Source organism: Podarcis filfolensis (genome assembly GCF_964270895.1).
Source record: "Podarcis filfolensis genome assembly, chromosome: 14".
Taxonomy (NCBI): Eukaryota; Metazoa; Chordata; class Lepidosauria; order Squamata; family Lacertidae; genus Podarcis; species Podarcis filfolensis.
The window spans coordinates 22,191,528-22,335,706 of NC_139616.1; the positions used below are offsets into that span (position 1 = coordinate 22,191,528).

At 44.1% G+C, this 144,179-nt stretch overlaps 1 protein-coding gene and 2 long non-coding RNA genes across 18 annotated transcripts in view; 2 read left to right on the forward strand and 1 right to left on the reverse strand.

Moving 5' to 3' along the window:
* The window catches only part of LOC310749810, a 2,147-nt gene extending 332 nt beyond the window's left edge, over positions 1–1,815 (forward strand). The window contains exons 3-4 of the long non-coding RNA XR_014541810.1: positions 657–695; positions 1,643–1,815. This is a non-coding gene — a long non-coding RNA (uncharacterized lncRNA). The remainder of the gene's footprint in view (positions 1–656; positions 696–1,642) is intronic.
* A 33,645-nt stretch (positions 1,816–35,460) lies between these two features.
* Positions 35,461–52,000, reverse strand: NR2F2 (nuclear receptor subfamily 2 group F member 2). 4 transcript variants are annotated; one of them, XM_083586859.1, is made up of 3 exons: positions 51,397–52,000; positions 40,849–41,376; positions 35,461–37,208 (listed from the first exon to the last, which is right to left on the reverse strand). In XM_083586859.1, exons 1-3 carry the CDS (start codon positions 51,437–51,439, stop codon positions 36,934–36,936), a joined length of 846 nt encoding a protein of 281 aa, XP_083442985.1. In that variant the 5' UTR covers positions 51,440–52,000; the 3' UTR covers positions 35,461–36,933. The 4 variants fall into 4 exon arrangements, with proteins under 4 accessions (XP_083442985.1, XP_083442982.1, XP_083442983.1 ...); XM_083586856.1 differs by lacking the exon at positions 51,397–52,000 and adding an exon at positions 43,506–45,532 and having other exon boundaries at positions 40,849–41,397; XM_083586857.1 differs by lacking the exon at positions 51,397–52,000 and adding an exon at positions 43,506–45,527.
* On the forward strand, positions 50,091–113,101 carry LOC310749752. 13 transcript variants are annotated; one of them, XR_014541724.1, is made up of 6 exons: positions 50,091–50,655; positions 68,370–68,530; positions 70,094–70,154; positions 82,598–82,708; positions 89,233–89,467; positions 92,451–95,011. It is a non-coding gene; the product is annotated as an uncharacterized lncRNA (long non-coding RNA). The 13 variants fall into 13 exon arrangements; XR_014541725.1 differs by lacking the exons at positions 82,598–82,708; positions 89,233–89,467 and adding an exon at positions 71,063–71,205 and having other exon boundaries at positions 50,099–50,655; XR_014541726.1 differs by lacking the exon at positions 89,233–89,467 and having other exon boundaries at positions 50,104–50,655.
* The last annotated feature ends 31,078 nt before the right edge of the window (positions 113,102–144,179 follow it).

Sequence of the window (144,179 nt, forward strand, 5' to 3'; positions counted from 1 at the left end):
CTTGGATCATCCTGGGGCTCTTTTTAAATAAGTGGGAAGGGGGATTTCCCTAGATCAGGCAATCCCAAACTTGGCCTTACAGGTGCTTTGGGACTACAACTCCCATCATCCCTAGCTAATAGGAGCAGCGGTCAGGGATGAAGGGAATTGTAGTCAAAAAACAGCTGGAGGGCCGAGTTTTAGGGGTGCCTGCCCTAGATTCTCCTATACAAGGTGGGAACTCACTCCCCTTGAGAAGAGAAGCAGGGTGGAAGGCTCAGGTGAACACTCAGCCCCCAGGCTTCTCATGGGCCTGCTCATCATTTGAAAGTATGTCACAAATTCCCTTAGCCACTTTAACTCCTTAGATTTCATTCTGAGCTGCCTGAATTTGGCTTTGGTAATGACAAGAGTGTTGGTTTGGCTCGCCCATAGTGGAGGGAAACAGAGTCTACCTGTTCATCCAGCAGCTCCTAGCACCCTGGCAGCCTCACTCCAGGCATGTTTACTCGGAAATAAGTCCCACTGCACTGGGCCGGGCTTACTGGTAGTTAACTGTGAGTGTGATTGCAAACCAGATTGTTGAGAAAATGCTTTGTGATGTGCATTGTCTTTGTCCTCACAACAGCCCTGCGAGGACAGTCACAGCCTCTTCCTTTTTTTTCCTTTTTCACAAGGGAAGAACTGAAGCCAAGAAATTAAATGACTTCCCCAAGGCAAGAAAAGGAGTAATACAATCATAGAATTGTAGCGTTGGAAGGGACCCTGAGGATCATCTAGTCCAACCCTCTGCAATGCAAGAATATGCAGCTGTCCCATACAGGGATCAAACCTTGGCATAATGAGCACCGCGCTCTAACCAACTGTCTGCGTCAAAGTTGGAACCTTAACAGACGCAAGGGTCCAACTATACAACAAAATAGCACTGAGAGCATTAGGCTTCTTACAGTAGCAGCAATAGTAGGCTTAGATTATTTTGTAGAATCATAGACTTGCAGAGCTGGAAGGGATTCTGAGGATCATCTAGTCCAACCCCCTGCAAATGCAGGAATATGCAAGTGTGCCATATGGGGATCAAATCTGCAACTTTGGTGTTACCGGCACCATGCTCTAACCAACTGAGCTCTTCAAGTACATGTGCCTGGGTTTATTACATTTATATACAGTGGAACCTCGGGTTACGTACCGTCCTCCTTATGAATGCTTTGGGTAACGAGCTCCGCTAACCCGGAAGTAGATGCCCCTTGTTGCGAACTTTGGCCCAGAATGTGAGTGGAAGTCGCGCGCTGGTGGCGTGGCAGCAGCGGGAGGCCCCATTAGCAAAAGCACGCCTCATGTTAAGAACGGTTTTGGCTTAAGAACTGACCTCCGGAACGAATTAAGTTTGTAATTGGAGGTACCACTGTACCACCTTTTCTCCAAAGGAGCTCCCATGGTTCATCCTTACAACAACCCAATGAGGTGGGCTAGGCTGAAGGATGGTGTCTAGCCCAAGGTCATCAAGTGAGCTTCATTGACTGAGTGGGGATTTGAACCTTAGTCTCCCAGGTCATAGTCCAACACTCTAACCATCACACCACACCGGCTCTCAAAACTGAAATTCAAAGGAGGGGAAGGAAAGATAATTCTTCCTTTTTTCATTTTTTAAAAAACCCCAATATAGGTTAGAGACTGAGGGTGCCAGCTATAAGCCTCCCTGTTCTTCTGAAGATGGTCTACATTCAATTGGCCCACAGAATCATCACCACCATCAGTCTATTTGTATGCCACCTTTCCACAGTGGTGCTCAAAGTGGCTCACAAAGCAGCAAATGAACAATATTAAGAACAACCAGAAATAAGAATGTCAATAAATACAAAAAATAAATCCACACGATAACAATGCAAAGAAGTTAATCTACTAAGAAGTTAACAGGGTGGAAGAAGTAGCAGTCAGTGTAAGATGTGCACACCGGAAACTGCCTTGCCCTGAATCAGATCATGGGTCCATCTAGCTGACACATTTTGAAAGGGAATAAAGACCAGCTAAAAGGTTTGCGTGGAAAGCAGGGGGTAACAGGTGAACGGTGTTTGCACCACCACCAGGTGGCACTTTAATTGTTCTAGGAATAGCTAGGAAATAGGCTTTCTAGCTCAGTGGCAGAACATCGGCCTTGAGTGCAGAAGGGCCCATGTTCAATCCCCAGCATCTCCAAGTCAGGCTGAGAAAGAAGCTGCCAGCCAGTGTAGACCAGGTATAGCTAGGGGGTACTCTCCAGATGTTGTTGGACTCCTCTACCCATCACCCCTGACAAGCTGGCTGGAGGACACCACATCTGGAGGACACAATGCTGGTTACTCCAGATATAGACCAGAGTTCTTGAGTCCTCAGATGTGGCTGAACTATAGTTCTCATCAGTCCCAGGCAGCTTAGGCAATGGTCAGGGACAGGGATGGTGGAAGGTGGAGTTCAACAACATCTGGGGACCAGGTTTTTCTTAACAGAGGGGCATGGGGAGCGAAGTGATGCAATAGAGTACAGTGGTACCTCCAGTTGTGAACAGGATCCATTCCAGAGGTCTGGCTGCATCCCAAGGAATTCGCAACCGGAGGACCGCTTCTGCGCATGTGCACAGTGTGGTTTAGTGCTTCTGCGCATGCACGCGTGGTGAAACCCAGAAAAATACTTCCAGGTTTGCCTTGTTCACATCCCAAAGTTTACATATCCAGAGGGATACGTAAGCGGAGGTACGACTGTAATACTAAACCTGCTGGCCTTATCACCCACCCTCATTAGATGATAACGTGAATTACTTCACAATGCACTAATGTAGGGATGTGTATTGAAACTAGGAGGGCCTATGTTTCTTAGATATAAACCTACTTTATGTTTGTGAGTTCAGCAGAGTAGATCCCTTTGTCAGCAAAAATGAGGAAGCTGTTGATAAGCTAGCTTTAGCCATTGAATTTAAGTAATCCAGGATGCTTTATGGCAGGCTGGATTTCCTGGTATTTCCCCTGTTTTCTCCCCTTCAGACAATAAACAAGCAAAACAGTCTTCTTGTAAGTAAAGATAGATTTACTCACTCAGTTTCATAGTAGCAGTCTTGAGGCAGGCTTAAAATGTAGTTACAGACATATATTACAGTTTAGATTAGAACTGGAGTCTGAGCCGTTACTCTACATATGTCCTATATCCCTAGTTATTGATGAAACATGGAAGAGATGACATCAGATAGAAGCGATCAGCAAGAGAGCAGGCCAGACCTGACCATCTTATATAGGGTTGCGCACCTTTACCTGGCTGGACACAGTGGGAGTGGCTCTCACAAGGAGGATTTCCTGTAGACCCTGTGAGTTCCAACTTCCTCTGTGTGAGTGCCTTTCTAGCAATCAGAAGTAGTTGGTTTTGACTGCCTTATTTTAGATATCCCACAACTAAATCAGTCCGGCTGCCTTTAGAGGTCCTCCTGCTCCTTCTGCTGAACAAGAAGCCCCGGACTTCTGCCCTCGAAGCCCCTCTCTGTCTGCACCACTACAGGGAAGACAAGATTTTTCTTCCCACTTATAACAACCAGGGCCCCAACTGATTGTGTGAATCCAAACGACAGCTTTGTCCTGGCGTCATTGGCAAAAGGAGAGCCGGGATCACTTCTAAGTAACAGCTGACCTCATCGAAACAGATCCTGATCCTGTGGTCCACTGAGAACCAAAGGGGGGAGTGGTCTATATTGTATACCAAGTCTTGGAAGTTCCCAGAACTTAAGTTTGGAGACCATCTGAGTTTGATATCCAGCCAAAGCGAGATGGGTAGGTAGAAACTATAACAGTCTCAGAGTTTGGGATTGGGATAAGAGGACAAATAGATATAGATGCGTATTCTGGGGTGGGGCGTGTTGATTCTTCGCCACCTCCCACCCCATTTTTTGCAGAAAAAATGCAGGGAATAATATCATGTTAAGGAAGGGAAAAAACCTTTCATCCTTCCCACTGTTAACCTCAAGAAAGGGTACCTTTGGGAGAAAAGACGTGTTTCTGCCATCACACGAGAAAGGAACCGGGTGCGCGCGCGCGCATTTATTTCTGGCTGCGGGAGACTGGGCGGTCGAGCGGACTCTCGGCGCTTCCTCCTTTCATCGCGAGATCCGAAGAAATTACCTAGATGAAAGCCGACTCCCCCGCCGCTTTCCGTTCCCACCCTCTCGGAGAATTCCTTGGGAATCAATAAAACAACTTTAATGTTCTTTATAATCTAATTATCTCCTAAAAAGTCTCTGTGGAGGCATCTGCTGCGGAGTTGGAGAAAATCTCTGTGGCTCCAAGCGAGAGAAAAGCTGTAGAGAGGCGAGGGGTGTCTGGCTGGAGGGAAGAGGGGGGCGAAAAATCCTTGCTAAGGGGGGCTTCCCGTGGGATGCCTGTAGAAGCTACTCGACGAGTTGGGCTTGAGCAATAAATTAGCCGGAGAACTAGGAGGGAGGACTCTGCCGCTAGGCCTAGAGTTAGGTGTTCCTTCTTTGCTACTTTGCAAGCTGTGCGGGGCTGGGACCTCTCTGTTTTTGCCTCATTCTATGAAGTGACATCTGAAGCATTACTCCATACATTACTACTACCGTAGTTGTAGTAGTAGTAGCATAATACTTCTGTATGTAGTAGTAGTATCGTAGTAGTAGTAATTCTGTATATAAACCGTCTTGAGATTACTTTTTAACAATCAAGCAGTGTGTATATATTATAAAATAAAGTCTACTTAATTCACTTTTATTGGACTCCTTAACGACAACTAAAAAGTATTTTCCCCTCTAACATTATAAAAATCATGTCACAAAAGGAATGGGGATTGGGAGGGAGAAGGATAAAAGAAACCTCAGGCAATATTATTTAGCTACTACTTATTATCTTATTAGCTATTACCTATTATTATTGTATTGGTTACTACTACATACTTATTATCACCACCACATATCATCTGAAGTGCCCTGTAAACTTACTCTGAAATTCAATGGGGGAAACTACTAATTAACAATGCATCTGCTACCGTGTCCCATGCCAGGCGTCTTCACTCTGAGTGAGTCCTACTGAATCTATCAAGACTTACTTACTCGAGGCTAACTTTGGCTGGGTGAGAGTCCACGTTAAGAACTGAGCATGTTTCTACTTAAAATACTCCTACCCTCGCCAGTAGCAGGGGCAGCGTTTCAAATCCTGTATGCCTGGCTCAGCCAGTTCGTCGAGGGACCTTATTCGTTTATTTGTTGAGAGCCCTGTTCGTGTTTTCGGGCTCCGCAGATGAAGCTTTTCCTAACGCGTCATCATGTCTATGCCCAAACCCCCCCCCCCAAGTTCAACAGACCACACTTCTGCCTTCTGGGCACCATGGCCCGGAAGTTCTATCAAGGGGTGGGTGGGTGGGTGGCATATTGGCAATGCATGCCATCTTTCAGATCTCAAAACTTCAAATATTACCACTCTTGGGGAAGAAAGAAAAGAAAGAACTTACTTTTCAACCAACCACCACAACATCTCTGTCTGTCTCATTTGGAAAGGAGTGAGTGTTCTTCAAGTCACCTCTACAGAGCTAATGGTTGGCGAGTTTGACGACTTCCTTTTCCCAGTGACGTCTGCATAATCAGCAGCTCCAGATGAAGAGAAACGCTTTCCCCACCACCACCCAACATAGAAAAACAGAGTTGTTCATGTACGCAAATGCGCTCTATGGGGTTGGCTAGTCGGTCTTCTTAACAGACCCACTCCAGGTTTCCTCCGAGGACTCAGGGTTTGCCGAGGCCTCTCACGCCAAGGGGTTGGCAGCACCCTGACGCCATGAGGAAAAGTTCACCTGGATGTCATCCCTCCCTCTCTGTTAAAGCTAACACAACATGGTGCAGATATATACATCCAAGTCACGTTACACCCATCCGGTGGGATATTTTGGCAGGTGCTCATCATCATGGTCAGGACCAAGTCAGACTTCAATCCTGTCCTGTGCACACTTTCCTGGGAGTGGGCCCCATTGGTCCAGCGAGGTATACTTATGAGTAAACAGGCACAGCCCTTCAAAGGACTTATGGATTCCAACGAGAAAGATTTCGAATTCAGGAAATCAACAGCCTCTAAGGGTGCTTAATGCTGGCTAATTTGTGATGGTTGTTGTGGTGGTGGTTGCAATGGGATCCGTTGTTTTTGGATCCAGTTAATTCCCTTTAAAGGTCCCAGAGATTTCAGAGAAGCCTTGGGTGGTGCGACTCTGTGTCTACTCAGAAGTAATCCCAATTGAGTTCAGTAGGGTTAGCTCCTAGGGAAGTGGGTACAACACGGCACTTAGCTCTCGCTTGTTGAACCGAAGCTTAAATATGCTTCCTCTTTGTTGTTGCTCACCATCCAACCTAGAGTTAAGCAATTTTTTTTAGCTTCCAATGATTTCAATGCCAGAGTGAACCTCTTTTGAACCAGTGGGACAATAACTTAGCTGGTTGCTTGGGGTAAAGTTGGGAGTGTTTGTTTTGGGGATGATGGTAAATAACTAAATATTTCATTTTACGTTGTGATGCTGCAAGAGGGATCAGCGATCCTTTAAGTGTTTCAGTTCCTTCCTCCGTTTTCTGGAAATATCTAATGGTCAACAATTAATGAGGTTCATTAAGCGAATTTTGATTGCTTACGATACAGTTAGTTCCCTGGTCAATTGTGTTCTCTGTGTGTGTCTCGTAAACCTAAATGTCACTTTACTTGCGAACGTATCTATGCGATGATTTAGTCGTCGTAGACAATAACACATTTTTTTAAAAAAATCAGACTTCCAGGATAGTGGAGTTGCCTCGCTTTGGAGATGAAAACGCGCGGCTTCTTCGGCCCTTCATCCCTGGATCACAGACACAACCTGTTCTAGATTATCCACAGCATCTTTAAAGGGGGAGGATATCACTTTTCGTTTTAAATAGACGAGGCACCCCTCCCCCCCTTCTCTCTCTCCCTAACCCTTTAAGCTTTTCAAAGCATTTGGGGTCTGCCACTCAAAGGACGATGTTCTAATGGGGTTTGACAGCTTTTTTTCAAACAACTCGGCGAATTGGGGGGGGGGGTTGTTGGGGGATGGGAAGGAAAGAAAGTAAGAATAGAAAATCAATCTCCTACTTCTGAAAAGTTTTGCAACCCCTGCGTGTATATTCCCCATATAAATAAGAATTCGGAATAAATCCAACGGCATGCTGGGTGAGGTGGTGCAGACTCCGACTAGATTGCGCCCCTTATAACCTATGAACGGTCATGGGAATACAGGCAGTTGCCTTATACCAATTCTAACCATCAGTCCAACATTGCCAACACTGGTTGGCAGCATCTGTCCACGGTTTCAAAGAGAGGTCTAGCCAGACCCACCTGGAAATACCAGGGATTGAACCTACGGCCTTCTGCACGTGCTCTTCCATCAAGCTTTGGCTTTCCGCATATGGTTTGCAAAATAAGACTCAGCTGTCCATCTAATCCAGGCCTTAGCCGGGACATCAGAAGCAGGGTATCAAAACTGAGGGTTGCTCAGTGTTCCCAACAACAGGTCCTCAGATGTCCGTGGCCCTATCGCCGCTCCAGTCAATAGACGTTGACCTGCCCCCCCATCTTGTGGTCCTCAGTTCTGTAGGTCGAGGGCCTCACTAGGCAGAATGAGGGACTACAAATGAATCGGAGCAGGGGAGGAGCTTGTAAGGCTCTTAATTCCAAACTCCAACATGAACTCCAGACTCTAGCACTGGATGAAGAGCATGTTTCTACTGCCCTGAACCTACTGCCCTTCAGTTCTCACGTTCTGTGCTTCCTTTTGCTTCTACACAAACACACTCACCTTAAATGACATCTCAGCATACCTAAATTCAAGATCCTCCACCCTTGTCGATGATGAACCAGAGTACAGTACAGTGCTCAGGGGTTCCAGCAATAGCTGGGTTTCTCTCCGCCCCGAGCCCTCCCCGCATAAGTCCCATAGCTCTCCATCCAGAGCCAAGTCAAGGCAAAATATTTCTGTTCCGATTCACTCAAAGTCTGGTGGCAAACTAGAGGGGAGATCAGTGGTTAGACTCTTCCCAAGTGGGAAGTGGTAGCGTCGTAAAAGAACCTACAACCTTAAATTTCATGTACTTGTGCAAGCTTGGAACGGCAGATTAATCAACAACTTATTCCCTTGATTAATCCGTCATCTGTAATGCTTGTAATATCCCCAGCCCTTTGATTGTTATGGTCATAAAATATAGAAAATATTCCAGAGGGTCTGGCGGTCTACAAAGAGCCGTAGCTTCCATTGCAAGTTATTTTGGTTCAGCATCTCCCCAAAGGCACCTTCGTTTACTTTCATAACAGGGCAAATGATCTCATGACAACTTAGGTAGCCATCGATTATTCGGTTGAAAGGTAGGCCACTCGCCCATTGAAAAGCCTCTAATCGACTGACAGCCCTGGAAATATTTGTATGATAACTCCTGAAAGGGTAGAAATGGCCTGGGTGGACGCGAGTACAGGAAGCAAATTCTCAGGACCGGGTAGCCAAAACGGGATGAGCAGTTCAGTTTTCTCCTTTGCCCGTTTCTCGGTGCCTCAAGAATATTTTGTTAAGGACACTGGGAACGATCTAGTAGGAAGTCGTCCCTTGTCCCATATGCTGGAAAACTTATAAGAATCCCATAAAGTGCTCAAGGGACTCGTCCGCCTCCCCCTCCCAAAATAATATGTCCCCATTTTTCTCGAGCTTAAAATAACCGGGCAATTGTTTGGAGAAGGCCTAAGTGTTGTCTCGGGGACTTTTAACAGCGTGATGGTTGCTGCTCCCCTTGTCCTAGATACTTTACAGCAAGTAAAACGCGACTCTTCCTAGACCAGCCCCTAGTGACAAACGGGGCAACATATCTACCCTTGTATTCTCAACCCGCTTCCTTCTTTTAAGATTTACGGCTTCCATGCGGAAGAAATCTCGGGGCAAGGGTACCGTTCAAACTACAATCCCCAACCGAGTGAATTGTTGCTTTTTTTTCCAAGAACAGCTAAACGGCTTCCATGACAGCTAAACAGGTTTCAAACCAGGTTATATTTGTCATGTAGATCTGATCTTATCGAGAACGAGGAAAGCACGTTTCTTATAATGCCAAGAGCTTTCGACTTGTTACCGTCACATGATAAGAAAACACCGCTTGATTAACACGCAATCTAGACAAGGAGAGAGAGAGAAAACCAAAGGGGGGGGGGAGAGAATCCTAGATACTATTTTACCTCCTGCGATTTAGGGTGCGGGTATTTTTGGACTAATGTTGAAATCATGCTCCTTTTTGCACAGCCGATTGACAATTTCTCAATAAACATATGTTTCCCTTCACCCAACCCTTTCTATAGATGCAAACGTACTTTGATCTCTCCTATTCGTTTTATTTTAAGCAGAGGAAAAGTTTGAAATATGAACAGCGTTAAGGGGGGAGTGGGCCAGTGTTTACAAACACTTGTGAGCGCGCCTGTATCCTAAAGGTCTTTCCTCTTCGTGTTGTTGTTGTTAATCTTGTACCCAATGCGCTTCCTAACCAGCCTTCTAAATTAGAGAAGGCGTCTATGTATCCTTGGGATGGTAGCTTCAGACCTTAAACCCACAAACTTTCCCGTTTTCCTTCACAATATGATTTCTCCCAAAAATACACTTGCAGCTGACAGTAAACGAGTGTCTGGGAGCGAACAGGAAGAAAGTACTTTGCAAAACGTTTCCCCAGTAAATACGATTGTCTGGTTACATCTGCGGGAAGGAAGGGACTATATAATATGTATATAATATATATAATATTTCGGAGGAGGAGAAGGGGGCTTCTCCATCTCCTGCCCAAAGTAAGACAACAAGCAATTGGCATAATAATAAAATGCACCCAGATTGTTATGATACATTTGGGAGCGATGAGGAAGGAATAATGCTGCTGGTTTCTTTCCAGATCGGGAAATATTTCTCACAGCAATTTGGTGAGAAGGGCGTGGACGTTTTGTTTTTGTTTTTTTTATTAAAGGAGAAATGGGTCGATGGAATTCTCCACGAGGAAAGAAGGGGAAGGGGAAGGGAAAGAATAAAGAAATGCTTTTCTTTCTTTTGTTTAAGCAATTCACACCAACTTCTCTTTTGCGACTTCTTTCCTAGAAATTGTGGAAACTGAAAGAGGCGAGTCTTAATATCTGCGATGGACATTGTCATTACTTAGGGTGGGAGACGCTGAAATGAAATCTACGGATCCTTTCCTGGCGGGACAATGGTATGCAGGGGGGGGGGCAGGCGCGGTCTCTGTATTTTAGCTGCTAGTTAAGCGAGCAGATAATGTTCCCCGCTCGTTTTCACATTTATTTGTACCAACCGTCGGGTTAAAGCCACATCTGACTTCATTACTTTCAGAAGCTGTCTATTTGGCGAGTGTCACTTTTCATCACGCTGGGCAAATAAAATTCTTGGAGAAATGAATGGTGAAGGAAGGCCAGAGAGGAACATCGCGGCTGTTTCCCTTTGGACGCATCGCGTCCTCCAAGGCCTCAGCCGCGCTTTGGAGCATCTTCCTGCTCTCTGATTTCAGATGTATTTAAAACAAAACAAACATCTCCAAACTCAATCTATCGTTTGTGCTCCAAATGCACAAGTTGCGGGGTGGGGTGTCACAACTGAGAAGACCGCAATGAAGGGGGATACAAAACACGGCAAAGATAGCTCTGAACTGCCTTTCAAATCTATTTTAATATCATAGAAACCGATGGCTCCATTAGGCCGCGTCTCACGCCTATCCACAGAGGAGATACAGAACCGGAGGTTAATTAGGAATCATTTTTGTCTTGATTTTTAATAGGAAAAGTCCTTGAAGGAAAGATGGGAGGGATAAAGAGCCCATCTTCTCCACTTCTACTCCCCACCATAAAAAAAATTCTAGGGGGAGAGAGAGAGAGAGAGAGACTAAGGACAAAAGGAAAAAAGTTGTTAAAACTAGTCGGTTTGGGAACAGTTCCTAAACCTCACCGCTTCCTTTCACTCTCTCTGTTTTTAAAAGAAAATCTAAGTCGACGGAGAGCGAAATTAAAGACCTTAGCATAGGAATCTAAGAACTCGATCATATGGGTCTGGAGGAAGTTGCAGGTCCAGATATTGGCTGCTTTGTTTTATTTGAAAGAAAGCAGTAACACGGCCTGATCACACACACACTTTTTTTAAAAAAAGAGCTCGTCTGATCTTCAAATCCCAGACATTTTCGCCTCTGTTTCCAGGAGAAAGAGTGAGTGAAAAATAAATAAATTTAGGAGAGGAAAGGAAGGGAAAGTGGGAGAAGCAGGTGCATGGCAGCGATTGGCATGTTTTCTACAAATCCCCCCTCTGCATCAACACCTCTGTCTTGTAGCACAAAAGCGAAGAGAACTGAATCTCTCTCCGAACCCCGAAAACTTACAAAGAAAGAATCTTGTCTCCTGAGTTAATGCCTTGCTTCTCCAGTCTTTCTCCTTGTACTCGCTCTGGAGGCTGCCTAGGTTAAAATCAGTAAGATAACTTTCGTCGTGTTTTCGAACTCACTTATTTATAATTACGTTTATCTCTTGTAAGCCCTCCCCCCATTTTTTAAAATGCGCCTGGTTTGTGTGTGTGCATCTAAGATGTATCGAGAAAACACATGCTTTGCACTTTTCCTGAATAAGTCTCATTTCTACCTGCCAGTCCCCCACCCCCTTTTTGCCTCTTTCTTACTTAAGAAATCAGACTGTTTGAAGGTTTGTTTGCTCTATCTTGTCTTTTTTGCAGAGCTGCCCAATGGAATTGTAACCCTCTCCTAATCTCCGCGGCAGAAACCATGCTAATAAGGGGCTCTCTCGCCCAAACCTGTCACCTTGGAGCGCCACCTTGCCGCTGAAAGGGAAACTGCAAGTCCAGAAGATCTTGATGCTGGTGCTATTTGCAACTCTCTCTCTCTCTCTCTCTCTCTCTCTCTCTCTCTCTCTCTCTCTCTCTCTCTCTCTCTCTCTCTCTCTCTCTCTCTCTCTCTCTCTCTCTCTCTCTCTCTTCATAATCAAAGAGACCTAATAGAATCGGACACTTGAAAGTGCCCCTTTCGCTCGGAGTTGAAGAGACATTGTATCTTTCCTGGCTATCTCCTGTAGTATCAGAATGTGTGGGTGTATGTGTGAAGAAGCCGAGGTGGGGTGGGGGGGGGAAGAGAAGAAACGCAAAACCAACCTTGGGTGTACGGTTTCTCAAAGACTTACAAGTTGTAACCTAACCGGCAATGTTTGAATTTAAGCTATACAATAACGGATAGATTTTCACACCTCGCCTATAATTTAAAACCCCGGTATTCATTCATTTATTTATTTTTTAAAGTTTGGAGGTAACCCAAACGCACCCTTATGAGTCAATGGAAAGAAAGATATCGAGTAACGCCAAGGGGGAAAAAAATGCTCAGAGGAAAATCAAACCAAGGCAGAGACTCAAACCGCCATTGGCGAGGGGATTATGTTCATATTTTAATTCTTGGCCACAATGGCGGACATTTCAGTTTTTCACACACACAGAGGCAGAAACCAAAACGTTTGCCTAGTCAAATCAAGGACAAGTTCTAAATCAGTGATTATTCTCTATCTGCCTGTCGATCGCAATCTCTCCCTTTTTAAAGAATCAGACATACACTTTAGCAAATAAACTGAGATATTTTTAAATACAATCTGTTTGAGATAAATAACAGTATTTTAAAACAGTGTCTGAGGGCCAGTACAAAACTTGGGAGAAAATATATTTATGATCATCACTTCTGGTTGTGGTTGTTGTTTATTTTTCAAAATAACAAATATAAATATTCATAAAATGGAAACATGCAGGGGGAGATGATGAATAAGGCGATCCTATGAAAGGCGCGAATTATATGTAAGCATCCCAAAGGCGTTCATATGTTAACGCAGACGTTTGCGGGGAAACGTTTTCCTCGAGACACTTTATTTTAGACCTAGGCTGGGTTCAATTTATTATAAGCAAATTCTTAGAGTCCATCTATCTGTTTATATCACACTTATCGAACCGAACGGAAAAGTTACGTCTCTCGGCGCAGAGGCGGCTTCGAACAGAGCATGTTTCTGAGGTTTCTGATTCCAGGCTCACGCCTCGTTTCCACAATCTGTGAAGCAACTCAAAGATGCTGAGCAGAGGAGCAGAAGAAGGTACAAACATTTGTGCATCTGTGATGCGTTTTTAAAAAATATTGTTGTTTCCCTGGCTTCTTGATATTTCCCACCCATCATTAATTCGTGTAGAGTGTTTTCCAGAGTAAAGAAAATAAAAGGGGGAGGCAGGGGAGGGAGTGAGAGTAAAATGAGTCTAAACAGATTCTACCCTGAGAACAATAGATCCAAACAGCTGCGACAGGTGGACCCCCGTGATAAGTGAGGAAGACTTCTGTCTTACAATTTTGAATATTAGAGAGGACATAATACGCGGAGTCCACTTTCCTTAATAACAAAGGATTCAAAAGGCGGGAGGGGGGTGGAATTGAAGAGCCACGCTTTGATCACGTACATATAAAAGGGCTATATAGAGATAGAGAGATAGACAAGAAGACAGACAGTCACGAAATTTGGGGATAGTGTGAAGCTTTGTGTTGTTATCGTTTTAGACAAGCGCACCTCCCAAATCCTTGGGAGAAATGTCTGTGGGTGTTTGACCTTAAAATAAAATTAAAAAAGAAAAAAGAAAGAAAGGAGCGAGTAGGCGAGAGAGGGGAAAGTTGGGGGGCGGGGGAGAACCGAAAAATATATTCCCCCCCCAAAAAAAAAATAATATTATTGCCGTTACGTCTCCTACCACAAAGATGCAAAGTAAGGCTGTGGAATTTGTATTACAACCCGATCATAATGTTTCAGCGGTGGAAAACATGTAGCCAGAGGGTGTTGCTAATGATTCCTGGATTAGAGAGAGAGGCAAAGGAGGGGGGGGGGGAGGAAACTGCTTTCATAAAAAAAAAGCAGTCTGAAATTTAACCATTAATCCCAGGCACCGGAATATATCAAACCATCCCACACACCGCAGAAGGGGGAGGGAGGGGTGGGGAGGGGAAATCTATCATTAGCTTGATGCACACGCCAGGATTTCTATACTTTTCTCCCTTAAGCCTGCTCACGGCCTGTTCCTTGGAGATCTGAGGCTGTGGTGCTCAGGGTCGCTGAGGGTGGAGGTGAGGGCTGTTTAAACTGGGTGGGGGAGAAACACTGCAAACTTTTTTTCCGGGTGGGGGCTATGCAAGGGGAGGGGGAGCTGACCCATTCCCCATGGCAGGTCAACGGGAACTGCAATGAAAGGGGAGGTTTGCATTTATGGGTCAGGGGTGGGTAGGGGGAGAAGGCACCCTCCTTCTCAAGGCCGAGGAGAGGAGAGGTTTCTGATGTGAGGGGGGACTCCGGGTTGCATAGCAGACGCGTGGTTGTGTCGTGCGATTTTTCTCTCTCCCTTTTGCAAGATATATGTCGCTGGAGGGAGCGAGAAGGTTTCCTCCAGGTTTTCGCAGAGGAACACGCGCTCCAGAGTCAGGGCCTTCCTAGTTCACACCACATAGTAGCCTCCCCCCACCCCGGGCAACCCGCGCGGTAAAGGATAAAGTTCTATCCTGGAAACTGGAAAGGAGGAATCTACGAGCAGAGCTGCAGGAGAAGATCGAAGAAAGAGTCTCATGGCAGCCAACGAAGTAGATTGAGAGTCCACGAAAAGCCAAATGGGTTAGGCTTTAGAGAGCTAGGAGGTTCTCTGTTCCTTTTGCTTCTGGAATCTGGAAAAACCGGGGGGATAATCGGTGGGGAAGAGAGGAAATTGATCGACTGACTGACGCCTAGGAGCAAGTCCTGGTGGCAATAAGGCAAGAGCAATAGCCTCGACTCCGGGACTCCCTGAAACGTGTTGAGTTGTTTACAGCAGGGGGGTTGGTGCTTCTTTGAAGCAAAGTGTGTGTGTGATTAACTCCCCCCTCAACTTGCGATGTCCTGCTCTATTTCCCAGATTGTTTGTCTTAAAGACTTTCCCCAACAATCCTCAAAGTAGCCCCAATCTCTTCCTCACTCCTCACACATCACTTCAGGGGTACTTCATCCGTGGTGTATCACTTGAGAATAAAACAGGCGGTTTAAAGGAAGTGCGCACAAGGCCAAGTTCTTGGTCCAAACAGAGTTATTCATTCACCTAGTTGCGAATAACTATAAATGAACCGCAGTGCCTTAAAACGGAGAGCTCGCAGCACTGAGAAATTGGCATCACTCCGATTAGATTTTAGAATATGTAGTTTGGACTGTTTTATAGCTTCTGCGCAGCCTGCCTCTCTCATTCCAGCATCCATAGGTATATGGTTGGGATGCTAGGGATCCTCTCGAGGTAAGTCTATCAAAGAGGAAGAGGACTGAATAGAAGAGGCGTCCACCAGCATCCAAATCATCCTTCTCTTTGGAGTCCCATAAGATAGGAGAGAGAGAGCGCTTCAGCTGAAATTTCAATTGTTATTGTTATTGCTTGGACCTGTCCTTCACTCCGATTAATCCAGTCTCCCCCTGCCTTTCATTATCGTAAGAACAGAATGTCCTGGTTGATAAAACTAGAGCGCTATGAAAGTATTGGCCTTCTGTTGTTCATGGATTCACAGGTATACTGTTCCTGAACATGGAAGATTGCTTTAGCTTTCATAGATAATAAGCATTGAGGTATCCACCATACGCTGTCTTGATTTTCTCCAGCCTTCCCTGACTGTCTGCCCTCCATATGCTTTTAGACTACAACTTCCATCAGCCTCAGCTACCACTAGGGCTGATGGGAGATATAGTTCAAAGCACATAGGGAAGATTGGCTTAATCCGGGGTCAACTCTATCACGGTATAAGGGCCATCAGCACATACCTTATGGTAGCGAGTCATTAAACCGTTTAAATAAAGACGAACTCTTCTGCCCTCAGTCCAATCTGATCCATAACTTAACATCCATTACTGTAAAAGGATGGGATACCTTGGGCCCAGCCGGGTTCAGTCTCTCCGCCAAAAATTCTCTGGGGCAACTGTGGGCAAGGCCAAGAAAAAATGGGCGTGTCCACCCCACAACCCCGCCCCCCATGTACAGGACTCTTTTACCCTACTCGTTTACCTCCCCTCAATAATTTTACAGCGCAAATCGATGCATACTTACTTTCAAATCGGGCCCATTGAGTTCAATGGGATTTGCTCCCAAGCTAAATTCCTAGGACCGCAGCCTTAGCTTAGTTTTCGAAATTGAAACTAGAATAATAATGAATGGATGGATGACAAAGACTATTGGATTCAGTGGCCCTAACTTGATAGTGGTGGTGGTGGCGGAGATTTTGAATACATTTAAATTTTAAATGTAAAGATATATATGCCCGCACCATCCCACAGATAATGGGCGAGTCCTTGCCCCTGGACTCCCGTCCGCCAAATATGACCATCAGCATCTTGTCGCAGGATTATGATAGCTCGCGAATCTTTGCAACTGCCATCCCCCTATAACTAAGGGTTGGCGGGGAGGGGGAGGAATGAAACAGGGGTGGTGTGGGGCTTGTAACCGTGGTTGTGCTGGAGAGTTTCTTTCATCCTGCCTGGGAATGTCTGCTTTGAGTACCATGTGTGCGAAGCACAGTAAGGAGAGGGGAAGCGGGGTGGGGGTGGATATTAGATGTGTGTATGAGAGAGAATGAGAGAGTTCTTGTACAAGATCTCGAGAAAGAAATGTTCCCTTTGTAAATCCCAGGAGTATCAATTGGCTTTGCTTGCTGCAAGATACAGAGCAAAGGAGGCGCCCTGTTGGACATCAATGGGGAAGAAGGGAGGTGGAGGATTCGCCCCCTAGCCTTTGTCGTTCAGCTGTGGCGTTTTGCTGCTGCTGCTGCTGCTGCTGCTGCTTCTGTGGCTAAACTTCAGGCATGTTTAACGGCGTAAAACAACACCAAAAATTGCGCGAGGAAAAATTGCGCGCGGGAGTGTCAGAGCTGGAAAGCGAAGTCTCGTGGGAGGAGAGGGGAAGGGGCGAAATGCGGAGCTCCTCGCCTGACTTCTCCCTTCCTCGTTAGACAGCGCCTGCTCAGAGCCTTGAACGCGCAGAAGAAAGCGCTCGCAGCAGCTGATTCCCCCGCCCACACACACAGCCGGTTCCCCGGCCTAGACCGCTCCGTCTTGACGTCATCAATTTCAGACGCGAAATTGACGAGGTCCGCTCTGGGTTTCTAGGGAAAGAAGAAACAGGTGTTGTCAGCTAAGTGCATCCGGGGGGAAAGGGAGGGTTGCATGTCTTGGGCTGGGCTGGGTGGGTGGGTGGGAGAATCGAGATTAAGGAATAAAGAGTTGGCAGTCTGGTGGCCTTAATCTAGGTTAATTTGGTCCCCACTCCCCCTTTTGCAAGAGCTATAGAGATAGGGAAAGAGAGAAAATGGACCACAAGGGCCCATTCATTCTCTCTCTCACACACACATACTGAACATTTTACTGATCTCCTACAGTAGCGTAAGAATGAGAAATGTTGCATAAAGGCAACGTGTCAGGATTCCACCCCTCGCATCCTACACATCCCGTTCCACTACTTAAGTTTAGTTTCCCTGGACATTCCCACTGTACATGGCAGCAAACTCCATTGAAAACAATGGGATTTACTTCCAAGTAAACATGCACAAAAATTGGAATTGGGGGCGCTTTATTAGAACCCCTCGACTTCTTCCTCACTTTGTCCACCATTCAGATACACCTTTGACACTTTTTGTTTAGGAAGTGGAGCAATGGCAGTATAGTCAATTCTGTCGCCTTCCTTCCCCTATATTAAATATAGTTTCTTAATCCTACCCTTCTTCCTTCCTTCCGAGAGGTATTATTCTTTGCCAATTTTTGCACGCCACTGTATGTGTGATTATATATACACACACACATATATATCCCATATATATATATGACCCGAGACTGTTCTTTTTTTGGCATGATATGCTCTCGCGAGAGAAAGGAAAGCGGTAAGAAAATGCGATGAGTGGGTGGTGGTTGTTTTTTGTTTGCTTTTTTGATCCCTCGTAGGGATTTCCTTTCTTATGTATGATGATAAAGCATAATTCCGTCAAGTAAAGCACTTTGAAACCTCGTGGATTTCAATGAGGGGTTACTTTAGAAACAATAATCAAAACACCTGTTTAACTGTCTATTTGAAAACTATGGGACTTCAAAGTACCTACGTATCCCTGGCCGGCTGGTATGTGTCTAATGTTTTATATCTACAGTTGTGTGTGTGTGTATACACACATGATATTTTTTTTTACTTACTTACTTACTTCTTCAAATCTAGCCCTTCTCTCGCAAGAGTCTGTCATTTCAGAGTTAAAAATAGTCTCAGGTCATAACTGAGAGTAGCATTACGCACACACATATATGTAGATAGATATATACAGTTGGGTGCAAATATTGTCACAGGAGAGTGAATTGTGTTCCTGTGCTACCTCTTGGAAGGAAGGAGTTGAGAAACCATATTTAACAGAGAAGAAAGAAAGAAAGAAAGAAAGAAAGAAAAGAAAGAGTAAAACTATATTTAATAGTGGTTTAAAAAAGGAAGCTAGAGAAGGAAGGAAGGAATTGTAAAATATTTAATAGAGCAGAAGGAAGGAGTTGTAATATATCTACAAAAGATTTAAGAGTGACGCTTGGAGGAAATAAAATACCCCCCCTTTTTTCAGGCATATTATCTTGCGAATATTGATAGAGGCCATGGGAGAGATATTAACAATCGAAGATGGAAGAGGCGGCCCTTCTCATACGTCATGTTCAGTACTAGCAAGTCCTGCTGCTCCACTTAATATAATTAAGATGGGATAACTCAAGTGGCCTTGGAAGGAAACAGATATTAATGGATTGCAAGGGAGAGCATTTGCGGGGAGAGATCCTGATGGAGCGGCGGTGGCGCGCCTTCCCCAAGGCGAGACTGCGCGTGGAGATAGAGACCCAGGCGGAGTCCTTGGGTGCTAGCTGAAATATCAGGCACCCCTCAGCGCGTATATCGGCAGCTCAGATGCGCCTGGGTGCATTAGAGAGATCCACTTGGCCGAGGTGACCCCCAGACGCGGAGAGGCGTGTCTCCGGACATCTATACGCCAAGAAATGGGCACCCTGTTTGATTGAGCTCTTTGAGGGTGTCGCTGTTTGAGCGTCCAGGCAGGGAGGGTCGTGTTTGTGTGGAGAAGGGGGGGCACTCCCTCTGTAATTATCCAAGCTGACACACCCTCACTTTCAGCCAGAATTTGGTTTCCAGGCCCAAAAGCCAGCCGAACCCAACGGCCCTGCGTCTCCAAGCGATTTATACCCACCGGGCGTTCAAGGAGCTTCGATGGGTTTAAAGGCAAATACTTTTTAGGATGTGTTGAGATTGTGAATCGGGGTGGGGAGAGAGAGAGAGAGAAATGAGAAGTAAAATTATGCATGGGGCGGCCTTTTCTCATCTTCCTGCCCTTCCTCAGGCTGGAATCCACAATGGGTTGATTATAAATATTGCATCACAAACCTGGGTAGCCCTTGTTTTCTCCTTGGGTTGTGTCATTCTTGCGTCTTCCTTGGTCAGCTTTCATATCAACAGGCGAACAGAGGTCATTTTAATTTTTGTTCCACACCCCTACCCCAACACAGCACCTGATGTTCTTCCACGTCCATCTGGTTATAGCGTCACTTCCCTCCTCCCACCCCAAATATGCTTCCTCCTCCCTTGCCAATGTAATCCACACTTGCATGTTGGTGGATAGGGACCCCATCGTCCACTGAGGACGATTTCTTCGTAGCGGTCCTGAGTCTGCCGAATTACGTAAGCCCGGCTTCCAAACGACCCCTGCCACTGCTCGTGGAATATTAATCAAATCAATCAAGACTGACAAATGAGAAATATTGGCGAGAAGGTGGCAATTTACAACTTTGTTATTAGTTAAGAATCGCCCGCCTTGTAAGAGTAATTAATAACTCTCTTGGATAGAGACAAGCTGAAGGCAAAAAGAGAAAAGAGAAAAGGGAAAGAGGTAGGGCAGCCTCTTGAAAGAAAAGAGAAGGACAGGAGGAGAAGTGAGTTACATGTCAGCGAAAGAAAGCATAGAAGTACTGGTTGTTTTTTTTATAAGAGAGATTAATGGTCGTGTGAATTAGCATTTCCTGCATGTGCGTTATAGATTTCCTTTTATGTATGCTTGTATATATTTCAGAATTAATAACGCGCGCGCGCACACACACACACACACAAAATGCACATGCAAATATAAATACACGCTAGTTTGTTTAAAACCAAATAGACAGACAGGAAGAAACGCATCTATCCATCCGTCTGTATGTCTATATTGTCTCCTCTCATTTTTACAATCACATTACAAGGGGTATACAATTTCAGGAAAAGGGGCAATCAATTCGCAGAACTGGACCCATTCTTTTCCTAATGCATCTTTCCACCTTTTCTTTTCAAATGTTCTTTTAAAACGACTGGTGCTCCAAACTCAGTTCATAATAAGAAGCTGATTGCTCTCTCCTCAAAGCGAGCACAGTTCGGCTGCAATCCTACGCGCACGTAACTGAGGAGTGAGCCCCATTGAACGCAACGAGTCTTACTTCTGAGTAGGCATGCATAGGATTGCATGGTTAATTCTCCAGACACTCATCTTTCTCATTCCTTTCTTCACACACACACACACACACACACACACACACACACCGGCACCTTCAAGCTCCACCCCTCTAATTCCAGTCCAAAACATGTCTTGTTTTTCTTACGGACACATAAATCACCCCTGATGGTTCAAGACTATATTGAAGTAAATCGGCTTACTGTGAGTAAAGGTCCAAGTCTTCCGGATTCCTTGTGCCACTGGTTGCAACTCCACAAACATCATCCTCACCATCATCAAACAAACAAACAAACAAACAAACTTCCCACTTTTTTAAAAAAACAACAAGTGGGTATATATGGCCGGGTGATATGGGGGGGGCGTAGGAGGGACAGAGGCAAACTTTATCTCTTCTGTTTTTTATAAGCTGCCAGCCTTTGCCTCCGCTAAAGCCCAGGCTTGGCTTTACAAAAGGTAGCCCCCTTAGATTGAGATTTATTGGTTTCCAAATGAAAAGATTCATTTGATATAAGAGGTTAACTCAAAGTTCCTTAAACCGTGACTGGCATCGCCAAAGAGGTTTTTTGCCTACTCAGCACAAAGGCAGTTCAAAGGAGCCTTTAAAACACACACACACACACACACACATCTACATACACACAAACACACTCTCACACTTGAGACTCAACTGCAATTTTCTTTTCACTTTTGTTTCTTTCTGCTATTACAAAGCCCCCCCAGCCTCTTTGTAGGTAGCTGGAGGGGTCTCCCCCCCACAAGCTGAACTTTGCCATTTTGGTGTTGACCAAATCCCCTCCCCCCTCATTTCTGCTTCTGTGTGTGTGTGTGTGTTTTAAACCATCAGTGAATGGAAAGCATGAAAAGATTAATCAATGTTTTTTAAAAAAAGAAGAAGAAGAGAGAGATAGAAATGACTGGAGACAGAAGGAGAGATAACTGGTAGAATTTGAAATGCAGAAAGAGAGAGATTGGGAGGGTTAGAAGGAGGTAAAGAGGAAGAGTTGGAATGAGGCAAAGGTATAAATGGGGATGGAAGAAATGGAGAATGACGAACAAAGGTCCTGTTGGGGGGTTACTAGAGAATCCAGACCTGCGAAAGGAGAAGGTTGTTGGCCGTGTGTGTGTGTGTGTGTGTGTGTGTGTGAGAGAGAGAGAGAGAGAGAGAGAGAGAGGGAATCCTGCGTGTGAAGTCTGCTATGGAAATGCTAATGAGATAAAATTAACCCGGCTGTTTGTTACGTTGGAGAGAGAGAGAGATCACTGCCTGACCCAGAGGCGATGGGGACATCTTACTTCTAGGCAAGATAGGCGAGACAAGTGCTGCAGTGCTGAGAGAGAGAGATGGAAATATGAGGTATTTTAGTGGCTGCTCTGTTTTCTAAAGAAGGCCTGGGGTAAACGAGAGTCTGAGGATTAAAGAGCCCCTGGCTGTCTCCATGTTCTGTGAACGATCCTCTTCCTTCCCCGCGCCACTCCACCCACAATCCCACCCACCCCCTTTTTTCACTGGGGTGGGGGGGTGTTGAAGAGAAAGAAGCAAGCCTTTGAAATGAACAATGTCTACTTTCTTTTCTCTGGGTCCCGAGTCTTCAGACCGGAGTATCTGAAATCTCTTTCTCCTCCTGGTTTCCCCCTCCTTTCTCTGTCAAACACATGCACACATTGTTGCGAACCTTTATCTAAAGAGTATCGCCCTTGTAGTTAGATGAAAACAGCAGGGAGACGTGGACCCTTTTCATAAGAGAGAACTGACGTGGGGAATGTTGGGGTGCGATCTTCATCACCATCATCATCTCGAATATGGATTTTTGGGTAAGGGTGTGTGTCGAATATAGGGACAGAAGGATTGAGCACGGTTTTCACAACGCCTCTGAAACCTCGAAACAAATCATCTCGGTTAGGCAAATCTAAGCAAAGGCCAGGAATTGTGTCTTCACAGTCAACTGAGATGTCTAGGCTATCACTTCCATGGGGCCTGGCGGGTGCTTGTGAATATGGGACTGTTCTTGTTTTTAAATAAGACGTCAGAAAGAGTGCGCGCGCGCGCGTCCGGGCCCTAACCACACGACTAGGAAGAGTGGCAATACCAAATAATAAAATGAATGAGGGTTTAACAAGCGTGGGTGGCGACGTGGGAAATAACAGAAGCGGGTGGAGAAGTGCGTGTATGTATTGAGGGGCGGAAGAGTATTTACCAGTCGCAGATCGTAATGAGAGAAAGAGCAAAAGTAGTAAAAAAAAAGTAATTTCAAGAATCAATAACAGTGTAAGGGCAATGCCCTTCCAGCCTCCTGCTGTGGAGCTTTGCCTCTGATAGCAGTGATGTCCGAGGCGCAGGAGACTGTGGGGAAGAGCTAACCTAGTCAATTTCACGTCGGTTTCGCATCCAACGTTGCCAGTTTCCGAATGGACCGCCTCCCTCACAGGATGGTCTCAAGCTCTTTCGGTTTCTCGCTGGCTTGAAGACAGAGAAGAAGGGAGAGTTTTTCCTCGAAAGTGCGCGCGCGTGTGTGATCTCCTGGCAACCAAAAAGGGGGAAAGGGGGGGGGGGCGGCGGGTGGAATCAGGTTCAGATAAAAATGTGTAGCTTCTGACAGCTGCAATGAATTTGGGAAGAGCTGGTGGGCTCTTAGCTGTTAGTTAAGTGGAATTAATACAATAAAATACAAGGACTCCATTCTTCCGAAAAGTAAACTTCTAAGATCCATTACCTATGGAGGGACACACACGTTCACACGTCTGTGGGGAAAGTCCTGTCCTAACAGGGAACTTACCCACTGAGGGTTTTTAAATTTTATTTAGTAGCAACCATTAGAGAGCCTTTCCAGACTGGTTCTGGAATTTCTCGGAAGGATTCACAGACCAATATGAGGGGCAGTATATGCTACTTGCCCATTATTCGGAAATGTGTAAAATGTCATTAACAGTTCCCCCCTCTGGCCGCACCATTTCTGACGATAAAGAGTAAATTCAATGCTTTCAGCCCTAGAATGAAGGGGCGAGGGTATTAGGTATTAATCAATAGGCCATCAGAAATACAAATTAATTGTTTTATAGCTGAAGAGGGACATTTCCCATCTTCTGTTAGAAATTCAGTCCTAGTTATGGAAAGGTTAAAACTCGCTCTCAACCATGTAGGATTTCGAAAAGTTTTCGCTCTATCAAGCGTCCGGAGGTAGGTAGTGGATGGTCATCTGATATTACTGGGAAAGGATATCGGTAAAGAAAAACGGGGGGGGCAGTGGTGAAAGGGGGCGGGGGGCACAGAGAGAGGCGATTTTATAGAGCCAGTTTGCAGAATCCGAGAAGGTCCACTCAAAGTTCACCAGTAGTTATGGTAAAGGACATCGTATATACAAAGCCAGGATTTTCTGCACACCACAACTAAGACTGCAATCCTAAACTCACTTACCTGAGAGTAAGCCTCATTAAGCTCAACGAGACTAACCTCTGAGAAGTGGTTAGGTTCTCACTCCTTGCTCTCTTTCGGTTGTCGTATAGCGACGAAATTTATGCTAGGATTCCAAGGCCAACATCTTCTGGTCGAGGCTGGAGTTCTCTACAGAACAATATTCGGAAGAATGCGAAACATCCTAGAAAATATTTATCTGTTCCTGATCCCCCCTCCCCCATAAAACACACACACACCGCGATAATAAATGTTAAAAGCCCAATCTGTACCCAAAAGTGTGTGGGGAAAATTATTGCGAAGAAATACCAACTGGTATCTGCTGATCCGTTAAAAGGTTTTTGTTTTTGTTTTTTAAAGAGCATACCCTGTAGACACTTCCTTGTTAAGGTCCAGTACTTGTTTACTCTGTAAAAGTTGAATAAGGGCGGCTTGCTTCTTAAGTAAGAGGACAGCGGACCGGGGTCAAGGGACATTCGATTTATTCCGATCCGGAGAACGTAAGCGCACTGAAATCAATGCGTTTGGATAGTTCCCTTAGTGTTTCTCTCCCCCCCCCGCCCCCAGCAATAAAATAAAATAACATTTATCAAACGTGGAGGTGTTTCGAGGCCTGCGTTACAGTTTATTCACTCCGAGCTTTTACAGATCATTTCCTTCGGAGACTGTATCCCGCAGCACAGCCTTCCTTGAAGTAGATTCCAATTTAATGTGTGTAACGCAGGAGGCCAGCTCCCCATCCGCCTCATGTTGGAAGGGTGAAAGGATGCTCAGGTTTTCACTTTCCACCCAGTCAGGTGAAACAGCAGCAGCAGCAACAACAAAAATCCAAATTTATTTCGGCAAGAGGAAAGGGGTATGTGTGTGGGGTTCGGTTCTCCTTTTGTCCCTGGAGGGAGGGGAACCACCCCACCGATCTAGCAAGCGAACGAAAATGCTATCCTAGTCCGGTTCAGGGGAGACACCTCCCCGCCCCCTTTGGTAAGGAGGTCCCCGGTTTATGGGGACTTGATGGCTATTTCCACAAAACTCCAGCTCCTGAGCCAATGTCCTAGAACGCAACTGTTAGATTGCAAGGCTTGCCGGCTACTTGCATCTTCCTGCACACGATCATTTCGCCAGCTCTATTTCGAAGTTAAATAATTTGTGGAGGGGGGATTGGGGGGAACGGTGTTACTAACAAATATCTATGGAGAATAGGCTACCCTTTCTCTGGGTCCGCAGAAATCTATTTCCATGTGGTTGCAAGCACCAAACGAGGTGTGCAACGGACATAAAAACAGCTGCATGTGTTTCTCGATCTTTCTCCCTACATCCTCCAAGTCCGTCTTAAAAATCCGGCTAAATTGGTTAAAAAGGGCTGGGTTAGATGGGGTAGCCGTGGACACCAACCGTGGCTCGTTCCAGAAACGGAATCAAATGTATTTTCTTCCCTTCTTGACTATATGTCTTTGCACTCCCCGTTTCTGTCTCCCCTACTCCCACGATAAAAAGAAAAGAAATATGTCTTTAAAAGCAGAACAAACTCTGCATCCTGAGCAGCCTTGTATTTTTTTCCATCACTAGGCCCCCTTCTTGGCCCACCCCCTTGACACGGCTGCATTGAGGGTGAGGGTTTGGAGGTCTTTGGAGGTCTCCGAGAGCGACAGTACTTGGATTAGCTGGTAGATGGCACAATTTTCTAACGTTTAGAAAGAGAGGAGACAAAAAAGGGAAAAAAAACCCAACAACAACAACAAAACGGGAGCCAGAAGTCCATTTAAAAGCCCTTTATTTGAAGAGGAACAAAGATCACTTGACAAGCACAGTACAGGAGACATCTCAATGAAATTTCTAGAGGAGAATTAAAAAAAAAACAACTGCAAAGGAGCTTGGTGTGATTTCACAAGGTTTTACTTTTTATAAGAAATTTACAGTGCAAAATGCGTTTACAGCTACCTCTTTTTAAAAATATATATATAAATAAAAAATAAATACCCAGCATTGGAATGAGAGAGTTGTACACTGAAATAGGGCTGGTGGAGAGAAATGAAATATTGGGAAGGGATCGTTCCTGGAGGGAAGCGAGGTTCATAGACTTACAGCGGTTGTGAAGAGCTAGGAATACCTGTCGCTTAAGAAACCCAACAGCACAGATCCTAGAGGGTCCTATGAAATATTCCCCAGAATAAGGGCGGAAAATATAGATAATGCAGTTGAGGGGAGAGATGTGTAGTTAACAGCGTGTTTACACAGAAGCGAGTCACCAAGTGCAATGGGACACATTCCCAAGTAAGAGTGTATAGGATCGCAGCCTAAAGTAACAATGGATCCAGAGACCTGGGTTCTGCTTCATTTTATCCACACTACGGCCATATATATAGGATACCTACACACCGGGCGCAATCCAGCTGAAGGTGGTTTTGACTTGAGGCTGCGAACCTATGCAGACCTCCTTCGGAGTAAGGCCCATTAAACTCAGTGGACCTCACTTCCGAGGAAATATGCATCGATTCCAACTGTGGTGGGGTTTTTTGTGAAGGTGGCCTCCTCAGAAACAAAAGTCATTGAGCTGACAGGTGCTTACTTCTCAGTAAATATGCCTCCAGTCTGGTGGAACAGAGGCACATACAAAGCTGCCTACACTGACTGGCAGCGGCTCTCCAGGGATATAGACAAATGGCTCTCCCAGCCGTACCTGGAGATGCCGGGGATATGAACCTGGGAACTCCTGGGTGCAAGGCAGACGCTCTACCGCTGCGCTATGGCCCTTCCAAAGTCTGGTTCAAGCACGTTTACTCGTGGTTCTCCTCATTATTTCAGAGAGACTTTCTTCCAGGTAAATGTGCATAGTGGATCGCCGGCGCATGGCCTTAGCTCCGTAGACTGCAACGGCCCTTCGTCTCAAATTTGGCTTTCTCTGGGCTGGCTCATCCTCCTTTCCCAGTGATTTGTTTTTCTTTCCCCTATTTCCATCTTTACGAACCCCCCTTTTCCTTAAATGTTTCCAGGAATGGAAGAAGTTAGAAAACGGAAGCGCATCAAGGCGAGGTCACTACAGTCTTGAATGGATTTTATTCGCGGGTTTTTTGGGGGGGAGACAATAAATATATTCTCAAAACACAACATGGAAATTTAAGACTGAGTTCTCCGCAGGTCTGAAACGTGAAGAGGGCTGTTATTTAATCCGCAACCTGGGAAGCAGGGGCAGGGAGGGGGCGGCGGACAACAATAAGGCACCCGGAAGAAAGAGAAAACCATCCAAACCAGGATCGTGTGTCTTAATTTCAGCTCCGAAACAACAGTTCCAAAACGAGAAAGAAAGAAGATTGCATCCAAGGCGCGGTACCAAAACAGAAAGGATTGCCCCCAACCCGATTTTAATTCCGATTAATTAATTCAGATGATATCCTGACACATCTCCGCCGCCACCCTCCAGTACTTTCCCCCATGTAGAAATAATGATATTGGTGTTGGGTGTTTCGTCATACTTATTCGCTGAGCAGGTCTCCCTTACAGCGCTTGGAGGCGAGTCCCTGTTGATAAATCTATCATTAGTACCGTTTGGAAACCGGGAGACAGTAAATTCACCTTAGGTTTGGAGCGCGTTAATAGACATTTATTAAATGCTTCAGAGAGAGAGGGAGAGAGAATAGAGGAGGGAGGGAAGGGGGGCGTCTGATTACAGGCAAAGTGTAAGACACACGTTAACATCAATTTGCTGGAGGAGAAAACGAGCGGGGAAACTAAGACCGAGAATCAGACCTAAAGAGAGGAAAAGTTAGGGTGTAACTTAAATGACTACAGGATATTATTTATACCTTTGCTCATTTCAATTTGGCCTATTTCTCCTTAGTGGAGTGGCCACTGTTTCAATTTCAGATGGAGCATTATTATTATTATTATTATTATTATTATTATTATTGCCACCCACGTGTGATAAGCCCCCCCCCCTTAGATATGATCCACCACAACCTCTGCTTTTTTCTCCCCTCCCTCACTTCGCAAGCTTTTAACTCTAGTATCAGCCTTCTCTAAGTGAAGAATCCCTCAGGGATCTAAGCAAACTTGTGTAAAATAGTTAAACGAAGCGTGTTTCAAAGAGGATTGCAGCAATCGACCCCCCCCCCCTTCTCTCTTTCCCTCTGTACACACAAGCACCCCGCGCGCGCTCACCTTAATAAGGTAAAGGGCTCAGTTCAAAAGACAATATTCAGAAATTTGTAAAGGAAGGATTAAAAAAAAATCGAGATCCAAAGAAAATAAAGAGCCGCAGGGAGGGGGAGGGTAACACGTATTACTGCCTCTGTTCTGTAAACAATTCGATTATATCTCTTGATATAATTTTTATTTCATTTCCGCTTTGCCTCAGGTTAGTTTTTTCTTTTTCTTTTTAATCGCCTTCCAGGTAGGTTAATGGAGTCCCGTGGGCACCTATTTCTCGCAGAGAGATGGGATCAACGTCCCGTCCCCCCCTCCCCTCCAACCAGCCAGCACTCCTCTCATTCTGTCCTCCTGGTTTCTCATCTTCCTATCAGATTCTTTAAACTTGGGGCCGCGTGGCGTCCTTCGGGCTCAGAAACTGCCCAAACTTCCCTGTCCGCTGGGGAAGTTTTCCTTCGCCAGCTACCTTGAAATCGACCTAAGGAATCCTAGTGAAACCCAACAACAGGGCGCAAAAAGAGAGATGTTCTGACCTTTGCCATTCCTTCGGGACACTTGTTCTCGGTGGCTTTTAAGACCATCCAGACAAAGAAAGGCAGAGAGATTTCAAGGGACGTTAAGGACGAGCCGGACAACAAAGCTATGTGTAATATACCAAACCCAGTGTATATAGGATCGCTGCCACCCTAAGGTAAGAATCACGGTCAACTCCAGGAGCCTTACCCCTGTGTCAACATGCTTGGAAGCGCTGCATAAGCCAAATCAATGGGACTTTCCGAGTGCTGAACTTTCGATGGATCTTGCCCGCTGTCTAGTAATGCTACTTACTACTAATAATGCCACCCCATGATGTTGGTGTGTGTGCGCATCAGTAGCTATCTCCAGCTCCCACACCTTTAAAAACGTCTATTCCCTCGGTCTCCAAGTTTTCTTCGGAAGAGGGGTGGAGAAAATAAAATAAATAGGAGTGACAATCTTCTGAGGGAAAGCTCATTAGTTCGTTGTCCAAGCCTAATAAAGGAACAGAAGTGCATATTATGGGAGTTCAGCCTCCACACACGCTCTGTCAACCAAAATCAACCCTCTGTAAGTTTGATCCAAATTGGGGCTAACTTGGACCGCGATTGTTGTCCGGGCTCCAGGCTTTCTCAGAGACGAATCTCCCAAACACCATCACGTTTTAGAAGGAGGTGGGGGAAGAGAGAAAAGCCAGGGATTTAAAAAGCTGTGTGTTTTTACACATTCGAAAAAGTCACCAGGCCTTATGATTCACCCTTTCATTTCTCTTGCCGCTGCCACACTATATTAATGGGGGTTCAGAAAGTGGGGGGAGACAATGGATTTGGGGGATGAGAACTGCCTCCAACCAAGAAGATCCATTGAAACCCAAGCGCCTTCTTCCACAACTCTACTTTCCAAGCAAACGCAAAAGAATTTTCCGAATAAAATACTATCCCTCCTCTCCCGGCGTTTGCTCAATTAATCACAAGGCACCTTTGCAATAAATGTGATTCCCCCTCCTCAGAGAAACCCGGGCTGACAAGAGTCCCTTTCCTTGGCCAAACATATATGTCCTCTTCCCGCATTCTAAAAGCGCTTATTCCGAAGTAAATCTCACGAAGTTCAAAGCCGTGGAAGACACTCCCAAGCATATGTGCCGAAGACCGAAGCATTAGTGGGAGGGCTTATCCCTCATGGATGGTAATAGTAATAGTAATAGTAATAGTAATAGTAATAATAGTAACAGTAACAGTAATAGTAATATAGTAATATAGAGATGTCTTAGCAAAGCCCTGCATCTCCAACCCAAGACATTATTTCAAATAATAGTAATAATAATAATAATAATAATAATAATAATAATAATAATAGCAACTGCAACAACAACAACACTGTTGACATTTCACTCCTAGGGAAGAGATGGGCAAGGGAGATGGAAGGGGAGGGAATGCACATATGTATATAAATATATAAAGTTTTAATGGCACATCTGACATATTAAATTAGGCAGTTTTACAATTGGGCCCGGCTGCGATGCTAACTGATTACAACTGCGTTATCAAAAGGGCAATACGATTTATAACTTGTCGGGCACGAGCCCGGATGATAAACAATAGCGGAGATCTGGTTTGTATTAGGGAAGAGCGGAAGATCTAAGGGCTAAGCGATGGGCTTGCGCCGCGTTTCATGGGCTGTATAACCGTTCCGTGCAAAAGGAACCGACTTCTCCGTTTTCTTTCTTTCTCCCCACCCCCCCTCGCTCCCAATCCCCTTCCAAGAGACTCACGCAGGGGTCTCCCTCTCTCTCTCCCGAGCCTGTCACCTTCTTAAGCAGAGAGTTATTTACACTCTTGATGCGGGGCTGTTTATTCAAGAGGCCTCGCTTCGCCCCATCCCAACATTCGAGTTAAAGGGCCCCTTCCCCCAGGATGAGGTTTCACACACTCCGTTGGGGAAGGATGGGGGCAAAGTGGGTGGGGGTGTGTGAGAGAAATATCCCCCATTTGCTTCCTTTGGTGTGCAAAAAAACCAAAGGAAAACAAAACAAAACAAAAACCTACCCTGAAAAAACAAACAACCCAGATAATTTCTGCAGCCTTTTCTAAATCCACACCTTTTATTAAATACCAGGCTCGTATTTTCTCAGTCTGTTAAATTTTTTAAAAATATAAAACACAACACTCTTAACGCATGTTTACGCAAATTCAGCAACTGTTCTCTTTCGTGGTGTTTACTCTAAGGGACAAGCAGGAAGGATCGCAACCTTTTCCCCAAATAAATACCAAAACATTCATTCCTAAACTGGGGCGACGGGGTGGGGGTGGGAGGGGGCACCTAGAAGTTCCTGTGACAAACAAACAACTAGGACTAAGCGTTTTTTAAAATGACCGCAACGAGGTAAAAATTTGCCATTAAGTAGACAGCCGCGCTGCGGGAAGCTTAACAGATAGAGGAGAAAATGCGGACGGAGGGAGGGGATGATCAGAAGCACTTTTCCCCTCTTGTAAACTCCTAGCCTCCCTTTTCAATAGACTCTAAGAAGGCCTCCATCTTCGTCAAGAACCGTCTCTCTTCTATGTAGACAAGACACGCTCTCTCCCCCTTTCCCCTAAAATATTAATAATAATTCATTGATTTTTGGGTTTCTCGCTGCAGATCAAGCTCCCAACGCCATTCCTTTAAAGAGCACCTTTTGTTATGAGATTGACAACACACACAAGCACAAAAACGCTTCATCACTTCTTTAAAAAAAATTAAATAACGCTCTGCAGAGGGATTCTCCCCCCCCCCTTTCTCCAATGGTCGTAGAGCTTAAGAAAGGGATGCTTTTAAAACAAGCTGAGTTCCCAGGTAATTTAGATTCGGACGTGTACCCTAAGCTGAAAGAGAGCCCCTCTCCGCCCACCCCTTCGCCTTTGCAATACGGATGTCTTCAGTCACGTCTGTCCGCCCCTCTGCGGATACCTAACGCCAGACCACCTCAGCAAATCTCTTTTAAGTCCCTTCCCCAAACGGAAGACGATAGGAAAATAAACCTTATCCTAGAAACCAACCCCCAACCCCTATGCTAGGTTGAAGAGAGGCGAGAAGGCGGGCATTTTCCTCCAAATATCTCCTAGATACCCGCTCAAGCCCTGTCCACAGACTTCCCCACCTAAGTGTATAAATGTACTAAGCAAAGTAATTCCACATTTGAAGTGAGTGATCCTGTGACCAAGAATGGATTTCAAGAGGTTGTGGACGGCTTCTATTCACACTGAATTCCTCTACCCACGGATTAGGAGCATGACATCAAGGGATAGATGCACGTGTGAGCCACCCTATCTGAAAAGCACCTTGAAGCCCAATCTATCTATTTCGAGATCTGCTAGAGCGAGAGCGAGAGAGAGAGACAGACAGAGAGAGAGAGCGAGCATCACAAGTTTAGGCATTCGGAATCCTGTGATGGAGAACTGGACAGTGTAGCTGTGGAGGGTTTGTAATATCTCCCCCCTTCAACGCACACATCCTTGCTTCTTTAAATCCACAGCTAACCACTGGACTTGCCTTGACTCGATTGCTGGCTTGGGAGTTTTTGCAGAGAGGTGCCCCGCTGCCTGCAGCCTTGTGTATGCGTTTAAATACCAGCCTCCTCCTGACTTATTACGAGGATGAAGGGAAAGATCTCTCTCCTCATCACAACGCGATTCCTTTTGCTTAGCAGGACACACTCTCTCTCTCTGCAGTACACTTCTGGGAGACGCCATGTTGGCTGAGTTAATAGGACAACCCAGCTTCAAGGCAATAGTTTCACACGCTTTATCTACTCCCCCTCCCCAAACACACACCGCAAACATATTTCCTCCCCTCCCCGCAAAAAAACGCCACCGAGGAGGACGAATCCACTCTTTAAGAGGAACGATGTGCTGTCTCTCCAGTAATTGCTACGGGGTTGGGGGTGGGGAACCGAGAAAGAGCGTGAGATCTAGCGTCAGACAAGCGGAGTGAATGCAATCCGCAGCGAGTAACCTTTTAAACCGGCCTGCGCGCGAGTTGCGTGTATGCTACCGCTCGCTGGCGTGCGTTTCAAAGCCTCCATTATTCTCCGCGCGATCCTCGCCCTGTCATGTCCTAAGGCAAGCTCGATCCCCCAAACCCTTATGCTTTAACTTTCGGAATAAGATTCTCCCTTTCCCTTCACCCGGTCCAGTATAGTGAAGTTAATTGCTAGAGGGCAGGACGAAGGAGAGAGAAAATTAGAAAGGGTGTGTGTGTGTGTGTGTGTGTGTGTGTGTGAGAGAGAGAGAGAGAGAGAGAGAGAGAGAGAGAGAGAGAGAAGTGGGCGGAAAGAGAGCTTCTCCCATATGTGCTTTTAATAACATTATTAATAACAATCGTATTTCAAAGGCTCTTTCCCCTGCTGTTCTTTAAGTGGAGAGTCACTTTAATAATTTTACTTATAATTCCAACACTGGTGCTGGGAAGGGGAAGAACTCAGATTTATTTTTATTTTTAAAAGAAATCCAACCACCCTAGAGAGGGAGGCTTGAGGGAAATCTCCCGACACTTCAAGAGAAAGAGTTGCTCGTATTTAGCAGCTTTTTATAAGAGCTAGTCAATTTCACATAGGACTCCTTCTGAGTCCGGGCCCACTTCCTTTGTCCGGCTCAATTGCTCGGGGGGAGCTCCTTTGTTCTAAGTCAGCAGGCAAAGAAAAACTTTCCTTAAATGCCATAAACTCACACCTATCTGAAAGCCTTTAAACAACTCCACCTCGGAGCCTTTCCAAATATATGGATGCATATAATGGAGACAGAGAGGGAGGGAAGGGGAATGGAATGGAAAATTTACCGAGGGAGAAGAAGGAAAGTGAAATGGCGGGGTGGTGGTGTGGTGGCTGGAACTGGGTTTTTGTTGAACCCCTTTTACATTCAGCTCTTTTCTGCCGCCATCTCTCCAGTCCAAGCTCGATTAGGAAATTAACGTGGGGAAGCGAGGGAGCGGAGGGAAAGCAACGCCAAGAGAGACAGGTATATAGAGGAAGAACAACTGAGCAACAGCCCAGATGTCTGAAGGTTGGGGGGGGGGGGAGAGAGAGAGAGAAGAAGAAGAAAAATCAAGGAATGGCTTTTCTGAGGAGCTGAACATCATTAAGCTGCAATATGCCAGGAAACACATTTGCAATAAACGATTGTTTAAGAACAAACACCACCACACACGGAAAGCAAGCAGGCCAAAGCGGGGGGGGGGGGGGAGAGATCCTTCGAGGTGAAGTTAGAGAAGGGTTAAGTTCCCCTGTTAAGTTCATTCACAGACACAGACATCCTTTAGAGTAGGAAACAGTAACCAGCACGAAAAGCACCACTAAAACCGGAGGATCACTCTGCTCTCTAAACCAGCAAGCATATTTATCTATGCATCTCAAAAGTGCCTTGGGTTCATAGGAAAAAGAATCATTTGCAGCCATTCGCAAAGAGTACACCCATTCCTCGAAAATAAATAAAGACAGACAATGTCTGGTCCATATGCCTGGAACTGAAGCAAGCCATAGATGGAGTGTAGTTCACAAACTGGTGGGCTCTTTCCGTATGTATGTATGTATGTATGTATGTATAGGTCAGAATGTGTGGCTGGGGGTGGGGGCAGAAAGCCTTAGAAGAGGGGACAAGAGGCTGTTTTGAGTACACCCTCTATACTGCCCTCCTCCCACTCAAATTCACAAGACATCAGAGTTTTTATCAACCTGCTTTGGAGAGCTGAAGCGCAGGGAGAGCAAGAAAAGTTGACTGTAGGAGGGGACGGAGGAAGCGTTTTTGAGTAATTTGAGGGCAACAGATACTGGAGCCAATCATTTCAGTGGGAATCTGGCCTTTTACTCAATATGTTGGGTTGAAACAAATACACTACTATTTACAGCACAATCTCCTGCGTGCTTCCTTCGGGATAAATCCCATTGTATTCAGTTGGGCTTGCTCCTAACATAGGACTGCAGCTTTAAGTGCAGCGTCTTTTGGAATCAATCATACTTATTCCTAATCATAGTTAGACTCAGAATGCATTATTATAAGTCCTTCTTTTATAACGCTAGGTGCCTACACACACACGCGTGCGCGCGCACACACACACACACCTTGTACATTCTGTCTTATGGTCTGAGAATCTTTGGCTCTCTAAAAGAAAAGAAATGGGGAGGAAACTATGCAAATCCACTTCTGAGTTGAAAAGATCTCTCAGTGACAACCAGCACACAACAATTCCAGAGTTCTTCTCTATGTCACAGACATTGGGATTCAGAGCAAACAACTGACCTACATTTTCAATAATGCCACTTGGCTTGAACCAGATTATATACTCACAATACATACATACATACATGTGTGTGTTTCTGTGTACATGTGTGTATATCAGTTCCTATGTAGGCACTTAAGTGTGACAGAATTAACAGGTCATTGCTCTTTTAACCATCTCCTCTGCAGTTATTATTACCAGTATTATTTTTTGTAATTATCAAGAGGATAAGAGGAAAGGAAATGTTGCCATCTTAGGTTGCAATCCTATGTACTCTACGTACAGGTTGTGAAAATTATTTTGGGGCAATCATATTGAGGATTAGGTTGGCGACCTCATGAAGCCACAATTAAACCAGGAGCTGAAGCTGGAACATCTCACCATCACCACCAAACCACCACCATCTATTTTACAGGAAACACACACAAACAACACCTATTGTGTTGCAGGCCGATTCTGAAGCAGAGTCTATCTATCTATCCAAGGACCAAAACCTCTTCAACAGAAGAATAAATAGGAATATTTTACCCCAAGACATTTAGGAGAGCCATACAAGGTGTCAGATATCAAATAATATTTTAATTTCTGAATACTTTCAATTTTTCCTTGGAATATAACACACAAAGACTGGACCAAACAGTTTTCAGTTATTATAACTTTTACAGTATACAGAAATGTTGCACTTAAAAAAAAAAACCCTTCAGCTTTTTTTTTCTTTAAAACACAAAAACTGTAAACTCTAAGATACTGAATCAACCACATTATCTATAAGTGCCAACAGTAGTGTTATTTTTTTTTGTCATGCTGAATTCAATGGTTTTTTTCTTTTTTCTTTAAAAAAAGGGAAAATATCAACAAGTATTATAATACAAAGAGCTTGCAAATATACAAACAGATAGAGGAACTTGGTAACAATTTAGGACAACTAGGCGGAACCCAATTTTCATTCAAATTACAAAAAAGTTCACTTTGTGATGAAACCCTATGTGTGGTTTTGTGTGCGTGTGTGTATGTGTGTTTTCATCAAAACTGTGTTGTGTCTTAGACACAATTCCTTCTCCCTCCAAGAAATACGCATTCCCTTCCAAAATTCATGTTTTGTCTTTAAAATAGATATATATATATAAAAACCTAGTCAAGGGAAGGTGGGCTTGCGGGTGGGGGAATAGTTGTGGTTCTCTTTTATTCGATCTCAATAATTATAGCTGTCGTAGCTTGGAGCTAAATTTTGGCTGACTAGTTGTAAGTGCGCTTCCATCTTTCCTACTATTGTGGGGATTTTTTTTTCCTTCTCTTTATGTTCTTCTCATAAACCTTTCTGAGACAGTTTTAATTCTTTCAGAACTTTTTTTAAAAAGGATACACAGTTGTAGTTGTTTTTTTTTTTTTAAATGAAGGCAAGATTATATCAAAATTATTATAGAACCACAGAATAAACTGGTTTGGAACCAGAAAAAATACAAAAAAAAAACCCAAACAAAACCCTATAGGTACACAGACAACATAGGACAAATTAATAATTTGGAAAAGAGAGATAGATAGAGAGATAGAGAGAGAGAGAGACTTGTTTCCATTCCATTAATTTTCTCCAGATTCTTTTAAATGCACTTTTAGCAAGAGATTGTGTTTCAAGTTAAACACCCCAGAGAAAAGAAAAAAAGAAAAAAAATTCCTTTCCCCTTTTCTTTTAAAAAACAACGAGAGAGAGAGAGAGAGAGAGAGAGAGAGAGAGAGAGAGAGAGAGAGAGAGATGTAGCAACTTCTGGACAACAGGGGAATTCTTAATTCAGTCTGTAAAAAGTTCATATCACAAGTCTTTTTTTTTTTAATTAGTATTCAGTCCATTCCAATTATTCTCTCTTCATTTTTAGCCAAGATGCAACATCCTTGCTTAGCTGAAGGACGTTTAAAACAACCGCCAGACCCCAAAGTCACTCGCAAAAATCCTCCGTTCCAAAATTTCCAATTTTATTTTTTTTCAAATTCTCTCATCTGTGGGTTTGTTTTTTCCTCTCTCCAACATTTTTTCCCCTTATTGAATGGCCATATAAGGCCAGTTAAAACTGCTTCCAGACAGTAACATATCCCTGATAAGGGTTTCTATGGGGGTTTTACCTACCAAACGGACGAAAAACAATTGCTCTATGACTGAGGAAGAGACGGTGCGGAGAGATGGGAGGCGTAACAACAGTTTTCCAAATCGCGTAGGCTGGTTCGGATATTGACTCCTTACATACTCTTCCAACGCACACTGGGACTTCTCTTGTAAACTTTCAACGTGGGCTACGTCGGAGAGACCACACGCATCTGGAAGAAAGTTGGTTTCAAAGAGAGAGGGGAAAGGAGGGGGAAAGTGTCGTCAGTATCAAACAAGTTATAGTTCCCCCTTGGAATGGTTTAAAAACCAATCCCTCCCCCCCCCCGCAATCAAAAGAATAGTAATAATGTAAATAAAATCACAGCTAAGAACTGTAAGAATGAAGTCGTGAGCATTGCAAGATAGACGCTGCTCTTGAAATCTTTTGAGACTTGCTTCCTAGCGATTTAAGTCCTGCGGAACTTGGGGGGTCAACGTGCTTTGGGTCGATCTGCTTGTGCGCGCCCAAATCTGCGGATCTCTCCCTCCAACCCTACAGTCATTTATTTTCCCTTTTGAAAGTCAGGCTCGCTGAGTTCAAGTCTTGGACTTCCGAATAAGCCGCGAGGACATGATTCAGTCCAAGTTAAGCCCTGCTCAAGCTACAATCCCAAGCACAGAGGAGAGTCATGTTGCAGTCCTGTCTCCACGCTTCCTAGGGAGCCAGTCCAGCAAGATTTTTCCTCTGAGTAAACACGCGTTTGGATCTTCCTGTTCTTTCTTTCGGTTTCAACAGGAGCACGTGCTCTTTTTTTTTTTTTTTTAATAATATTCCAAAAGTCTCCCCTCCCGGCCAGGATTTTGGCCTGAGGTCTTGATTTTAAAATTAACCCCAAACCTTTCAGTGATCTCACCAGATTTTCACTGCATTGGGATGAGGGAGGGGGGAGAGTCTTTTGGCGGCGGGGGTGTATGGAGAAGGAGAAAGATAAGACATGGTCTTTCCTCACAACACACATGCTCGCATTGGGGAAATAACTGTGCTGAGTCTAATCTCAAAGGCCAGAAAAGAGAGTTTCATAAAAAAAGAAGAAGGCAGCAGAAACCCACACACGTTAAGAAACTGGCTCAACTCAGGATAATGGAGCCCCGCACCCAAAAAGCGATTCCCCCCTAAAGGAGACACCGCCGTTTCCCTCAGTCTTTGAAAGTGATTTAAGTGGTCCTTTAAAACTGATCTTGTCAGTTTAGCCTATTCAAAGGCAACCAAGCAAACTCTGATCGCTCTCTTCATTAGAGCTGTTTCTCTCTCTCCCCTTCTCATTCTCTGTCTCTCCCACTCCCCTTTCTTTCCTCGCCTTTCTTTCCAATCATACGAATATATACTTTTTATTTTTTTAAAAATGCATCTGTAAGATACGATTTTTTAAAAAGAAAAAAAACTGTTTAAAAATAATTTAGAATTCTTGCCACGCTTTGCACTAATATATAGATATATATATTGCCCCACTTTTGACAGGCTAAAATACAATGAGGTCCCTTTTAATCAGAAGCTGCCTTTGCTCAGGTTGTGACCTTAGCTGGCTGGGCAAAGCACTAACACATGCATATTTTTCAAAGCCATTAGAATCTAGATATAGATTCTATAGAAAGCACCAGTAAATATTATATGAAAATTCTCTACATCTAAATAACACATCAGCCCCAGTGCTATTGGGGCGTCTTAGCTGACAAATCCCTGCATCCGTTCCCCCCATGTTTTATAACCCCACAAAATCAGATAACAGAAGCTTTATCTAAGCTGGGAAGGCAATTTACATACAGATCCACATTTTGCAAACAGTCATAAATTTCGCACTTTAGACAACAGCTGAGAGGTTTCCCCCACAAAGGTAACAATATTAATCACACTACTGCAACCCACTACAACACCAGATTTGAAATCAAATGTTTGGGGTTCATATGTAGGCCTTAAGAGGCTCAGAGAAGATCCTCAAGAAGGAAATAATGTGTCCTTTTAATAGAGGACACACACACACACACACACACACACACACACACACAAGCACACTGTTCCTTTCTAGTGCTGCCTCTGATAATTGATCACCTCTGAGTCCGACTAATTTAGGTGGGCAACAAATATTTTTGGCCAGGGGGTGGGGGCAGGCAGAGGTGTAACTGTGGAAAGCAATAATATATAAAAGGAAGTTCAGGTCACGACCTAAATTTTGGACAATGTCCAGAAAGGCACTCGGTTTCCTCAGACCTCCCTTAACATAACAAGGACTGGATTGTAAATCCTAATTTTCCCACATAAACTACTGATGCCTCGGCCTATTTCCTCATATCAAAGGTATTTTTAAAATGAAAGACAATATTTTAAAATATATCTATCTATCTATCTATATACCAATGAGTGATTACTTTACAGATCCTGCCTCCATTCATATGGTCATCACATGACCACTACCCAAAGCTGCACCATTACTTACAAGATAAACACACACACATCACTATTTATATTCTGAGAATCTAGCATACTGTTAGAGGCCTGATCCGATGAATTATAATTTTTTAAAAAGAAAGTATGTCTTGAAATTATGTTGCCTCCAGAGTTAATATCAGATATATTACTCACCCAGGTTGAACCACAGCTAATTAGATTTCATCATGCATTCCATTATTGTTTTATAACTGTAGCGCTATTTATATGCAGCAGAAAGTTGGCACTGAAATCTCTCTCTCTCTCTCCAGTCCCCCCCCTTCTTTTTTGGCACTTTTGATTGTTTAACAGTGCAACTCTACACATCTACTCAGGAGTAAGCTCCACAGAGTTTCATGGGGATTGCTTCCAGCCAACTCTGATAAAGGACTGCAGCCTAAGTGACACTTTTTCAACATGCATTTCTTTTTTGTCTTTATTTAAAGAGGAGTTAAAACAGAAACCCATAATGTTGCAATTCAGGGACTACAGTTGCAACACTTCTTCACATTCCTTATCCCCGCTGCTGTTATGCATGAGTATTGCCACTACCGCTAGGTTTTTGTATAGGGGGCAGCAACTTGAATTCCAAACACACATTCTTGCTTCAACTTATTATTATTATCATTATTATTTAAAATACACCTAGCCCCTCTGACCATGGTTTAGACCCACTTTCTCCCCCTTGGCAATCTGCTCCAAGGCCGCCAGGTTCATGAGAGTTTATTCACCCTCAGTCCTTTCCAGAATGTGATTGATTTGTTTATTGGATACTCTAGTTAGAGCTCCAGCACATATCCCCCTCCAATATCCCTTTAATTTTAGGATTCTTCTATCTCCTTCGAAGTAGGCTTTCTGCTTGGTTAAGAATTCCACTGGTTATTATATATATCTAAAAAGATCCAGCATACTCTGGTTATTTATCAACTTGCTATGCTTTAACTATATCAACCCAGAGGTTATTTTATTCGAACATTTAGCGAAAGTCTTTATTCCCCCTTCGCCAACAGTGACTGCACATGGCTCAATAAAAAAGTTATTCTGTCCATATTACATTAAAATTGAAGGCAGAATATTTGGAGGGTTTTCCTCCTCGAAATAAATCGTCTCTCTCTCTCTCTCTCTCTCTGCTTCAATGCTAGGCACCCTTGAACTAACACTGGACGCAGCGAGCCTTACTTCAGAGTAAACATGCAATAAATAGGATGAGAGATGTAATCTGCTCATTGCTTCTCCCTCCCCCCCCCAAAAAAAACCCCAGTTGCGGTGTTACAAGTTCAATTCCGAATTTTCTCACGGAAAAGCCAAGGAAGCTGGGTTGGAGCAGGGGAGACTTTCAGATTTCCTCGCTCCCTCCCTCTCCTCAGAGCCCCCACCCTGTGGCTTACCTGAGGTGAAAAGGACGATGGCCTTCAAGCAGCTGTATTCCGCCGAATCCACGTGTAAGGCCTTAAGTTTCTCGACCTGTTCTTGGAAGATTCGTATGTGGTCCATAAAGGCTACAACTCGGTCGGCGGACATGGGCGAGGCGTGCAGGCCGGCGGCAGCCAGGAGCGGGGCGACGTGGAGGGGCATGGAGCACTGGGCCGCGTTGAGGACAAACAACTCACTCCAGGTTAACCTCAGCAAGGCCACCTGGTCGGTGATCTGGAGGTCGGGGAAAAAGGGGATATTCCGGGCCCACTCGACGGCGCTGAAAAGCATCCGAGCCGCCAGCTCGCAAATGTTCTCGATGCCCATAATGTTGTTGGGTTGCATGCACTGGCTGCCGAAGCGCGAGGTCGGGTAAGGCTCTGCCCTCAGCAACAGGGAGATATATCCGGAGAGGTACGAGTGGCAGTTCAGGGGGTCTCCGTTGGTTAAGGCGAACTGGCCGTGGGTCGGCTGAGTAGGTGGCATTCTGCCCCTCTGGACGGCTGCAGTAAATAAGGAAGAAACTACAGCAATTAATATCTGAATTGCTAAGGAAGCCCCTTCTGGAGCTAGCACATCTAAAGCTACTTTATTTTTATTTATTTTTTTATTGGGGGGGGGGAGTTTGCTCAGATTCAAGGGTGAATTAAAGAAACTCAGGAGGGTCAAGGAGGTGTAGAGAAGCTGGGTCTCTCGCTCCCCAAATTGCTGAGAAGACAGCAACCAGCACTTTGGCAAATATGTCAGCGGGTGTCAATCCAAATGCACTTTTTTGTGGGTCGGGGAGAAAAGATGGGTGAGGGATCAAAAGCTTGGGGGGGGGGACTGCAGAAGGCAAAAAGTAATGCCCCTTCCTTGGCCAAACGAACAGCCAGCGGGCAAAACACAATCACAAGCGGCTCTTCCGCCCCCTCCATTCAATCGCCAGACGTATCAAAACACAATTAAAATAAAATACTCGAATTATCTTCTCTCCACATCGCTATTTATTTTTTTTTGAAGGGAGAAACTGGCAGGCAAGGGCCCCCTCCCCATATTTTCCAAACGCCGCTTTCCCCGAAGAAGGAGAGTTGCTGCTGCTTCCTTTTTAAAACTACAACACAATCTATATCAAAGGAGGAGAGAGATCAGATTAGAACTGCAGCCACACACGTCCATAAAATAAAATAATATCAAACAGCACGGCCTATTGTTACATTTCCTCGCCATTCATTCAGAGGTGGGGGTGGGAGCGAAGCTTTGGAAAACCCCGGGATCGGCTGTTTTTATGGAAAGTGGGCCTCTCATTTGGTTCATAAATTTACATGGTGACAAGAAGAGAGAAAATGAAAGACAGAAAGACCCACAAAAGCGCCGAGGGAGGGGGGTGGAGAAGGAAGACGAGAATGTGGACGAGAGAATGTTTTTTATTTTATTTTGCAGGGGCTGGATCTGGCTCCAACGTGGCCCAAGGTGGAGATTGAGCGTTTCAGAGAGCGAAGGAGGGCAGCCTTTAACCCCCAAACATAAGCCAGACACCGGAGGTTGGGAGGAGGGGAGAGGAGGAGGAGGAGGCGAGCGCAACGCCATTAAGGAAGCTACAGGCTCGCCTTTCCTTGCCCTCTCGGAATCTTCCACCACCGAGCTCCATCTTGCTCACAGAAACCTCCCTGGTTTAAACTCTGTATTTATTTGTGTGTTTCCTTCCGGTGCTTAAGATCCCCGATCGCTCTCTCCCACTCCCCCGCCCCCCGACCCGCAACCCGGCTTGCTCTCCTCCACCCTCCCAACCCCCGGGAAAAAAGAACTGGAATAATACATAAATGAAATCTTGATTATTATCAGGGGCATAGGCCAAACAGGACCCCGCGCGCGCGTGTTTTGAGAGCGCGAGGTTGAGCTTTCTCGCCCGGACTGGGGAGGAGAGAAAGCCCCGGGAATTCTTGGAAGAAGCCTCGCGGAATTTCTAACCGAAGGGAACCTCTCTGGCAATTGACTGACTGATTGATTGATTATTGGGATTAGCAACGCGAGGAAGGGAGAGAAGTTACAGAGCTACGTCTGAGGTTATCTTGCACGTTGTTTGGGGAGTGGTGGTGCCTACGGATCGCTGCGGGCGGTGGAAGGGTGGCCAGGAGCAGAAAGATCCCAGCCAGCCTCTGACCCCCGCCGTTGGACAGAACCCACCCCCCTGGAGCCCATCGAATCCATTCTAAGGTATAACGCACAGCATTTTCGTGGGGTAGCCATTGTGTTTGGGGCTGGTGGGTTGAGAGGAAAAATAAAATAAAAATGGAATCTAGCTTTTCTTGGAATCAACAAGCGGGCCAATGTTTGTCAGGGAAATGCATTCCACCCACCCCCAGCCTCTCACACTCCACACCACGTTTCCTTGTCCTGTTAAACTCACCTAACCCTGCTTTCCCAAGGACAGCACCACACGCCCCATTCCAGGCCATGGCAAAAGAAGAGGAAATGTACACAAGCTATGCAATCCCAGAAAGCAACCCATCTCTAAAATCCACGGTCCTAGTCCTCCTCATCCCACGCTGGTCTCTGTTTACATGCGCACGCAAATCCAGAGACCTCCCGCCCTCTTTCCCCTCCCCACCGGGGTGGGTTGAGAAGTGGAAAACAAATGAAATTCCAATACCTTCCCGTCTCATTCCAACCTTGAGGCATTTTTTGAGGCGACAATATTGGCACTGGTTGCGGTGATGTTGGTCAATGGGACAGTTCCGGTTGGCGCGGCACGTGTAGCTGAGGTTCCTGCGGACGCTGCGCTTGAAGAAACTCTTGCAGCCTTCACACGTGAATTGCCCGTAGTGCTTGCCGCTGGACTTGTCCCCGCACACCACGCACTCGATGTGCTGCTGCTGCTGCTGCTTCTCGCCCTGGCTCTGCTGGCTGCCTTGGTTGGTCTGCGCGGGCGTGCTGGGAGGGCCCCCTTGGCCCGGCGTCTGCGGGGTGTGCGGGGCGCCCGTCGGGGGTCCCGGCACAGGGGGCGCTTGCGAAGGCTGCGTTCCTTGCGGGCCGGCCACATCGTCCTGCGGGTCTCGCCACGTGCCAACTACCATTGCCATATCTATGGGACACCTTGGCCAAATTGCTCGCCCCCCGTAGCTTTCGGTTGCCAGCGGATCCGCTTCTTCCGAGGGCTGAGCCCGCAGCTCTTCAGCTAGGAAGCGTCCTTGCGAGAGAGACCTATTTATCTCTCTGTCTAGATATAGATAGATATAAATATATAATTTAGTCCACCTTTGTTTTTATTTGTTTTCTCTTTCTTTTGCTGTCCTCCCCAGTTCGCGTTGGCGAGTTTTTGTTCCCCCCTTCTTTTTTTCCCTTTTTTGTGGAAGTTGTTCGGCTTGTGTGCGGTTTCCCTTCTTTTTCTTCTTCTCTTCTACCCTCCTCTGGTCCTTTCTTTTTAAATTAATTTAATGTCCTTTTTTTTTTCTTTGCTTGCTTGCGCCCCACTTTTTCCTTGCTGGGCAGTCCCCCAAAATAAAGTCAGCAATGCGGGTCACCAAAGTGGGGTGGGGAGGGGAAGAAAAGTAGAGCAAGAACGAGGAAAGAGAGAGAGAGAGGAAGAAAGAAGAAAGGGGACGAGGAAGGGGGAAACAGAGCAAAGAGGTTGGAGGCGATTGTCTGGTAGCAAATGAATAAAGGAGAAAAGTACAACAAAAATACAAAAGAGGAAGAGAGGAGGGAGAGAGAGAGAGAGAGAGAGAGAGAGAGAGAGAGAGAGAGAGAGGCGATTCTCTTCAGAGGTGCCCCCCTCCCTCTCTCTCGGGGAGCCGAGCAGAGTTGCAGGAGGAGAGGCTGGTGTCTGGGGGCCAGATCCAGAGAAGCCCGCAGTCAGCCATTCAGGAAAGCCATCGAAAGCCAGAGAGGGGGGAAAGCTAGCAGCGGCGGCGGCGGCGGCAGCAGCAGCAGCAGCAACTCCGGCGCGCGGCCGCTGGAGGAGAAGAGGGAAAGGCGCCGCGGCAGAAGATCCCACGCTCGGCGCGGCGCTCCGGAGCCCCGTCCTTGCTGCGCCGCCGCCTCCTCCCGCTGCTGCCGCCGGTGGGAGTGCTGGGATCGGATGCCCCGCTCGGAGTTTGGCGAAGCTGTAGAAACATCAACCAGGGAGGCAGGGAGGGAGAAGAGAGGAGGAGGACGGGAGGGAGGGAAGGAGGGAGGGGGGGAGGGAAAAGAAAAAGAAAAGAAAAAGCCCTGGCCAAAGAAAACAAACAAAAAAAGCACACACGGGACGCGCGCGCACACACGAGACACGCACACACGCGAAATAGGCTAAGGGAGCCTTTTGGGGGGTTCGGGTTCCCCCCTGGTTCCTCGGTGGTGCGTCCCTCTCTCTCTCGGCGTGCCTCGCTCTTCTTCTTTCGCCCAGCTCTTTCTTTCTTTCCTTCCTCGCTTCTTTCTTCCCCCGTTTCTTTCTTTCTTTCTTTCGTTCGTTCGTTCGTTCGTTCGTTCTTTTTTTTTTTTTTCCTCCCCTCCTCCTTTGCTGCCGAGGCTACTCCGGCTTGCTCGCTCGCTCGCTCGCAGCCGCCGCCTCCTGCTCCTGCTGCTGCTGCCGCCGCCGCTTGCCGCTGCCTTATGCTGCTCCCGTTTCTTTCGCAAGTGGGTCTCTTTAGCAAAGCTGCTTCCTCGCACAACACATGGGGCGATAAGGGGAGGAGGAGGAGGCGAGGGAAGGGAGAGAGAGAGGGAGGGAGGGAGGGAGGGGGTTAGGGAGGGAGGCGGCGGCACTGGAGGAGGTGGGTGGGTGGGTAGAGAGGGCTGGGGGGAGGGAGCGAGCGAGGAAGAGAGCGAGAGCGCGGTGGGGGGAGACGAGAGAAGAGTGAACTCTCCCCAAGCTCAGGAGCCCCCCGACCCACCCGCCCCCCTCAGCCAGGGAGAAGGATAAAAGGAGTGCAGGAGGGGGGGAGGAGGAGGCGGGGGCCCGAGTGGGTGTCGTTGGGTGGGTGGGGGAAAGCAAGGGGTGGAAATTAATAAGAATTAATAATAAATATCAGAAGCAAAGAGAGAGAGAGAGAGAGGAAGGAAAATGCACCAGATTCCACCCCCCCTTTCTTTTTGCACGCATGCAAAAGTGGAGATTTTGGAGCGGTCCTTTGGCGCTGGGGGTTGGAGGGGGGGAGAGAGGAAGAGAGCTCTCCTTGCAAGCAGAAGAGATGGGGGCAAGCGAGAGAGGGTTTTGCACGCGCACAAAAAGGTAAAGGGGGAGGGGGCAGCGAAAGGAAGAAAGAGAGAAGGCGAGAAGAGAGAGAGAAACGGGGGTAAGAAAAAGAAAGGGGAGGGGAGGGAGAAAAGAGAGAGAGAGAGGCAAGGGGAAAAAAAGAGAGAGACCGAGAATCCCAGTGATCAAATATGCTAAGGAGGGTGGGTGGGTAGGTGGAGTGGGGGGGGGGGTTAAAGGAGTGAATGCGATTTATAGGAGCGGGGCTGGGGAGAGTGGCGAACGCTTTCTCCGCGATCAGCTCACCCAGCTCTCTATATAGTGAACTTTGACACGACGGCTGCAACTTAGCACACGTTGCCATGGCGACCGCTCGCCTTATAAGGCAAGAGGCTGCCTTTGACTGGTCAAAAGCTCCCGGACCTCCCCTCGCCCCTCATTGGGCAGTTCAGCCTTGTGCACGGCTGGGATGGCTGGAGCCCCGGGAAGTCCGCCAGGTCCTAAAGGGAGCTCGGTTCTTTGCTTCTTCTTCTTCTGCTGCTGCTCCTTTCTATCTCGTCAACACCCCCCCGCGCGCCCTTTCCCTTTCCCCCCTTCTTCTCTCTTTCTCTCACTCCGTAACCCCCCCCCCCAATTTCTTTCACCCAGCTTTGAAACTCAGAGCAACAAAAGTAAGATTTGAAGGGGGAATTTTTCTTTTAAAAAGAAGAAGCATTATACATATTTTATTTATTATGGGAATGAGGGATCTAGCAATGATTTTTTTAAAAAAAGTCTTGATTTTGCGCGCACACACAGACACACACACACATATGCGAGAGGGTGGGTGGAGGTCGGGACACCGCTCCTTTTTAAAGGATGCTAGACAGGTCTTTGTGAGACGACGGACTTTCTGAACTCTTTTGCTGGGAGATCAACAGTACGGTCCATCCCCCTGTGAAAGGCTGAGGCTTGAGGAAGAGAGACAGCTCTATCCTCTTCCTGCCACTGTTGCTGAGCTTAGGTGGGGAAAAACAATTTCGTTCTTATAGGGAAGGGTCATTTCAGCTGAGCAGTGGCGTTAGGGGAGCTGTATGTGCCTGGGTTAAAGAAATTAGACAAATACAGCACTGTAGACAGCTTGGGTCGCAGCGGTGCTGACACAGATTGACACAAACGCTGCCCATTTCGGATTAAAGTTCTACAGGTAGGTGGGTTGAACTTTTAATTGCTTGATGACACGCAAGTCAGAGAATTGTTTGTTTGTTTTTCTTAAAAAGAAACACCCCTTCTTTTAGAAAAAGAAAAAGGAAGGAAAGAGAATACACTCTAACCTTGGCACGATGGTCTTGTAGAGAGATCTATGGACACAAACGCTAACTTGCTCTCACTTTCTGACATGGATGTGCAGCGAGGGAGGCCGTTAAAACTGGATTTCGAGCATGCAGATAATTCCCATTTTTAGCTTAGGAAGTCTCAGCCTTCCTAACACTCTAGAGGAGGCTGGCCCGTTGGGGGAAAAGATGCAGATAAACTGATTTGCTGGCACTGCGTAGGAATCTTTTGAAAGCTGCTTGCTCGACACATACATTAGATAGACATCTATCAATGTATAGGGGCGCACACATCAGAGGCTAGGGTAACAGACCTCAGAATACTTAACCACACACTTCATTGTTCCCTGAAGCCTCTAGCATTCCAAGAACCCATTCCCTTTGCTCCAAAATCCAAACAGAAATGGGGAAAAATTAGCATACAAATACACACATGCATACATACGCGCAGAACGCCTGGCCGCCTGTACATACTCCCAAATGGGGAGACGTCTAACCCAGATGCCTTCTCAGGAGGAAGGCGATGATAGCGAGAAAGGGGAAAAAATCAGAGAGGAAAAGGGAGGAAAAGGATGGAGTTAATCAAACCCAGAAAACACATTTACAGCCTTTTCGCATTGGATTGGAAAGACCCAAAGTCCCCCCCCCTCTCACCACCCCTTAAGAAAGCATATTTCCTCTTTTATGTTAACAGGAAGGAAAGGGGGAGAATTTCAGAACAAAACAAAACACCCAAGCATGGCGAAGTACATTTGAACCTCTGCAACTTGATTTAATTTTATAGCCTTAGACGAGGTTACATATTTAAGTCATCGCCTAGCTGTGGGATCTCTCGCGCTGCAATCTAGAGGCAAACTGACCTCCAGGCAGAGAAGTAAGTGTTCCAGCGAAATACATTTGCTGAGAAGGACAAGAGAAAAATGATAAATGGCAGGCTAGAAACAGACTCAAAACTGAGAGTATATATATTTATATAACTCATATATACCCCCACACGCACTTGCACACACAGACTTCTTGGAGAGTGTGTGTGTGTGTGTGTGTGTGTGTGTGTATATATATATATATATATATATATATATATATATATATATATATATATAATACACAAATACACACGAGGTATGTCCAAGACACATATTAAATGAGACAATGGGGATCCCAGATACAAATATCTGGATCTGGAGCTGTAACCCTTTCCATCAGCTCAACGCTATCACGTTGCCACGTTCGTACCACCCACCCCTTTCTGTTGAAGAAATAAATGTCTGTTGCTAAGCTTGCAGGTGCTACGGACGAAGGCAGGAAAGTTGTAACATGAACTCTGCTTGTTACTGGCCCTGGCAATATTGTCCGTTTCATACGGTCAGTTTCAAAGCGAGCGGTGGAATGTTCTATTGATTAGAAGGACTTGGCCGCCTGTAAACAGTGGAAGATGCCCTCTATGATCCAGAAGAGATGGAAATAATCGGCCTCTAGGATTGCAGAGAACTAGCGCCTTCATACACCCCCCTCCATATCTCTCTCTCTCTCGTGTGTGTGTGTGTGTTTCAGAGTATGGAAATATATATCCTGGATATATCCTGGATATATAGGTGATCACAGCCTATGTAAGGAAAATTCTCCCCATATATCACCACCATATCTTATTTTATCAGAAGAAATCTTATGATTCTGCTGAATGCAAAGACTACCAAAATAAAAATTAAAAAATCCGAAAGGGGAAATAACGACCCTTCTGTATTAATCGTTTTCCTGCAGGATCGCAAAAAGAGAAAGCAACTAATCACCGAGAACTAAAATAGACGGAGCTCACTCAAGCCCTAACATCAAATGCTTTGATAGTGTACGTCTGTTCATCCAAAGGATGGAACTATTAAAAATAGCAGAGGTGGGGAGTTGGCAAGTTCATGGCTGACTGGCTGTTCATTCTCTCTTTCTCTCTCTCCCCCTCCCCACATTACACAGCAACATAGGATCGCTTAAAGAGAACGATTCTCAATTCATCATCCATAACTGTCAATTTACAGAGCTCAGTTATAATCCCAGACCTTATTTATTGCCTTGCAAGTAAGGATCCATTTTGCAACTTCTGGGGAGAAGCAATAGTGGTATTAATAATACCTATCCACGTTCCCATTTTTTAAAACAGGTGTACATTCATCAGGAGATCCGGGATGTTAAATAGAAAAAAGTGTGGAATGTTTTATGGGAAACGTTAGGTTACGCGAGGTGGGGAAGCAGGAACCTCCCCTCTTTATTTTTTCCTGGCGAAAGGTGCGGGGATGGGGAGAGTTTGGTAAAACAACAACAACGACAACAAGAAACCCTCCCTTCAGTTCTTCCTGGCTTCTTTGCAACGAAGTTTGGACCCTCTGAAGTGAAATCAGTGGGGGGAAACCGCTGGGTTACGTGGGGGGAAGACTCAATGAATGCTCACTGTGTTGTTTGCCTCCCCCCCCCGCGTCCCCTCCCAGCTCCATCCGAAGAGCTATGAATGGGGGAAAGTGGCCCTCCATTGTGCGACACTGAACTTTCAAGTCAATGTAATTTTTAACCACTGGCTTGTGGTACTTTGAAAATCACCAGGGGCTGTCAGAGTCGGGCCCTCTGAAAAATTTACAGTGCTAAATTAGAACATATGCTAGGAGAGCGAGAGATGGAGAGAGAAAGAGAGGACAGAAGTGTGTGTATTGGTGTGTGTGAGGCGGGGGGGGGGGGGGGAGGAGGAAGAGGACCGGCTGGAAGACTCCAGAAGTACAGTATGCGTCTGCCCCCTAGCGTAAGTCTTTCATCGGCCTGAAAAAAATCCAACTTTCAAAGAAACGCTGCTCTTAAAGGGAAAGGGACGTGGGGGGAGGACGTAGGCAAAGCGAGACGGGGGGGGGGGGAGGCAAGCAACTCCTAAACTTCTGTACGTTTATAATATGATTAATTCCTCCGGATTGCCAGTTAAGGAGTTATGTCATTTTAAAAATAAAATAAAATAACATCTTTTTGTGCTCCGGACTTGCAAACTTCCGAAAAAATTGTGATTTTTTTTTTTTAAGGGAGGAGGCGACATAGGATGGATAAGGAATCCCCCGGCCGGTCTAATAGGGAGAAGCGAGTGTGAGCGAGTGCATGTGCGTGCGTGCGTATTTCTCGCGCTAGGGAAAGTCTAGAGCTCTTCCACGCGGCTTTTTTTTTTTAAGTGACATCAGCCTGAAGATTATTAATCCCCCCCACTCCCCAACTTCCAACAATTAAAAGGAACAAACAAAACTTTGCGCCTGGAAACCTGGATTTGGCAACAGATATCCCCTCTGGCAGTGGTGAGTACCTCTACTTTATCATCCATCAGAGATTTTAAGGGGGTAAGGATAAAGCGGAGCTGCGGAACGGGGACTGCAAAGAAGGCTAGTCGTGAAACTCAATTTTGCTCCTGGAAGAAGTGGGGGGGGGGAGAGAAACCCAAGCAAAAACGCACGTGGCTACAAATTCTTGCAGTTTCATTTCCTATTCCTTGCCTTAGAGAGGTCCCTTTTCCTCCCCCCTTTTCAATCACTGCTTATACCCACAGCAATACGACCTTGAGATTTTAGACTGGTTCTGACTCAGAGAGGCATCATCATCATCGAATCCGAACCGGATTTGGAAGGGGGGGTACCCTTTGGATAGCTGGAAAAGGGGCTTTATAGAGAAGCATATTTTTCACGACATACACCCACACACACATAGGGACCTTTCTCTCAATTAGTAGTTGATGTAAAGTCCACACACAGACATCGTTCCCCCCCCCCCACGCTCCCGGCACAAATCCCGCCCTCCCCACGTAACCTTTGAAAGCAGAGTTTTCGTCCCCGACCCTCAAACCATTGACTTCGGGGGTGCGGGGGAAGTTCTCTGAATTTCAACGCAGGGCATTACTTTTGCGCTTCGGATTTCAGCCTTTAAAATGAAATAAGTAAGGAATGAGAGAGGGGGAGAGAGACCCGCACGGCCACAAACCAGGTCGCAAGGAGAAGGGGAAAGAGAGAGAGAGAGAGAAATTTAAAAAAGAGAATGAAACATACCCAAAACATATTTGCCTTGTTCAAGATCCCAGATCGCTTGCATCTTCTTCCTGTTGTTTGGCAGCTGATGGCTTTTAAATTATTATTTTTTTAGGAAAAAAATTGGGCAGGAGAAAACCCCCCCTTAGGCAATGAAAACGTATCGCCCTGGTATTTATCTTAGCGATTGTACAAACTGATTTTGGAAAGGAGAGCGAGGGGTGGTTACTATTGGGGGTGGGGGTGGGGGAGAACCTGAAGGGATCAGCGAACGAAAAAGAAAAAAAGAAAAAGAGCGACGAAAGGATAAGATCTTTCTCAATCTATAAAGGAATGTGTTTTGCCCCCCTGTGTATTTTGAGCGTGGAGCCTTGGAACAGGCGGCAGGGAGGAGAAATGACAATAATAATAATATCCTATATATGCACACTCTTAAGTTTAAACAGAGCGGGTCCGAGGGGGAGTTTGCTTCACAGCGGTTGAAGAATGCGCGCCTCGCCTTTAAGAAAAAAAAGGGGGGGAGGAAAGAGCCCCCACCCAAACGTTAAGGTAGCAGATATCTATCTTCTCATTCCTTAGAAGGAAGAACGCCTCGTTGCACCTTGTTTGGGGCTGGAAAGACGACACTTTGGAACACACACAGACACACACACACCCCTCCCCCGATTGGAAAAGAGGAGAGAGAGAGAGAGAGAGAGAGAGAGAGAGAGGAATGCGCTTTCCAAATTAATGCACGTATTGGTAGAGATGGACTTCCAAAGCGGAAAGTCATCAGAAATCGGGGTTAGTAGGACTTCAGAGAGCATTAGCTTTTCAGGCAATGAAGGAAAAGAGAGGTATATTAAAAAAAACCCACACCAAATGGATTGGGGGTGGGGTCTTGGGCGAAACAGAATGAGCTGGGGCAAAAAGTTCGAAGAGTTATAAATCCGGAACTTCCTCCCCCCTCCCTCGCCACTTTTCTCCTTCACTCTCTATCATGGGACCCCCTCGATCTGGAGCGTTTAAAGAGACCACAGATATCTGAGGTCCTTTATGTGCTTGTCAGACTTGGTGCTAATTTAAATAAAACAAAAATACCAACAAAGATAACCTCCCCTTGTGTTAATACAGACACCCCCACCACCACAATGGGAAGGAAAAGCACCTTTTGAAGTCTCCCCCGAAAACTGCTTCTGGGGTTGCCCATAGAATTGTTCTTAATTTTGCACAAAGTGTGGGTGGGAGGGATTCAGTCTGTACAGATTGTTGTTGTTTAAAAATTACAAGCGGCCACAAATTTCGTTTACTTATCTGAGCTTTTACAAAAAGAAGAAGAAGAAAAATATATGGGGGATGCACTTAATTTAATAATGAGAGGGGAATGTGCGTGTGTGCGTGGAATATCACCGAAGGTACCTGGGAAAAAACCGTACTGTGAATAAATGTCACAGGTGACAAAAGGATCATACCTTTCCTTTCCTTCTGCTAATTTCTTAGATTCCCCACTCCCGGCCTTTAAAAGATGCTTCTGCAATTAACTCCACCACCTCCTCCAGCGTTAATTGCATGTTTACAGGGCTAATGAAATTTACAAATGGGTTTGGCCCACCTCAAACAATGATGAAAAACTAGAGAAGCAAGTTTAATTACGTCCACCGAGGAGGTTTGCTTGGCGAGGGTGGGGGGAGAGGAAAGACAGGGTATTGATCAGAGGGGGGGCGGGGGGAAGGTGACTCATTTTCTACAGGTCATTAATGACCTTAGATTATAGGCCTGTAAAAAAAAATCCCCTTTCCTGGGAATGCCTTCGAATGATTGAGACTCATCCCAGTCGGATGGATTTTGATGATGGTTCTGGTGGGGGCACCTTCTATCAAAACGCACCCCTAAATCCTTCGACCAAGGCCAGTCTTCCCAAAAGAGGAACCCCCAAAACTATATTTAATTCTTCTTAGAGTCTCTCTTTGCTTGTATGTAATAGAATTACAGTTCCTCTTGTTTTCGCTGCTGATATAATTATCAATACCTTTCAAAGGATGTCCCTTTCAGAAATCCTTCAGACACACGTCTCCCCTTCTGTGTTGTGAGAAGAAGGGAAAGCGGAGAGGAAAGATTTGGGGCGGGTGGGGTGGGGGCGTTTAAAGAAGAGAATTCCACCAGCTACAAATGGATTCAGTCTCCAGCCTCAGCATTATCCACCCCCCTCCTGCCTCCTTGCAGATCAGCCTTTCCAAAGTTTGACTGAAGTTATGAGGATATCTGAGGCTTTGCTATGGAGAGGTCAGAGGTGAAGACTATTTTAACCCTAAAAAAGCATGCCGGTCTCCCTACACCGAGAGTGAATGCTCCTGCCCCCCCTTACCCCAAAAGAAGAACAAAGCATGACTCGGATTTCACACACACACACACACACACACACACACACACACACAATCTTTAAAATCCGAGTCACATAAGAGTAATACGATGGAAGCTCCAAAGTATTGCATTTAAGATCCTTCCTTCCTCTCTGTCCTTCTCTCTCTCTCTCTCTCTCTCTCTCTCTCTCTCTCTCTCTCTCCCACCCCACACTCCAGTTTTTCCAAGGAACTGGCTGAGGTTTTTTTTTTTTTTTTTTTTTGTCTTAGGGGGAATAGTGGGAGGGGGTGTTTGAATGGTATGAAAGGGACGAAGAAGGTCCCGGGCAATCGATTTTTCTTGTCCTCTCTGTCTTTTCGGATCAGTGCCTTTCAATGGGCATGGAGGTGCTCTTTCAGACACAAACTTGTGCTACATTTTCTGCCTGTATTCCTGCTAAATACAATAAAATGCTGGACAGATTCCACACTCGCACTCACACAAATGCACAAACACACGCACATACACCTCTTCCACACCCTCTTTTCTTCTTCCTTTGGGTAGAAAGCCCTCTAATTAAATTGTTTGATATGCCCAGTCAAGACAGGGCAATTTAATATGCATTAGTATAAAGATATATTCTGCGAGGAAGCGTTTTTCTACTTTTCCTTATTAGCAAAAGGGTTTTTTGGGGGGGAGAGAGGGAGGAAAGGGCTCCTTTTAAACATCCAGACATTGACAGAAGAGGGTGCCTTAGTTCTCTTCACTCCCCCCCCCCCAATTCCTATTTTACCTGGATGGAGCAGGATATTTATTTATTTTTAAAAAGGGAACTCGCAGAATCTCGGCACGTACTCAAGTTCTTAAGAAACATGCCCTTTGTATTTCTAGCCTATTTGAACACCCTGGGGGCTTACTTCAGAGTTACCGCGCATAGGATCGGGCTGCAGGTCTCTCGGTGAGAAAGGAAGGTGTCGGTTTCGCAACCCAAAAAGGCCTTCCGAAGGAGAAATTTGAGGATGAGTGTTTGCTTGTTCATTTTTTTTTTCTTGGGGAATAATTGGGTTCCCTATCCCCTCCTACCCCTAAAAGCACTGGAAGTTACGCATTCTCACGACCATGTTCTGGGGTGGCGGTGGAAGAAAACCTAACTGCGTGGAAAGTATCGTCTCTATAATTATACGATGGCTCTAAGAACTGCAGGCACCTATACGTTTATTTATGTTTGTTTTAGACGCTCACGTCCTTATGTTATTCCAGACAAACATCTGTCAGCTGGGAGACTCCGTGCCTATCCTTACCGGAGAGAGACACAGATGACTATGATATATATTATCAACCCAACAACACAGAAATACTACGCTCCCCCTCCCCCGTAGTGAAAGATACACCGAGTGGGCATGATCCAAACAAATTTAACAGCATGTTCATGTTGCAGTCCCATGCACACTTCTTATGTGGGAATGAACCCCATTCAAGGAAATGCGCTGCAGGCGCCTCAATAGAAATCGTGAGAGCAATCTTATACTTGCCTAGTCAAGCTCGCTGAATTAAATGGGATTTACTCCCAGGTAATCGGGTAAAGGACTGCAGCTTTAAGATGCCTTTCTTTCATTGTGCTTTTCTCTAACAGGACGTGAAAGTGTCTTAGCGTTGACTAAATCGCCTGTCTGTTTTTAGAGATACACGCTAGATTAATTTTGCCGCGTTCACACGAACCCTTTGGGTCCCCATTCCCAGCAACATCAAAGCTATGGGTCTCCCAGGTGTTTCCCTATGCTTGGAAGCGCAGGGAAAGGCCTGTTCAGATACAGAACGAGCCTTTTACCCTAAGATCCTCCCTGGCCACAACATGTGCCTGTCCTGTCGTGTGAACAAGCTGGCCTAACAATTTTCCTGCTTTATTGGCGCGTCTTATTCATTCTTATCCTAAACAGGCGGCGGCGGGGCAACCGTTTTAAGGCGATTTCTTCTTCCTTCTTGGGAAGGCAATAGTTGAATCGGTCTCCCTAGATGAGGTCAAAGAAAAGGTGGGCACATTTATCGGTGCGTGAAAGAGAGAGGGAGCATGACTGATGGACGGATGTGGGGAACGAGCGACAGATGCGACTAAAGAGATGGATCCATACTGCACGCATCTGAAGGACACGTGTAAATACTGCATGGACACGGATCCATACTGCACGCATCTGAAGGACACGTGTACATTTATTGCACATCTGCATTTCAGGGGTAAACGCTTTAGAGCTCTGTGGAGCCAGGGGTCATATTTTACCTCGAGGAAGTGCTTCCTCGGCCCGCACCTGGATCACAACGGGAAGCCATTTATGCGGAAAAACCGCGGTGCGGACCCCACTCGCACTCCAGTGCTGAGCCCACCCCCCAGCCCGTCCATTATTTAATTCACTGGGCATGAAAGTCACTGTGAGGCTGCAGATCCAGGAAGGTGATCTGGGGGGGATTATTCCCAAGGAATCCAGCGGGAATGAGGGGGTGACTTCGACTGAAACACGCCCAGGTTCCAGACTCCTATAAGGGGAATAGGCAGTATCTATCTATCTATCTATCTATCTATCTATCTATCTATCTATCTATCCATCCATCCCAGCATGAATGGTATTTTTGATACCCGCGATTCCTTGCCCATTGTAGGTGGACTCCTACCAGAGAACTTAAATGGAAGTTTCGAAAACGCCTCCTATAAATTTAACTTGGCGTGCTCAGAATTATATGTAAAATATCCCTCTCTGTGTGTGAGAGAGAAATTGTTCAGATAGAATCCCCCCCCCTCTCGGCCGCTGCGCCTTCAATTTGGCAAGCGCGGCGATTTCAGAGAGTTTTGTTCCCACTGCGGGAGCGTAACTTGCGCGCTCTTTTGCCGAAAGTTTAGGTTTGTTTTGTTTTGTTTTTTTAAAAAAGGAGGCCGGAGGGGGAGAATCGACGGAGAGAGAGGAGAACAATTTTCGTGTCGAGAGCAGGAAATGGAGTGGAAGAAAGAGAGAGGCGGAAAGTATCAGGGTCCGAGCCCCTCGCCGCGCTCTTTTCCCGATTGCGCTGCTGCGCCGCGCGCATTTCAGGTGCAATAAAGCCAGCAGACTTATTTCCAAGAAGCCGCACGTAGGATCGGTGGGGGGCAATCTCTCCCTCTCCCTCCCTCCCTGCTGTCCCTGCGCTATAAGAGAAGGAGACGTCTGTCTGAGGCAGACCTCACCTCTTGGACAGCCCCCCTCCCTTTGAGACTGGGCTAGCTCTATTGATCCAGAGGAGACGCTAGAGGTATCACCAGGCTAAATATTTGCCGATCACACACAAACAGTCAGGTTACCCGAACGATTTTTCCCTCCCTCCCCTCCTTCTCTTTCTTCCTCCCCCCCCTTTTTTTTACTGCGCGGAGAGCGTAGTGGAAAGGGAGAGAGGGGGGCAAATCATTTTATTAGTGTGTATAAAGCAAAGAACACATTCTAAGCAGGAGTGTTTTAAGATGTGTCTTCAGCGGGATGAAAAGAGTTAGCGAAATCGATACGGAGTGATTAGGAGCTCCCGGAGTGTCGCGGGTGTGGGGGGAGCGAGAGACCGCAAGCGAGCTGTGAATTTCTTATATTTGCTAATCCCAGGTTAAGGGGAAAGAAGGAGAGCGCAACTCAAAGAAAGAGGAGTCTGGACTCGAAAGCCGAAGATTTTCAGGCACGGTGGGGCGGGGTGGGATGGATAGAAGAATGAAATCGAACCAGGACTGTAAAATGCTGGCACACATTTCCTTACCCGGATTCCCCCAACGCCTCCCCCATCTCCACCCGCGAAAGAGTCCCTCTTAGTTAGAGGAAGGCGAAAGAAAACCTGGAGGATTTCTCAATTAACCCTCTACGAAGCAAGCAATTGCATGTGTTTAATTCCCCCCTCTCCCCAGTTTTTATAACCGTGTTTATGGCACCTTACGATGGTACTTGGAGGGTATCTACGCGTGGATGAAATATAAGGGGTTTGCGGTTGTGAGAGAGACCGTCACCCAAAGATGTCAGAGAAGCCCAGGGGCTGGGATTGTCAGCTCCTGGGGGCCCATTTGATGTCCGACTATTCCGCTGGTGAGGGTGGGGAGGCGGGCGCAGTAAATGGAGCGATTCAGATCGATTTGGAGAAGAGCGGCGTTTAAAGCTTGCTCCTTGGTTGAACTTTTCTCATTTTGCCCCAGCACATTTGCACTCCCCCTTCCACGAGAAGGGCTGAGTCCCGGAGACAGAAGGTTGTGGAACTGATAAGATGGCTGGGATGTGGGATGGGAGTTGGTGCGTGTGTGCTCCTTTCAAAAGAAGGATCTTAATAAACGCACACCTCGACAACTTGAAGAGAGAGAGATGTTTGCTTCTCTTTCCTCTCCTGGGGTGTCTTCATTTCAGCTCACGGAAAGGTAGCAGGAGCTGAAATGTACAGCGGGAGAACAGGCGGAGATCTTGCAAAAAAAACCCCCAACCTCAACCCCTAAGCACAAACACACGTTTTCCGAAGGGATAGAAATGTTGAACCGAGTCTTCACATTGCAGTTCTTCCAGAAAGTCAACTTGTTTCCAAGGAAAGTTCTCTCAAAGTGGGGCAGTTTGGCTAAGGAGGCATTTGTAAGAGAGAGACCCCCCCCGCACTTCCCTTCGGGTAGACATTAGAGTTAAGAAGCTGGAGGGGGGCGGGTCAACTAACTGGCTACATAAATCGAAAGGGGGGGGGGAGAAGCCTTTCCGTAGAACTGCACGACCTTGAGCTAAACTCCCCCCCCCATACAAATGATCTCCATCACCGCATCAGGGGGTGGGGTGGGGAGTCAAATTTACCTCGATATTTTTAATGGCTACTTTTTCAGAGTCTACAATGCTGGCTGGTTTAAATTCTACCAAACCCCGGATTAAAGTTACAGTTCTTAACAGTCCAACATTAATTTTTGTGTGTGTTAAAAAACCCACAAGAAAAAAAGAAAAAAGGGGGTGCGCACCGTCCATTCCCCTCTTTGACTAATTCGTTAGATTAGAGATAGGAAAAGTTTGACCTCAAAGGTCGGGAGCAGCTGGGTTTCATTAACTCTTGCGGCCCCAGCACAGAACCGAGGTTGAAGACCCAAATTTAAAGCGGGGTGGAGGACGAGGTAGGCGTAATGTTTGAAATAAAATAGAAAGGGGGAAAGCTATGGTAGATAGTGGGTCTAATATCTGCAGGGTTTTATTTGGGTGTGTGTCTGTGTGTTCCCCACCTGATTCTTGGAGTCTAGTTTAAATGTCTGGAAAAAGAAAACAACTTTTATTATTAAGTTAAAGCAGAATTTAAAACAGGGCAGCCCAATCCTATGCACGTTTCCTCGAAAGTAAGTCCCACTAGGCTCCAAAGGACTCCTCTCACCCCCAGAATGTGCACAGGGTCGTAGCTTCCCCATCAATTAACTGCTGCCAGTTATAGATGCATTCCCTAATCACAAATTTCAAAATGTGGATTTTAATTGGAGCTGTAAAAAGAAGAGAGAGAGAGAGAGAGAGAGATGTTCTGTGAAGCGATCTAAGCACATCTCTTGTTTCCTGAAATTCCTTTTAAGAGGTGATGATGGTGGAATTGGGCCCCACAATATGAACTCTCTGCATCCTATAGCTGAGAAAGAAAGGAGAAAATACATCTTAATTCACAGGCCACCTTCATGTTACCCATCTGGAGTGATTCACATTTATTGCAGCACATTGGTATGTATTGCAATCAGTTAATTTGTTGATGAATCATGTAAAATCAGAAGCAGCCCTTTTATGAGTTGGTAGCCAAATATGGCAAGTACTTTTACAAGAGGACAGTCATAAGCAGCCTTTCACACACAGGAAGTCTGCACGGATATAACTAGCATGCAGTAGAAATGTATGTGTACATGCATGGTAAACATGCATATGTATGAAATACGTATAAATATACATGTATGTGTTTGCAGGTGCACTGTGCACTCATATAATATCTAAATGTGCAGATAGATACTTCCACTACAAGATGTTCATAAGAACACACTACATCTCACAATCCTGTTTGTAAGATTGCTTATTTTGCACGGTGAGCCTCTTTATCAGACAAAAATGTGAATTTTAAAGGAAGCAGGAAAGTTGACCTCTACAGTTAACATAGCTGCAGCAATGGATGCATTCCCCCCCCCTCCCCGGAAGCCCTGGTCCAAAAAATGATTTAGCCTTAGGAGGAAGGGAAAATGTATCTTTATGTAACTGCTGGAATATTTTTTTGGTTTGAACCTTTTAAGCTCACTGCCTCCTCTACATTGAAGGTGTGTGTGTGTGTGTGTGAGAGAGAGAGAGAGAGAGAGAGAGAAACTGTAAACATCTATCTGTTCTGAGCCATAATTTTAGAATATTTTAACTGTTCTTATATTCTGAATTGATTCCTTGATTCCCATTTCATTAAAAAAACAAGTTGCATGTTTCAAGCCAGCAGGTTCTATAATGCACACACACACAAATCATTGTACAGGAGCCATCATATTCCTATTTTAATGGTTTTCTCTCCCATCTGAAAAAGAGACCAACTATAAAGAAATGAATGCATGTTCAAATAAATAAATATGTTGAAAAGTGAGATCCATATATACTAAAGGCATAGTCAAATTATTTTGATAGCTTCCTGTTATTTTTGACACAGGCATTCCAAGGACTGGTAACAATGAAACAGTTTCCAAATGTTTTCATTCAACTGAAAATGCCAGTTTGGGGGGAAAAATTAAAATAACCCAGATTACAGAAACCTCTCCTTTCCTTTCCTTTCCTTTCCTTTCCTTTCCTTTCCTTTCCTTTCCTTTCCTTTCCTTTCCTTTCTCATAACAAATATTTTCAATAACCTGACAACAAGGAAATCTTGTGGAGTCATTTCTGGTGGTTTTTTTTTTTTTTGAAGCATATCCCCAAACTAAGGAACAAAATTGCCCCCAAACATGGAAATCAAGGGCTTTAAAAAAATCACATCCCTTAAAAAACAACAAAGCAGAATCACTTTAGACTTCTCTGCATGTATCTATATTGCAAGCCAATGTTAAACAAATGGGAGCTCAAATTAATTCAATGTGACATTTTATTAGTTTCCAGGCTCTATGTTAAGGTTTATCTAAACAAAGAACTGGCATTTGGATCACACTATAAACCTGAACTGATCTATGGGCTGAAGCATAAAGGAGAAGCTCTCAGTCGAGAACCCATATGACTTTAGCAGATAGAAAAAACAGCAACCCACAAAACCCACCACATATTAACGAGCCTTGTAATTATTAGCGCACCCTTGATCCTCTTGCCTGCAAGAGCCTAGGATTTCCTTGCAAAGATTTTAAGTGCCTCTTTAAGATGGTGTCTCCTAAAATGAGTTAAGACGAACTGCTCTCAAACAACAGTTGAATACTTGTCTAAAAGGGGATGTTTAAACTCTACTTGTTTGCCCATCTGCCCCCCGCCCTCAAATTGACTTTTTCTTGTCTCATTCCTCTTCCCAAGGATGACACTAAGTTTAGTATCAAATATTATTTTCTGTGTTGCTGTTCTAAAAATAAAGTAAGCAAACATTTATTTTCATAATCTGGCAGTTTAAGAGGGGTAAATGGAATGAAGACCACATCACATTTAAGAGTTAAATCGCAACTAGAAAAAGCAGTTATGAAGTACCAGAAACAATGGAAATGGTATCTGTGGTTGTCAGATAAGCTTGTTGTGAAAGTTGCAAAATACATTTTTGTGAAAAATGAAGTTTTAAACACCTCTCATAGGCATCTTTCCTTATGATCACCCCCCCACCTAATAATACTACCACAATCAACTTCCTCTATGCCTTAGGATCAATGTAGCTGTATGTATGTACTGTGTTATATACAGGCTGTCAACCAATTAAAAAATCGAGTCAATTAATAAGTTGCCTTTTCACCAGTTAATTGATTGATCAATGAAGTACATTGGCATGTTACCAAAAAAACTCAAGGGGTCCCATTTTGACTTACTGAAAGAAGTGTGAAGAAATTTTCAGTGTTATAATCATTTCCTTCCACCCCCCCTTCCCTGTTATGGGGACAGAATAGAATCAAAATAGGCTAAAATAAATACTGAACTTTAACCTGTGTCCTTAATGATCAAAACTGGCCTCTACTTTAGTTAATTAATCTACCAATTAAACCAATATTCCAGTTAAAGCACATACACACCTGGTTAAAATAATCTCATCGATAACACCTCTCTATCCCACTCTTTCACCGTTTCATTCATTGCTTTAGATTCTGTATTCTAAGGTGTATTTCCAGAGATCTATTTATTTAGCAGAACCCAACATTCTTTTGCGCCTCTACTGCACTTGTATGGGTGCCTGATGCCCAGCACTGAGTCTCCCTGAGACTTAAGAAGGAGAACTCACAATAACATTTGTACATTTGGTAATTAAACACCTGCATCTTGCATTCTGAAAGTTGATCTTGCAAAGTTTGCCATTTTTCATCCACTGCAACTATTTTTGTTTAAAGGTTACATTTAAATATATCCACCTTGTTCTGGCAACCACATTTCAAGCTATTTTACAACCATGTTTGTGTTTAGTACAGTTCTGTGATTTTAAAGTCTCTCTCTCTCTCTCTCTCTCTCTCTCTCTCTCTCTCTCTCTCTCTCTCTCTCTCTCTCCCCCCCCTCTCCCTCTCCCTCTCCCTCTCCCTCTCTCTCTTATGAAGCTTGTCCAATTTTAAAGGACATCATAATTTTTGGGGCCGGGGAGGGATTTTTTTTACATTACTTGAAAGCCACATGCTTCTGTCATGGTGTACATTGTAGATGATCAGGGTATGGTTTTGCCATAATGTAGTGTTTACACCCCCCCAGCTCCTGTAATTTATCACTTTAAAAAAATCGTCCTAATTTTGGCCCACTTCAAGCATCTGTATTTTCATCTTTTTGGGTTTTCATATAGAAGAGGAAATTGACAAGCTCACAGCCACAGAATCTTAGAGCACGTCTGTTTTTGAAATAGAGGCTAGGGGTCAAAGGGCAGGGAGTTTTACTTTTATTATTATAATACTTTTAATAGTTTTAAGTTTCAGGGCAACAATGCAGTCATTTTGATAAGGGAGCTCATGTGTTTCTGTGACACATAACCCCCCCTCTAAATAACAAAAAGAAGAAACTATACCCCTGCTAAATTAAAAAACAGGGCATATGTTAAGTATGGTTCATATTATGGACTTCAAAATTCTTTGCCATTGCAGGGAAAGTCTCAAACATTTCCTGAACTCTGTATACAGCCTCAAAATAGAGGGTTTTGTTTTCAAAGTTGTTGACAAGCACCCTTTGGCATACTTAAAATGGAGACCATTTAAGTTCTAATCAGAGTAGATCCATTGAAGTTAATGAACCTAAGTTAGATTTGTCCATCAATTTCAGTGGTCTACTCTAAGCAGAACATATATTGGCTATCACTTGATGTTTTCAGCAACATACATTTTACTGACTGGTTAACTGAGGTTTCCTAAGCCATATGGGAGAGAACTTTTCCCTCATAAGCTGAAACACTATTTCATGTCTATGACATTTCATGGCTACCTGGTCTAGTACGTCTTCATCCATTCTCTGCTGGGTCTACCAAATTTGAATCAGCAAAACTTGTCTTCTTATAATTTCATTCATAAGGAAAATTCTATGATGCCAACAATGACGGTTTGTAAGTTGCAAGAAAGGAGAGATCTTTCAACTTTAATGCTATGGTCCTTGCGTTGTGTTTTCAGATCCTATTAATTTAATTTAAACCAGTAACATTCCATTGGTAAACCACAGGGCTTCATGAGCCAGCAAACAAGCATATATATCACAACGGAACCTAAACACACCCAAAACTAAAAGAAGCATCAAAACATGCCAAAAGCAGCAGAGAAGAAGGAGTGCTGTTTTCAGATTCTTTGTAAAAGTCATGGTGCCATAGGAAACTGCTTTATTCGGAGTCATCCTATTGGTCCATCTAGCTTAGTAGTGTCAACACTGACTGGCAGTGGTTCTCCATGGTTTCAAACTGAGAGTATTCACAGCCCTACCTGACAATGCTGGGCTTGGAAACTGGGACATTCTGGGGGCAAGGACAATGCTTTATCATTGAACTATGGCCCTTACCCTGATGGCAAGTCAAGGGAAGGGTGTTCCAGAGCTTAGGCACCACAACCAAAAACTCCATTCTCTCTGCTGATATCCATCTTGCTCCATTCTTTCTGAATAACCTCTTAATGATCTGGAAAACTCACATGGGTGTGTACAATACTCTCTGGGTACCTTCATTCAAAGCCTTTTAGGGCTTGTGCATATGCAGGTCATATGTTAGTATGTGTTTGTAGTGTTTTTTCAGAGGGTTGTACTAGCTAGATGAACCTTGGGGTATCTTACAACTCTGCAAGTCTTTGATTCTATGTACCTGATATTTCACCCAAGTTCATGGACTTCTTAACTGGAAGAGTCCCTCAAATGGAAGAGGATGCCTTCACCCTGGTATGCCCCCCCCCTTTATCACATACACAGCTCACCAAGACAACGACAAGAATCCACCAAAAGCATACAGATCAATATGGCTAACCTGATTAAAAAACACCCATCCCACTCACACATGAAAACAAAGTTCACCACAGCCAATCACAAACAAACAACCACACCCTAGACCAACCCCAATCTCTCTCACCACCAAAGGAACACAAGCGAATAGTAAAGAGAACCCGCACAAGCGACACTGACACAAAACTCCACACATTAAGTAAAATAGAAACATTGCCACCCGACTCCACCCCCACTCACCATGGCCCCCTCCACCTCTTTCCCCCCTTTCTTCCTAATGTAACACTAATGTCTCAACAAATAAAACTGATCTGTAGAAAATGTAACTTGCAAAAAGAGTCATTGCACATACTTTTGTGAACCAAGAAATCTTTAATAAAAATACATTTTAAAAAACACACTGGGAAAGTCCCTTGCTACCAGAGTCTGTGGGGGTCCATGCATATAGAAAAGTAACCTATAGACTAGAATGGAGTGTCTCCAGAGAATATAGGAGGCCCTTCCTGTTCTAGGGTGCAGCCCAGGAGTTTGGGACCTCCTTATCAACCCAAGTGACCAGAGTGGTGATGCAAACAGAACAGTCTCCTCCTGCATCTTTAGTAGGAGCAAATAAGCTTTGTCTTTGTTAATCTTTGCTTCCTGAGCTGCTTATTGTAGGGTCCCTTAATAAGATTCAGAGCAACCTCTGGATTCCCCAAACGGCTGTCTGAAAACTTCTGGCTAAGCCAGGTGACCACTTTGACAACATCTAGGTCTCTCCCAGCCATTTTCAGAAAGAGGATCACATTCTGCCCCCCTTCTCATATTTTGTTGAAGATGTAGTGTTTGTTTGTTTGTTATGCTCCTACACATCAAATTAGAAAAAGCACAAAGATTTCTGTGATCTGCAATTGAAGGCAACTCAAGAGAGAAAAATAAAAATTTCAGAAGCAAGGATGGGCGATTATAGAGAATTTATTGAGTGGTGTATTATCGTGGGATTAATTTTTTGGGGTGGGTGGGAGGCAAAGCTGTGACTGGAGGGCAGGAGAAACACTGGCTGTCCTCCCCCCCTCTCAAGGCATTGCTAACTTTTATGATATTTCTCCCTGCGCGCGCTCTCTCTCTCTCTCTCTCTCTCTCCTTTCTACTATCTGCCTTTGTGCCTTCAGGGGCAGTGAAAGAAGACTGCCGATTCTAGATTGCTTTCAGAGTTTGCTTTGCTGATGATGGATTACCATGTCAATTTAAACAGCATAGGATTAATTTGTTTCAATGATTTCTCTTTAGGCTGAATGCCAGCCTTTTTCCCCTTCTTGTTGTTGCTTTCTATCTCTCCCTTTGCTCTTCAGAATAAGAATAAGAAAAAAAAAAATGCTGTCCAGCACCAAATCCCTTTCAATGCCCCCCCTTTCTAAAAAAAAAAGGACAATAATAGAAATGGACAAGTTAGGTGTAGAGTTGCAATACAGTCGCAGGTTTGAGTGTGTGTTTTTATCTCATTTGCAAAGGCTGAAGCCTCCTGTCAGTCACATTAAAATGAAATTGGATCTAACATTTATTCAATAAATACTTCTCTTGTAGGTAATCCAGAGCAGAGTGCTTTTGACACACAAGGACTTAATTTATCTCAGATAAGAAGTTATTAATATCGTACATTTAAACTTGCCACCTACAGTAAGGTCATTCAGATCTTTAATGTGATTCAGAAAAACGAGTTTGAGGGGAAGAAGGGGACCAAGTTTGAGATGGCATTCTATGTGTCAGCAGTGGGAGGGAAACACAATAGTTAGTGTCAAGGAAATAAGGTTCTATAGTGGAAACATTGACCATCATTTCCGCTCAGCCTGAGTTCGTTGGAGAGTTCATTGCTTTTGAACCTGACTTTTCCATCTGCAAAGCAGGAATGATAGGAACATAAGGAGGCTGCCTTACACCCAGTCAGATCATTGGCCCACCTAGTTCAGTTCTGTCCACACTGACTGCCAGCATCTCTCCAGGGTTTCAGGCAGGGAACATTGCCTGGTCTTCCTGGAGATCCTTGGGGTTCTATCTGGGACCTTATGCATGTAAAGCACATGCTCTACCACTGAGCTATAGCCCTTCCTCAAGAAGTGAGGAGGCTGTATTATTTGCTGGTCAAACAGTTTGTCCAACTAGCTTGGTATTGTATATTCCAGGTGTGAGGAACCTCTGATCCTCCCGATGTTGCTGAACCACAATTCCCATCAACATAGGCAACGGCCAGGGTTGATGAGAGTTGTAGTTCAGCTACATCTTGGTAGGCTAATCTTCCCACACACCAGAATCAGCTCTCCTTGAATCCCAAAATGAATCTTTTCCAGTCCTACCTGGAGATTTTGGACATCAGACCTGGGACCTTTTGGATGCAAAGCTCCTGTTCTGTCACCGAGCCACAGGCCTTCTCTGAATGTTGTTTCCACCCTACTCTATATAAATGCCTGATCTGTATAAAATGTAGTGGGCGAATCTTCCCGCCTGCCAAGACATATATTGTATGTACCAGAAGGTTCTTATGGCAACCAGACAAACTGCTTCAAAATCAACCCAATAGGTGCAACGTGGGCTTTTACACTTTTGTGTAACAATGCATTTATGTATAAAAATTTTCAGGCACCTCCATAGGTGTGATGAGGTGGTTAAAAGATCAGAAGCAGGAAAGCTAGCTTAAGTGATCTTAGACATGCATTGGAGGAGAGAAGCGTATCATTTGGAAGGGTGGCAGTCAACTTCCCCCAACCTGGTGGCCTCCAGATGTTTGGACTACAACTCCCACCAGCCCCAGAGCTGTTTTTGTTGGGGCAGAGGAAAGCAGTATTCTAAAACATCTGGAAGGCACCAGGTTGGGGAAGAGTGGCTGAACTAAAGCCCATTCTGCTTATTTATTTGATCAATTAACAACGTCTCACATCGTATGATGTAGCCACCTTTATTAATTATTTAATTAAGTGTATTTATATCCCCCTTTCTCCCAAGTTGGTCTTCAAGGCAGCTTACATTTTTTTTTATAAAAAACCCCCATTATAAAATACAAAGTTAGAAAAACAAACTAGTTAAAAGCAATAGTTAAAATACAGTACGCTAAAACACATTTAAAACAAGCATCAAAGTACAGTTTGCCCTTACAGAAGGCAAATGGTCAGCTTTGTATTATGATCATTCTAACTTGCTGAAGCTAAGGTTTGCCTGGGTCATATCGGTACTTAGATATGTGATTACCTAGGGACTCCCTCGTGTGGCACCTTGGGTTCTTTTGAAGAAATGTGGGATAGGAACACAGGATCATGGGAAACGGCTTTATGCCAAATCAGACAATTGGTCAAACTAGCTCAGTGTTGTCAACATTGACTGGTAAAGGGTCTTCAGGGTTTCAGGCAAGGTTCTCTCCCAGACCTATCTGGAGATGCAGGGGATTGAACCTGGGACCTTCTGCCTGCAAAGCAGATGCTCTACCACTGAGCCATCTACTATCTTCTCTGTAGATTGAGAAGATGACTGGAGGGCAGGCTGGTTTCATGCAAGAAGTCTTGGTCCCAAGTTGTTGAGGCCATTGTATGCTAACAACAAAACATATGAAGCAATATACCATATTGGACCATTGGTCCATCTAGCTTGGTATTGCCCACACTGGGTTGCAGCAGCTCTCCAGGGTTCCAAGCCCTTTCTGGAGATGCTGGGGACTGAACCCATGACCTTCTACACGGTGTACATCTAGTTCCCAGAAGGTCACCCATCCAGGTTCTGACCAGATCCAGGCCTCTTGTAAGGTGACAACCTCCTGTGCCTTCAGACCATACTCTGGGACGTACCATTATTTCTGGGATTTATCATAAAATCTGCTTGTGATATCCTAGTAAGTTGATGTCACAGACAACAAATGGAGGAGGAACTTTCTGGTTCACCTCTCATCACCATGCAGTACAATCTCATGCATAATTACTTTTGGAAATAGATCTAGCAGTTTCCTGGGGGGTTTACTTCTGAGTAAGTGTGTTCAGGATTGTGGTCTTTTCTACTTCATGATGTGACTTCTTCTTATTGATGAAGATAATCTACTTATATAAAACAAATAAGGATGCCAATTAAAGTTACTTTTTCCATTTATCCTAGGAATTCCTGAGGATGGTTCTAATGGAAAGTGCCACGTGACAGTGCCACATATTTTCTAGAAAAAAGGAAGAAAGCAAGCACAGAGAACTGTTGACAGACTTGCCCAGGGGAGCATTTTCTCCACATGGTATAGAAATCTGCCCCACCTTTATGTGCAGAAGGTAACGTTTGCATAGGTTACACATCTTTGTGTATGTAGAGGAGAAAGATAAAATGAATCAAATTTGTGGACCATATAGGCATATGCAAAGAACACATGAGGCCCATGCAGATGTTCAGAATCCATGGTAATGAAGGCATGGGGAGAAGGGATTGTGCCTTTTGCACAAGTTCCTGGTGAGCACGTATTTGTCCGAAAGCCTGACTGCTGCACTAAATGCACACAAGCTCTCTCTGAGCAACCAAGAACCTTGCAGAAGGCAGTGCCCTCAGTTGCACATATAGTAGGACATTATGTGGATGCAGGAGGTGTGATCCCATCTACCTCACATGCATAAGAACATAAGAAGAGTCTGCTGGACTAGTCTAGTCCAGCCAATGACTAGTCTCGTCCAGCATCCTGTTCTCACAGTGGCCTGTGGGAAATCAGCAAGCGGGACCTCATTAGGTGACCTTGGGTTGGTCCCTACCTCTCTGCTTAACCTACCTCATAGGGTTGTTGTAGAGATGAAAAATAAATGGGAGGGAAGAACCATGTACACTGCTTTGAGCTCATTAAAGGAAATGTGGCATATAGCTGTGATTCACAAATAAAAGGAAAAGAGCCTTCAACAATGAGACCACACACTGCTCATTGGTGTGATGGGTGTTAACGCAAGTGTCCCTAGTTTCTTAAGTAAAATCCCCATTGAGCATAGAGGGATTTATTTCAATGTAAACATGCAGTGCATCAGGCTACCTAAGACCAGAAGAAGAGTTCTGCTGGATCAGGCCAAAGCCCATTTAGTCCAACACCCTGTTCTCAAAGTGGCCAGTCAGAAGCCACAATGGGAAAGTCCACAAGCAGGACTGAGGGCAGCCCTCCCATGGTTCCCAACAACTGGTTTTCAGAGGCATACTGCCTCCAACACAGTAGGTAGAACATAGCCCAGAGGCTAGTAACCATTGATATCAAAAGACAGATCAAGGGAAGGAAGAAAAGGAAAGAAGAGAAGAAAAGAAAAGAAAAAGGAAGTCATGGTGTATGTAGGGGGTGTCTTCTTCCAAAGTACTTGACCCACCCAGACAATTTTCCATGTCTAGTTTCCTCTGCTAACAAACTAACAAACTCCAAATGACCCCATTTAAATTCTGAGGGGTCTTTGGCAAAACACACACAGCCATTTTGCGCCCATCTTGTTTGCCCACCACGAGGATCCCAGAGCATAATCCATCTTTAAATATTATGGGTCTAATTTGACTGAGCAATATTTGTTCGCGCGTTGGCAGCTAATGTAAGGAAAACAAAAAAGGGGGAATCCCGGGAGTTGTACAGTTGGGATCTGCGTGGCCGCATTAACCTCGAGTCGCTTCCTGTAGTGGAGTCAGAGCTTAGGACTCAAGTGGCGCTTGACAGATGTGTGTTAAAAATGGATAAACTAGGAAGGGAAGGTTTTGAATTCTCGACACTCATCTTAACCTTACGCTACTAGTAAATCACAGTGTTCCAGAGGCCTCGTTTCAGATATCGCCTTACAATATATTTTGCATCTTTCTCCTCCCGCCCTCCACCCACTAAAATGGAGCATCATGATGAATGGACACAGCAGGGTTTGGTGCGCTGTCTCAGTGATCGCAACTGTACAGGTTAGTGGCTGAATTCCACAATTTAATTTCTCCCAGGTTTTCATTTTAGTCCTGTTTGAAACCAGAAAGAAAAGCCACCCCCACAAAAACAGCATTTTTCTCCCAGCACAGTGTATGAAGGGTGCAATTTCACATTTTAGGAGTTCTTATCAAATTTAAAAGGTACTTTGGATGTAGTCAAAATTAAATGCCCTCAAAGCAGTATATTTTAATTCCCCTGCTTCATATTTCATCATAAGCATTCACTCCTTCTTGGTTGCAGTCCCTCACCTGAAGTGCTGGCCTACCTTACAGTGTTGCTGTTCATAAGAAAAACAAGAATAATCATGTAGAGCAGAATCTTGTGCATTTTTTACTTACATGCAAGTCTCATTGTTTCCAGTTGGGCTTACTCCCATATAGCTGTGCAGGTAACCCTAAGACTAGTGTTGCAAATTGCAGGGTGATGGCAATTTAAAACACTGCAGTTGTTTCAAAACTGCAGTTGAAAACTGCAAGTGATGCGTTCAGCGGTAAATTCACCCTTTTGCAGCAACCCAGTATCTGATGGCTTCATACTACTACATATTACAGAGGAGAAGTTGAGAATGAGACAGAAAGGTTTGCTACTTAAGGCTTCGCAAATTAGAAAATGCCTGTGTGACACTCAATAATAAGGACTTCTTGACTTACAGCTCTCATTTGAACCTGGCCACTTCACTCTATGCCTAACCCTCTGCCCATTAGGTCACATTGTTTCAGTTTTAGAAACTTAATGTTTCCCAAGTCTTGTTCAAGTTAGGGAAAAGCGTCGTCACACTTGAGTGGGGAAAAGGCTGGCAGGAGTTGCTAATTAAATGGACAGAGAGAATTAATTATTTCTTTTTTTTTTTAAAGAGTACAATCTAGTCTCCCATTTTCACTTCTAGTGGAACCTTCAGTGAAGGCGTCTCCAAGTCTCCGGTGATGCCCAAGAGTGTTTAGATGGAGGGTCTAGATGGAGACACCTATTGAAATGTGTCTGAAGAAGATTAATAGGACTTGTCAGTGTTGGGAAAAGCGCTGCTTTGCGGTAAATTTCTACCAGGAGAAGATGAATTACCGATGAATGCCGAGTTATCAACCCCATCACTATCATTCGACACTAAATCAAATTGAGCGGTTATCTGCAATCAGAATCCCCCCCCTCTACACACACACACACACACACACACACACACAGGCAATGCACACCTTTCGACTTAAGCCCTTTAAATATAGAAACACATGGGAAAGAACAATTCTTTCTCTGCTTCGTGCGTGAAGTAAAGGGGAGCTTTTTTAAAATACAGAAGGGGTCCTTTCAGAGATGGATACCCCAGGAAAGGGAAGAGAGAGAGAGAGAGAGAGAGAGAGAGAGAGAGAGAGAGGGGACCCCACTCTCTCCTGAAATGTATGTGTGTGTGTTTTGCAGATGCATTCTGCATTGTGTAACTGGTCACATCTGCAGCATACCTTTAAAGCACATAACTTTCCCTTAAAGATGCCTGGGAACTGTAGTTTGTTAAGGATGCTGGGTACTGTATCTCTGTGAGGGGTCAACTGCCATCTCCAGGATTCCCCTCACAGAGATACAGTACCCAGCATCCTTAACAAACTACAGTTCCCAGGCATCTTTGAGGGAAAAGTGTGTGTGTATATATAATATATATCTATATTGCAGGGACACGGGTGATGCTGTGGGTTAAACCACAAAACCTAGAACTTGCTGATCAGAAGGTTGGCGGTTTGAATCCCCGTGACACGGTGAGCTCCCGTTGTTCGGTCCCTGCTCCTGCCAACCTAGCAGTTCGAAAGCATGTCAAAGTGCAAGTAGATAAATAGGTACTGCTCTGGTGGGAAGGTAAACGGCGTTTCCATGTGCTGCTCTGGTTCGCCAGAAGCGGCTTAGTCATGCTGGCCACAGGACCTGGAAGCTGTACGCCGGCTCCCTTGACCAATAAAGCGAGATGAGCGCCGCAACCCCAGAGTCGGTCACGACTCGACCTAATGGTCAGGGGTCCCTTTACCTTTACCTATATATATTGCAGATATATGTGACCATTGGTACAACAATGGATCAGTAGCAGCAAATTCATACTGGTCTGTGCACACAGCATTCTGTTTTATTAGTTGTTAGTTGCCATTTGGAGGGGCACTATTGTGCTATAGCACAACCACTGTGGAATCCCCCACAAAAACCACATTTGTTGTATAAGTTCCTCCTTGGATGTCGTTTTCATGGTGAATTCATGTTGAGTTTTATTTTATTTATCAAAATATGTATATGCTGGTATTCATAAAAAGTATACAAAAATTATACTTAAAAAACATACAGTAAAAACTATATAAACAATTAAAAAACATAAATCAGTTAATTATCATGGAAAGATGTATTCTCAATAGCCCTCATAACCCTGACAGAATACAAAAGTTTTTAAGCAGGCATTTAAAAGTTGAAACAGAAGGCTCCTGCTGAATCCCTTTTGGAAGAGTATTCCGCAATACTGAGTTGATGACACTAAAAGCTTAGTTTCTTCTTGTTGTCAGATGAGCCTTGCCAGCTTGGGGAATGACCAATGATGCTCCTGTAGAGAATCTTAGTGACTCAGTGACAGGGCTCTGGTGGTCCCTGAGGTACCCTGGACCTAGGTTGTTCAGGGCTTTATAAATCAATACAAGTACCTGGAATCTGGCTCAGCAGAAGAGAGGCAGTCAGTGCAGATGCTTTAACAATGGTGTGATATGTTGTTGACTAAATGTACCCATCAGCAATTTCGCGGCCACATTCTGACCCAGCATGAGCTTCCAAACCAGACCCAAGTGCAGTCTCACATAGAGGGCATCACACTAATCCAACATTGAGGTTACCAGCATATGAACTACAGTGGTTAGGCTCTCCCCGAGTCAAGCATTTCAACCTCTCCCTGTAGCTTGTACAGTGGTACCTCAGGTTACAAATGCTTCAGGTTACATACGCTTCAGGTTACATACTCCGCTAACCCAGAAATAGTGCTTCAGGTTGAGAACAGAAATTGTGCTCCGGCGGCGTGGCAGCAGCAGGAGGCCCCATTTGCTAAAGTGGTGCTTCAGGTTAAGAACAGTTTCAGGTTACCTCCAGAATGAATTAAGTACTTAACCTGAGGTACCACTGTACCTGCAATTTTGGGGAGGATGGACATTCTGCTTTGTTTCCAATTGGTTCATGTCCCATAGCTCCCTGCCGAAATCCTGCAACTTTCCCTACCGCAAACATCCTTTCTCTGTTATTGTTGTTGCCCTGCTGTTGTTGTGCTACATAGCACAAGAGGGACCTTCCAGATGGCAATAATGTGGTAACACTGGGAGCACTGCAGAACAAGTAAGAAAGTGGTACGATACCTGGATGGTCTGGTATAAATCCACTATGAATGCACTGATTTATCTACCGTTCACTATTGTATCAAGAACATGTTGCAGAACACAGCTGCAAAAAGACTGAAGGGGTCATCTGCCATGACATCTCATTCCAAAAGTAACTGTCTTTGCAAATTCTCCATCAACATCCACACGCCGTTTCTGCCCATTTCAGAGAATAATATGTATTAAAGAGAGCCCTGTTGTATCAGAAGGGCGATCCATTTGGTTCAATATTGTTGAGGCTTTGTGAACACTGTATCCAGAAAACACATTCAAAGCACATTCTTTCCCTCAAAGAATTCTGGGCCCTGCACTTTACCCCTCGCAGAGTTACAATGCCCACCAACCCTTAACAAAATACAGTGCCCAGAATTCTCTGAGGGAAACAATGTGTTTCAAAAGTGCCTTAAAGTTATAGTGTGTACGCAAGCTTGAGCATGGAAGCATAAATGGCCAATAGGCATTGACAGACCTCTCCAGTGTCATGAATTTATGTCGGCTCCTTCTTAAAGTTACCTAAGCCAGTAGTAGCCACGATCAAATCCCACAAGCTAATTGCATGTCGTGTGAAAAAGTACCTTCTTATTCTCTGCCCTGAATCTACTGCCAGTTAATTTTGTCAGATGACCGCAAATTCTAGGGTAATGAGAGAGGGCAAATGAATTAATCTCTCTCTACAAATCCACAGTTGGTTTAAACTGCTGACAGTATAATACAGCATGATGGCTAAGATTTCATGGCCTCCCTTCTGATAATGCAGCACAGCTGGGCTAGGTAAACAAGTTTGAAAAGGCGCTACAGACATAACTAGGCACTGAAGAGGGTGTGCTCATATACCAGCCTATTAAGTAATTTAGGCTGCAATTCTGTACTCAGTTGCCTGGGAGCAAACCCCATTGAACAAAGTGGGACTTACTTGTGATGAAACATGTGGAAGATTGCACTGCACATCCAGTTAGACAGGTCCTTGTCTCGAGGAGCTTACAATCTATAAAGCTTAACAATAATGGAGGGGAGGGAAAGGTAACACGAGCTCAGAAAGACCTCTGTCTCGAAGTCTAGAAAACTGCTGACAGTCAGTTTAGGACATTGGCAGCCAATGTGGTTGTTGGACTCTAACTCCCATCAGCCCAGACACTGTGGCTTGTGGTCAGGAATAATGAAAACTGGAGACCCGTCAAATCTGAAGGGCACCAGCAGCCCACTGGCTACTCATGGTGTACAAAATGCCAAGCTAGATGGATCAGTCGTTTGAATTGGTATGTCAGTTTCGTACATTTGTGGACTGGATTTATCTAAGCCTCTTTTAAAGCTATCCTAGCTAGTGCATGGGTTCATATTTACTGAGAAAGATGGGATGCAAATGCTTTCAATAAACAAGCAAACAAATGAATAATGATTGCCGGGGGGGGGGGGGGAGGGGAGGATGAGAAGCAACCGGTACCTTTCTGAGTTGGCTGTCCCTGGCCTAGATATCTGGCCTAGACATTAGGTGTTGAGATGGGTGAGCCTGTCAATTTCTGTTTATCTCAGTTTCTCCTTTTCCCTATTTGCAATTCTTTTAGGAAAAGTCCTAATGAAAATCAGCCAGCATTTTAGTGTGAATTTTTCCTAATATTCAGAGACTTGTATGCAATTCCCTCTAATATATACATCTTTCAATGTGCTTTTCTGTGTTTTAATGCATGGTGTGTGCTACTTCCAGTAATATATACATTTTAATGCACTCTTTCCCATAGTATATGCATATTTGCCCCTGTTATTTGGATAGCGAACTGCATCACATCATTTGAAGAGGTGTGAATTTAAAAGGAGCGCTGTGTTTTGGTTTGCATATTGTTTTGGGACATGCAGCTTAGGTATATTTACTTTTATTTGCAAACTGAACCACATTTCTCCTCTCCCCTAGTTAGGTGCATCAAGCAGGTTAACATTTGACCCTAGATTTTACTGGCTTAAATATATTCAGCTGTTCCCTTGTCTGCTACTCTCAATTTCTGAATAGCCCAACCAAACTATGATGCACATCTGCCAGGTTCTACAGCTAGATCATCACTGATTTTTTATTTTTTTGGTAAGGGATTCAATTCTTAGAAAGGACAGTATGTTCCCTCAAAAGGGAAAAGTGATTTATTTCAAAAGCCAGGTTCTTTCAATAGGCCTTTGACAGTTAGGACCGAGAAGTGTACCCAAAAAGTGGAATAATGCACCATTCAGAATTTTAATAGCCTTCAAGAAGCTAGTTCAGGGACAGCACCAGAGAATTACGAAGCATGGGACATGATCCATAAAGTCCATTTGGCGAGCATGATGTGCCAATCTGTATTTATGACAACCACCCTCTGATGCATCTACAACACAAATGGCCAGATTTATATGCTCTAATGGTCCCACAATAAGAAAAACATGTGGTCTTTATCTCCCCTTTCTGCCCAAAAGAATCCCTCCACCTACTTTCTGGGCATTGCCTTGTCTGGGTTTAATCACAGGGGAGCAAAAACGAGCATTATTAAAAAATAAACATATTTTCAGAAGCAATCAAAGGGTTGGAAGATTGATTCAGCATGGAGACAGGACATAATGGGAAGCAGGTTCCCTCTAATGAGGACTACTGGGATGCAAAGGCAGGCAGGCAGAGCCACCCATTTAAAGCGTTAGGGCAATTCTGCTCAGCAGTAGGTTGTTTGCTTGCTATCAGTTTCTCTGTTTAGCGGGGGGTGGGGAACCTGGGTGGAATCTACACACATATAAAAATGCTGTGAAAATGCTTTTTTAAAAAAAGTTTTGAAAAAATATATTGAATTTGCCATAGCTCACCATCACCATCTAGTGTCACATTTGTGTATAGCACTTTAGGTAAAGGTAAAGGGACCCCTGATCATTAGGTCCAGTCGTGACCGACTTTGGGGTTGCGGCGCTCATCTCGCTTTATCGGCCGAGGGAGCCGGCGTGCAGCTTCCGGGTCATGTGGCCAGCATGACTAAGTTGCTTCTGGCGAAGCAGAGCAGCGCACGGAAACACCGTTTACCTTCCTGCCTTATCTACTTGCAGTTTGACGTGCTTTCGAACTGCTAGGTTGGCAGGAGCAGGGACCGAGCAACTGGAGCTCATCCAGGGGACTCAAACTGCTGACCTTCTGATCGGCAAGTCCTAGGCTCTGTGGTTTAACCCACAGCGCCACCCGCATCCCTTTTGTATCGCACTTTACAACACCCTTAAAACATTTTTTTTGCAGTTGTGTAGCTGAGTCCTGGGTGTGGAGAACCTTAGGCTCTGGGGCAAAATTTGGTCCTCAAGACTTCTCCATCTGGTCCTTAGGGCTTTTCATAGACCACATCCTCTCCCTAATCACACACACCATTGCCAACCGCACTTCTGCCTTGCATCCTCCTTGGGTGTTTTTGCTTGGCTGTGTTCTTAGACTCTGATGATGCCTCTTACTTGTCTGAATGGAAAATAGAATGTGTGTAGAAACCAGCCTATTTTTTCATGTCACAAAATGTATATATTCCGATTGATTGTATCAAAACCTCAGTTTTTTAAAAAAAGAATAAAACAATAAAATTATCAGTAAAGAACAGTTAAGCACAACTATTTAAAACATTCAAAAATGATTAAAATCACCAGTAAGCTGAAAATCAGGTTTAAAAGATAAGTCAACATTCTACATGTCTGAATAGAGAAGGTGCCTTGCCTGATGTGAATAGGCAGGGAGTCCAAAATATGGGTGATGTTACATTAAGATATCAGTTTCTTATAAGTACAGAATGTGTATTATGTTGCACTTATAAACAGTGCTAGTGTCACAGAATAAAGCAATTGTGGGGGCATATATGTGGGGTTTTTTTGAATTAATTTTTATTAAGTTTTCAATTTTTCCAATATTAAAGCATAACAAATAACATAATTCACAGTTCCGAAATTCCCCCATTTTCCCCATACTTCCCTCAACCTCCCTCTCTTATTTATACCCCACCTATCTGACTGGGTTTCCCCAGACACTCTGGGCGGCTTCCAACAGATTATTAAAAATACGATAAAACATCAAATATTAAAAACTTCCGTAAACAGGGCTGCCTTCAGATGTCTTCTAAAAGTCAGATAGTTGTTTATTTCCTTGACATTTGATGGGAGGGCATTCCACAGGGTGGGCGCCACTACTGAGAAGGCCCTCTGCCTAGTTACCTGTAACCTCACTTCTTGCAGTTAGGGAACCGCCAGAAGGCCCTTGGAGCCGGACCTCAGTGTCTGGGCTGAACGATGGGAGAAAGCTGCATGACATCAAGCAAGACCATTGATTCATCTCACAGTATCATCTGCACTAACGGGCAGCAGTTGTCCAGGATTTCAAACAGGGGACATTCCCAGTCCTACTTGGAGTTGCTAGGGATTGAACTCGGGACCTTCTGCATGAATCTATCACCAAGCTATGACCCTTCCCCAAAAATCAGGATGCCGTTTTTCCTCTTTTTTTATTTGAAAAAAAATATTATTTCTTATACAGGTATTTCCAAAAATGTGTAGATGTCCAGCATGGTCTGCTAAGAAGTATGCACACCCTTCATTTATACCCAGGATGGAGATACATCTTCTAAAATGATGCCTGATGCTAAAAAACACAAGGCAGAGGTCATATGAAAACAAACCAAGTGAGCGTTGTGCTTCCAAACAGCCCTTTTGACTCAGGCCCATATTAGTTGAATTAGCTGACCAATGAATTGATTCATTGACTAAATTTTGCATGATCCATTGATTAAGATTGTTCAACCAGGGGACTGTCTTACAGACTTTCTACCACGACACAGAACACAGGTGGGGGAACCTGTGGCTCAGGAGCTACAAATGGTCCTGAGCTCATTTTATGTTGCCCCTAAATGCCTTCTGCAACTGGGGCCAGGATAGTTGGTTAATTCAGTTTGTACCTCAGTTTGGAGCTTGTGTCTCTAAGCACAGTTTCACGTGTGAGCCTTGAACTGACTTGTACGTATGCCGACTGGTTTGTCACACAGATGCAAGGCCCACATTGTCTGCATTTAGGGATAGGGGAGAGGTTGGATTTAGTTCTCATTTAAAGGCAAACTTATCTCATTTTTCCTTTCCAAAACATTAAGCACAAGCTGAAACAGAGCTAGCCTTCAGAAATCGCAAATCTATGGCTGTTGCAATTGACTTTTCCAGCAAGGCAACATGTACAAAAATGCACACACTTGGTTAATGTATGCATGAAAATGCTTATATTATTAAAAATAACATATAAAAATTATATTAGGGAAAATGGCATACAAAAATGTGTGTATTAGGGGAAATCCACACTAAAATGCTGATGAATTTTCATGGGGACTTAAAATTATTTTTTGCATACTGATGTAGAAATGTGGAGAAGTGAAATTGAGACATAAAAGAATGAGAAACTGAGAGAAACTGAAATTGACAGATTTGACGGTTGCTTCCTAGAATGCAACTTCAGTTTCGTTTGCATCTTCTGTCCTCCTGCAAAACAAACACACCCCACAAGTGCTGTAAGAAAAGTTGTGAGACACATTAGTATCTCACATGAAAAGGTTCTACAGTCCTCCCTTGTGCTTGAAGAATGCACCTCTTTGTCAGGCAGAAACTGGGCACATGTTATTATTGTATTAAGCCAGCCCGATAAAAGCTATCATATAATCTACACCACCCACCTAGCAGGAAAACATGGAAAAATGCAGCAACATTTTAAAGAAACGATTATAATCATGCACACACTGTTGATAAGAAAGGAGACAAAGTTTGAATTTGGGAAGCAGAAACCTCCCCAAAACAAAGTATATCACAGGTACAGCTCACCTGGGAAAGATCACAGTGCCCAGAGGTTTTAACTGGAGTCATAAATTGCCTTAACAAACATACATCATTAGTCATTTCTGATGGGATACTGAAACAGGAGATATATTTATAGGCTGCAATCCTATATTCACTTACTTGGGAGTAGGAATGTCAGAGAATTCTGACAACAAACAGAAATGGCTGATGTTTGCTTATTTGTCCCATATCCAGAATGGAAATAAATCCAGTGAATATTATATTGTCGTTGCTTTCCGTCCACAAATGATACATGACATTCACATTGCATTTCCATTGCATTGAAATAATGGGGGTGGAATCACATAATGCAAGGGTACCAGATTTGTTTCAATGAATCCAGGGACACTTTTCAACTTCAGTAGGAATGATAGGATTTTGTCAGGCGACTGATTTGTAAATCCAGGGACTGTCCCTGGAAAACGGGGACGTCTGGTAACCTTATTAATGACAATATGATTTGCACAATTTACATGAATTACATCATTTTGCCACAGCTGACAGCAATAATGTAGTTTTGGGTGGAAGATGAACTGCAGTGGATCAGAAACAGTGCTGCATATGAGAGATAACAGTGCCTCTTTACATCCCTACCTGGCCCACTGAAGTCATTGAGACTTTCTTCTGAACAGACATGTATAGGATTTTGCTGTAAGGCAGTGATAGCCACCAACCTAGATGACTTTAAAAGAGGATTAGACAAATTTATGGAAGAGGTTATCAATGGCTGCTAGCTGAGATGGTTATGCTCTGCCTCCATGGACAGAGGCAGTAATGCTTCTGAATACCAGTTGCTGGAAATCACAGGAGGGGAGAGGGTTATTGTGCTTGGGTCTGGCATGCCAGTTGTGTACAGGCATTTGGTTGGCTCTTTGAGAGCAGGATGCTGGACTAGATAGGTCATCGGCCTAATCCAGCAGCCTTTCCTTGCATTCTTACTTGCAACTCTAAAATTGACTCTGACCAGTTGACTGAAGATTTGAAAGTTGAAGCACTAGTATAAATCTTCCACCTAGTTTTAACTTAGGTCCATATATTGCAGGCATCTTTTCCTCCTTGGGGAACACCAGGTTGAGTGGGCGACATTCTGAATGTTGAAAAATACTCAGAAAGGTTGAAGAAGTCTCTTTCTCCCTACACAGACGTCTCCACCAGATTGCAACCTATTTATTTAGCTGCTTTAGGTTAAAAAAAGGCATACACACACACACACACACACACACACACACACACACACGTATGTATGTATGTATGTATATGTATATATGCCTTTTTTAACCCAAAGCAGCTTGACTGAGTGTCATAAGTTTCACAAATAGATTGGTTCTAAGGACTGTTTAGCAAATTAAGGGGAGCAAACTTGCATTTGCTATTGAGGGGTAAACTAGATTCAGGCTTTGGAGATTTGGGATCAGGTTTCATATCTCTAAACTGGATTGGGATCACCATGCTGCAGGAAGGGTTAAACCGTCTCCCTTCCATTTTCTCCAGTGTATTCTATTACTTGACTCACCTGACTCAGGCTGTATTGAGTCTTACTGGGGAGAAACATATGGGTTTATAGATGTGTTCCCTAACAGGGCAAAGTAGCAGGTTTGTGGGGTGTGCTAGCAAAGGGTGATTTGCACTGAGTTAACCCTTGCATTGGGTTAACCATTGCTTTGCAATTCAGTCCCAATCTAATTTGCTCTTTGCTCAACTGCTTCTAAAGGGAATTTAAAGAGATGGGATATATAATAATGGTTCTCCATGATCATCTCGATTGGCACTGTACCAGTGAAGCCTGGGTTTCTGTCAAGCATATCTATATGGAACGGGTGTTTGTCACATCTGAATGCCACATTTTAAGGAACCGCATTTAAAATAATCTTAAGTGTACACCTTAAATGTGCAATAAGTGAAGAAGCCCTAAATTAAGCGTGAACAATGTCAGATATACATACTGGATATCAAACACCAGTGAGTTTTACACACACACACACACACACACACACACACACACACACACACACACATATACAAGCCCATGTTGCAATTTTCTGATCTGTTCCACCCATCCACAGCCAGGCCCCCCAAGCGAATAAAAGATTTCTTCAAAATCAACACTACATGGGAGCCACAAGAACAAGTTTTCCTTTGTTGTGAATGCTATAGCATTATTTGCTGTAGGTTTTTTTTTTAAAAAAATATACATTCTAAATTAGGTCTGTGAAGGCATGCTTCATCTTTAATTCATCACTCTCAGCTGAAAGAGATTAGCAATGTCTAGCACGCACCCCCTAGTTTGGTGCTGACCTCATCAAGTATGGCCTGAAATTAATTAGCCTCATTCATTCCAAATGGGGAGAAAAAGGATAATGGAGCAGTATTTTTAAAGATGACCACCACAAATTGCACAGAGTGTGTTTAAAAGTATAACACCCCCTTCTCAAACACATACATTGTTTCAAAACCATCTAAGCTGACAAACTTACTAGCTCTTGCAATGTTATGCTAAAATTAGCAAGAGATCAAGATAGAAGGGCCCGGTTATATTTAGGAAGTTCGTTTACTTGTAACAAATAAGCTGAGAATCAGAGTACCTGGAATAAATGGACCGAGATGCGGTTCTGTTTTGGCTGAACTAAGCACATTAGTGTATGTGCTGTTGGCAGATGAATGTGTATAGAGCTATGTGATGCATCCCTCAGATGTAGTTGGGCTACAACTCTCATAATCCCCGAGTCAGACAATTGGTCCATCTATCTCCAGTACTGTCTACACGGACTGGCAGGGGCTCTCCAGGGTTTCAGGCAAGGGACACTCCCTGCCCTACTGGGGGATGCCAGGGGTTGAACCTTGGACCTTCTGCACGCAAAGCAGATATTCTGCCAGTGAAATAGGGTCCGTTGTTCACCTATTACATCTTTGGAAATTTCTCTACATTCTCACAGGAAATGGTTTTCATGACATGAAACAGCAATTCTAACTTGCAAAGGGCGAAGGGACTGTGTAGGAATTAGCCAGGAATATTGAACAATTGCAAGCATTATCATATGAAGGTGTTATTGAATACTCCTGGGTCTCCCCCCCCCCCATTTTGGTAAAAGGATGTAGAAAGTCCTCATATTTCTCTCTCTCTCTCTCTCTCTGCTGTAGCAAAGCCGTAGAAAATTATCAGCAAGAAATGAAAGCTGTCTCTTCCATCTTTGGTTTAATTAACACAGGTATTCCAATTGAACTCCATTTATCAAGCGATCATGGATTAAACAGTAACTCAGGGCTGACAATGAAAATGTTACCAGGAGGGCGGTGAAGAATAGATTGAAGAAAACCAAGTGAGTGACTTTGCCATTGTGGGCAAGAACGAGCTTGTGTAAATATTAGCTAGGAAACATGGTTCTTTTATTCAGATGGAGGGATTGTTTTGTTTTGCAGCCCGGGATGAATCTATTCATTAACACTATGAATTGTGACTGGTTTTGTTTTTTTAAACCCACCAATCTTTTTAATATACCAGTTTCTCAGCTAAAACCCATAGACTTTTTAGTGGAGTTCCTGAATAGGAAGAGGCAGCAATGCTTTGGAGGCATAGAGGGGAGAAGATTGCTCTTGTGCTCAGCTCCTGGCTTGTGAGTTTCCTACAGGCTTCTGGTTGGCTACTATGACAACAGGTTGTTGAGCTGGGCTCAAAGTCTAGTAGAATGGCCTGAATTTACTGCTATGTGACTGAATTCCACCCAAATATATTGGCAGCCTGGAAGCATCCTTCATCCTTTTGGGTTCTTCCCCCTCCCTGAAGGCATTTTGCACACCCACACATTTTGAGGTGTGGTGTAGTGGTTAAGAGTGGTAGACTCATAATCTGGGGAACCGGGTTTGCGTCTCCGCTCCTCCACATGCAGCTGCTGGGTGACCTTGGGCTAGTCACACTTCTCTGAAGTCTCTTAGCCCCAATCATCTCACAGAGTGTTTCTTGTGGGGGAGGAAGGGAAAGGAGAATGTTAGCCGCTTTGAGACTCCTTTGGGTAGTGATAAAGCGGGATATCAAATCCAAACTCTTCTTCTTCTCTTCTCCTCAGCCTGTTGTTACCTCCCTCTTACAACAGGGATATTATAAGGCATCATTTTCCTTCCACCTGGTATATGTCACATGTAGCAGTGTTTCTATTCTGCTGCATTTCGTCTTCCACTAAAAACAATGCTATTTTTCTTGTTGGCAAAATCCAGCCATAGGAACTAGTGAGATGAATAGCATACGTTTCAGCATAAGCTGAACTGTAGCAGAATAGAAAAGGCTCTGGTCGTGACAAACACAGGATGGGACAGAAATCATTGCCTCCTTACATCCCTTCTGGGCTTTAGGGAAGGCCTTAGCAGGCCACGTGTGGCCTGCAGACTGCTCACCTGTGAGCTAGGCAAAGGAGCCCCCTAATAATGAGTAAAGGCATTTCAACAACAACAACGTCATAATTACTAGAATGAATAAGACGAAAGAGTGTGTTGATGTTGATTGTTCCTCAGTTTACTGGGGTATCCCCTAAGCACACATTGCAGTAAAATAAACACCTGCCAGCCATATAGAGAAGCAAACCAAGCCTTTCCCTTTCTTCCTTCCAGTTGTCTTTTTTTAAAAAACATATAAAGGAAACGGAATCTATAATTGTAGATGCTTATCTGCAACAGCTGTCTCTGAAGGAAAACACTAGAAAAATGGCTGCTGGGATGATGTCGCCGGTGCAGTAGGACACTTAAGGGCCAAAAATGTGTTCCTGATAATTAAAAAAGAAAAGAAAAAGTAGTGACATAACATAATCCCCCCTCTGCCCAAATGCATTCTCTGCTCTGAATTACCTGAGCTCACGCATATCTCCTTCAGGAGGCATATCTGCTGAGCACAACAGCCTTAGGAGGGCACCTAGCCATGGAGTTATAATTAGTGAGGCTTGTTCATAATGGCTTCAGAGGGTAGGGGAGCAGTGGTACAGACCAGGCCTGGGGGTTCTTTCTTTCTTTCTTTCTTTCTTTCTTTCTTTCTTTCTTTCTTTCTTTCTTTCTTTCTTTCTTTCTTTCTTTTTCATTCATTGCCTTGCTGGGAGAGGGGGAGACATTGTGTATAGGAGCTTTGTGACATGTGATGCTACTACCTCTCACACCAGTCAAATTGGAGTGGGAGGGTTTGAAAGGAACATAAGAGAGAGAGAGAGAGAGAGAGAGAGAGAGAGAGAGAGGGAAGAATACCTTGGATCACTGACCATTTACCAAATGATAGGGATGGGGAACAGAAACGCAGATTCATACATGATGAAGGCCAGAGCTGGGGAAGCTTTTCAGTCTGAGGCCCACACTGCTTTCTGAGCAACCTTCCAGGGGGCACACATGCCAGTGGTTGGCGGGACTAGAGGCAAAGGGGGGCAGAGCAATTAATGCAAAATTTGCACAGTAGGTTAGTTTTGTCACTCCCTTCTGTATCCTCCATCCAGGAAGCACAAGGCATTTACTCCAATTCAAGGACACATTCCAGAAGCAGGGCCAGTAGGAGGTATGGTCTAGGAGAGTGCTGAGGGCCCAGTAGAGAGGCTTGTTGAAGATGCTGCACCAGAGCATTGTGGGAAATTTAAACTGGTGACTTGCCTTTGCCAACTGTGGCTCGGTCACACGTGACCTGTTGGTATTGGAAGGAGTCAACTAGAGGGCATGTTGTTTAGGGCCCTCTCAAGCCTTGAAGGGTTGGGTTCAGGATGGCCCTGTCTCCTACTTTACAGAGGACAGACCTCTGTTTGAAGGAGTCCTCTATTTAAAGGGCTGTCTGGTCTAAAACTAGCTTAAAGCATACCCTCCAACATTTCTCCAATGAAAATAGGGATGTCCCATTCCATAATGATAATTTTACTATTTATACCCCACACATCTCATCTTATACCCCACACATTTACTATTATACCCCACACATCTCATTGGGTTGCCCCAGCTTCCAACATATATAAAAACATAATAAAACGTTAAACATTAAAAAAACCCTTCCCTGTACAGGATTGCCTTCAGACAGTTCAGGGTTTGGATAACTCCATACCCTCCAACATTTCTCCAATGAAAATAGGGACATCCTAAGGAAAAGCGGGACATTCTAGGATCCAGTCAGAAACTGGGACAGCTTCTCTAAATCAGGGACATCCCTGGAAAACAGGGACACTTGGAGGGTTTGGCTTAAAGGCAAAGAGCTATAAGCAGGGAGGGCAGATATCGCTCCCCGTCAACAGAAAGCTTCAGGCCCTCAAACTGAACAAGTGCACCAATCATGTTGCTGCAGTATTCCCCACTAGGGTGAGATACGTTGCAGCTTTCAGCAGATAGCAATTATTTCTATTTTTGCATCTATTACTATACATATGTAAATTGTATGCAAATATGTGTGCTTTATTCAGTCCTCTCTTTTTTTGGCGGAGGGGCATTGCATTCCTCTTCTTATGGCAACCCTTAGCAGTCCCTCTAGTTGCCCTACAAGGCTTGAGTGGAGTGTGGAAGAGGAGAGAGGGAAGGAGAATCTAGGGGACTTCCAGGAGAATAGTGGTGAGGACAACTTGGTCTCTGTGAGACCATGCCCATAACTTGGAGCCAGTGTGGTGTAGTGGTTAAGAGTGGTGGACTCGTAATCTGGGGAACCGGGTTTGCGTCTCCGCTCCTCCACATGCAGCTGCTGGGTGACCTTGGGCCAGTCACACTTCTCTGAAGTCTCTCAGCCCCAATCATCTCACAGAGTGTTTCTTGTGGGGGAGGAAGGGAAAGGAGAATGTTAGCCGCTTTGAGACTCCTTCAGGTAGTGATAAAGCGGGATATCAAATCCAAACTCTTCTTCTTCTTCTTCTAATTAAAAAAATAATTATGTTGATGCATGTGTTTTAATCGATGCTGTGAGCTGCCTTGGGACCTGCCCTTGTGAGAAAGGTGGGATCTAAAATAAGTATATAATATTCTGCATGCAAAGCACCTGCTCTTCCACTGAGATACAGCCTTTGATTCATGGAGGAGAGGCTACAAAATAAGCTACTGAGAGGCTACCTTCAGGTTCAGAGGCCTCTGAATGCCATTTGCTAGGGAGCAACAATAGGAGGTGATTCAGTGATAGAGCTCCTGATTTGGCCCCACGTTCAACCTCCTGCACGTCCCAGGTAAGCCTGGGAAAGGTGCTCTGCCTGAATGCATCCCTGGAGAGCTCTTGCTAGTCAGTGTGGACAATACTGAACTAGATGGATCAATGGTCTGATTCAGTATAAAGCAGCTTCCTATGTTCCAATGATTCGAAGCAGTATATGGCTGGCCACAGTGGAAAAGAAGATACAGTGGTACCTCAGGTTAAGTACTTAATTCGTTCCAGAGGTCCGTTCTTAACCTGAAACTGTTCTTAACCTGAAGCACCATTTTAGCTAATGGGGCCTCCTGCTGCTGCCGCGCCACCAGTGCACGATTTCTGTTCTCATCCTGAAGCAAAGTTCTTAACTTTAGGTACTATTTCTGGGTTAGCGGAGTCTATAACCTGAAGCGTCTGTAACCTGAAGGGTATGTAACCCGAGGTACCACTGTACTGGATTAGATTGACTTCACAAAGTTCAAGAGGGAAAACACAAGGGTCAAACTATTTGAGTGAATCTTCAGAATTTTTCTTTTTTTGGGTGGAGAGTGGACAGGGAGTGGCAGGAATGAGAGAACATTCCCATAAACATTGTTTTCCTTGGAAACCGTGCAGTTTGATATGAAATCCAAACCTGATAAAATCCCAGTCAATATTAGCAATGCTAATGACATGTCCCCTCATTCCTATTTTCAAATGTTGGATTTCATCTATACATAGTTAAAAGCTAGTAGCCAAACAAAGAAAAAGTGGGGGGTGGGGTGGGTGGGTAAGCACTGGGGAATCGAAGCCCATTTGAAAGAGAGACAGACAGACATACAGACACAGAGAGAGAGAGAGGAGAGAGAGAGAAGGGTGGGGGGAAAATCTACATTTTAATGAAAATATTTTCAAGCCATTTCAAATAAGAGTCCAAGAGAAATAATTACAAAAGTTTGGAAAGAAAGAGCATTAGCTTTGATAGCTTTCTCCTCTGTGAAGCAATTAAAACGAGCCATTTTTCAAATACTAAGCAGAAAATTACTAATGGACGGACTCAGAAAAGCTTTCATTTCAATCTCATGTCCTTTATTCTTCTAAAAAAAGAAAGAGGGGGGAATAAGGTGGTTTTCAGATAGATTACTACATAAAGGAGTCACTCGCTCGATGTCATAAAAACTATGGCAGCGTAGAATGACGGAGATTAACATCCAGATTTAAATCACGCAACAGTCCAGTTAATAGCGACATCTAATTAAAGAATGCATTATAAGTCTGTAATGTTGATTTGATGGAGAAAACCTCAACTTTGGAGTTTTCCATCGTAATGTACTGTTCATATAGCAGCAGATGTCCAAGGAAGACGATTCAGTTCCTCATTCCTACCACAATTATCAGTTTCTTGGGCTACCTTTAGTAAAAAAGTCAGACCCAGGGACAATCCAGGCAAAGCCTTGGTTCTAAAACCAGTGTCTTGGATCTCTTTGGTCACAATGGCTGCTGTGCTATTTGGCTAATTCTGCCTAAGGCCTTGAGAAGCAAAGAATGGTTATTTAGTCTTTGCTCCCTGAGACCTTGGAGACATCCAAAATACAGCCTGATAATCTCCTGGATCAGTTTGGATGGATAGATAACAAGCGTAGCATACCCCTCAACTGTCCTGCTTTGAATGGGACATCCCAGAATTACAGGAGACATTCCAGCTTCTGACTGGATCCTGGGATGTCCTGTTTTGACTCCTGTGAGAGTTCAGCCTTGAAAGATGCACATTTTGTGGTGTTGTGCTCTTGCACAAGTCATGTGACGCGCATGGGAGCACGACCACAAAGGATAAGCACCCCAATTTTCCTCTGCTGCAAGTTGGAGAATATGGTGTGGTGATAGCTTACAACTGTTGGGGTTTGGTTTGCTCCAGGGGTTCATAGCAGCTCTTGAATCTGTTGGGAAAGTGCTGATCTGGGTCTTGGGTCAGGCTGAATGCTTAAAAAGGCTGGCTGAACTAAGGTCTGTTTTATTTATTTATTTTGTCAGTAATGATGACATCACAGAACGCTGCATCCATCATATTGGCTTCACTATGCTGAAGCTAAGGTTACTTTGGGTCTCAAGTCTCCATGGATGGGAGACTACCTATGGACCTCTCCCATGTATACCACTTTGAGGTCATAGGATCATAGAACTGTAGAGGTCTGATGAACAAAAATGGGATAGGAACATAGGATCACACAAAATTGCTTTATAGTAAGTTAGAACATTGTTCCATCAACAATACCGACTGATAGCAGCTCTCCAGGGTTTCAGGAACAGGGACTCTCCCAGCTCTACCTGGGGATGCTGGGGATTAAACCTGGGACCTTCTGTATGCTATGGTCCTTGTTGCAGTAGAAAGCAGCCTTCTACTGTGTGAGACCATTGGCTGATCTAGAATAGTATAGAGGAAAGGCCACCTATGATGTTCAGTGCACTGAATCAAAGCATGCCACTTCGCATACTACTGAATACTGGGGATTGGAGAAAGGCAAAGAGGGATGTCATTGGACCACAACTCCAGTCAGACACAGCCAGCCTGGCCAGTGGTCAAGGAGGGTGGGTGCTTTCTTTCAGCATCATATGGAGGGTAGCCCCCTTGGTCACCCTTGTACTAAGTAATATCTGACTGGTCATTGTGAGAATCAGAAGGCTGTTCTGGATTGACTTTGCAGCAATAATGTTTTGTGTTCTTCTTGAAACAGAGCTTCTTCTCTTCTCATTAAGAACTATTTGGTCAGCTATTTAAACTGCTCAGAATCGGAGTCTTCCTGTTCCTGGGCTGGTTTCCATACTCCTCTGTGTGCCACCTGACTGAAAAGCATATGGAATAAGGCATGATAACTCAGTTCTATTCCTGACCCAGTGGCACCTCCTCAAATACAGTGACTGCTTGCAGATTCAATCCACGTCTTTTCTCCATGAGGACTAGATCATTGTCTTTGCTTTTGAAGGAAAGCAGGTAGTTCTACACCTTTACACCTTTGTGTGTGTGTAGAAAGGTAGCATGCACAACAGCAAACAGGGATTTGTAATTCCATTATTGATCTACCAAATCCCAGGGACTGTGCTGCCAAAATCTAGAAGTCTGAAACCTCCAAATAACACCAATGACCTTAGGAGGAACATGCCAGGAAGGCATTTTAGCATTGGCTAGAAGAGCATATTAAAATACAAGGCATTCGCTGTAGTAAAAACAGGGTACCTCATTCCAGCTGTCTATATATATTCCTTTCCAGCACTAAATCTGTCCAGGGACCTTTCAGAAATACTGCATTAAGCCTCATGCCTTCGCTTAGTGAATAGAAATGTGAAAAGGATGGAGATAAAAATCAGAGGGACACACAATAGCGAATGTTCTATGATTTAATCACCATTACAGCTTAAAACAGCACAGTCGACATTCACCCTTGGTAAGTCAGGGATAAATCTCTGTCTATGGCTGCCTGGAAGAGTGACGGCATGGTAACACCAGGTCCGTTGACAAAGCAGACCCCCAGAGGCGGTGCAAGGAAAGAGTTGAAGGGCACTGGAAGCTGCCTGTTTCAAGAACTGCTGTTTACTAGCAGAGAGCCCAGTCATTGCAGTGGCTGCTGTACTGGCCTGGTGTATCTGCCCAGAATCTTTGGCCAATTGCATCAGAATATCTTGGCTCCGTCGCCCACATGCAGTTGCCACAGGTGCACACACACACAGAGGCACCAATCTTCCTGTTGAGCAGAGGGTGTACAATACACATCTCCATCATAGTGCTGGGCCAGACAGAGAGGTTTCTCTGGCCAGTGCAGCCTGTGCAACAGGCATCAAAAGTGCTTTGTCCCAGCTTGACTATGTATGCTAGTTGTTGAATGTTTGCTCTATCCCATTGACTGTCCTGCCCCTGGATCATCAAGTCAAAGGCTGGAAGGGCACAGAGGAAGACTTGGTGGGCTCCTTAGGCCTGTAGTCTGGAAGTTCCCTGGCCCTGGTCTACCCTGATGGGTAGATGCTCCTCAGTGTTTTAGACAGGGGTCTTCCCATCCCTACATGGAGATGTCAGGTGTTGAACCTGGAAATTTCTGTATACAAAGCACACACTTTATAGACTGTTGGTTCATAGTTCACAATTGCTAATTGTTCATATAGCTCTATCAGTACGTAATGATTTAGATAGCGACATAGGTAAAAGTAAAGGGACCCCTGACCATTAGGTCCAGTCGTGACCGACTCTGGGGTTGCAGGGCTCATCTCGCTTTATTGGCTGAGGGAGCCGGCGTTTGTCTGCAGACAGCTTCCGGGTCACGTGGCCAGCATGACTAAGCCACTTCTGGCGAACCAGAGCAGCGCACGGAAACGCCATTTACCTTCCCACCAGAGTGGTACCTATTTATCTACCTGCACTTTGACATGCTTTTGAACTGCTAGGTTGGCAGGAGCAGGGACCGAGCAACGGGAGCTCACCCTGTCGGGGGGATTCGAACCACGACCTTCTGATCAGCAAGCCCTAGGCTCTGTGGTTTAACCCACAGCACCACCCGCGTCCCATATATATAGCGACCTAAGCAACAAGAAAAAGGCTTAAATTTTGGCAGTTGCAAGGGGAAGAGGAAAGAAGGAAGGGGAAAAAAGGGAGAGGCTTTAAAAGAGGATTAGACAAATTCATGGAGAATAAGGCTTTCCATGGATATTAGGCACAATGGCTATGCTCTACCTCCATTGATGAAGGCAGTATGCCTCTGTACACCAGTTTCTGCAAATTGCAGGAGGGGAGAATCCTGTTGCTCTCAGGTCCTGCTTCTGGTCTTTCAGTATGCACTTGCTTCGCCCTTGTGAGAACAGGATGTTGGATTAAATGGGCCTTCAGTCTGATCTGGCAGCAAAGTTCTTCTTATGTACTGCAACTGGGGATGGAGTATGCATTTAAAGCTGAATGCACACAATTCACACGTATGAACTGAAACACAGCTATCTTTTGAAATCTGCACAGCTCTGAATTTTGCAATGCAGTTCTCCTGCCAAGTCATGGGCACAATAATGCATATACAGCGGTACCTTGGTACCCGAACAGCTTGGCTCCCGAACAAAACACTGCAAACCTGGAAGTAAGTGTTCTGGTTTGCGAACGTTTTTCGGAAGCTGGATGTCTGACACGGCTTCCCCTTGAGTGCAGGAAGCTCCTGCAGCCAATCGGAAGCTGTGCCTTGGTTTTCGAATGGTTTTGGGAGTCAAATGGACTCTCGGAATGGATTAAGTTCAAGAACCAAGGTATCACCGTAATAAGATAAGGAGTGCCTATATTAGTGAAAATAACATATAAAAATGCATTCTGTTGGGGGAAACAAAAAGTATTAGGAAAAGCATGTTCCATAAAAATGGGTCCATTAGGCAAAATGTCATATGAAAAAATGTATAGTGAGAAAAATTCACATTAAAATGCTCGTGAATTTTCATAATTTTTTAAAAAATTGCTAACTAATGTGGAGAACTGAACTAAAGACCAGAAAAATGAGAATCTGAGAGGAACAAAGAGAAGCAGATTTGCCCACCCTCAAGTAAAACCCCCATGGGGAGGCAGATTCAAGGGATAGGAAACTGCCTTATGTTGAATCAGTCCATCAGTCCACCTCCCTTTGAATACCAGATTCTGGGGATCAACATTAGGAAGTGGGCTGTTGTGCTCGTTCCTTCCCTGTTGGTTTCCCAGAGACATCTGATTGGCCACTGTGGGGAACAGGAAGCTGTACTAGATGGGCCTTTGGCCTGATACAACAGGCAATGTGCAAGCTCATGTATTAAGGTAACATTGAGTTGGAGCTTTGCAAAAGACCTGCATATATCTGAAACAAAACTGAGGAAGGGGAGAGGGGAAATTTTAACATGCTCAGGAAGACCGGTTTGGTTTTTAGAAAGTTGCCCCATGCATTTGGGGCTTGTTTCTCTCTTTAAAGGGCACAATTCTTTTGCAGCTTCTTCGACAGAGAACAGATCAACATTCTCCACTGAGGTTCTGGCAAGGACAATGATGTTAGTTCACCGAAACAGCAGAAGCAGTGGCAAAAGTCTTCTTGAACTGTATCCCTTTGGACTGCAAGTGGAGCGGGAGTCTGATTTTTGAATGGCCCCTTGCACTTAAATTCCACCCTCCCAAGCGATAACTTGCACGTCCCATTATGACTTCTGAAGCCACTTCTCAGAGGAGGAAAACCAAAACAAATCACTGCTTTTCTGCATCCCCAGACCTGGAAATTTTGTCTGGCGAGATGGATAGAAAAACAAATTTCAAAAACCCCAGCCTTAAGAAAGTTCAGTGGCTACGGACTTCAGACGTGCATGTTGAGGAACATCAGAGGCACAATTCATACCTTGGAGCACTTTTCCATTATCAAATGGGATTCCCACTCCAGCAACTTGAAAACACACACATCTCCTTGGAGAATTTCCTCAAAGATACGGTGCGCATGGCCTGAAGAGCTCGTATTTCTAATCCTCTTCAGAATGGTTTTATTTTTTAGGGGGGAGGGGTGGTGGAAATGAAAAACAGCAGCTCATACTAGAAAGGAGATGGAGAGGAAGGCAAAGAATCCTTGGCTGGAGAGCTGAGAAAGTGTGGCAGAAGTCAAACAATCTTGTATGAGATGAAAGCGGTTACAGACAGCAGAAATGGTGTTTCCTCCGGGGGGAAGCGACACTGCAAATTCGTTGTTCAAAGTTCTCATGTTTCATCCTAACAAATTCCATTACATTGGGAAGATTAGAAAAAAAAATTGCATTCTGTTTCCTTGGGCTGTGAAAATGTAAGCAAAATAAATTCAATGAGGAAGGGGGGAAGGAAGAGGGGGGGAAAGAGATGTGATATTTTCCTTCTCAGTATTAGTAGGACCCCAATATTTGCACCTAGTGCAGCAAAGAAATGGGGGACGTGGGATTGCATAAGGAAGCCAGGAATGTTTTGAAGTCCGTGTTCTCTGTAGACCACATTTTACATGAACAAGAATGAAATGGAGAGACATGGGCAGGATTATGAGCTACTGTTGAAAGATTATTATTCTGAACAATTGGTCTTATTTTTGGAAAGGTTTTCGGGCAAAAAGGAAAAGGGGAAAAAAGGAAAAAAACAAAACCCAAAGGCATGTGTTAATGCTGCTGGGTGGCTGAATTCTGAGTATTTTGGCACTAGTCACATTTTTAGGGAACATTTCAAGAATGCACAGCTCTTTTTCGTAATGATTTTTTGGGGCATCGTTTGCAACACACACACACACACACACACACACACACCACCCCACATTCATCTGTATTCCCTACATTTGTTTTTGCCCCCAAATGACTTCATTTGCCACACTGCTAAGTTCCATTGGCTTTGTGGCACAGTAACGTTCTCTTTACCCTGTGTTCCCTGATTGGTTGGAATCACTTATATGACTACTCCAAGAAGGTGAAAGATGCAGCAATGAGAGGGGAAATAGCCACAGAACAACAGCCAGGGGAAATGGCCACAACAAAGAGGATAAAAAAATGTGGCTTCTTTTTTTGGGGGAAAGGCATCATAGTACGTCTGCAAAATAATTGTATAGAATACAAAATCATTGTGTAGAAACCATAGAATATTCAGCACACTTTTAGTACTACAAACACACAACATGCTTGGCAATTAACTGATCGGATAACAAAATCCATCACGCAAGTGATTGTGTGGATATTCACTGGCAGTTCAATTGGAGCTGGAAAGCACTTAGAGTGGGCATTGCGGTGGTACTGAGAGGTCAGAAAGAGATGGAATCAAGTGGTGTTCACTGAAGGATGGCCAGTGAGGAATCTGATCTGTTGGCTCTAGACAAGGGGAGGGTCCAAACATCAGTGGCAAATCATGCAGACAGTCCCAAGACTAGATCTCTGGCTTCTCCCACTTTTAAAGAGTCTCAAGTGGTAGAGTTGAGGAAGACCTCTCTCTGCTTGATATCCTGGAGAGCTGCAGCTGCTCAACAAAATACTGGCCTAGATGGACCAGGACAGTTCCATGAAAGGGACTTCTGGCATCCCTGATTTCAGTCATACATTAGTTGGAAAGCACTTTCTTTAAAATGTTCATATAGCCAAGAAGATGCAAGAGTGCCCAGTTTTAGACTTCTGTCCCAGATCCTTGAATCCAACACACAATGACTATAGCGGCAATAACTCCCCCCCTGACTCAGCTGTCCGCAGCACACTCAGCATCGTAATCATGCAAATTAAATACAAATTTTAAAAATTGCCCCCATTAAAATGATCTATTAATGTTGTAAGGCTCCAGCACTTATGGAGAACGGTTCTAATTGCCTGATCTTGCCATTGGCACATCTTAAAAGACCTGGCAGATCTTGAAGATATTTACACCTCTGGGATTAATTTCATTGTAAGGAATTAACTTTTGGCAAAGCTTGGTTGCTGCCACTAGGAGGGGGGGGAAAGGTTGCTAACATCTGCTTTTTAAAACTGTTATATTGCTGGAGAAAATGAAAAGCATTGTGCAAATTGCCCAAATAAGAAAGTAAGAATGTGCCACTTCCTTCACACATGTATCGCTTTTAAAAATATAGTTGAATTGCAACCAAAAAAACTAGCTGGTTAGACCAAATCAGTATGTAAAATTCAGCCTCACCTCCTCTCTCACTGCAGCTGATCTGCAAACATGTCAATGGCTTCTGTGACATCACAGCTTTTCAGCCAATCAGTGTGAAAGAACTAAATCCAGAGTCATAGCTTGGCATGCGCCCTTTGTTTAAGCACTGGGACCACTAACTTTCTATAAATTATTTCTGCAAAACTGCAACCAACAGAGAAGTGGCCATAGCTCAATGGTAGCACACATGCTTTTCACCCCAAATACCCCAGGTTAAGTCTCCAGATGGCACAGGTAACATTCCCTGGAGAGGTGCTGCAAGTCAGCGAAGACAATGTTGAGCTGGCATAACATCGAGCTGCTACAGTGTAGTGACTAAGAAGCTGGGTTATGAAAGATGAAGACCCTGATTCAAGTCTTGCCTCTGCCACAAACCCTCTCAGAAGCTCCTCTCTCCTGGTCTCTGACACCGCCCCCCACCATTTGTAATGTGTGCTGGAGGGAGATAATGCAGACTTTACATGCGACAGTGGTGGGGAGCCTGTGGGCCTCCAGAGATTGAGTGGACTCCAACTCTCATCAGTCTAACCCAATTATGCACCTGCAGGCTGGCTGGTTCCTTATCACTGTCTGAAGAGGCAAGGATTACAAGAAGACCATGCATAGGAAGTGCTTTGAACCCTTGGAAGTGCTGCACCGATGCTAAATCTTACTGTTATCAAGCTCGATCAAGCATCCAAAACCTTTCCCAGCCTGGGGGCCATTTTCACTTCTAGGCAAACTTTTTTTTTTTAACCGGGGGGTGGGGCCAGAAACAAATGTGAGGGGAATAACAGGTGTTACTGGTATATCTGTTCAGCAAGTTAATTTCTACACACACAGTCACACACTGCCCTCCGTCCAGGCAAGCAAGAGGCATGATTAGACTTCAGTGGCACATTCCAGCCAAGCCAAAAATGCTCAAGAAGAGTGTTGCGGTGGAAAGGGGTGTGGCCTGGGGAGATTCTTGGGGGCCAGGGAAGAGAGGTCTGGAGGGCCACATTCAGTCTCTAGTCATGAGGTTCCCTGTCCTTGAGGCAGATGGAACAATGGGCAGATATAGTATGTCTGCTTCCTAAGATCACATATCCTACAAAAAGGCCTCATTTATTTATTTAGCTCGGACCAGCAAGAAAACTGCATTGCAAAGCCTGCTGCCCTGCTGCCCTCCTCCAGCACCTGACTTGCCTGTCCTGATTTGCAGCATAGCTTGCTGCTCCTAGCGTGATTTCCTCCCCCTTCCTGCCCCCTGAGCAGAAACTGGAGCAAAGTTTAGCAGAAATGCATGTCATTGAATGGAGCTGAAAAGAAGGAAGAGGCAAGTGATAAGATCAGAGCCTGCAGCGCCTTGTTTATGAGAACATCCTCTGTGTAATATATGTCTGGACTAGGTGAAAGGATGGTGTCACCCCCAACATATTTTAAATGCTGCGACTGTCAGGCAAAAAGACAATGATGTACAAGTTTATACAAAACACGCACACACAAAAATATGGCACGCAGCAAGGAGAGTTTTCACAAGTGAGGCTCCTGCTTCTGTGGAGTTTGCAGTGCAGAACTTAAAAACGAAGATGGCATTGGTTAAAATGTTTATTTGTGTTACAAATAGCCAGTCTCTTTGCTTTTCCTTCTGTGTGAAACAACACTTCGAGACTGGTGAAAAGGTGACTTCATATGTGAAAACACCTTTATAGGGTCAGAACCTCACCATACTTTTAAAACACTATTATACCACCTGAACAACCATGGAGAATCCTGTGACCTGTAGTTTGTTAAGAGTTGTTTAGAGATGCCTATTCCCCTCACAGAACTACAATTCTCTGAGTTCACAGGGGAGAAGGGTTGATTTTTAACCCACTCTGAAAACTGTAACTTTGTGTGGGGAATAAGGGTCTCCTAACAACCTATAACAACCCTTAACAAACAGTTGCCATGTGCATTTTAATTTGCTGTCCTTGTCTGCTCAGTGCAGACAATGGAAGATTCTCCTCCACATCTCACCACTCTTCAGACCTCCCTAGCAAGGTTGGTGCCAGCAACCAGCATCCTCTGGTAATTTCCAGGTCCCAGCAGTCAGGCCCCTGACAAGGCTTTTCTTGCCTTTTCCTCAATTGCCCCACCCACTGACCAGGAAGATGTGGCCAGATTTAGCCACCCTTATAATTTCCTGAACCTATGTGCCTATTGCTGGCCACTCAGAACTGCTTCGAGCCAGGTAAGCCAAACTAGACCCACTTACAACCTCAGCTGAGTTTCCGGAAACCACAGGAGGGATGGAGGCTGTGCTCTCATGCTCAGTTCCTGCTTGTGGATTTCCTAAAGACATCTGGTTGGCCACTGTGAGAACAGGATGTTGGACTGGATGAGCTACTAGCCTGATCCAGCAGACTCTTTTGACATTGTTATGATGGGTGCTGCCAGATGATGGATTGTCCAGGGCCTCTGAAATCTGGAACCCTTTCCGCCCCTCTAGGGTTTTCTCTGGGAGGCCCATCTCTTGTGGGAAGAACTGCCAGGTTAGCTAATGCAAACTCCTTTGAAGGATGTGCTTTCAACTTCCAGGTCTCCCTTCAACCCTTTCCTCCAAAAATAAAAGAACAGGATTCCTGGAGCAGAGCATAGGGTCTCTGAGTGGAAACCTACACCCTCACTGGCTTAATTTAAAGACCCACAGCAAGGCTCCCTGCCTCTTTCAGGAAGATCTTTGCTTTACTCTTAGGAAAGTCACCACACAAAGCAGCCCATTACTTATGCATTCTCTCTCCCTGTCCCCCCCCATCGCCTTGTTCCCCATACACAAGAAGGTGAAAATAATAGAATAAACATCATATACTTCATTATGATATCGGTTTACACTTCTAGCGTGCACAGAAAGAGGCCATTTCATCAAGCTAATTGCCTGAAAGTAAAAGAGAGGGAACTTTGGCTATTAGTCTATTATGGGGCTTTTTTCTTAATCACAAATAGGGGGCTGTGGATCCCCAGGGAGGATGTGTATTTCTAATTTACAATTGAACCACAGATCCAAGCAATCAATCTTGGGCAGCACTTTTACAGTATAATTGCTGCAACATCACAAATAAGAGAGAGTCAACGCCGAGTTTCAGCTTAGAGGTAGAGGATATTTACTAGGCATTGGTTTAGGATGGGGAGGGGGGGAACAGAGAGTCACACACACACACACAGACTCCACAGCCATGAATATGCAATGAGGGCTCATTAGTGCCCTTGTGTTGCCATGACGAATGGCATTATCCCCAGACCAGTGCGGCCTAAACATGAATTTTATAACGACCCATTTATCATGACTTGTCATGGGCTTCTTTACTGTATCTTCCAGTAGCTTCTGTACCTTTCTTCACGTTGACATCAGAATTCTCCCTCCGCTCTTGTACCGTTGACTTGATTATGGGCTTCTAGTTCTCTTTAAACAGTGAATGCTTATATAAAAATACATGCAAGGTCAGCAAGATGCTTCCGCAATGGTAGAACTCATGGAATAGGTGGTCTCTGGGTCAGGAAGAAAGGTGTGCTTGTCCGGAGTTGTGGCAGGGTGGGTCAAAGATCCATTACTATTTCTGCAGCAGGGTCCTTGTCTCAAGCATGCAAGAGCTGCCCAATCATCATGAAAGGAGAGGGCTTTAGCGACTGAGAATAAGTCTTCTCACCCTTTGTGCTGATTGGAGCCAATCAGAGTGAAAGGAGGTGAGTCAGCCACTGAGGACTGGTATGAGAATGATAGAACACTGAGGGAAGAGCACTAGAATCCAGCAGTGAAGTTGGATGGTGGGAAATTCAGGCCTGACAAAAAGGACTTCTTGATATAGTGCATAGTGAAATTATGGCATTTGCCATCAAAGCCCTGACAGTGCTGGCCAGTGGTTAGGATTGCAGCCTAATAGGATCTATGGCGAGTAGTAATAATTTATGAAATGGCAGCATTAAGATGGCAGTCCTACCACTTTTCTCCAGGGTTGCTCCATTGGCAACTCCAAAGTGTTGATCAGATGAAAGAAAACTGAACACATAACTAAGAAGAAGAGAGAGGAAGTAAACAAGAAACTGTCCACGGGACATTCCAACTTCAGGCTTGGAAGCAAATGGAAGAGGTTTAGAGCAAACAATTTGCTATAGAATGTTATGTAAGATTTTAGATTCCTGGGACAGTAAGATAAAGAAAGAATTTAGTCTCGATATCCTTCTGGTAAAACTTGCCAGTTAGCTATGCACAGCTTGATATGCTAGTGTTCTCTCTTTCCTCACCCCCTAAAAAAGGTTGCAATCTCCCCTTGCATATTTTGTTTTCCCCTTTTCCTTAACAAACAGGATGGAGCAGGCAAACTATATCCCTGTTTGCTCCACACTGGGTCCTTGCAAGCTGCTCTTTAAAAAAAATAAATTCAAATGATTTCAGCTGTCCAATTTGAGAGAAGTTAACACTTTGCTAATTACAACCCGACTTAAAATAAGCAAGGCAAGCCCTCTTTGCCTTCTCTGCCACCGCTGTCTTTACTGACATCTTCAGTCATTAATGAGTTAATAAGAATCTCGGCCTCATCTGCGGAAAGATAAGGCTAGAAAGAAAGAAGAGCATTGTACACATAATGACAGGTTCCCTGTTGCCTCCTAAGATGCCATGGGTCAGCCATGTTAAGAATGTGTGTGTCCAATCATCTGCTGATGTTTATCAGAGGGGCCTGGAGCGCAACCTGACACAGGGCAGTTGGGGAGTTACAATGAATAAAGAATGGCTCCCCTGGCTTGTTGGCGGCTGTGTGAGAGCGCGAGGGGAGGGCGAGGAGGGGTGAGCTATATATACTAAAACACGATGACATGAGCAATCAGTAAAGCAATTACAAGACAAGTTATTGGATGAAGATGGCGCAAGGCTTCTGGGGCACTTTGAACGTGGGATCTGGGGCGGTCCAGCTCGCCACAAGAGGAGGGCTTAACTCTTCAAGCACCTGGATGAATGTCTAACCCTACAGGTCACAGTGGCAGCAAGGGGAAATGATGGGCATGGCATTGCCCGGAAGTGTTGGGCGTTGATGTAGCACTGTGTAACTTGTGGTTTCCAAGTCTGAATATAGTGCAACTCTTCGGGATTAGGAACCAGGGCAGGCTCAAGGTTGCTGTGTTAATTCACAGAGCCCTGAACAACTTGGGACCAAATTAGCTTAAGGACCACCTGATTCTTTATGCTCCACCTCAATTGCTGAGACTCTTTGAAGGGGCACTTTGGGCGGTCCCCCATGTCCCTGAGGGTTAGTTGACCTTTACCAAGAGCTGATCCTTTAGTGTGCCTTTGGAACTCCTTGTCAATAGAAAGCTAGCAGGAGTCATCCCTGCTTTCTTTAAAAATCTGTATTTTTTCAGACTGGCCTTTGACCCGTGATCTTTTCTTTACCAACCAGTTTTTCTTCTTTTCTTTACCAACCAGTTCTTACTGATATTATTGCAGTTTTGTGGATTTTTTTTATACACTGCCTTCTTGTATTTCCTATGAAAATGCAATTGATAAATATTTGAACAAATAAAATAAACCTAGTAATGTAGGAAGTTGCCTTCTACCAAGTCAAGACTATTGCTTCATTTAGCTCAGTATTGGCTACGCAGACATATGTCCATATCATGAGACTTGGTTTGTAGATTCTGAAATATTGTTTCCTGTGTTCTATCATTGCACGGAGATTGATGCTGCAGAATTTAGTGCCGCCCTCTCTCCTGGTCAATTTTATAGCCCTTATGGCTGTACACAGAGATTTGTAATAAGGTGTGGCCATCATGCACGCACTGTTGGCAAACGCTCTTGGGGAGACGGCGACCCCCCCAGAAATTACCAGGCTATAAGGTAAATCTATGATCTCACTCTCTGCCAAGGAGAACCTAAGGGGATTTTGTTTCTGACACCCCTGTCAATTGAAAATGAACAAAACCAATGCATGTTGACTCATGACTTTGTGTGTCATGTTACTTCCTGCTGCACATGTTCTTCAGACTTATAGAGGTTACTGGTTTAAGGGAGTCATTGTTCAGTTAGGGCTGTGTTAGTTGTATAAACCAGAGTTGGTAAACCTCAGCCCCAGGGGGTCAAATATGGCCCTCCAGGTCTCTCTGTTTCTCTCTTGGGGTCCTTCCCAGACATATCCTGGTTCTACCTGGATGAAGGTGGGAGTATGTATGTGTATCCTACTATACAAAGCTAAGAGTCACAATTGCCACTTTTCCTCTGCCCCACCAACTTTTGCCTTTTATTCTGCACACCACTGGCATGTGGCTCCTGAAAGACTGTCAGCAAGGCAATGCGGCCCCCAAGCTGAAAAATGTTCCTCACCTTTGATATAAATAAAAGTAAAACAACTAAAACTAGTAATAATATCAGTGTGGCCAAGGTCTGAATAATTAAAGAACCCGGGATGGGAGGTGGGATGGGGGGAGGCCCTCAGTAGGAATTTTAAATAAAGGCTGTTTGCTTTAGAGCTAAGAGACTTCTTCAAAGGCTTTCTCCCCACACCCATAGATTTTAAAAAATCGTCTGAGCATTTAAAAGTGTATTTCTCTTGCATATTCCTAACACATGCTTTCCTTAAACATAAATCCTGCACCGACCTAGGATTGTTCATTAAATAACAAGCAGGGTTGTGGGTTGTTGCTTTTTTTAAAAAAAAATCCAACAGTTTAAGAACTCCTTCTTCTTTAATTTGAAAATTAACTTGTTGCCTAAAGGTAACACTTCTCCGTTGACAAAATAATGGTAAGAGATTGACCTTTTCATGAATGGATTACAGGCAAGAAATAATATACTTTGTCACAGAGCATTAACTGTGCCTGTTGAAAAGGTAAAGACTGTGTACAGAGCTTATGATGTCAGTGGCTCCCTTAAAAATATTAATTATGTCAGTTAAAACACTTGAAGTCGTTGAGTCGGTGTCACATCCTGATGACTGGCATCTCTTAAATTCTCCTGCTTACAGCTCCATCTCAAAGAAAACAAAAGTAGTCATTGGGGGCGGGGGAGGGAGGAAGAGAATCCCCCTTTCTGTTCCTGAACCCAAGAGCCTGCTGGAATATGGACAGCAAATGTGGAATTCTTCTAAGGAGGCGGGGGAGAGAATTTAGTCCTGATTCGTGATGGGTATCATGTTACCTTCAGCTGCACATGTTCTTAAGACTTATGGATGTTATTGGTTGAAGTGGGGGGTTATTTTCTGTACCGTGTTAGATCTACACATTGCTTATTTGAATGCAGAATCTGGGCCCCTTTGGACCGCATCTGATTTTTTTTTGTTTGTGCATGTAACAGGCTATGCTTTATTTATTTATTCTGATTTAGAAAGATTTATAAACTCCCTAATCAAACAGCTCTCTAAGCTGTGTACACAATGAAACTGCAGATAAGACACAGCTAAAAGCCACAAAACTATTAAAAAAACAAATATAAGTAAGACAATTATAATTAAAGCACAGATAAAATCAGTAAAACTTTTAGAACCAAGATAGGTAACTGAATTATATGTTCTGGGTTGGCTTGCATCTAAAACCACTTAGTGAGGCTGCCTGCTTAATGTCAAAGGACTCTGAAAGACCTCCTGCCCCGTGTAGATCTCATTTATTTATTTAATACCCGGCTCTTGCTCCACAAAGAGCCCAGGGCAGCAAACAGAAACACAAGTTAAAAACAACAAAAAAGCAAAAACATTCTAAAACATTTAAAACATTCAAAAAACTATTGCAATTAAAAGCATCTAAAAGCAGTTTCTGTTAAACCCCCCCCACATTATTCCATGCAGTGGTCACGGGGCTGGCCAGAACAGTCACCAAGTGCAAGCGTGAACAGGAATGTTTTCAAATTCCTCCTGAAAGTTAATGATGATGGAGACAGGCACACCTTGCTGGGGAGGGCATTCCACAACTGGGGAAACCAGGGAAGAACACTGGGATCAGTTGGATTTGGCACTGCACCCTGCATAGGGTGATAACTGGAAAAAGTCATTTTCTAGTATTGACACTATATAGGGCATATATAAAATGGGACTAAGAAGGATATTGTATTAGATACCTGGGGGCCAGCTTGTTGTGGGTGGAAGTGTCTGAAACTGACCCCTGAAGAAGCAGCACCTGGCCTCATCCTGGGACACTGCCTTCCTTCCCAGACTGAGAGCATATGCAGAGGAGAACAGTAGAATAGATGTACCTGGTCTACCCCTAGCAAAAGCTCTCTCTTTCTCTGCCTTAGGCATAAAGTCAGGCAACAGATATGGATGCAGGAAAAGCAAAGCAGCTAAAAGCAACATTGGGAAAAGGCAGTACCACTCCCACCTTGTGGATCAAGACCCTCCTGGCAGTAGAGGATGACCCATTATAGCAAATGGGGCACTGCCCACTAACCTAAGCTTGTTCTCAGCCCTGCCCCCACCTGCCTGCCTTCCTAATTACAATCAGGACAGAGGATGTCCTGACAGGTTCCTCCTCTGTCTTAGTATTGTCTCTTGTAGAACTCAACCGGCAGGAGGATGGGGACAAAACTAGAATTAGTTGGCTCTGCCTGTCATCAGCTCTGGCTCCACCTACTTTTGGCTCCCTGCCTCCCACTCCAACAGTCTCCATGGACACCTGTTGCCCTGGGTCTATGGTGGCTATCTTCTGGGAGACTCTCTCTCTCCTCATGAAAATGAAAATTTGTCAGCATTTTAGAGAGAATTTTTCCTAACCTTCAGATTTTGTATGCACTTTTGACTTACAGACACATTTCTGCAAGCAATACCCCCCCCATTTATGCACATGGTTGGAGATCTGCCTCGCAAAATTCAGTGAACTTTGAATAGTGCAGGATATTGTTTCGGTATTGCATTTTGTTTCAATGCATTTGGTAGTTTCTCCTTTTAATGCAAACTGAATTGATTTTCTCCCCCATCTCTACTGAGGAGTGTGGCCTGTGGAAAGGAGCTGTAGGGAGTTCCCATGGTCAGATATAAAGGCTTGCAGGGACCCCATTTGGCCTCAGAGCCTGAGGGTCCCCTTCTCTGATATAAAGTAACTTTGAGGCTCCACCCTCAAAGGAACAGGCAAATACGGAGCCTAGGCACTCATGGTGAGTTAATTCAGCAACACCAAGACCTGCATTAAACAATGTTTGGAAGATGAAGAGTTTAAAAGACCCTGAGAAATAAACAAAACAACAGGTATTCAACCTGGTACTGAAAAGACCACAAAGTGGGTGCCAGGTGAGCTTATCTGGGGAGAATATTTCACAGCCAGGGAGCCAACACTGAAAGGGCTTTCTCCAATAGTTACCCCTCACACTTTGCTTGCTAGGTGCACCCAAGAAGGGCCTTGGAGGATGATCTCTAGTCCAGGTAAGTACACATAGGAAGAGACAATCCTCAATTTAGAGCAATGGAATTGTAAAGTTGGAAGAGACACCAAGGTCATCTAGTCAAACATCTTGCAATGCAGGAACCACAGCTAAAGAATCCCTGACAGATGGCCATTAAACCTCTGTTTAAAAACCTCCAATGAAGGAGTGCCTGTCACCTTCCAAGGTAGTCTATTCCACTGTTGAACAGCTCTTGCCACCAAAAAGTTCTTCCTAATGTTTACTCAGAGTCTCCTTCTTATCATTGGTTCAGGCCTGGGGAAACCCAGACAGATGGGCGGGTATAAACTAATAATAATAATAATAATAATCCTATCCTCTTGAGTAACAGGAAAGCAGCCCTTGTGACAGCCCTTCAGATATAAGAAGATGCCTATTGTATCACCTCTAGGTCTTCTCTAGGTCAAAGATACCCAATTCCCTCAACCATTCCTCATAAGGCTTTTTTTCCAGACCCTTGTCCATCTTGGTTGCCCTCCTCTGCACACGTTCCAGCTTGTCAATCACCACCACCACTACCTTTCTTAAACTGTGGTGCCCAGAACTGGACACAGTGCTCCAGGTGGGGAATCTCACTTTGAACTGAGTTGGAAGATGGGCTAGAAGGGATGACCCTTCCTTGCAGAAAATTTAGGAAGATAGGAAGCTTTTTATGGGGACACTCCCAGCTCTACCTGAGTTGCGAGGACCTTCATGCCCAGCAGATGCTCTGCCACTGAACTATGGCCCTTCCACATAGCTCTCAAGTGCTGTCTCCATGATATGCAATAAATGTGTAAATGCCCAACATTCCTTCCTCTGTAGAAGTTCAGAAAAGTTCTACGCAGTGACTAAACCACACGGGTTTGGGGTTTATTATGCAGATGGATTCTGCACTCTTCTGTTTTTCACCCCCTCCCTTTTATCCACTTTTTGTGGATAAAATGTTTTGAATTAGAATAGCTTACTCAAGGTCACTGAAGGCATATGGTCCTGCTCAAAACTTTAAACAAAACATTAGTTTTTACAACCCTTTGTAATTTGGTATTGTATACAACACGGTCATCGACGGGCTCACTGTAATCTTTTTCAGTGGGTGACAGAAATATGAGAGGCAAATTTATAAGCCATTTAGTGAAGCATTTAATCAATTTCATGCATAGGAAATAACTCCAATTGCTTTGCTTTATCAATCTTCCTTTTATTCCCCCACCCCGCCATCCTGCAGAAATGCTGTTGTCGTGCTTTCCAGATATACAGAAAAGCTGGAACAATTGAGGACGGATGCAGACTCTTGCAGCGCATCAGGAAACTTCTGAGGACCAACTTAGTTTGCCATTCATTGCCAGCTTCAAGAATCCCATGTTTTTGGAAACTGTGAACAAGTTTCCAGGGAGGGTGCAGGGAGGGAGAATTTTGAACATTTGCAGAGAGCAGCGCAGCGCCATAGTTATTTATCAAACCCTCCTAGCCTAGAATGACCTCCTGACATTGCACAGATGAGCAATTCCTGAAGTACCCACAATGGCTCAAACATATATAGGTGATCTAGGTAGCTCTGCCAGGGTGCCAAAATTAGGAAGGGGCCATATCGCAAAGGCAGAACATATGTTTGGATGCAGAAAGTCTCCACTCCAGGCTCCATGATCCTGACTTAAATCATGGGCAAGGGAGGGGGGAGTTTCTATTGAGAGCTGCATTCCCTCAGAGCTAATCTATTGATAAGAGTAGGAAGCAAAAAATGGAGCCAGAGCTAAACATACAATTTTTCTTTTCTCTTTTTGCTAACCTAGTCTCCCTCCACCCACCCTCTCCCCAGCACTCTTTCTCCTCTCTCTTTCCCACCCAGGGAAGGGACAAATTTCTCTTGCTGGAGGCCTCAACTGATTGCTTGCAGAGGCCTTATTTATTTGTTATTTACACCATGTGCAACAATGGCTCTTATTCTTTAAACCACAGAGCCTATGGCTTGCCAATCGGAAGGTCGGCACTTCGAATCCCCATGATGGGGTGAGCTCCCATTGCTCGGTCCCTGCTCCTGCCAACCTAGCAGTTCGAAAGCACGTCAAAGTGCAAGTAGATAAATAGGTACCGCTCTGGCGGGAAGGTAAACAGTGTTTCCGTGCGCTGCTCTGGTTCGCCAGAAGCGGCTTAGACATGCTGGCCACATGACACGGAAGCTGTCTGTGGACAAACGCTAGCTCCCTTAGCCTATAGAGCAAGATGAGCGTGCAACCCCAGAGTCGTCTGCGACTGGACTTAACGGTCAGGGGTACCTTTACCTTTTACCACGTGGCTCCAGAGATCTGGGCTCCCATAATAATAGAATGTTTGACAAATGCAAAGAGCCACATGCTGACCACTGGATGTTTGTGCCTAATGTGCTCCTTGGTAGTATAGGCTCATGTAGGTTCAGTTTAGTGAAGAGCCATTGGGAGAGCTTATCCTTTCTGAATTTGGTTAGTCCTTTTAAAAAGCCTGCTCAGGATTGTGATCACTTCATTATTATGCATGGATCCTGGTCACAGTGACCCTTATTTCTCTGTCTCTGCCCCTTTACATGCCACCCACCCCGCACCCACCAGCTAATGGCTTGGAGCAGAGTTGGAGAAACGTGAAAAGCATGTGGCAAGTCATACTAGATGAGCCTTCTCCACCCTAGTGCCCTCTAGATGCCTTGGACTACAACTCCCATCACTCTGGTTGGCACTGATGGGATCAAAAACTTATGGAAGACACCAGGTTGGTGAAGGCTGAGCTAGATGATCTGGAGGGGGAAAGGATAGAGAAACTAGATTTGTAGTTGCTCATTTTGACACATTTATAGTACACTCCTCCCATGCATGTTTACTCAGGATTGTTGGTTTAGTAGGGCTTACTCACATTAAGTGTGCTTAGGACTGTAGCATTAGAATGCAATTCTGTGCATGTTTACTCAGAAGTAAACCTGTCTGTGTTCAGCTGGGCTTACTCCAAGGATTGTAACTTTACTGTCAAGTCTACTCCAGCCTAGCAATAAAACCATCTCTCTCTCTCTCTCTGTTTTCAAAACATAGTATTTTATGGAAGTAATTTATATATGAAAAAGAAGGAGGCGATTCTCAATATTATCTTTATCTTCTAGACATAAAGTCACAAACAACTCCAGTAATCAAAATTTACTACAACTGTAATAGGTTTTGGCACCATTTATGTATTGCAAGAAATGTTAACACAATGTTGACTTCCTGAGCTGGGGCTGGAAAGTTTCTTTTCTTTTCTTCTTTTTTAAAGCCCAATTTCATTATAAAACATATAGTGTATTCGTGGCTTTTATGATGTCGGAGAGATTAATTCTCATAAATAAGATTGCTTGTACCTTCTTCTAATCAAAAAGCCGACACTATCTGTGATGGTGCGCAAGCGAAATAAGAAGAAAAGTATTTCAGTATGTAATATGTGTGGCATCAGGGCCAATGGGCAATGAGGGCATAAATACAGTAGGACAGCTGTGCTTGATTTCTATCTGTCACTGCATAATAATAATAATAATAATAATAATAATAATAATAATATTTATTATTTATATCCCGCCCATCTGGCTGGGTTTCCCCAGCCACTCTGGGCGGCTCCCAACAGAATATTAAAAAACGTAAAACATCAAACATTAAAAACTTCCCTAAACAGGGCTGCCTTCAGATGTCTTCTAAAAGTCAGATTGTTGTTTATTTCCTTGACATCTGATGGGAGGGCGTTCCACAGGGTGAGTGCCACTACCAAGAAGGCCCTCTGCCTGCTTCCCTGTAACCTCACTTCTTTCAGGGAGGGAACTGCCAGAAGACCCTCAGAGCTGGACCTCAGTGTCCAGGCTGAAAGATGGGGGTGGAGACGCCATTAAGGGCTTTAAAGGTCAGCACCCACACTTTGAATTGTGCTCGGAAATGTACTGGGAGTCAATGTAGGTCTTGTAGGACCAGTGTTATGTGGTCTCGGTGGCCACTCGGCGACCACCAGTCTAGCTGCTGCATTGTGCATAAAGAGATGGGCAGGCTATTAATACAAATGGAGATACTTCATAACTTTTTCACTTTCTGGAAGGTTGCTGAGCCTTTCTGTCATTTAAATTAACTGGTGCAGCCACGTTTAAATTTGTAGTGATAGCACTCCTCAAGGAAGTTTCAAGTCCTCATGATGGAACAGAGGTTTTTGGAGGTGGGGAGGGGATGTTGTAGCATTGTGCCCTAGAAGACAAAAACCATCGAATTAAATAAGGCCCTGACATTATTACAGCGTTCTTTATTTCAAAATATTTTGTATTTTTTTCTAGATTGGGTCAAGGTGCAAACGATCAGTACATCATACATGGGAATATTGGTACAGAGGAAACTGGGTGGGTATGGGAGATGCAAGGCAGCCTGTGGATTTGATAACCTCTCCTGCTAAAAACTGATCAATGGAATAATGGAGCAAGGCAGAGTTTACTGGCTGTCGGTGCATTGATGCTGGCTACATACAAGAACTCTAGTTTTACTGGTTAGATTAGTAAATTACAGGCCGCTGAACAATCCATCCCCTAGGGGAAGGCCCTAATGGAACCTGGATTAGCCAATCAGAAGCTTTCCTCAGAAGGTCCATTCTGCACATGCATCTCCCTGATTGGTCCCTCTATCCTGCCTCCTCCCATCACCAATTCCTTCCTTTGGAATAGTCATGTTGCCTTGCCCTCAGAAAGCAATTCTGTAAACATGGATTATGCGATATAAAGACCAGCTTTCCTCCACTACAATTATGTCCCTGGCTAATGGTAGTGTCTGGCCAGCTCGCTTCCTTGGCCATTTAAAGGGACACTCACCCTGCTTTCCAAGTCAGCATCTATCAAAGAGACACATTGATTTCCTTTCTAGGGGGAAGCACATATTTCTTCCCTCTTCCTAAGTAGATAAATCTGACAGCTTTTAATCAAATGTAGTTGTTCACAAGTAGAGAAATGTTTCCACCAGCGCAGAGCAAAACATTAAAAACACAACACAACAAAAAAATAATCTGGTGGCGGCTTTGTTCTAGGCACCCTCCTCTTCCACGACACACACCTGTGCTCTGAAAACCTAAGTGTATGCACGAGCCGTTAACATTTCAGAATGCCCCGAGGGCAGGTTTAACTTTACTACCCTCCCAACATAATACCTTCCTTGTAGTGGTAACCATGAATACTGCTATAGTTAAAGGTCTGCTAGTGGTTCCACCATAAACTCTCCTGTTTTCCAGGTTTTTACAACTCCGCCGTAAAAAAAACTCTCTCCAAGTTGCAGCTCAGCAAGGAAGACGGGATTCAGATGGGGGTGGGGGAGGCAGGTGAGATACACACGGACCCATCTAGCTTGTAAAATTAGCTTTTCTTGTTTATAGATGTGCTTTCCTTCAGCTCGTGGGATTGATGCTGTGTATGCGTATGTGTAGAAGAAAAGCAGTCAAGCCAGCCACCCCCATCAAAACACAATCAAATTTCATCCAATCTAAAAAGGGTCAAAACATTCCCACTTTCTTTTCTGGTTTAAGCTTGAGTATTAAAAGGCTAATCATTTTTTTTAAAATCATTTTTTATTAAAATTTTCTATTACACATTTTCCACATTTATACATTAGCCAATTAAACAATACATCGAACGTCAACTTCCCTTCCCACTGCTCCCTTGGTTCCTTTTAATATTCCACTGCATATTCTGATTACTCCTTATATAAAAGTCCAGCTAATCTGGTTGGCTGGGAATGTGTCCTAACAGGGCTGGGCCTATCATTAGGCAGAGTGAAGCAATTGCCTCGGGTGGCAATGTTCACTACACCTGATCCTCCTGAGCCTCCTAGGAAACACTTTCTGTTGGAGAGCAAACCTATGTGCACCACAAGTCTGTTATATACTCACTAAACTTCCCCGCTGCACTCAGCTACACTTAGGTAAGATTCAGCTGCCAGTCCAGTCAGCTTCTTCATCTGAAATTAGGAGGTCACCATCTTGTCCTTTGCCTCAGGAGCTCCTTGCTTTAAAAGATGCTTGGGCTTAAGGTTGGGTGAAGATGTCAATTTTAGTTTCTGTCATAGCACTGGATCAGACTGCAATTAAAAGCGCATCTGACTGAGTCCACATTCTGGGAACTGTAGTTTGCTAAGGGTGCTGAAAGTTGTTAGGTGACCCCTAGTCCTCTTACAGAGCAACAGTGCTCAGAGTGGCTTAACAATCAATCCATAATTAAAGGGAACTATTGGAATTGGGGCTCTGTGAGGGGAATAGGGATTGCCTAACAACTCCTAGCACCTTTAACAGACCATGGTTCCCAGGATTCTCTGGGGCAAGCCTTTGCTGTTTAAAGTGGTGCCATAGTGCTTTAAATGTATGGTGTGAATGTGTCTTCAGCTTCTCATTTTTTTCAGTCTTAAGTTCATTTCTCCACACTTGCACATCACTTTATGATTTTTTAAAAAATTTAAATTGGTATAAGTTTCTCATAAGGTATACATATTTTCATGCAAAGTTTCATAATACATACATTTTTGCACAGCAATTTTGACTTAATATGTTTCATTTTTGCAGGCCATTTTCACTAATATATGCATTTTACGCACACTTTTCTCTAGATGGATTTTTGTGCACATAACATGGCTAGAGAACTGCATTGCACAATCTAGAAGACTGCATTTCGGAGGATAACTGTTTTTCAGTTTGTGTATTGTTTCGGGAAAATATGAATTTTCACCTTTAAATGTAAATGGAATCCAATTATTCCCCGCATCCCTGTCCAGCCACCATAGCATTGCTAGAGTGTGTTACTTCTGTGGATCTTCAACCCACAATCATCTCCATGTCTCAAAAGAGCAGAAAAGCTGCATTACTGATTTGAAAAGTAAATTTCAAGGTTTCTTTTCTATGTGGTTCCAATGGGGGGGGGGTGTTATCCATCCATCCCCCTTTTAGTTGATTGTTAGACACCTTGAATTATTTGCATGATAATGCCCCACTATAAATGGATTATATTGTAACCTATTGAGCTTTGTTGGTTTAATGCTGACAATGGCATGATTCGGAAGTAAGATAGCAAATGGACTCTTTAGAGAAATTTCTTTTGATAAGCATGAGGCAAAGAAGTTGGGTGGACAGGGAAGATAGAAGAGGCGTTGAATGAGAAGAGTGGCGGTGAAAGGAGAGAAGGCTGTACATGAAGCAGAGAGTGTTCTGCTAGGGGGGGAAAAAAACAAATCCAAATTTTGCATACCTTTCCAGTTGTGATGGATTTGGATACAGGAAATTAATGAATCACTGAAGTATATTTCAACAGGATTATGTACCTTTCCAGGGAGCAGATTGGCCCTTTACCAGCTATAGTAGCTAGCAAAGAAACAAAATAGCTGGGCCATCACTGCCGACAGGCCCTGTGCCCCATAACAACATCCAAAGGCCCTGATCCACTAGGTGCTGGGGTGGATTGTACCCTGTACCTTGCAGAGTCAGGCTCAGGTTGCCAATGGGCCCAGCACCGGTGGCAGCAACAAGCAGCTGTAGCTCGCCCCGCCCTCCCCATTGCCACCTCACCGCTGCACTTATTTGACCTGTGGGTTCTGGATCACAGGCTCTGCTAGTCAAAACGGGAGCCTCAGCAATCACCCTCTCCCACCAGAAACAAACCAGGACTGCTCCAACAAAATGCACATAGCAAAAAGGAGCACTAGGCCCTGGTGGGCTGCCCCCTTACCTGCTTGTGATTGGCCAAGTGGATAGCCAGCCAATCAGGATTTCCCCCCTTCACTTCTCACTTCCCTCTGTGGCCCGCTAGACTCTTGCTGTGAACCCTCATTAATGCATTTTCCTCCTGTGGCCCCCTTAGAATGTCCTGGGGGCCCCCCATTTGGGGAGCACTATTAGGGAAACTGTAGGGTTGCCCTCTAAACCTCAACCAACCCCAATCTTCTTCCCTTCTTATTTACAACCAGCCCAGAGTGTGATGCTAAGTGTCTATTTTCTCTTCCCCCTTAGTCTCAATGTTGTCTTCCTTGTAGAACTCAGCAGGAAGAAGAATGGGGACAAAGATAGTCTCAGTTGGCTCTGCCTGTCATTGGCCTTGGCACCACCTTGGGCTTCCTGTCTTCCACCTTACCAGTCCCAATGGACACCAGGCACAGCTGCCTTCCAGCCCAACACTGGCCCATTAAGACCTCCAACTGATCCAACCAGGCAGCCCTTTCGTGATGTCTTATTTAAGTTCCTATTGCTAACGGTCCACATTTTATTTTCTCTTTGACTCTTTCTTCCTCTTGATGAATTGAGAAATATTGTCTTCAAAAGCACTTTGATCAATGTTTTCTAAAAATAAAGCGAGGAAGTTTCTCTTGGAAAAAAAGAGTTGACAGAGGCCTTTGAAATTGTGGAGTGGAACTAAACTATTAGCCAACCTACTGTGCGCCATCACGAGAAAGCCTGATCCCATTTAAGCCCCACTATGCATTGCCAGAACACTTTAAAGAGAACACGGAACTCGGTGTTTTCTTAAGTCTATGAAGCACAACAACACTAAAAAAGTATATATTTTAAAAAATTGGCTTCTGCACATTATTCACCAAATAAAGAACGTTGACAACAACACAGACTGAAATCTCTTCTCTGTGTGTATGTTTGTTTCTTGCTTCATTGAAGTCAATGGGATTGCACGGATGTCAAAAGAATTTTGCTCTTTGAACGTTTCAGTGCTGTGCTGAAAAGCTTAACTGATACTTTGTTTCACGGAGGCATTTAGTCTAGTTTAGACCCAGGGTTGTTGGTCCCCCACCCATTGCTTTTCTCCAACCACAACTAAGAGAAGGAAGAAAATCCATTAAAATGAAAGCTGGTCACTAGTTAATTTAGAGTTGAATTCACACATATGCGTTTGATATTTGATGACTGTTAGCTCAAGGGGCAACGCCATCCTTAGACACCCATAAAATCATGAACTGGTGGGTTTGGAGGAACTTTTTTGGGAAAAAACAGTAATATTTTTATCATCATCACCCTCCATTTACACACGTGTGAATGCAGTATCACATTATCACAGATCTGATGAAAAATATGAAGGGGTTTTATAATGTCCCACAATTTGCACATTCAGCTGACAATCCTCATGAATAAAGTTGTCAAGTGTAAAGAAGTCAAAGGCTGTGGATTTGTGTGGGAGACAAATTTATAGGGACTTATTTGTGGACTCCCCCACCCATCCAACGTGGGGCCCTAATCTGACCAGGGACAATCTGAAACAACACATCCCAGATGAATCAGGGCCCTTGCATAGTCTTTAATTGGGGTGACTGAGAGGGCAAGTGATGATGCACGCAGGTAGTCTGAGCTTTGTCTTCTCCTCCCCCATTCTCCTCACTGCTCAACCACCCCCTTTTTAAGAGTCCCAGATCCCAGCTTGACCAGAATCTAGCCAATTCAGTTTGGGATTTGGGATTTGGCCATAGCTGCTGCACAGACCTAGCTCTTAGCACTATGGCAACAGAAGTCATTGCATAGCTTATCAATATTACCGGTCATTTACAAGACGAATTGAGGAAAGCTACGTTGAGCAGACCACAACAGTGAGCTGAAAAGTTGACACTCATAAAAATGTAAGAATAGCCCTGCTTGATCAGGTCAAAATCTGATGTAGTTCTGCATTTTGTTTGCATGGTGGCCAACCACATGCCTCAATGGGAAGCCCATCATCTGGTATTCATTTTTTTTATAAGATATTTATTAAGATTTTACAAAAAGCAAAATTTAACAAGATAAGAAAAAAAAGACAAAAAAGAAACAATACAAAAAATACAAAAAACATAGAAAAAAAGAAAATACAAAATACAAAATAGAAATAAATAGAAAAAGTTAAAAAACAAATCCATTTTTTCCATATCTTTAGACTCATTTACTTGTTTCCTTGACCTCCTCACACCTCCCTTTTTTGTATTCCCGTTCACATAGTCAGTTCAGCAAATCCTTACCCTCTTTCATTTATCTTAACTCTATATCTTAACATATTGTAACTGTATATTTTCATCCATTATCAGTCCATTTTTACATATTCTTATTAACCTTGTTGCTAATGCCACTTAATTTCAATCCAACATCATTTTAACATTCATTAATTTTACAATACTTCTGCAGATAGTCTTTAAATTTCTTCCAATCTTCTTCCACCGACTCTTCTCCCTGGTCTCAGATTCTGCCAGTCATTTCCACCAGTTCCATATAGTCCATCACCTTCATCTGCCACTCTTCCATCATCTGGTATTCAGAGGCAAGCCACCGCTGCCAGTGAAATAGAACTTAGCCATTATGGCTAGTAGCTTTATCTTCCATGGATTTGTTGAATCCTCCTTTAAAGCCACCCAAATTGGTGGCCATCAAAGTCTGCCGAATGCCAGTAATCTCAGACAAATCTTGTATAAATAGAACAATGAGTCCACATCTGCTCATGTCTATTTACTTGGCAGTCATCACATATGGACCTTGTCTTGGTTTTCACAACATTTTGAAGATCATTTGTGAAAGGTTGTTGCCAAAGTAATCCAAAGTTCTGGCTTTCAGTTCACATCTATACAGTTCAGAAAGGCAGGCAGCAATTGGCTACTGGGCAAAGCGCCTGGGTCTACCTTGCAGGAGATGACAGGGGGAGGAAGCATGGACCCAGAAGAGGTTGGACATCTGCTGGTTTCTCTGGTACTTTATATCAGGGATGGGGAACCTTTCCCAGCCTAAGGACCACATTCCTTCATTGTTAACCTTCTGGGGGCCATAAACCAGTGGTAGGCAAGGCCAGAGACAAAAGGTGGATTGGAACAGAGGCAAAAGTGGGTGGAGCAATGGTTCTGACTTTTATCTTTGTATAATAGGCAATATTCAAGTTAAAAGAACCCACAGGTTTATATCCATCCTTCCTCCAGGCAAGCAATAGTTCAAACATACATTCCAACCAGAGAAAAGCCTTTGATGAGGGCATGGACGTTCAGGGCTTGGGGGAGAAGGGAGGGCCAGTTAAAGAAGTTGTGAGGGCTGCATTTGGCTTATGGAGCTGAGTTTCCCAACCATGCTGCCCATGGAGCTAGCTGATGATGGAGACCTCTGCATGATCTTGGTCTTGGCTCTGAGGAGCAACAGTGGCTAGCAATTTGGGGTCACATAGGGGTCAAAGACCCATAACTATTTCTGAAGCAGGGTTGCTGTCTCCAGAGGCCCATTGCCACCCAATTAGCATTAAAACAGAGTTTTTTAGTCACTGTATGATGCAAAGCTAAGTGTTTAGTAAAACTGAAAACACAAGGTGTTTCAGTTTCAAGAGAATGGTGTGCAAGTTCTGTTAAGTACAGTGGAACTTCATGGAAAACACAGATTAAGTCATTCTGAAACATGGTATCAGAGCACTTGGAATCATTTGCCCATGTACATACACAGAGAAGAGTAGATCTAGCTGAAAGGTAACATACGGAGATCTGCATTGATTGTTGTAATACGTTCCTAATTACAGTGGTACCTCGGGTTACAAACACCTTGGGTTACAAACACTTTGGGTTACAGACTCCGCTAACCTGGAAGTAGTATCTCCGGTTAAGAACTTTACCTCAGGATGAGAACAGAAATTGCGCGCTGGTGGCGTGGTGGCAGTGAGAGGCCCCATTAGTTAAAGTGGTACCTCAGGTTAAGAACGGTTAAGAACGGACCTCTGGAACAAATTAAGTTCGTAACCAGAGGTACCACTGTATTATTATTATTATTAAAATATAAGATTATTGTATAATCTTAGAAGGGGCATGACTATCACGGGGACTGTCATAAAGGGATCCTGCCACTGCACTTCTGGTGGGCAGGGTGGAGCAGGATGAGGGTCTCACAAATGTTTACACCCTCCTTGTCATCTCCATCTCACAGAGAACCACAAAGGCCACAACATAAGATACATTGTATGTATGAATCAAAGTGAACACATTACAATTGGCGGTTCACACCTTTTGTGACTTTTATTACCTTCTATCCACTCCGCATCATCATATATGTAATCGACCATTCCCAATGTGATAGTTCAGAAGAACTTTTGTTCACTATGTGGTCATTTGGTGAAAAGGCCTCTAAATGGGAAAAAATCAATAACGCTGATGATGTATTGTGCAAATGCATTTCTGTTGATGCGGCAAACAGATATGATGATGAAAGATCAATTTTTGTGGTGAGGTTCTTGCCTCTCAACTGATAGCAAAACATTTTTCATACATTTATGCTATTGACATTTGGTAAGATGCAGTGATGCTGGCTGGTGTCAGCTCTCTCTCTCTCTCTCTCTCTCTCTCTCTCTCTCTCTCTCTCTCTCGTCAGACACTTCTGGGCACTGTTTCACAGTGATGTGCAATGATTCGTCAAAAAACTGTGACCAATCCCAACCAACTTTAATTTATGAATGAAGCCTGAAAAGTCTAAGAAAGTATCAAATATAGAAAGAGCTTGAACAAAAACCATTGGCATAGAAATGCATCCAAGAAAGGTAATGTGAGAAGACAGTACTGCTGCAATACTCCAAGTAATCTGGAAAGTGTTAAGACTTTGGGCAAGCAGAAACTGTATTAAATAAGAGTAGAATTTACAGAGGGTGATGCATTAGATAGACAATGAATTATGATCCTTGAAGATAACCTATTGAGACAGCAACTTTATTGTTGGCAGAGAACATAGGGTTCTACTTGGAAGTAGGGTGATCAGATCAATGTTAGGGCTGGCCCTACCATTAGTCAGAATGAGGCAGCTGCCACAAATTGTAGGTATTGAGTATGGTTATGCTATCCACAAGCTTGTATATTGTGTATCCAACTAAGATTGAATGTAACAGTTCATGCAGCAGATGTTACAGAACTTCTTTTCTCTCTCCTTCCCCCAATTTTCCTCATATCAGCTCTAAGTTTCCCCCCATGCCTTTGAAGCAGATAAGGGGGTGGTGTTGGGAGAATACAGAGGAAGAAGAAGGAGGGGAAGTTATCCTGCATAAGCAGACATCCTGCATTCACATGGACATTTTTGCCCCCAACTTGACTCAATGATGCCAACTTGAGTTGAATCAAGTATGGTCTGGTGGACAAAGCATCCATCTTGGAGCAGGAAGACAAGCTTTCAAACCCCTGCTCAGCCTCTGAAGCTCACTAGGTGATGTTGGGTCAATCACCCCTTTTCATTCTACCTCATAGTGCTATTTATAAGGATGAAATGACATAACCAGCTTCAAGCATACTGTATATACAGTAAATAACCATACAAGTCCTGGTGTCCTGCTAAGACCCTTTTATCCAATGTAAGCTTCCACTTCTTCTATGATAGACATCCAACTGTGGTTCTCCAGACACCTCTCTCCAACCCATGGGACTCCCCCCATGTCATGCACACTCTCCAGTCATCCCACCTACTGGGCCTGCTTTGAGTGCTTTTGGTTTGCTGGAATGAGGACTTGGACTCAGATCATGCTTGTTGCAAGCTTGGATGGGGGAGTCTATTGTTTTGCAAGTTTTGAAAGTTCCTCTCCCAAGACACCCATTGCTTTTATTTACTGTCTAGAAACTCAGGCTGGACTGAAGGAATGCCTGTGCCTCCTCGTTCCTCTCCATTTTAAGTAACCTAATGAGTGATGGCTAAACACTTGATCAGGAAGCAGAGAGAGAGGGGAGTGAACTCTGTCAGTATCTCGCCAGCGCCCAACTTTGATGTCTCTCTACTCCTATCTGTTGTCTGTGGAAAGGTTTTCCACAGGCCACCAAGTCTTCAACTTTCACCGAGATAAATAACACTCTCCTAGAAGGTGTTCTGCTCTCCTCTCTCTCACACACACCGCCAGAACTGAGTGCTTCCGGAGTGGCCATTCATTACCTTCCCAATGACCTGTAATTTATCCCAAATGGAGTAGGTGTATTCAAACAGAAAGATAACCATTGATGATAAAAGAGAGAGAGGGGGTGGGGGGAAGAGAGAGAGATAACACTTCTCCGTAACAGATGCTTCTTTTTACGATGGAAATGGGGAGAGCTGCAAGCTGCAGGTGCAGGAGTGACATTACGTCTGCAGAGAATCATTACAGCCTCCTTAGAGATCTAGGTTTACTCTGTGTTTAATCAGCCACAGTCAGAAGAAATGGCTTCATTTCAGCTTGATGGGAGCCAGATTACAAAAAAGGAAGATGGATAGCCAATAAGGACCATCCCTATAAGCATATTGTCTTAATTTGAGGGAACAAGCTGGCATCCTGCACCGAGCAAAAAGTAAAGAGCAATATGGCAAGTATCACATGCCACTTGTTTTGAAGCTCTTCTGCCTCCCATAATGAGAAGCGGTTGTTTGTACTTCTTCTTTTTAACTAACAACCTTTTCATTATAAAGCAAACACAACACACCGGATTGCTGACTGCCACCTCAGTGGCTCTGGAGATGCCACCACTTTATGTTCCAGAAGGCAGACAGCTATTGAAACATCTTTACCCGCTTTCAGAATAATTCCCTAGCCTTCTCTTTCTTTCTCTTTAAAAATAATATTTGAGTTGACTATTGATCACAAAGGTTCTGGGAATGTAATATGAACATATACGTTCTAAAAGGGTCACAGTGGAGCCATCTATCATGACCTCCCATGACAGCTGCGTTTTGCTGCTCCAGCAAAACTGCCAGACAATTTGGGGAGGTTTTCTTAAGAATTGTAAATGGGATTTTTGAAAGGAGGTGGGTTTTGGTCTTGCATGAAATAGTGCTATCTTCTGTGTCCCGGCTTAGTCGCTTTGAAGCAAGAGAACCAGTCCATTCACTATGTTACAGGATTGCCTGTGAAAATGTTTTTTCCAGATTTTGCTTGTGAACCGTGAATGCATGGTGATCCACCAGAACTTGATAAATCCCTTGCTGTTTTTCTGAGATTGCACAAATTGAGGAAGTTGGTCACTGGGCCACATGTGGCTTGGTGGATTAGATGTTGTGCAGTCCTCTTCTTGAGAGGAATATTTGAAACTGTACATGAGGCAAAATGGAAAGACCAGTTCGATGATCAATATTTGACCTACCATGTTAATAGTAGAATTACACAGGGTGGGGCAACTGTGGCCCTCCAGATGTTGCTGGACTTCAGCCCTAACTAGCATGTTCTGTGGTCAGGAATTACGGGAGCTGGAGTTCACCTGGGTCTCCAACCCTGGTTCTCCAACCCTGCAATACATATATATTGAAATTTTATCAATATATTCAAGTGATTCAAGCCAACAATACTTCATAATAATACTATATATATCCCCCAAAACATTAGATGGCCTGATCATGGATGTTTTGTGTCATGTCTGGTTTTGGTGCATGGATTTTATTTGTATGCTGTGATGAAGGTTACTGGCAGGGGTAGAGAACTTCAGGCATGCACACCAAAGGCCTATCTTGCCCTCAGGACTCTCCCCAAACCACACCCCTCCCCACCCCTACTCCCCACCCTCGCCAAGTGCCTGGCAAGAGTGCGTCTTTGAATCATGATTATGCTTCTTGCTTATCTAGCTGGTGAATGGACAGCTGGGGGTGTAGAAATATCTGACCTTTGAGTTGTTGGGATATGGCCTACTTTGCAAAAGAAAGAGGTACGCTCATTGCTCTTCCTCACTTTTGACTCTGGCTGCACCCACCCATTTGCCCACGAGAAAATGGGGACCTCAGGCTGAAAACAGCTCCCCACCCTTGGTCAATGGGATTCTGCTCCCATGCTAACATCATAATGCTGATAGATTGAGGACAGACGAAGGAAAGGACTTCTTCATGCAGCACATAGTTAAACTGTGGAACTCACTCCCCTAGAGGCAGTGACGGCCACCACCTTGGATGGCTTTGAAAGAGGAGTAGACAAATTCATGGAGGATAAGGCTATCCAATCCATGGCTACTAGTCATGATGGCTATGTTCTACCTTGACTGTCAAAGGCAGTATGCTTCTGAATGCTAGTTGCTGGGAATTGCAGGTAGAGAGGTAGCTGTTGTGCTCAGATTCAGTTTACTGGATTCCTATGGGCATCTGGTTGGGCACTGTGAGAACAAGATGCAGGACTGGGTGGGCCTTTGGTCTGACCCAGCAGCATTAATCTTATGTTCTTATGATGTCTTCAGTAATCTTACAGGTTTATGGAAGAAGCAACAGACTTATATTGGGTCAAATTATAACGTAGAGAGACTGGAAGACTTCCAGTCTCCCTCTTTCTCTTCCCCACCTCTTCCCCAGGTCTCTGTCTCCACTCTCCCCATCCTCTCTCATCTCCACACTTCATCCTGATGTTGTTATTTAACACAGTGGGGAAAATGTCTGTTCCGAAGAGGGAGGGGGGCAACCACCCACAACCATGTCACAAGCTTCCATTACATCACAGAGAATGAGGTAATTCAACACAGGTTCTCATGCACCTTGGAAAAAGTAATGAAAAGGTGTGTTTCCCTCTCCTTTCCTGCTCCCCTTCAGACAGGTGTGTGACTGATAAAACTTAGGGTATCAGATGCCAGAGCTGAATTGTTTGTTGTGGGTATACAAGTAGCACAAGGGAGACGAACACCTGCAAACCGGATCCTTTGTACACGATGGTGGCCGACTCTAGTTATACAATTACACTCTTTCCCAAGCAGTCTGCAAAAGGCGATGAATGCATAGGGAAAAAAGTCTCCAGCTTCTCATGGAGATACGTGGCAAAATTCTCCAAATTCGGGCTTCAGTGCAGTTGATTGCCCAACGACCCTTACAAGTTAATGAACCTGTAATACATCTTCAAATATAGTACTTTTATAATTTGTGGCAGCTTATGTGGGGCTTGAGGTGAGGTAAGGATTCATTTGGGAGGACTCCAAATGACTTTGTTTAGCAGCCCCTCTTCATAAATTTATAAGGGAACTGCTTTGGCCAGAGGCTGGTGTGGGGAGGACTGAAATGAAACCATCTTTGGGTGTCTGTAACTGAGTCTGTAACTGTCATTAGTTTTCCAGGTACTGATGAGACTTACACCACATTTACACCATACATTTAAAGTAATATGATGCCACCTTCATGGCTTCCTCCAAAGAATTCTAGGAACTGTAGTCTGTTAAGGGTATTGGGAGTTGTTAGGAGACCCCACTATTCCCCTCACAGAGCTCTCTTGGAAGAGGGATTGATAGTGAAGCCATTCTTATTTATTAATATTATTTAGAATATGTATAAACCACATGATCAGGAAATACTCCTGATGGTTTACAAATAAAATAGAAGAAGACCACAGCTAAAATCCACTGTCTAGTTAAAAACAATGGGAGGCATTCAACATCAAACTAGTGCCAAAAGTCCTTGTGAAAATTCATCACCATTGAGTGTGAATTTCTCTTAATATTTTTGCATGTGATTTTGTGTAATTTGCATATTTTTGCAACACAATTTCCTTCAATATAGTGCATGCCTATATGTTATTTTCACTAATATATTCATTTCTAAGCACAACTTACACCAGTATCTGCTTTTTTTGACCACATTACCTGGGTGGAGAACTGCATTGCAAAATTCAGAGAAGGATGAATTTTCACAGAAGGATTCCAATTTGCACACACTTTTGGAAAGTACCGATCAGCTAAATTCACCTTTAAATGAGAACTGAATTTAGTTTCTTCGCCATCCCTATGCGTGAACTATCGATCACGCAACGTTTTCCATTTTCAAACCTCTGAGCTCCACTTGACAAATTTGGGAGTAGCACAGTGATGCGGATGCAGCTCCGGAACAGTACCAGAAGCCTGACACCACGCCTGTTTCTATACATAAGTTTCCTACATGCCAGTAAGATGCATTAATCGGGTTTGGGCCAGCTGCACATTGTCTGTTCTACTGGCATACACACACAAAGTAGGGTCAATTAAACATCTTACTTTTCCTGCTGGTCAAATATTTTACAACCTGTATTTACATCTGGAAAATGGCCACGGTTCCCTTGTCTTTGATAGATCAGCAGCTGCTGTGGATACCTGGGAGGAAAATAAACATCAAAGGTATGTTTCTGCACTGAGAAATTCCAGACTATCCAGGTGACAGCGTGTGTTTGGCTGGAACCCTGCTCTGTGGAGTGGTTAGTGCAACAGCTGATCTGGCCCTGAACAAGTTCCTTGTATCTTAGCAATTGGTCGGGCATTATTGCCTGCCATATAATGCTTAAAATGAATTTTAATTTGTTGATAGCATTTACCAAAGAGGTTAATATTCCTAATAAATACCCCCTTAGAAATAATCTCATGCACGTCTTTTTGACAGAAGGGTCAGGGCAGCTAATGACAGTAACGACTACAAAACGTAATCCAGTCAATTACTTTAATTAAATTTCAAACTATGTAATGTCTTCCCATTTATATAGTAAACTAATAGGAGAAAAGGCCGTCCTTTCTCGTCAGCCCCCATTTAAGTGCGCAAAAATGTGGCCTTGCGGTCCATCTCAACGCATCGCTCTTGCAGCCTCTCTTGGAACATTAAAGATAATTACGGGTTTTTAACAAATACAGCTTATTCATCTGCAAGAAAAGGTTGAGTTTTCCTCCCTCTCCCCTTCTGAATGTTCTTTTATAGAAGAAGAGCTCCCCCCCATCTGCAACACACACCCCTTTGCAGATCATAATCTGGTATTTACAGACTAGCTAACATTTGATAGTACCAGCATTCCAGAGTAAATGGGGGGGACATGTCTCCATTACAACGAATCCTTTTTTAATTATATTGCTTGAAACAGGAGCAAAAGTGGGCTAGGAAGGAACAGCTGTCTGGAAGTTGTACTACTACATTTGGGGGGGGAATAACAAGAAGATTCAGGACAGACAAAAGAAAGCACTTCTTCACACAGCGCAGACTTAAACTATGGAACTGGTTCCCATGAGAAGTCAGGAGGAGAATGGTCCCTAGTCACAATGTCTGTGTTGTACCTCCACAGTCAGAGGCAGTATACCTCTAAATGCCAGTTACAGTGGTACCTCGGGTTACATACGCTTCAGGTTACACACTCTGCTAACCCAGAAATGGTGCTTCAGGTTAAGAACTTTGCTTCAGGATGAGAACAGAAATCATGCTCCGGCGGTGCAGCAGCAGCAGGAGGCCCCATTAGCTAAAGTGGTGCTTCAGGTTAAGAACAGTTTCAGGTTAAGAACGGACCTCTGGAACGAATTAAGTACTTAACCTGAGGTACCAACTGTACTGAAAATCACAAGTGGGGAGAGTGCTATTGAGCTTGGGTTCTGCGCTGGGGCTTTCCAAGGACATCTGATTGGACACCGTAAGGAAAGCATGCTAGACTAGATAGACCATTGGCCTGATCCAGTAGACTTTTATGTTTAGACAGGCAGAATTATAGAATTGTAAGGAACCCTGAGGATCATCAAGTCCAACCCCTTGCAATGCAGGAACACGCAGTTGTCCCATACGGGGACTGAACCTGCAACCTTGGTGTTACTGGCACCATGCTCCAACCAACTGAGCTATCCAGGCAGAATGAAGGATGCTTTGACCGTGGATCAGATCTACAAGTAATGCAATTGATGATAGTTCATTACATTTGGACAGGGCTGAAATAAAGAACATGGATGGGGCTGAAACACCATGTTATGCATTTGGGAGGGTAGTCTGCATCCTTTCTAATTCTTAGGATCCTGTATCTGTAGGGGTAGAATGCATGAGAGCAAGCTTGCCAAACTAGTTCCTTCATTAAGGAACTTTGACTGACTAGTTAAGCACCAGGATTAGCATAAACAAAGAAGCTGCTCTGTGCCATAGAACAAATGGGTGAGCCTTCTTCCACCGCCACCTCACCTAGTGCTAGGTAGGAGTGGTATGTGTGAGCTGAGCTAGAAGTTGTCTGGAAGCTGGATATACAGAGACATGCTTGCTCTGTGCTGGATCCAAGGCTGTGACTAATGGAGAAGCAAGATCTCTGGGGGTGTTAATGCTGTGAGCCCCTCTATCCTATGATCAAGTGGTATGTATGTGTATACGAAACCTTATATTCCAAAGACACTACGGTCTCCACTAACTTTCATTCCAAGAAAACCGAACTGTGAGCAAGGGCTAGAACCCCTGGAAAACCCCACCACTCAAAGATTGGGGTGGTATGTAACAATATTTTCACCCCCCCAAAAAAAATATTCAGAATTATGGTTGGGCATGCAACCACAAAAGGCCACAGCTTTTGACTTAGCTCCTGCAAAGCAGCAATGTAAAAAAAGAAACAAATGCAGGGACCATTTATTGAGGCCCCCCCCCAAGGTCACATGAGTTCTTCCAGTCCCTCACATGCTGAAGGATAACTTCTGTATTGGGGAAGCATTTCTATCCATGTAGGCCCTGAGGGGTGGGGAGCTCTTTCCATCCAAGGGCTGCATTCCCCTCTGGGCAACCTTCCATGGTTCACATTCCAGCTGCAGGTGGGACCAGAGATATATGTGTGTGGAGCAAAAAAAGTCCATGTGACATTTGTACCATAAAATAATTTCAAAACATACACATCTGTCTCTGTCCCCTATCCAGGCAAGCAAGTGGTATTCTCAGAGTTCAAGGACACATTGTAGGACAGGTAAAAAAAATTTGGTGGTGGTGGGTCCTCAATCTCAACCCCTGAAGAAGGGGAATCTGGCCCCAGGGTCATCACACAAAAGTCACAAGAGGCCACCCCAGCAGAAATAATGTGCAGAGCAACAGATTCCTATGGGGGATCCCCATACTGTTATGCCTCCCCACCTAGTACCTGTTCTGGGTGGGGAAAGATGTTCCAACAGGACCCTGAGAGAGCAACCTTCTCTTTCTGACAGTTTAGCCATTATCCTTCTCCTAGGAGCCTGTTTGGTGTCATCTACAGACGCGGATGGTGCTGTGGGTTAAACCACAGTGCCTAGGACTTGCCGATCAGAAGGTCGGCAGTTCGAATCCCCATGACAGGGTGAGCTCCCGTTGCTCGGTCCCTGCTCCTGCCAACCTAGCAGTTTGAAAGCATGCCAAAGTGCAAGTAGATAAATAGGTACCGCTCTGGTGGGAAGGTAAACAGCGTTTCCGTGCGCTGCTCTGGGTCGCCAGAAGCAGCTTAGTCATGCTGGCCACATGACCCGGAAGCTGTACGCTGGCTCCCTCAGCCAATAAAGCGAGATGAGCGCCGCAACCCCAGAGTCAGCCACGACTGGACTTAATGGTCAGGGGTCCCTTTACCTTTACCTTTAGGGTACACCCTTAGTTTGTCCAAGGCTGTTGCAGGGCCTAGTCACAGTCTCAGCCAGTCCCCATGTGAATTTAATATGGCCCAGGAGCTTCTGCAACACACAAGGGGCTCAGGAGCACAGCCACTTATGTGCAGAAAAGCTTCCCTCAAGACAGAAAGTTTGAAAAACACTTCATTAGGGATGAAGTGCATTCCGTAGGCTCTTTTAAAAAACAACAAAAAACTTTTCTCTCCTGTCTTGAACTCTCTGTAGTTTTGATGAATACTTGGGCACCATGATGGTATCTCCAGCGTGTTTCCATGTTCTTTGACAACCCCATAAATTTTGTGGGGAAGGTGAAGTCCGAGGGTGCAATTAACTCCAAAAGTGGTACAAAGCAATCGCTTGGTGATACTGGCCTACAGTGCTTAGCACTTAACTCTGAGATGCCGATAAGCCCTATCAAACGAGGGTTGTGTTTAATGTTCGCTCCTGCTTACGTACCAGACATACAACCGAGCGGTCACTGTGTTAACACTCCCCAATATCTATTACAATTAGTTTTTGATTAAGAGGCCTCGCCTGCCTTTTGAAGACTTTTTATGTTGTGTCAACCAGCTAGTGATGGAGTGAGCCATGCAGACACCTCCCAGTAACAAAGCATCTTGTAAAAGGTTTCAAGTGAACTATTTTATCATCCTAATGGAAACCAGATGACTCCGACTCCCTCTTTAATTTCAACTATTTACTGAAGAGCCTTGTTTTTGAATTACTTAAAGATTTATTCAAGAACACTATCCTTGTGCATTAAGGATCCCATAATAGCAGACCTATTTGAGAAGCAGGGAGGGGAAGGAGAGGGGGGAAAAGCTTTTAAATGTCTTTTTCCATGTTTAGCTCATGGATTTACTGGCCATTTTATATGCCCATTCGTTTGTGTATCTCCGCTGAAATTTGCTTTCCTTCCTAAACACCTTGGAACTCAGTGTGTTATGCATTGAATATAATCAGTGCTTATTCTGTGTTTTTAAAAAGGGTCAAAATTCAGCACAGAAAACACCTTGATTCTGCTACCTGTAAACATCACACAGTTTCATATGTATGGGATTATTTCCCCTGCATCATTTTGTTTCTTTCAACCATGGGAAGCGAGATGGGGTTATGTTGAACTCCTCCCCCATCTCCACTGAGAAACCTATTCCAGAGACCTGGCTTCATAGATTTCGTGAGGCATTGCACAGATCCTTTCAAGCCAATTAATAACAATCTTGGGGACTAGAAACTAAAATCAAGTTCTGACTACTATACCCATTTCTGAACAGAAGCATTTAAGCAGTTGCAAATCTAATCTCAGAGCCATCTTTTACACACCACCAATGCAATCCTATGCATGTTGACTTAGAAGTAAGTCCCCCAAAGTTCAGTGGAATTTCTTCCCAGGTAAGTCGATATAGGAGTGCAGCTGCAGCAACCATCTTGATTTAAAACAAATCCCACTAAGGTGGCAAAATATTTCCTTTTCATCTTCCACCTTTGCCAACACGGCCAACCAGATGATATCATGGAGGCCAGCATGGGATCAGTGGAATGTGTGTGGATCTCATTTCCTTCAAGATCCAGTGATCTTTTCCACATGGCTTCCACATTGGTCCATCTAGCTCAGCACTGTATACAGTGACTAGCAGAAGGTCTCCAGGATTCCAGACTGGGAACATTCCCAGCCCTACCTGGGAGACGCTGGGGATTGAATCTGGGACCCTCTGCATGCAAAGCAGATGCTGCACCGCTGACTTATGACCCTTGCCCAAACGCTTCCCATATTTTGGAACCACATTTCTGTTGGCAAGATGGGGGAGAGGGAGAAATTGCTCCTTCGAAACTACCCCAGAGTAGGTTTCATTCCTAAGGTGCCTGTTTAATTGTAGTCCTTGCCCTTTTCCAGAAAGGGCGTCTATCATTATTTCCTCACGCTTCGTCCAAACTGCCAGCTTCCCGCTTGTGTTAATTATTAATGTGACCTGTTTATGTACCCATTACCCAGCTAACCATTAATATCTGTTTACACAATGATGACCTTTGCAATGGAGTACCAGGCTCTTGGCCTGTAAATGTCAAACATTTTTTAAATAGTTAAAATGCTCCCTGCACGTTCTGACTGTCTAATCAGCCCCTGCAAGATTTCCATCTCGAAAAGAGAAAGCTCAGATAAAGTGCCATTTGCTTGCCAAAGACTACAATTTTGATTTTTTTTGTGTGGGGGGGGGCGGGGGCGGGGGAAGCAGGGAAGACAAAAGTAGCCAGTTAAAAACAGGAGGGGGGCATTTACTTGAAGGAATCTTTCTCTAAAGTTCTTGCTCCCTTTTTGTCTTTTTAAAATAAGAAGAGGGCCGTGGAAAGGAGCACATTTTCTCAAAATGCCAGTGTCATGCAATTCCAGAAGTCTGGAGGATTTCTCTCATATTAGCTAATCATTCTCCATTAACCCTAATGCTTACTGTGCCTATTGGATCCATGTTTCTCTTGGCTAAATATTAGGCACTGTGACTGTCGATGTTTCAAAAAGCTGACTTTAGCCAATCCCAGAAATGATTTGTTATTTAGTGGTGGAAGTGGATGAACACAGGCAATAATCTTACCACATGGTAAGATTCCCTACCATGAGATTGTCTGTCATTTGTACTAATGCAAACATGATGCATTTTTAATTTTCCTGCCAGCGTTCTGATTTTTCTCCTTCACTCCTAATACTAGAACTTGGGTTATCCAATGAAGTTGAGTGTTTGGAGATTCAGGACAGGCCTTCTTCACAAATTATTCAAACTATGGAATTTACCACTAACTTGGATGGCTTCAAAAGAGGATTAGACAAATGTAGGGAAGGCGAGGCTATTGATGGCTACTAGCTACAATAACTATGTTCTGCCTCCACTGTTGGAGGCAGCAAGCTTCTGAATACCAGTTGCTTGGTTTCACAACTGGGGAGACTGCTCAGGCCCTGCTTACAGGCTTCCTATGGAAATCTGGTAGGCCGCTGTGAGACTAGATGGGCTGATCCAGCAGGACTTTTCTTATGGCCTTATGCCATTCAAAACATCCTATTGCACTTTCTCATTTGTTGAGCTGCAACTTCACTATGATTAGCAGTTTCATTGCAGTCTTGGGAGGGTGCTTGGAACCACACCTGTAGTACTGTGTCTGGTTCTAAGCACCACAATTTAAGAAGGATATTGACAAGCTAGAACAAGTGCAGAGGAGGGTGGACAAGATGACCAAGGGTCTTGAAACCAAGCCTTATGAGGAATGTTTGAGAGCGTTGGGCATGCGTAGCCTGGTAAAGAGGAAACAGAGAGGAGATATGGCAGTCTGTACTCTGAATAGTGACACCAGGGACTCAGAAGGGGCAGGGCTTGTCAGTCCAACCCCTGCACGGTCACATCAGGGCTGACCTTAAGGCAATTGGAACAATTTGGCCAAATTGGGCCCCGCGTGCAGCTCCTAAGGGGCCCCCCACACCAGGGCAACCTAGATGGATTTTATTTATATCTATAAGATTTTGCAGAATTTGGCTGTGAACTAGGGCCCTACAAAACACCCAAAACAAATCAAGTTGCACCCGACTGCTTCAAATTGGGCCCCACTGGCTAGCCCTGAGTCTCATAGTTGCTGGGCCTGAGTTGCCCTGCCCTTGCATGAAGTCTTGGGTTTGCAATTTTGGGAGAGGGGAGACTGCCTGCTGGGGAGTGGGTGAGCTGGTGAGGCCCCCTAGATTTAGAGGCCCTAGGCTTCAGCCTACTTAGCCTATACATAAATCTGGCACTGCCAATCAGTATTCCATTAATGCATCCATCAAAACTTATTTACAATGTTGAATGCCGCCAGGGGCAGAGCGCGCACCCCTCCGCTGCCTCTGCCATCGCAGCAGCAGCAGCAGCAACCCAAGGCAAGGCGAGCGAGCCCTGATCGGCTGTCCAGCAAAGCAGTGGGCTGTGCTCACCGGCTCCCTCTCCTCCCTCCCAACAGGTGGCTCCGCATCACCACAACTATACCCGGCGTATAAGACGACCCCCAACTTTTGAGAAGATTTTCCTGAATTAAAAAGTCGTCTTATATGCCAGAACATACGGTAATGCTGCCTGTGTTTTCAGCTGTACACAATTATTTCCCATATATCAATAAACATTTTCCAATCTTCTTTAAACGTATGTTCTTCTTGTTCTCTTATTCTATATGTTAAGTCTGCAAGTTGTGCATATTCTGTCAACTTAAGTTGCCATTCTTCTTTGGTTGGGACCTTGCTCATTTCCATTTTTGGGCTTACAAAACATGTGCCGCAATTGTAGCATACATAAATAACCCTTTTTGACATCTGGGAATTTCAGTCTGAATTATCCCCAACAGAAAGGACTCCAGTTTTTGGGTTGTTGTTTTTTTTTGGGGGGGAGTACTTCTGAACATTTTTTTCCAATTCATTATGGATCATTTCCCAATACTCTTTTACCCTTTTACAAGACAGCCACATATGAAACAACATTCCCTCCAGATTGGGCAGTTTGCTTTCAGATCTCTGTTCCCCATGGAGGAGTCAGCTGGGCTTGATATTCCTACAGAGGAATTTGTCCATGCTGTAGCACATTTCCTGATAAGCGGCATTGCTATACGGGATAGTTATACAGTACTCCAAGCATATAAATGCCTTTCGGGTTCTGCGTACTGAATGATAACTCAACTTGTCTTCCTCAGTGAGTGAAGTAATAAATAGAATTCTCAGACTAGGAGAGGGACAGTCCTGGTGTCCCGGAAAAGACAAGTCGGCTGAATTACCATGCCAGCCGCTACATAAAGATTGTCAAATTAAATGCAGAGACCTATGTTTAAATAACGCCATGATGAAACATGAGAAAAGCCGACAAAAGCTACGGCTGACACTCTGACCTCAAGGCAAAGCTCTGTGAAAGATTAAAAAAAATGTACTCAGCGGCATGTATACTGGAGTTTCAGTAGAAAGACGAGGAAGCGAGAGGCTAGAGTAGGTTAATATGGATTTACAAACTTTCTGGAATAACTGCCCTCTAAGGTGTTGGAATTCATGTTCCATTTTCCACTACACCACTCACTCCACTTATGCTGGTGGTCCCTTCAATTCATTTTCCATGCACTACGATCCAAGCTAACCACCTATCCCATTAATTTCAATGGAATGTAACGGGGCAGGCTTCCCCAGGCCTGGGGCCCAATTGTGCCGATTTGTGCGGGGCGACACGGTTTTCTGACACCTGCACATCAGAAGAGCCCTGTTGGATCTCACCATCAAGTTCAGCATCCTCTTTCCCACTGTATCCAATCCAATGCCTCTGAGAGGCCTATAAACAAGGCATGAGGAACAATAGACCTCTCCTGATTTTGTTCCCTAACATGGCTTAGGCTGCATTCACGTGGCAGTTTATTCTATTACCCTGACGTTTCCCTGACTGTCTGCAATATATTTTAGCCTTAACACAATATAAAAGCCACTTCTGGAAAACTAATGGTATGTGGTGCATGTTGAGCAGTCATTTCTGTGTTATTCCACACACAAAAATCCATAACTACCAAACATTTAGAAGACATCTGAAGGCAGCCCTGTTTAGGGAAGCTTTTAATGTTTAATAGGTTATTGTATTTTAGCGTTTTGTTGGAAGCAGTCCAGAGTGGCTGGGGAAACCCAGCCAGATGGGTGGGGTATAAATAATAAATTATTATTATTATTTGCAGCCCCCTTAATCTGGTGGCATGGGGTGCCTTCTGCCAGCTTTAGCTGGTGGCCCAGCTATGCCCCTACCAGGACAGGGAAAGCCTAACTTCTGTGGCCTATGCTCTGGTGACTTCTAGGTTGGATTACTGCAATGCATTGTACCTTGGGCTGCCTCTGAAGACAATTTGGAAGCTTCAGCTGGTGCAAAATGCAATGGCCAGATTGCTCACCAGAACAAGACAGTTTGAGCATATAACACTAATCCTGGCAAAACTGCACTGGCTTCCAATTAGTTTCTGGGTTGACCTATAAAGCCTTACACAGCTCAGGACCTAAATACTTTAAGGATCACCTCTCCCCTTATGAACTGATCCAGACCTTGCGCTAGCCATCTGAGGCCCTTCTCTATGTCTCCTCTCCCAGAGAGGTCTGGAGGCTGGTAACAAGAGAACACGCCTTTTCTGTGGTGGATCCTCGATTGTGAAATGCTGTCCCTAGAGAGGCTCATCTGGCACCATCATCATTACATGTCTTTAGGCACCAGGCAAAAACATTCCTATTTACCCAGGCCTATGGTTTATCTTTACCAGTTGTTTTTTTTTCAGACTTTTAAAGAAAATGATTCTTGTGCAACATGACTCCCCTCTCAGTGGCCTGGCAACCATCCTAGCCCCAAACTAGGCGAGTTTATGAGTGGGAGTGGGAGAAACAGTGACTGCCACAAAAACAAATAATTAACAGCGACTGTAGCTACATCCACTGTCCAGCAGAGCAGAAAATAATGGTGGCTGATGCACAAAGGCTCGAAGTTTGGATCTCATGGCTCATGACTAGGGATGGGCAAATCTGTTAATTTCAGTTTCTCTCAGTTTCCCATTATTCCAGACTTAAGCTCAGCTCTCCATGTGGCCACATCAATATGCAATTTTTTTTGGGGGGGAGTTCTTATGAAAATTCATCAGTGAATTTATTCTATTTTTTCCTAATTGCACATTTGTATGCAATTTTGCATAATACACACATTTCTAACAGCATTTTCCCCTAACATAATGGATTTTTGTTTATATTTTTTCTTATGCACACTTTACGCTGCTATATGTATTTTTGTAGACATTACAGTACTTGGTTTGAGAACGACATAGCAAAATTCAGAGAAATACAAATTGTGAACCATGCCTGCATTTTGGTCTGCATATTGTTTTGGAATGATTAGGTCTGTTCACCTTTAAATGCGAACAGAATGGAACCCTCCCGCCAAATCTCTACTTCTGACACTACCAAAACTATGATGACCAAGAGGAAAAACGTACTTCGTGAGAACGTCTGTGAATGAAAGCTGCTCCATTCCCCGTGGAAGGGGGAAATTTGGCCCTGACTTGTACCATCTTGTATGATGAATTCATCCATTAAAGTCCATCCTCACAGGGTCAGTGGAGAGTCTGAGAGAGATATCCAATTAGAGGTCTCTCCCTCCCTCCCTCTCTCTTTCTCCCTCTTTTTTTTTCTTTAAAAGTCCTTGTCTGTTTCCCTCACTATTTTGAAAACACCCTGAAGTAAACCATACATCACGTTGAGGTCAGAGCAAAATACAAAGAAGAATATCTAGCCAACAACAGTCCACGAGCAATGACAGTTCTCATTTATTATCTGGCAGTCATGTGAGTTTTAAAGCCACCAATCATCATCAATGGAAGAATGCAACTACAGGCCTGACAAGGAAGAAGCTCTCCACAGCGGTGTAATATTCAATTTACGGTCAAGGCTGCTGACTTTGGAAGCAAGAGGAGGATAAGAGCAGGAATTGATTTCCTACCTCAAAGTCAACTTGGCTTTGGAATGATAGAGTCTGAAGCTGGGATCGCTGACAAGGAGCTTGCCTCTCTATTCTTAAGGGTTGTTGAAAGCACTTCATATGCTTTCATTTGGATACGAATGAATGTGTGGTTGGAGGTGATCTGGGTCACCTTCATTGGACCTGCCCATGACTTCCATGTGCTTCAAACTGCTACTTGCAAGAAGCCTAAGAACATACAGACTTCCTATTGGCTAGTTTTGGGACCCTCAGTTTTCTAAGGCAGTGGTACCCTTCAGATATTTGGGGTTCAAACTCTCATTATCCCTGACCATTGACTCTGCTGGCTGAGCCGATTGGGAATTGTAGTCTACAACACTGAGAGGTCACCATGCCAGGCCCTTGGCCTTGCTGCCTGGGGCTGATGAGAACTGCAGCCCACAATGTAGGGAAGGCGCCAGGTTGGCTACCCCAGAGTAGGCATAACTGGGCCAGATAGACTAAGGCCATATCTGACTGGACATGCCATGGATTCATGTTTTCTGGGGCACCATATTATGTGCCCTGCTGGCTCTAGGTTTTGGGCAATATGTCCTTAAGGGGGTCCCCCTCCATCAGGGTTAGTGCCATGAGTAGGCATGTTGGGACATTTGCCAAGAGCCTGTGCCCCTCTGACATGAACCCTCCTCCAGACCTGTTCCTGTACTTCACTGTTGCAACCTGCTTCCTTTATCACCTGCCTCTCATGCTGGTGCAGAAAATGTTGGTGGTGAAGAAACACTAGATACCACAGCTTGCTCATTGGCTTGATAATATATCCAACAACTCAGAGTAGACACACTGAATTTAATGCACCTAAGTTAGTCAAGTTCAATAATTTCAACGGGTTGACTGTGATCAGGACTTGAATTGGATACAAACCAACAGCAGTGAGGAGGACTCACTGAGGGAGGAGAACCCGCAGAAGATGTCTTGACCAAGGCCTCTCCAAAACCTGGAACTATCAACAATACAGTCCCAGAGTAACCCCCCCCCCCACTCCACAGTGCTGTTGCTACTGCCTATTCCATCTCCCTCTGCACCCACTTCACACCAACACAAGTCAAAGGCTGCTGCATCTTTTCTTTGCTTCTGTCACTACTCACTCCTTAAACAGATTGCTCTACCCATTTCTGGAAGCCACAGGAGGGGAGAGTGTTATTGGGCTTGAATCCTGCTTGCTGGTTTCCCATACACATCTGTTTGGCCACTGTGAGAACAAGATGTTGGACTAGATGGGCCATTGGTCTGATCCAGCAGGCTCTTCTTATATTCTTATGATCAGAGGAATGAGCAATGATACCAACGAGTGGCAGTAGAGAAGGGCACTGTTCTATCCCAGAGCTAGGGTCCTCCCCTAGGTTGTGGTGCACGCTTGGTTGCAGTATATTTGTGTGTATGTTGCCCATGAAAGGCTGTAAACGCATTCAAAAATGTTGGCGACCTCTGAAGTGTGTCACCCTTAGTTAACTGATGCCGAGAGAGAGACAGATAGAGAGAGTGTGTGCAATTTCCACAAGGTGATGATCCAACAAAAACATTCCTAAGATGGATTTCAACCTAAGCCTCACAGGCCAAAGTCCAAAGCACATGGTATCATAAGAGCAAGGCCAGTTAAAGATGTTTTGTTGCCTGAGGTAGAAAAGCAAATGGTGCACAGGATTCCTGGATATAGAACTGGCTTTAAGGGAACTTTTGTGTGTGGTTTTTCAAAATAAAAATATAGGTAATCCAAACACAACTTACACTACTAAGCCCACCTTCACTGCATTCATTTAAGGCACTGTGATGCCACTTTAAATAGTCTTTCCCCAAATAATTTTGGGAGCTGACATGTGTTAAGGGTGCTGAGAGCTATTAGGAGAACCCTATTTCTCTCACTGAGCCGCTATTCCTGGAGTTCCCTGTAAAGAGAGATTGTTTGTTCAAGCACTCTGGGAGAGCAGCTCTCTGAGAGGTAGTGGACCTTCCAAACAACTTTCAGCACCCTTAACAAACTACAGTTCCCCAGCATTTTTTGGGGGGCAGGGATGTGCTTTAAATGTATTGTGGGCACACGGCCTCGCTTTTCATAATGATTATGATGTTAGTGGTTTTCTCTGCAAAGCAGAGGCAGGGAAACTTTTCAGCTCAGGGCAATCTTCCAGGGTCCACATGGCAGGACTAGAGGCAAAAATGGATGGAACAGTGAATGTGAATTTTACCTTTGTACACCAGGCTGGTTTCTACACACTTGCTCAGTCCTCTATCCAGGCAAGCAGGGCTCATTCCAATCAGGCAAAACCACTCACTGAGGGTGAAAAGCAGGGGCAGAAAGTGACCTGGGCAGTGGTGTGCCCTAAGGAGCGCCTCAAGGGCTAGGTAGAGAGGTCTAGGGACCACATTTTAACCTCAGCCCTGAAACTCCATCCCCAATCTAGAAATTTGTTTTTCCTGGAACCTAAACATGATTATCCATCTTACTGTGTGACTCAGAAAGTTTTTACTTCACTGGTTGGGATCCTGAGGAGATTTGTTTACTCAGAAATAAGCCACACTATAGGATCCCAAACAAGTTGGCTAAATTGTGTCACTGATTTCAGTGACACTGAATTGCAGCTTCCTGTCTCTGGATTGGGGCCTTTATATGTTATTGCAAGAATATATAAACAAGTTCATGCAGTAACACACATTCATGCAGAGTAATTCAAGGACACATTCCCCTCTTTTATTTTTTTTTTAAAAAGCGACTAAGCTCTGTTCAGCTTAAACCTTTCTCCAAAAAGCAACTGATATTTATTAACTGCAACTACAAAAATCCATTTGCTCTCAATCAAGCTCGATGACTGAGGACTCTGCCTCTCTCAAGTGGCGAGAGTCAACAATATTCAGCTAAATAATGGTGAACATTTCAAGATAGTATTAACACAATTGATTTATTGGTGATTGCACAATGGAAGGTTATCTTTTGTTAATTGACTCGGTAAATAAGCACAATGGTGTCACTGGAACACAAACACACTCCTACACACATCCATTAGGTATCAGGAAGTTGCAGAGGTTTTCAAGTGAGTGCAGGTTAGTGGTACTGCTCACAAAGCCGGGAGAATTTTTAAACTTTTTTTTTTTTAAATGTAGTGTTTCCACAAGTCAACAAGAAAATGCCTCATTCCTTTTTGAGTGTAACTGAGATAAAATGAAGACCACTCAGCTATTCCTGCCCACTGAGCCAGCGGGGGCAGGAGTAAGGGGATCAATAGCAAAGCAAAGGACCATGACGAACATGCCCATTGACTTTCATTAAACTCTCCTAGAAAGTGACACTGAGAAAGCGATGGAGGAAAAAGAGAATGCCCTGAAAATGAGGAAGTTGCCCCATTAGGCCCCCAAAGCTGTCAGTCAATGGACCAAATGGAGAACATGAGGGAGGGACAAAGGGGTGGGTCTTGAACTGGTCAAGGCACACAGGAGTCTGGACCCAACTCAAGATGGGCTACAGGGACTGAACTGTGCTAGTTTCACCTACCTGCAGTCCGTTATTTGCAGACCTGGTTTGTCAGGATGAATACAGGGTGGGATCTGGCCTGGATTGAAATCCTCTGACATTCCTATTTGTTGAAACTGACATTATTTCAGAAATGCTGCAGCCTCTACTGTAGCTGGATCTGGTCCTGGAAGTAAATGACACCCTCATGTTTTGGCTTAAATCCTCAGGGGAGAAGTTTGCATTTAATTCACCAAAACCATATGCAAAATTTAACAGAGCCGTCCTTCAAAATTTGAAGTTCTCTGAATTTTACAATGCAGTTGTCCAGCCATGTTATGTGTACAAAATCACATATACTATGGTATATATATATATATATATATATATATATATATGATGAAATTGCAGTTACTAGTGAACATAGTGTACAAAATGCATTATATTACAGAAAATTGCTTTGCAACATTTTGTATATTAGCCAAAGTTGCATGCAAAAAATGTGTCTTTTGAATGAAAGTTAACACAGCGATGAATTTTCATGAGGACATAAAAATAATAATCACAAACTGATGTGCAAATATGGCGAGCTGAACTTAAGACTGGGGAAAAAAGAGAGAGAAACTGAAATTGACAGATTCACCCATTCCTATTTCTGCCTAGTGCAGCTCCCCCCCCCCGCTCTGATTCCAGCTGTTCTCAGCTGTCAAGCAAATCACCCACACTCCTCTTGGCCCAAAACAACCAATAGGCATGTGGTAACCTGGAGCCACAGCCCAGACCCAAGCAAAAGAGACACGATTCTGAGAGCAACATTTGCTTCTGACCTGTAAAATGTCAACTGCATAATGAAAGGAATGGCTTTTCTCTCTTGCTTTACTTGAAGGCTGGTGGCCTGGAGGGATCAGCTGTGGTGGGTCGCTCTCTGTTTCCTGGGTCAGAGGAGCAGAGGACTGTGCAAAACACAAGCAGCCAGAGTCACTCGTTAAGTATTATTATTATTATTATTATTATTATTATTATTATTATTATTACACAGGCTTGTGGGAACCAACGTGCTGCTGATCTCCAATCATGAGAACACCAGGGACTTTTCCATCCTTGAGTGTGTTTACATTGCTAGAAAGCCTATGAGTGCCCTCGTGCCATTAAAGGTCACACAGGAACATAAAATAGCCCAGCTGCAAACAAGGGCAAGCCTGCAGATATTTCCTGAAAAATGGCATGTGTCATTTTCTGGCATGTCTAGCTATAGGGGGCCACTGCTCATTGCTACAAAGCCCCACAGCTTTCTTCCCTCTACCCCACCCAAGAGGTAGGTCATGCACATGGATTTCCCTGCATGGGGGGTGGGGGATGGTGTGTGTATGTGCATTGTGTCTTTTGTTTCTCCTCCTCTTTTTTCATGCTCCAAAACCGAACACAAATAGTGTGGTTTGCTCCATGAGCAGAATTTTTTGGGTAATGGGAGTCAATGGCAAGAATAGCCTTTTAACTTGGCACAGTTCTATCACCATAAAGGCTCTCTTTTTCTCTTTCTCTTTCTCTGCTGGACAATAATCCAAGAATTATCCTGGATCAGGCATAAATCAGGGACATACATGTAAGACTCAAGTTTCCCTTCAAGCGGCTGGAACTCAATCCTGGATAAGGTTGATAATGACCATGTGGAAATCCATTTCCCTTGTGCCAAATACGGCTCTGGATTCCTGGTACTTCAGTAACATAATAAATACCTACTACTGCTAGTACTGTGCTGCTGCTGCTACTATTATTACTATTACCACCATAATAAATTCATCTGCTATTGCTACTACAGCCAAATGGGCTAGGTATAAATAAGAAAATTATTATTCTTATTATTACTATAAATATAATAAGTGTTGCTACTGCTACTATGTTGTTGCTGCTGCTATACTACTAGTAATTGATGTAATTAGTTATTAGTAATTAGTAACTAATAGTAATTAATGTGATTAGGCACTTGACTGAAGATCTACCTTCCTTCAAAGCTTCCAGAGATCACAAATATTTAGTAGTCAAAAAATTCCAAATTATTTTAGGAGAGAGAAAGAATTATGCAATCCAAATTCATCTCACAATGTGAATGTATTTGAGTTGGTTGGACAACTCACTTGGATTTATGTGTGTGTAAAATCTGGATATTATATCCATTCTTAAAGGTAGCTATTAATAGAAGGAGAGTTGTGTTTCATAAAATATTTGGAATGAAATTGGAAGGTGTTAGGATACTTGCAGGGTGATGAACTAATCATACTTTTGATTCAGGATAACCATTCTCTGAAATTGTTTCTAGGCCACTAGAAAGAGATTCAGTTTTATTCTCTGTAGCCATTCAGTCAGTTTTTGACAGCAACTGACATGCAGCTGTCAACTTGACTATCTGACTGTCAACATGCAATAGCATCCAGTATTGAACAATTGACATGCAGTTTTGTTTTTGTTTTTGCAAATGTTAATGTCATTCACTAATCAGTTTAAACAATCAAGAAACAACTTGAATTGGTAAGAAAAAAAGAAAGATTTCATTTCAACCCCCCCCCATTCTGCAAAACTGACTCCCAATTTCTGAGTGTCAAGATTCACATGAAATAAAGTGCAAACTTAGCTCAAATTTTAGAATTTGGGCAGAATTTGGCACCCCCTCTTTAGACTTCTTCCCTGGTAAAGATGCAAAAGCCAGTATCATTCCTCAGCAAATTCACTGGGTGCATCCGATTGAGCCACTAAAATGGTTCGGTAAAACCCACAGAACGTTTCCATGGCTACACGCAACCTTTTACTGCCTTTCCCTAACATTCTGGCCACGTCATTGGCTCCCAGTTCTCCTCTAACAGTTGCTGCTGCCATTGCCCTTGACCTAAGCATAGCATTTAAAGCCCCCATGTTGAGTCCCGGTCACAGATGAGCAGGAACGCGTCATCTGTCAGGAGGGCTACTGACTTGGAGCTGGTGGGTCTTTGCCCCTGCCCCCCAGCCCAGCCCCTGCCCTGCTCAGGTCTATGACGACCATGTGTGAAATTCCTATCAGGTTCAGTTACTTCTGAACAGCAGGGGCCAGAATAGTTGAACTTCATAATCTGTTGGAATGCTTCTTAGCTCGCTTGATATAGCCATTCCTTTAGGCATGGAGGAGGAAGGAGGCGGTGGGGAGGAAGGCAGCAGTAACGCGGGTATCAGATGGCAGGCACAGGTGCTGACCATGGAAGATCGCCACAATGCAATGCCATTCATTTCAGAAATCACAGCCTGGCCTACTCCTTTAGACCTCTCCAAATGAAGGGGTAAGAAGAGAGATCTCATGTCGGGAGTTCCATCAGCGACGACTTAAAGGAAAATCAGTCCCACCTCTCAAATGCCCCCCCCCCAATTTGACTGAAATAATTGTTTTGGAAAAACTGAATCTCCTTGATATCATATCCCCTTTTATGCCCCCCTCTTGCAAACTCCCCAGATCTCTGTTGTAAATGCAACTCACAATTGCATGTATGCATGTCTGTTATGGATGGGAAAGAGATTCAGGTTGTTTTTCATTTTCATTTATTAATATGAAACTCCCAGAAACAATAAGCGAACCGAAACACAATTTTGTGATGCGTTTTTCAAGCTCAATACTCTGTACAAATGTCAGGGAGAAGTTGGCATAGAATTGTAGGTATTAGTGTAACTAATATACAAAAATGCCTTATATTAGGAGAAATTGCTTTGCAAAAAACAAAAAACAAAAACGTTTTAGGAGAAATTCACACTAAAATGATTATTGATTTTCATGATTATTTTTTTTAAAAAATGGAAACTGAAGCAGATCTGAAAAATGCAAAAGGAAGAGAAATTGAATTTGACAGCTAAAGCCATCCATAATGTTTGCATGTATTTATATACCGTATTTTTCGCTCTATAAGACGCACCAGACCACAAGACGCACCTAATTTTTGGAGGAGGAAAACAAGAAAAAAAATATTCTGAATCTCAGAAGCCAGAACAGCAAGAGGGATCGCTGCGCAGTGAAAGCAGCAATCCCTCTTGTTGTTCTGGCTTCTGGGATAGCTGCACAGCCTGCATTCGCTCCATAAGACGCACACACATTTCCCCTTACTTTTTAGGAGGGGGAAAAGTGAGTCTTATAGAGCAGAAAATACGGTACTTACATGCCTTTCATAAAACTATTCAGCTAAAAAATTTCTGAAACAGCTACAAACACATCTATAGAAATTTGCATTTGCAACGAAGAAGAGCTGCAATTAAAAGGGGTGCTTAATGCGAAAGGGTGCTTAACACACTTTCTTTGCCTGCCACTTGCTGGCTATTCCAAAATACAGCCCCTGTCCAAGTAGGTTTCCCTGCTCCAGGTCTCAAAGGTGGAATATGGAGCCTGCATTGAAGAAGCAATTTGGAGAGGGAAAGCAGTGGTCAGAGAAATGTTTAAGCACTGCCTCACCACCACTGCTTCTCTATTCTAAATTAAAGTGTTGTTTGGATTTGTTAGATGCATTTGAGTGCAATGTGTGGTTAGGCCCATAACTCTGGCAGCGGCATGTAATTCTTACCCCATTGCAGTTGGGGGGCTCAGCCTGAGCCTTTTCTAAGGTGACCTACTGAATCCATGGCTGAGGCAAGAGATTTGGGGACCTCCTGACTCTCAACAGGCTAAGGTTACAAGAGGAATTGCTGGAGTCTGTAGACTCCCCATATAACCTTGAAAGTCAACATGACGCAGCTGATAATTTTTGGGCTCACTGGGAGCTTGATCGTAGATCCTTAAGGACTGCGAGAGAAATTCCAAGCGGGATCAGTTTCTTCAGGACAGCAAGGAGGGGTTTGGATTCCTTAATCTGTCAGAATGTGTCTTAGCTTGATTGACAGGGCCATTCCTTTCGGCTGAGGAAAAGGGGAACAAGCATCTTGGGAGCCAAACGGATCAAGTTGCTCAAGATAAAGGCCAGGCTGCTCCACACATATCAATAAAACAATGAACAGGGTGGTGATACAATGACTACTGCAATGGACACAAACAAACAATAAACTTCTGTAAACAAACAATAAACATCCATAAAAATAGCAAAAGTAGTTTCTTTCCCAAGTAGCTTTTATCTTAAACAATAGCAAACACACTAAATAGTTCACTTGTAAAATATCCATGGTTCAGTGCTCATTTCTTCTCTTTCCAAAATGGATTTTATCTTGAACAATTGCAAACGCAGTAATAGACTCCACTTGTGATATACCAGTGGTTCAGATGTTGTTCCGGTAATCCGATGTTTCGTTGCAAAAGAGCTTAGTCATCGATCTTTGTAGTAAATAATATAAAAGAGAAAACAGTATGTAAATGACTTAAAGCAGGAGTATATGCGTCCCCATATGCATGTTTCCATCAGGAGGAGCATAGTAAGAGGACGATGTCCTTCAATTTGTTAAACAGGTCATTTACATACTGTCTTCTCTTGCATATTATTTACTACAAAACTCGATGACTAAGCTCTTTAGCAATGAAATGTTGGATTACCGGAACGACGTCTGAGCACTGAACCACTGGTATATCACAAGTGAACTCTTTATTTACTGTGTTTGCTATTAAGATAAAAGCTATTTGGGAAAGTAATTATTTTTGCCATTTTTATGGATGTTTATTGTTTGTCTGATGATATTATCTTGTGTCCATTGCTCTACGCATATGGCAAAATGAGGTGGTGGGATACTGAGATGGCAGGGTGGATTGCTTTTCCTAAGGCTACAGGTGGGAGAATACTACTTTTAAATTATCCCCCACATAAAAACAACCCCTGAAATAGAAAACTAGTGCATCAGGAGAAAAAGCTGTAGCCTAGACATTAGCCTGATGCACTACTTTTCTACTTGCAGGGAGTTTATTTCATAATGTACTTAGGGATAGGGCTGAAATTCACTTCTTGAAACAATACATAGACTGGAACCGTGCTACCGTTTGAAATTTTGAGTTCTCCAAATTTTGCAATGCAGTTCTGCAACCAAATCATTTGCACAAAGATGATTGCATTGGTGACACTATGCATAGAGATCTATCTATTAATGAAAATTACATATAAAAATGCACTATATTGGAGAGAATTGTTTGCAAAAATGTGTACAATATGCAGAATTGCATACAAAAGCATGTATATTAGGAAAAAATACTGTCTAAAATGCTGTTGGAAATTCATGGGGAATTTTAAAAAATCACAAATGGTTGGAAAAATGTGTACAACAGAATTTAAGATTGGAAAATAACTGCTGAGAATAAAGTGAAATTGGCAGATCCCTGAATCTAGGAGAGCATTAACTAATGACACCCCCTCCTGCATCCTGAAGTGGTTCAGTGCATCCTACCACCTCATTCTGCTGCATGTTGAAAGGCCAGATGCAAGAGAGTACAGGGCCCCTACACCTTTAACAATTCTACCTCACAGAGGTATGCAATGGGGCCTTTTGCCCCCCTCCTCCCCCTGCACCTCCCAATTGACTCAGGGAAGGAGTTGAGGGAAACCCCAGGTCAGCACACATGGGTGTGTGTGTGTGTGTGTGTTTGATCATTGTGTTGGTCAAGCCATAATGCTTGTACTCACAGAATTATCTCCTTAGCGCTTCACTGAACTCACCCCAATATATTTTATTTGTTCGCTCTTTCGACGGTGCCTTTCCTTTTTTTAGCAATAGGTTAATGCCTGCTCTGAATAAAAATATCTAAAAGTGAAACAAAACCAATGGTTCCCATACCTGTTAAATAAGCACCATGGGAAAGTCTGCCTCAGCAGTTATTGCACCCCACCCCTTGAATCTTAACGTTGCCAGTGGCTGTTGTTGTTTTTTTAATAAAAAAAATGTCTCCCCTCTCATTTCCGAACCTCAAGTGAAACCTCCCACCTTGAGAGCTTAATATTTCTGGCCTCTGCAAAAGCCTGGCCTAACTAACACTGCCAACCTGGATTTTATATGATTAGTTAGTGAAAACTTGCCAACTTGAGTTTGCCGGCTGCCAAGTCAAGTCAATTTACTGTGATGCCTTGGTTCTGTTAGAAGACCTTAATCCTGCTTTAATCTCCACTGTGCCCTTGACATCATGGAATGTAGTTACAAAGCTAATGTCATCAGATGAGCTGTGTTAACTGTTTTGGTGAAACCTTCTCTCCCCCGCACCCACCCACTTCTTTTTGCACAACAGAAAGAAGTGTGTGGCGCGGCCCCTGTCCTCCCCCCAAATATTTTTACTCTAATGAGCTTGGCAAGGATCACCTTGCAGAATGTGTGGGGTGGGGAGACCTGGAATGGGGGAGTTGGTGGTGGTGGAGGGGAGGGAGGAGGAGGAGGAGGGCAAATGAAAATAAGCCTTCTGCTTCATTACAGCTCTCACCCAGCGTTGTGCAATTTGGGATCTCGATGCTATCCAAGCATCAGGTTGTTCTGTATTTTATTTCAAGTTTGATTGATTGGATAAAGAGATTTACATAGC

What these genes read in the sequence shown, in the direction of transcription:
- NR2F2 (XM_083586856.1), bottom strand. Translation starts at nt 43,935, where the DNA reads ATGGCAATGGTAGTTGGCACGTGGCGAGACCCGCAGGACGATGTGGCC. An exon ending in GGTTGGAATGAGACGGGAAG is followed by an intron (nt 41,398 to 43,505) that starts GTATTGGAATTT and finishes TAATTGCTGTAG; the next exon opens with TTTCTTCCTTATTTACTGCA. An exon ending in CATCGTCCTTTTCACCTCAG is followed by an intron (nt 37,209 to 40,848) that starts GTAAGCCACAGG and finishes ACTTTCTTCCAG; the next exon opens with ATGCGTGTGGTCTCTCCGAC.